Here is a 144,179-nt window from a genome sequence, read left to right on the forward strand (position 1 = left end):
AAGCCACTGCAATGAGAAGCTCATGCACTGCAAGGAAGAGTAGCCCCCACTCACTGCAACTAGAGAAAGCCTGTGCGCAGCAACAAAGACCCAGTGCAGCCAAAAATAAATAAATAAATTTATTTATTTATAAAAAGAAATAACTGTAAAGAACATAAAGATGCTCAATGAAAGCTATAAAACATTCCTGAAAGAAATTTAAAAACACAAATAAATGGAAAGACATTCCATGTTTATGGACTGGAAGACTTAATATCGTTAAAAATGTCCCTACTATCCAAAGCAATCTATAGAGTCAATTCAATTCCTATCAAAATCCCAATGGCATTTTTTTACAGAAATAACTTTATGCAAAAACTAATATTGAATCTCAAAGGACTCCAAATAGCCGAAACAATTTTGAAAAAGAAGAACAATGTTGGAGGACTCACACTTGCTGATTTCAAAACATATGACAAAGCTACAGTAATCAAAACAGCCTGATACTGGCATAAAGATAGACAAATAGACCTGTGAAACAGAATAAAGAGTTCAGAAATATACCCTCATGTATACGGACAAATGATCTTTAATAAGGGTGCCAAGACCACTCAGTGGGGAAAAGACAGTCTCTTCAACAAATGGTGGTGGAAAAATGAGATATCCACATGCAAAAGTATGAAGATGGACTCTTACATTATACCACATAGAAAAATTATATGAAGGTGGACTCTTACATTATACCACATAGAAAAATTAACTCAAATACATTAAAGAACTGAACATAAGATGTAAAACTATAAATAAAACCCATCAAATAAAACATAAGGGAAAAGCATGGCATTGGACTTGGCAATGATTTCTTAGATATGACACCAAAAGCACAGGTAAAACAATCAAAAATAGACAAATGAGACTAAATCAAACTTTAAAACTTTTATGAAAAGGTTCAGAGTTTGATTTTTGTTGTTGTTGTTGTGTGTGTGGTGTTTGACTATAGTAGAGTGGTTTTTTCCTAAAGGTTTTCTCTCTTGTTAGGCTGCCCCTTTTCTGGGCCTTTGGTTTTTGTTGTCATTGGTTTCTGTGCTTCCCACTTCCCCCGTGACTGTGGCATTTATTGGTTGCCAGTTTCTTCATCTTCAAGTATGGGGTATATGAGGCAAAAAGAAAAGCAATAAAACTCACTACCATTAATTCTTCGTGTTCCAAAATCCTTAGCCAGTGTCTTCTCTCCACCTTTGAGTCATTATATTTTTGTTTCATATATAATGTGCAATTTTCAGCTGTACTTAGAGGAATAGGAAAAAGTATGTCTACTCTGTCTTCACAGAAGTGGAAATACTTATGTTTTGGTCTTACAAAATTTTTTAGTTATTCTTGATCCTTTGAATTTTCATGAAAACTATAGAATCACCTTGTCAACTTCTAGGAAAAAAAAATTCTGGGCTTTCATTGGCTTTACTCTGAATCTATAGATGAATTTGGGGACAACTGCCCTCTTAACAATATTAAGATTTGTTACCCATGATCACCAATAGAGCTCTCTTCATATTTGTGTCATTAGTTTTTCTCAACAATGTTTTGCAGCTTTCAGCATACAAATCTTACAATATTTTGTTAGATTTACACCTAAGTATTCCCTGTTTTATTGATACTGTAAATAGTGCAGTGTTTTTTAATTCCAATTTTTGACTTTATATATGTCCACTGTATCTTTCAAGTTATTAAATGCATTTACTAGTTTTCACATCTTTTATGCTGATTCCTTAGGTATTCTACATAGATGACCCTGTTGTCTGTGAATCAAGACAGTTTTATTTTTTCTTTTCCAATCAGGATGTCTTTTACTTTTTTCTTGCCTAACTGCACTGTTTAAAACCTGCAGTACAATGTTGAGTAGAAGACGTAAGAGTGAATATCTATGCCTGGCACCCAACAGTATAGATCAGGCATTCAGTTTTTTACCTTTATGTATGTTATGTAAGATTTTTTGTATGTGCTTATCTGTTTGAGGATACTCTCTTCTGTTCTTCCCTTGTTGAGGATTTTTATCAACACGTTACACTACAATAGATGCTAAATGAAATTCTTCAGGCTTATGAAGAATTATATTAGTTAGAAATTTGGATCCATAAAAAGAATCAACGGGTTTAGGAAATGGTAAATATTTAGGCAACTATATAATACATTGAGGTTTTTTTCCTCTTTCTGAATTATTTGAAACAAAAATTGATTTTTAAAGAAAAATAATATTGTGGCATGTATAAATATGTAGTAGGAAAGTATATGACAACAACAGCACAAAGGATTGGAGGGATGAAATAGGAAGAATGCTATCATACATTTCCTACATTAAAATGAGCTGATACAGTATCAATCTATATAACATCAACATATGGCGAACTGTAATAAATTAATAAGTTAATAATAATAAATTAATACACTCTGCTTAATTAATATTAACTCATACACAGCCTTAACTAATAAATAATTTTTTTCCTTTAACTAATTCATTTCCATAGGCTCAACTTTTTGTCTTTCAAACACACAAACAGCCTTAGTACTTTCTGCCTAGAACATCATTCCTTTCAATCTTGGAGCGTCAGGCTCCTTCTTGTCATTTAGGTCTCAGCAATAAGTTACTCCTCAGTGATGACTTTTTTCACAATTAAGCTACAAGGCTCTCCTTATGTATATTTTATATGTAAGATTATTTTTTTAATGTTTATTTTCTCCCTGGCACCACATTTGTTTAATACTTCCTCACTACTATTCATTGCTCTTTGCACCTCTGGCTCCTGGCACGATGCTTATATAGTTGTCTCCCCTTATGGGGCATACATTCCAAGACTCCCTGTGGATGCCTGAAACCACTGATAGGATCAAACCCTATATATACTATGTTTTTTTTCTATACATACATACCTATGATAAAGTTTGTTATAAGTTAAGCACAGTAAGAGATTAAAACTGATAACAAAATAGAACAATAATAATAATATACTGTAATAAAAGTTATGTGAATGTGACCTCTCTCTCTCAAAATATGTGATTGTACAAACTTGATGCCTTTTACATCTTAACTATGCACTTACCACGCATTGTAACCATAACTTTTGTAGTTTGAGGGGAAACAAAACTAGCACAAATTTCTTTTTCCTTCTTCACTATTTCACGGATAAAAGAATTGTTCTTACTGTAGATCTTGGCAACCTCAGCATACAACTTTTTTCTGTTCTTATTAAACCAAGAACTTTCACCTTTTCACTTAAAAGGAGCACTTTTCAGCTTCTCTTTGGCATATCTGAATTGCCAGCCTCACTACTCTTGTGCTTTAGGGCTGTTAAGTAAAACAGGGGTTACTTGAACACAAGCACTGTGATAGCGACAGTCCACAGTCAATCTGATAACTGAGAAGGCTAAAGAGATTAATGGGGTACACTGGACAAAGAGATTATTCACATCCTGGGGGAATGGATCTGGACGTCAGGAGATTTCATCACACTGCTCAGAATGGCATCCAATTTAAAAGTTATGAATTGTTTATTTCTGGAATTTTTCATTTAACATTGTTGGACCATGGTTGACCACAGGTAAGTGAAACTGAGGAAAGGGAAACCATGGATAAGGGGAGACAACTGTTCTTTATAAGCCCCAAAAGTCTTCATTTCATGACATTGGGCATATGCACCTGGGGCAGAACCAAGTTACAGGCACAGTCTCTAAGGACATCACTGGAATCTAGGTTCAAACTGATGGGGAAGCCGCTGTGACTGTTTTCTCCTTGGCAGCCATTACACTCACCTGGCAAATCAAGACTAGCTGACTTTTCATCTCTTCTCCATTAAGTACTTTTGGTGAAAATTAGCAAGTAGTCAAATGATCAAACTCTGTGCATCTACAAATGCAAAGAGAAGAAGAAAGAGCCACATTAATTTATGAAACTTTAAGTAATTTACAGTTGGCTCTAGCTCAAAATTATAGCTTAAGGAAAGATGTTAATTTCTCATAGCTTTCAGCAGAAGAATTTTCTCTTTTGTAAATTTAATTCATACTTTTCGTGCAGAGATGGCCTTTCCTGGATTTCCTACGGCAATCCCAATAGCGGTCATCTCTCCCACTCTCAAGCTATGTGTGCTAATTTATTTTTTCAGATAATATGGCCACCATACCTTTTGGCAATTTTCCATATTTCTTATATCTAAATTGCTTCCTGCTACTGTCCACAAAATAAATTGCCCCTTCTTTTCACTTTCTTTCAGACTCTGATTACTGTATTTCTAGATAACTTTAACTGAGATTTATTGCGCACTTAATCTGTACCAGCCTTCATATTTAGCTTGTACACACTTCAAGTCATTGAAAAGTTTCATGAACAACTATGAGATCGGTTTGTTCATCTCTGACTTGAACGAATGAAAAACTTGGGTGAAAGGGTCTTAAGTAATATTCCTAAGGCTACATATCTAATGAATGACCAAGCTGGGACCCAAAGTCAGGTCAGTCTGACTTTAGAATTTGTGATTGTAATCACTAAGCGATGCTATCTCATTAATCTGTACTTAATTTATTTTTTATTTAGCCTTACTCATTTCCCACCCCAAGTCCCATTTGAACTACATTCTATGTGTCTTTTACTCTAAATATTTCCATTGCACGGAGATTTCATTTTCAAACTTCTTTATAGATTCTCCTCCCTTTTTTATTCTTATGTTGCTTAGCTCTTTTTAAAAAAAAGAGACTGTGCCCACACTTTTCTCTTTGCCATATGCTATTTTAAAATAAGGCTCAGAACTCCAGGAAGTTCTGTGGGAGTTAGCTGGAAATCAGAGTTTCCACAACACTGCAGATATTCTTGGCAAACCCCAGAATTCTCCAGAATGGTAGCCTTTCTCAGGTGTTCCTCCAGAAAAGATGTCCAGGTTACCTCAGTAAGAAATGAAGCCTTCAGACAAAGCTGTTTGGAATGTGGTAGCAGGCCTTGGTATATCCACAGATTTCTCTAGAATCTAGAGGAACTTTACTCCCCTCACATTCATCTCTTATTAGCGAAAGATACTCAGTGAATTCTTACTTGAGGACATAAATGGCCTGAGGACAATCTGTTCAAAACTTTTCTGGACTGCTTGTCAACTTGTGTGCAATCCAGGGCAAGAGCCATGTCTACCAAAGGTGAATCATTAAGTCTGGAATAGCCAGCAGGAGATCTGAATTCTTGTCTTGGCTACTGTTAAAAATAGCTGACTATACCACAGGCAATTCTCTTCAGCAGCCTGGGATTCAGAACCCTATTTTCCAAAAGCAGATAAATGCTAGCAATTAAATGATTTCACATTATAATGCAATCCGCAGTCTAGTAGAGACAAGTATGCTGGTGTGTCTGTGATGGTTTTTAAAACATCTGTTATCTTTTTTAAAACATTTCCATATAATTGGCCCAATAATCTGCTAATCGTGACACTTGTCAGTCATGGAGAAGCTGCTATGTAGGTGGGTTTAGGCCACCTACAGTTTGAGCCACAGGGCAGCTTTGATTTGTTTTGCTGCAGATGAATTCCTGCAGCCAGCTTTGACATTGGCCAAGGAGGCACAGTCTGCTGCCTGCTGTACACACACAATTCTTGATTTTTTGATGAGAAAGGGAGTATTCTTTATCTTGTTCTCCCCATTGTAGTACTGACAGGGGTTAGAGGGGACAGACAGACAGCTTGTGGGCTGAGCGCTGCAGATGGCTGTCCTCCAACGCAAGCTCCTTCCCTTTCTCTGCCAAGCAGACCTCTGTAGGGATGCTGCTAGGCCATCCAAGGTTTAGCTCTACTGACATGGGACTGGAAACTGGACAAGAAATGGAAATGCACTGTGACTTCCCCTGTCCTCTTCTGCTCCTTGAGCCAAACAGCAAATCAAGCTTTGGTTTCAGAGGGAAAAAATACGAGACTGAAGGAAAGAGAAGGTGTTAGTCTCTTCACCCCATTTCCCCATGCCTGCTCACTTGCGGTCACTACCTTAGTTACATGAAACATCTGTTTCCAGGTAACCCGACAGATCTTGAGAATAGCACCTTGGAATTCTGTCTCTTTTGGGTCCTTCTGAAATGTTCTCACAGAGTAATGTGGTTGCTTTTTTTTTTTTTTTTCAACAAAATGTTTCTCCTTTCTAATTCAATTCTCTCTTTAGTTTGCTATTGGAACCAGAGACAACAATAATTTTGTTGGAAATTGAATCAATTGAGAAGCACTGGGAATGACTATGGTTTTAACCTCAGGTTGGGTTTCTTGGAATTCTGGGCCAAGTCCCTTTCCCAGTTGCTCAGAGGAAGTTTCAACGGATGTCATTGGAAATTGTATGTGTGTACGTCTGTGTGTAATTTAGGTCACAGTGGGGCCTTAAGGATCCGGAAGAAACTCTTGTTTTTTCCAGCGACTACCTCACTCTTCATGCCCAGCTAATATTTGGATCCATGTGATGCTGATGAACCAGGAAACCATTCCTATCTTTCTCAGCTTGAGATCACAAAGCTGTTCCCCTTATGGGGGAAATCAGAGAGATTTTTGTTCACACATCAATGTTTTACAGGCATAGACCTTTCCAAAATACTCTTTCACACATTCAGGATGCATATTTAGATAATCAGCTGATATAACTCAGAAGAAATTATTTATTCACACTTTGTAATTTTTTTACTTCAAATTTTAAGGGAAAATGATTGGAGTTACCCTCATCTAAAAGGGCAAAAAATTCTTAGTATACAACACAAACCACACTTTAATCCATTTCCTTTCATTTAACCAAATTCACAATTTACCTTGCTTCATTCCAACTAAACTCTAGTATTTAATGATGGGAGAATAGATGAAGCTCCATATTTCCCTAACTTCTCCCAAGCCCCTTTTATAACCTGTCCTTTTGTCTTCTTTCAACATAACCGTGGTAAATTGTGCAAGTAACATCTTCAAGGATGTGATAAGAAACTAATTTCTCAAGGAGTACAAGTTAATACGTTCTACCTCTATCCTCTACCCTAATTCTTTTTCTCTTCCTCTTATTTGTCTGTCTTCCTTGGACACATTCAATCTATTTTCTTTTCTTCTAGGCTCTCCTTTGGATTCTCATACAATGTTGGCAGGCTCCCTAATGGCTTTCCTAGTCCCGGTAGACAAGATACAGAATAATTTCAAAGCTGTGGCTCTAGTCTCTTCCTCCTCCTTGAAGTGCAGTATGAAGCATAGGATGGACCTGGTAAATTTAACAACTGCTCTTGTTGGATTAAAAGATCCAATCTGACAGTATTGGGTCCCTAGTTTTCCATAAATCTTTCTCACTCCCAGTGACCCTTTTTAAATTTCTGAAATATTGATTACCATTTATATTCATCCACTCCCAAAATAAAAGCAAAATTCAAAAATCCTGAGCAACTTCATGGTTCTAAACCAGCCATAAAACCCATCATTCTGACTTCTGTTTCTTTTCAGGCATTATTTGGCTCTTGTTCTAATTTAAAACTCTGGCTTGCATCCAAATCTTAGTGAAAATTAAGCCTTGTTTTTTTCTTTCTTCCATGTTAGGTTTTTTTTGCAGAGTTATCTTATTCAGTCTGGCAGGTTTTTTTGTTTTGTTTTGTTTTTGAAAAATAATTTCCTTGCTCCTCTGGCCCACAAGCTCCCCTGCTCCCAACACACACAAAATGTAGAATTTGTTCCCTGGACTCTGTCTCAGCAGAATCTGTCCTCTGGGTTTCCTGTCTCATTTTAGTAGCTCTTGATGCCTCCTCTGTTGTCTCAGTGACTGCTCACTCTAGGTAAGTGGAGGTGAACGAAGAGTGGGAATGTAAGGAATATCCAGTGTCTAGTCAAGATTCCTTCTCCAGAAATAGTGACCTTCTAGGTATTACCAACTTCATCTCAGAAGGCAGTGGTTCATCGATTCTGGGTTGTGAAAAAGATACACTCCATGAATGCAGGAATTCCTCCCTGCTTTGTTCATAGCACTTGGAACAGCAGCTGGCACACTAGATTTTCAGTAAGTATTCTGTGAATGAATGAATTAGATATCCATGAATGAGGCATCCATTTATGAATTGAATTTTGTTTTTAATTCAAAAGAAAGTTCAGCAATTTTAGGTCAAAAGGCATTTTCATGCTGCAATATTTAACATTTTAAGTGTTCTCATTTTCATCACTAACAGAGGTTATATAAAAATCAACCAACAATCAAGCAAACAATGGATTGGGCTTAGCCAGGTGAGGAACAGAGAGACACTTCTGGAAGAACCATCATGATGGCTGCCCAAAAAGAATCCCAAGTTCTATTTAAAAGTGAATTGGTTGGTGATGACAATACTGGTAAACTATATTTTTAAAGTGTCATTTGACTCATGAGTTTGAAATGTAGTCACTTTGATTGTTGAAGTCTATCACCCCATGCTTCATACCAACAATAGACTTTTTAAATTCAATGAATTAGACATACATTTGGTAGCCTGAGAAATGGCTATTTGATCCAAGCCCAGCAAGCCATTATAATGTTTGACGTGACATCGAGAGTTACAAGTGTGCACCTAAGTGGCACAGAGATCTGGTAGGAATATATGAAAACATCCTCATCTTATTGCATGGCAACATAGTGCGTATTAAGGACTGAGAAATTAAGGAAAATTCCACTGCCTTCTAATGAAAGAAGGATCTCCAGTAATATGAGATTTCTGCCAGAAGTAACTACAACTTTGAGAAGCCTGTCCATTGGCTTGCTAGGAAACTAACTGGCGATCCTGACTTGGAGTCTGTTGGCACGGGTGCTCTCACCCCACCAATCATAGTCATGGACTCAGTTTTGGAAGTTCAGTATGAGCACGGCTTAGAGGCTGCTCAGATTACTATTCTCCCAGAGAGAATGATACCCTGGGAGAAAAGGTAGCTGAAGTCCGAGGTCTAGTTTTATAGGCAACTGTTTTGTGATGTCCAGGAAGCAGTGTGTTTGAGACTTTATTACACAGCTAACCAGATATATCCTTCATCCTTATGATGCTAAATGAATGGGATTTGAAATGAATGTGGCAGTATAAAAAATACCTTTATATTTTACTTCCATATTTGGCTGTTTGGACTCCAGTTGTTTCTTTCCTGAGTTTCAAATGTAAGACTGCTATGGTCACAGCACACACAGAAACACACAAAAAATCAGTGGGTTTGGACTTTTCTTCTGGAATTGGACCATATATAGGTAAATAAAATATCACTGGAGAAAAGCCCTAAATTTCCAATAGGTTAATAAATTAGTATACCATGTAAAAACTGATTTAATATTTTACAGTACTCAAAATAGTGATTATTAAAAATTTTAAATAGCATGAGAAAATGCTTATGCTAAGTTGTTAAGTCAGACACAAATTGAATACACATATAGTCACAACTGTAGTTCAAAAATAAATAAGCCTAATGGGAAATACATTTAAAAAGTTAACATGATGAGATTATGGTTAGCTTTTCTCTTTTTCTTTTTCAATATATTTTTAAATCTTGATAATTTATATATGTAATTTTAATGAAGGAGAAAAGCTTTTATTTCAATTGACAAAAAAATAAATCATCAAGTGTGTAAAAATACTTTGAAAATTAAAAAAAAAGAAACAATGCAAAATAGCATCTCATCATCAGATTGCTGGGAAATATTTGCAAATGTAAAAAGTTGATTATCATTTATCTACATCATGAAAAGCAATTAACAATTAGATGACAAATGCATTGCTTTGTAATGATTCAACAGCAAAACGAATTCAAAATATACTTTCAGTAATCAAATCAGCATAATTGTGAAAAATTGTTCATGTCCTTTTTTGGTTTGTTTCCCTCATATAAGCCTGTATTCCTGTGCTTTTTGGCCATAGCTGCATAAACTAATTAATATTTCAGTGGGTCTATGTACTACCCTAACCACACACCTCCCCCACCCCCAATAGTTCCCTGGTCTGAATTAAAGTAATTATTTTATTGGAAAAATAGTTCCAATAGCTTAGCTCACTGGCCCTGGCCTGATTATTATGATTATAAGCTATTAACTGAAATCAATGCTATTGGCCACATGCTGGCTTAGTTACACAGTGTCCAAATTTTTTGCCTTCTATTTGCATCTATTTTTGCAAGGGAAAAGAAAAGAATAAATGATCCTAGTCTATATTTTTAAACGAACCAAACGTATTATTTTCCACAAAGTTTCCTTCATTACACAATATTTTAAAAATCTCTATCCTTGTTTCCTGTTCTTTATTGCTCCTTCCATTCACTCATTTATCCTGCAGGCATTTTTTAAAGTAAATTTTTTTGTATTAGAATAGATTTAGATTTACAGGAAAAAAAAAAAAAACCTGGGAAGATAATGCAAAGTTCCCACATATATCACAGCCTGTTTTCTTTATTATTTAATATTATTTCTCTATTCTTTAGTATGGTGCATTAGTTACAATTAATGAACTAATACAGATACATTATTATTAACTAGAGTCCATATTTCATTCGTATTTCCTCAGTTTTCACCTAATGCCCTTTCCTGTTCCAGGATCTCATCCAAGATACTACATTACATTGAATTGTAATGTCTCCTTAGATCCCTCTCAGCTATGACAGTTTCTCAGACTTTTCTTGGTTTTGATGACCTTGAGAGTTTTGAGGAGTACTAACTAATCAAGTATTTTGTAGAATTTTCCTCAATTGAGATTTGTCTGGTGTTTTTCTTACCATCAGACTGGAGTTATGTGTTTTGGGAGGAAGATCACAGAGGTGAAGGGCTATTCTCATCATATCATATCAAGGGCACATATTAACCCCATGACTTATCACCGTTGATTTTGATCACTGTTGATTTTGATCACTGTTGATCACTGATCAAAGTGATCAGTGGCTACAAAGTGATCAAAGGCTACAAGTAGCCTTGTAGGGGTTCTCCTCTGTAAAGTTACTTTCCCCCCCTCCCATTCCATACTGTCCTCTTTGGAAAGAAACTGCTATCCACAGACCACCCTTAAGGAATGGAGAGTTATGCTCCACTTAGTAGAGGGCAGAGCATCTACATAAATTATTATGAATTCTTCAGCATGGGAGATTTGTTGAGTCTCCCTATTAATTGATTCAACACTTTAGTTATATCAATATGGACTTTTGGATATTTATTTTATACCTTGAGTTACAATCTACTACTACTTAATTTTGTTGCTGAAATTGTTTCAGTTTGGGCCATTGGGAGATCTTTCCATTGGCTCTGGTGTCCATTTGATATACCCTCGTCCTTGTAGAGTTTTGGTTTTTTGGGGGGTTTTGGGGGTTTTGTTTTTTGTTTTTTGCACTTCCTTACTTTTTGATACTAAAAGATGCCTCAGGTTCTTCATCATAGATATTTTCTGCCCCAGTCTTAGAATTAGCCATTTCTCTAAGGAGCCCTGTTTCTTTCTATTGTAGAGTGGTACTAAAAACCAAATCTGGGTGCTAGGTGTGCTCATTGCTCCTAGGGTGTTGTTGCCCCCAGACCCTCCCAGCTGACAGAGCAAGGAAATATGTGTGTTATACTAACCGGTGTGTATGTGTGTATCACACCTCTATGTATTTCTGTATGCAACCATCTTCATCTATATTAAGCTAAACACGCACTTATACCTGTGATTTCAATTCTAATCCATTACCATATGAATCATTCTAGCCTCCTCTCTTGCTTAGCTCAAACTCCCACCCCAATAGTAAGAAACCTGGATCTTCCCGTCACCATCTGTTTACTTAATTGTTCAATTTCAGCATACATGCACAGTGGTGTCAGAATTGTTACACCACACCCAGGCACTTATTTTTAAGTGGAGTTTTTGGGGTCGCATGAATTTGAGCTGAATTTTTAAAAAAATAATCTTCATTACTTAAATTTCATTATATTTACCTCATAACTTAAATGTCCCTATTAGCATAAGCCTATGATCAAAGATGATATTAGCAATGGAAAACATCATTAATAATTTTAGTTCACTCATCCTCCCCCAATTTGATTGAGATATAAAACTGAGGGCTTCCCTGGTGGCGCAGTGGTTGAGAGTCCGCCTGTCGATGCAGGGGACACGGGTTCGTGCCCCGACCCGGGAAGATCCCACATGCCACGGAGCGGCTGGGCCGGTGAGCCATGGCCGCTGGGCCTGCGCGTCCGGAGCCTGTGCTCCACAACGGGAGAGGCCACAACAGTGAGAGGCCCGCGTACCACAAAAAAAAAAAAAAAACTGAGTCTGGAGAGATGCATACTCAAGTTCACAAAGATAAGAAACAGTTATAAGTTAGTATTTGGTACAAAGATGTATGTGTTAAAATTGATGCTTGATACACTATCTTTAAATTTCTTTTGAAAGTTCATAAAGATACATGAAAAGGCAAGAAATTGCAACTCTGCTGGAAAGTAATTATAAGAGAAGAAAGAATACTAATAGAAATTTCAATAATTGTAGCCGCATGGAATTGGACAGAGAAAAATCCTAGAGTTTTCTTTACTTATGCACAGAACAAATGCAGATGGCCCAGAAGATGATAGGAAAATATTTTGGTTCATCTTCTCTGATCATTCTAATTATATAATAAAGGAGCATCAATGTCTGGAAATATGTCTCCTGCACATATCATTCTGATTATTGGAAATTATTTTTTAAGATATTTGTCCAGCAATAAAGTCATCAATAAAAATATTGGGAGCAATAAAAAACAAACAAAAGCATAAGTAAGGAGATGCTTTCCTGAAGGCAGAGCAAAAGAAGAGGTGATAATTATGAGAAAGAAGTTGTTGATATGGAAACAGAGAATGGATATTTTGCCTATATTGGAAATCAGAAAATCACCTGTTTTTCAAAGTCTGGGCAGTCTAAGTCATAACTGAAGTAAAAATATAATTACTGGGATTATTGTTTACATATAAAATCATTGGCCACCTGGAAATTCAAAATAATCAACTAATAAGCTCCTAGAATTAATAAGAAAGAGCAATAAGGTGACAGGATACAGAACTACAAAGAAATTATGATCTTTATTTGTTTATTACATAATGAAACATAATGTAAAAGTATCTCAGTGCCAGTGGTGTTAGGGAACTGCTCACATAGTAAAGGGGAAAGCACAAACATGAAAGCGAAATGGGCAATAAGCAGTCTTCAGGATCAAAAGGTTAGAAGATGCTGCTTTCAATGGAGGGACAAATTTTGACCATGTTGCACTGCCTTTTGTTTTCTTTGCTACCTTGAGGAAAGGAGAGACTAATTATATTAATGGCTAACATTTATATGGTGCTTATGAGACAGACACTGTTATAAATGCTATATACATATTAACACACTTAATCCTACTGTAGACTTAAATCTACAGGGTCAAGAAGCTGGAAGAACTCAGCCATAAAAAAGAATGAAATATTGTCATTTGCAGCAACATGGATGGACCTAGAGATTCTCATACTCAGTGAAGTAAGTCAGATAGTGAAAGACAAATATCATATGATATCAGTTATAGTGGCATCTAAAAAATGATACAAATGGACTTATTTACAAAAAAGAAACAGACCCACAGACATAGAAAACAAGTTTATGGTTACCAAGGGGGCAGGGAGTGAGGGATAAATTAGGATTAACAGATACACACTACTATATATAAAATAGATAAACAACGAGGATTTAAGGATTTACTGTATACTACAAGGAATGATATTTGACATCTTATATATATATGTGAAACTAAATCACTTTGCTCTACACCTGAAACTAACAGGTGTACATTGTAAATCAACCATAGTTCAATGTTTTTAAAAAAGTTGGGAGAACTCCAACGGGATAAACCAAAAAATCCATACCAAGATACATCATAAACAAACTTCTGAAAACTAAAGACAAAAAAAAAAAATCTGGACAACAACCAGAGAAAATGGACACCTTATTTATAGGGGGGAAATTTTTTAGAATGACAGCAGGTTTCTCTTCAGGTAGTATTCATTTATCTCCATTTTATATGTAAATAAACAGAGGCGCTGAAACATTCAGGAACTTTCTCTTGGTCTCTGAGCTAGAAAGTGGAGATGCCAGGTTCTGTATTCTTACCCTGTGCCTAGCCACAACTAGGCTTCCACTATTTTAAAGGTTCACATACATTCAAGCCCAAATCACCAGAACACCGATTTATATGGGGTTGTGGAGTCAAAGCCCCAGTTAGTAATAAAATGTGATTCTATCTGGAATGTTTTTCATACATACATGTGTTTCTTGGGACTCTCCTTGTAGTTTCAGAGAAACTGTGAACTGGTGGAGGATTCAAGTGTTCTAGATCCCACAGAGACTCAACTTAGAAATAGTAACAATATACATATACGATTTATAAACTTAACAAGAACCACGTGGCACCTATAAAATAAAAATAAAACACCAACAAACCAACCGAAAGAAATAAAAGAAGATTTAAGGAATTCCACTTCAGAGAACAGGAAGTAGATGTATTTCTTCCTGTTCCTCCCTCTAATTACAGCTAAAAATCCTAGACATTATGTACAAAGCAAACAGAGGAAGACTCTGAAAGGTAGAAAGAAGGCAGATAGGGTAGGGATCTCAGAACCTGAGGAATGATAGGGTGGTGAGTTACATTAATGGGCTTTTTGAGTTTGTTTGTTGCCTCTTAATCCCACTGTGGAGCTAAAGAAGCCAGCAGTCTGGGACTGCCAAGTACACAGACAAAAAGATCCATCCCCAACAAAAGCCTGTTATCTGTAGGTAAAGGAAGAACATAGAGACTGCCTAGAAAGAGAGAATGTTGAGATCATCTACTGCAGCCAAACACAAAAACAACAGTAAAGTGGCCCTACCCATGTCATTAAAGATGGAGAGCAAAGTCTAGACTTCCATCCCAAGAGTTTGCAACAAGGTTTCCAAACACCCCTGCAGAAGTAGTATCTGAAAAGGGAGCTGTGCCTTTTGTTTCCCAAAGAGAGGTAAAGGGGCCTTACCAGCAGGTCTAGGGAAGACCACAAGAGGAGCCTGGACTTCAACAACTGCCCAGCATGAGTGAGTCATCTCTTCTTCTCCTTAACTGGTGGTGTCAGAAGAAGCCTAGTGGAGAGTCAGGACTTTTATTTTAATTGAAGTTTCATTTACTTACAATATGATATTAGTTTCAGATGTACAACCTAGTGATTTGATATTTTTAGAGATTATACACCTCATAAAGTTACTATAAAATATGAGCTATATTCCCTGCACTGTACATTACATCTTTGAATCTTATTTATTTTATACCTATTAATCCCCTTCCCCTATCTTGCCCCTCCCCATAGCCCTCTCCCCACTGGTAACCACTAATGTGCTTTCTGTATTTGCGAGTCTGTTTTGTTATATTCGGTCATTTGTTTTATTTTTCAGATTCCTTGTATAAGTGAAAACATACACATTTGTCTTTCTCTGTCTGACTTACTTCACTAAGCATAATACCCTCCAGGTCCATCCATGTTGTTGCAAATGGTCTTTTTTTTATTTATTTAATCTTATTCTTTTTATGGCTGGGTAATAGTCCACTGTGTATATATATGTACCTTATCTTCATTATCCATTCATCTGTTGATGGACACTTAGCTTGCTTCCATATATTGGCTATTGTAAATAATGCTGCTATGAACACTGGGGTGCATATATCTTTTCAAATTACTGGGTTTTTTTTTTCTTTGGATATATACCCAGGAGTGGGATTGCTGGATCATATGGTAGTTCTATTTTTAATTTTTTGAGAAACCTCCATACTGTTCTCCATAGTGGCTGTATCAATTTACATCCCCACCAACAGTGCAGGAGGGTTCACTTTTCTCCACATCCTCGCCAAGACTTGTTATTTGTTGTCTTTTTGATAGTAGCCATTCTAAGTGTGAGGTAGTATCTTATTGTGATTTTGATTTGCATTTCCCTGCTGGTTAGTGATGCTGAGCATCTCTTCATGTGCCTTTTGACCATCTGGACCATCTGTACGTCTTCCTCAAAAAAAGGCCTGTTCAGGGCCTCCCTGGTGGCGCAAGTGGTTGAGAGTCTGCCTGCCGATGCAGGGGATACGGGTTCGTGCCCCGGTCTGGGAGGATCCCATATGCCGCGGAGCGGCTGGGCCCGTGAGCCATGGCCGCTGGGCCTGCGCGTCGGAGCCTGTGCTCCGCAACGGGAGAGGCCACAACAGTGAGAGGCCCGCATACCGCAAAAAAAAAAAAAAAAAAAAAAAAAAAAAAGGCCTGTTCAGGTCCTCCACCAATTTTTTAATCAGGTTGTTTGTTTTTCTGATGTTGAGTTGTATGAGTTCTTTGTATATTTTGGATATTAACCCCTTATTACATATATAGTTTGCAAATATCTTCTATCTTCTCCCATCCAGTAGGTTCCATTTTTGTTTTATTGATGGTTTCCTTTGCTATGCAAAAGCTTTTAAGTTTGATTAGGTTCCATTTTGTTTATCTTTGCTTCTGTTTCCCTTGCCTGAGAAGACAGATTCCCAAAAGACATCGCTAAGACCAATGTCAAAGAGTGTACTGCCTATGCTTTCTTCTAGGAGTTTTATGGTGTCAGGTCTTACATTTAGGTCTTTAATCCATTTTTAGTTTATTTTTGTGTATGGTGTTAGGGAGTGCTCTAATTGCATTCTTTTACAAGTAGCTGTCCAGTTTACCCAGCACCACTTTTGGAAGAGCCTGTCTTTTCCCCATTGTATATCCTTGCCTCCTTTGTTGTAGCTTAATTGGAAAGTCAGGATGTTTACTATCACCCTTCAGCAATGAAACCACCCCCACCATGGCTTCAGCCAGGGCGATGTGAACAGGAGGACCCGAAGCCTGCCCAGCAGTGACAAGAACTCCCCGAGCCCAACTCCGCCCACTCAGGTGCAAACAAAGCTGAATGGAGACATTTTACCTCCACCTGGTAGTAGCACCTTCTGCTGCCACATCAGCATTAGACAAAGCAGCTAAAACACAAGGGTCAGATAAAAACCAGTCTCATAATACGAATGTCCAAGATTCAATCAAAAGTTACTTGTCATGCTGTGAATGGGGAAGATCTCAAGCTGAATGAAAATAGACAGTCAATAGACTGCAACACCGAGATGACAGAAATGGCACAATTATCTGACAAACATTTTAAAGTAGACATGGTAAAAGTCCTTCAATAAGCAATTACAAGCATGCTTGACACAAATGCAGTAACTGAAATGCAAAGCTCAGTGGATGGGCTCAGCAGCAGAACATAAGAGACAGAAGGAAGAGTCAGAGTACAGGACAACAGAGCAACAGAAATTATCCAGTCTGGACAACAGATGGCAAATAGACTGGAAAAAACGAACTTGCTTCTCAAGTATGAGAAGTATAGTTCTCATACTTGTGGAACTATAACAAAAAATCTAACATTCATGTTGTCAGATAGCAATTATAAATGAGTGTGCAGCAAACGGAAGAGTTGGAAAATATGTGAAGCAAAATTGATAGATCTGGAAGGAGACATAGGCAAATCCAAAATCCACTCACAGAAGGTGAAGACTTCATCACCCCTCACTCAGCAAGTGACAGAACAACTGGACAGAAAAACCAGTAAGAATATGGAAGAACTCAACAACAACATGAGATAGCAGGATCTGATTGATATTTATAGAACATTCCACCCAATGACAGCAGAATACATGTTCTTTTCAAATACTCACAGAACATATACCAAAATAGACCCTTGGCTATAAAAACAAACCTCAACAAATTTAAAAGAATTGAAATGCTTCAGAACATATTCTCCAACCACTAAAGAACCAAACTAGAAATCAGTAAGAGAAGGCTTATAGGAATATTTCTAAACACTTGGAAACTGAACTATAGGTATTTATATAACCTGTGTGTCAAAGAAGAAGTCTCAAAAGAAATATAAAAAGCACATTAAACTGAGTGAAAGTGAAAACAAAACATATCAAAATTTGAAGGAGACATCTAAAGCAGAAGCAACAGGGAAATTTATAGCACTAAGTGCATACACTAGAAAAGAGGAAGGTCTCATGTTAATAATCTAAATTCCTGCCTCGAGAACCAAAAAGAAGGAGAACTAAAACCAAAGCAAGAAAATAAGTAAAGATAAGAGCAGAAATCAGTGAAATTGAAAACAGAAAAATAACAGAGAATGAAACAAAGAATTGGTTCTTTGAAAAATATCAATAAATTGACAAACCTCAAACAAGATGTTCAAAGAAAAAAAAGAAAGACACAACTTACCAATACCAGAAATGAAATATCACTACTAGTAATGCAGACACCAAAAGGATAATAAGAGAATACATGAATCTGACAATTTAGACAATAAAAACCCCACAAATTACTGTATCTCACCCAATATGAAATAATTTGAATAAATAGTCTTATAAGTAATTTAAAAAAATGAATTCATTATTTAAAAATCCTTAAAAAGAAAATCCCCAAACCCAAAAAGTTTTCCTGAGAATTCTACTAATATGAGAAAATAGGGGAAAAAAACACTTTTCAATTCATTTTATTACCCTGATACCAAAATTTATATTATAAATTGATAAAACGTCAACCTCTAAATATTAAAAAATAAAGAAAAAAGATAAATAAAAAGTACTTAAATAATTGGGATAAATAACAAGCATAAAAAAAGAAAACTAGAGACCAATACCTCTCATGAATATAGACACAAAAATCTTTAATGACATATTAGCATATAGAATTCAGATATATATAAGAATTATATACCATATCCAAGTGAGACTTATCCGAGGACCCAAGACTGGTTCAATATTCAAAAATGAATCAAGGTAATCTGCAATATTAACAGCTAAAGAAGAAATATCCCATGATCACCTTAATCAATGTAGAAAAACGATTTGACTAAATTCAACACTCGCTCATGAGAAAAATGCTCAGAAAAACAGAAATAGAGGCAAACTTCCTCAACTTGATAAAGAACACCTACAAAAAACTTACAGCTAACATTATCCTTAATGGTGAAGGAATGAAGTCTTTCCTCCTGAGCTCAGGGAAAAGGCAAATATCAGCTCTCACCACTCTTATTTAGCATAGCGCTAAAATTTCTATCCAGTGCAATAAGGCAAGAAAGGGCAATAATGACATACAGGTAAGAAAGGAAAATGCATGATTGTCTACCCAGAAAATTGAAAAAGAAAAAAACTATTAACACACAGAAGAATTTAAACAAATCTTTAGAAAATTATGCTGCATGAAAAAAGTCAATCCCAAAAGGTACATACTATATAGTTCCATTGATATAACATTCTTGAAGTGGCAGGATGGTAGAAATGAATAACAGCTTAGTGGCTGTTGTGGATTAGGGAGCGGGTATGATGGGCTGTGGCTATGAAAGGGCAACCCGAGGGATCTTTGTGGTGATGAAAACGTTCTGTATCCTGAGTGTATCAATGTTGATATACTGTCTGTGATACTGATTATAGTTTTCCTAGATGTTACCGTGGCAAAAACTGGGTAAATGGTACACAAGATCTCTCTGTATTATTTGTTACAACTGAATGTGCATCTATAATTATCTCAAAATAAAAATGTTTATTTCAAAAAAAAAGAAAGAAAGAAATATAGCTACATAGCACAAGCCTAAATAAAAGACCAAATTTTACCTAAGGAATACTTTTGTCCTAATTAATGTGCAGACTTTGTACAAGATAAGTCACAATCCCTTACAATTTACATTATAAACTGATAAAATGTAAAACCTTTCTATATTAAAAAATATATAAAATTAAGAGATAAGCAAAAATTATAAAACATGCATTCAAATAAATAAGAAACACTCTAAACACCCCAATATAGCAACAGGCAAAAATATGGACAGTTTACAAAAGGGAAATGCACATGGTCTATAAATAAACATTATGAGATACTGAATATCCTTAGTTATCAAAGAAACATGAAATAAGACAATATTCCGCATACCTTAAGTGTCTAGCAGAGCCCTGACCAAACTGTGAACCTTCCTACTCCACCTGGAATCCAGTTTGCTAGATCATTTTTCCTCAGTAATCTAAATGAATTCCTAACTACTCTCTGAATACATCCATTAGAATAATTTACAAGACAGTGTACTTCCCTTGACTTCTTGGCCTAGAACTTCCTAATTTGTCTTCTTGGTCTTCCTTAGAATAACACTAGGATATTAGTTGGATATTTTCTAATTCCCAAGTCTCTCCACCTGGGCAGAGCAATGGCGTCTAGGAAAAGGGTTGTAACACAAACCTCAGCGAGGTTGCAGGTGTTTAGAAGAAATAATACCTCCATGGGCCACATCTCACACCCCTCCCAGGACTGGGTATGACACTCTCAGGAGCCTTCTGATGGCTGGTACTCTCCACCTACAGGCCCGTATGTGCCAAGACAGGGTACCTCTTAGGTTTCCAAATTTTGAACGTGCTTCATGGTTTTATTTTTTCCTAAGATGTATCTCCATTTGTCTTTGTCAGTTTAGGCTGCTGTAACAGAGCACCGCAGAGTGGGAGGCTTGAACAACAAACATTTATTTCTCACAGTTCTGGAGGCTGGGAAGTACAAGATCAAGGTGCAAGCCAATCAGTTCTGGTGAGGGTCCACTTCCTGGTTCGCACCTTCTTGCTGTATCCTCACATTGCTGCTTATAAGGGCAGCAATCCCATTCAGGAGAGCTCCGCCCTCACGACCTAACTGCCTTCCAAAGATCCCACCTCTAAATACCACCCCACTGGGGAACAGGAATTCAACAAATATTCAGTCCGTAGCACCATTAGAGGGAGTTGCTACCAGACCACATGGAGTTTCTTCTCTTAGTCCATGACAAATACGGAGAAAATGTTTAAAAAGGTATTAGACCTTTTTGCCTGAGGCTGGGAAGTAAACAGCCTGGCCCTGACATTTGCAGGACGCAGGACAAGAGTATAGATGGAGACACTTATACACCATGAGCTTCTAGGCACTCAATCCAAGCCAAGCAACCCTGACCCACAAGGAATCCCCTATCTCCCACCTCTACTGACATCACACTTTCTGATCTTCAAGGTTAGAAGATCAGATTCAGATGTAGCATGTTCCCAGATTCCTTAGAATTCTAAGCCAGACTATGGCAGCATTGAGAGGGCCAGTCCCCTTCTGCCCAGGCTCTGGACTGCAGCCTGCATCTCTCCCTCCTCTTCTCATGCTGGTTCCATCCTGTGCTGCAAGGGAACTTATGAACGTGCATGTGGACATGCGAGCCATCCAGCTTTGTACTCATCCCAGAAGTAGTCCATCTTTGGTCATGGTTCTTTGGGTGTAGGGATAGGCATGTCAACTTTGCCATCTATTCTTTGGAATTAGAATCTGGTGAAGAGCCTGCAGGGGCCCAGGAAGTGTTTGGGCAATGAATTCTGAGGTTCCAGTGCCCAGAGATGTTCTCTGCATGAACAAGTCTTTTTAGCCCCAAGACTCTGCCCTATCAGGAGGAGTTCAACTAGAAAGCAGAGTGGGGCTCTCAGGGGCCCAGGGCCCAGTGCAGGGATACTTCTTGCCAGATCTAGGGGTAATTTTGTAACTCAGGCTGTTGAGTAATGATTCAACAATGTACAAGCAATCCGATTGGTTTCATTCCCATCCAACCACCCAAAATGCTCTTAATGAATCATTGTGCATATTTAGTCTTTATCTTCTCAGTATCTTCAGCATTCACTGGGGAAAGTGAGATAGACCTGGAAGATTTGGTGGGTGCTCCTTTTCTTTCTTTTATGTTTGGAAGGAGGGTGGGGTAGGGGAGGAGATACAGAGGTCAGAGGTTCAGATGTGGAATACAGCTTTTTGCTTTCTGTTGCAACATGATGGAATGTAAGGCACTGCTAAGATAGTAATGAAGGGGTTTCTCGTTCATTTATGCTTCATCGCTATCTGAAAAGTATGAGACTGCATTACAGTTCAATTCATTACAATTCACTTTGCCCTTCTTAACTTTGGCATCATAGTCTTTCACACATGGCATTTTCATTTTAGTATGATAGGTGACATTCAAGAGTAACTATGATTTCTAATACTTGGTTCAATAATAACTTCACATGTTCACTGAATAAACAGATACTGAATACTTTTTTTTTTTTTTTTTTTTTGCGGTATGCGGGCCTCTCACTGCTGTGGCCTCCCCCGTTGCGGAGCACAGGCTCCGGACGCGCAGGCTCAGCGGCCATGGCTCACGGGCCCAGCCGCTCCGCGGCATATGGGATCCTCCCAGACCGGGGCACGAACCCGTATCCCCTGCATCGGCAGGCGGACTCTCAACCACTTGCGCCACCAGGGAGGCCCTGAATACTTTTTATGTATCAGGTACAGTGTTTACAGGCTGGGAATATAATAGTGAACAAGATAGACTGATACTGTCCTAATTAAATTTACAATCTAGTGGGGAAAACAGACCAAGAAAACGGGGGGAAATTATCCATTTTAACAAGTAGCCTCGAGGAGGGAAATAACACAAAAGACTGAAATGCAGAATAAATAGCGGGACTGCTGGATCTACTTCAGGTCTTTGCTCAAACTAAGATCCCTTTTTTATAGAGGCCTTTTCTGACCTCTCTAGTAAAAACAGCAATCATTCTATTCCAGCACTTCCTATTTCCTTCTCACCTTTATTTTCTCACACATACATGCACTCACACATGTAATCTGCTTACTTGTTTCTCTCTCTGCTTATATGTAAGTTCTATGAGGTCAGGGACTGTTGCCTTTCTATTATAATGGTTGTTTTTATTTTTTCTTCTGGGACTAGAATCGTGCCTGGCACAGAGTAAGTGTTCAATAAATACTTGTTATACTTGTTGAATGAATGAGGTAGTCAGGAAATGACTTTCTGAGAAAGAAACATTTAAACTGAGACCTAAACATGGGTCCCGTCCTACAGGCGGTGGGAGGGGAGACCTTTCCAAGTAGAGGAAAATAGCAGATGCAGAGACCCTGAGGCAGGAATGAGGTTAGCATATCAGGGACTTAAGGAAGCCCATGTGTTGGAAGCAGGTGTTGTGCAGTGGACAGAGCAGAGGTTGGAGACACGGGCAGGGCAAGGTTGTGCTGTTTACAGATGAAGGTAAAGGTTGGGTTTCATTGTAAATACACTGGGAAGAGACTAATATAATAAGAGAAGCAAGATGCTAATATAATAATCTAATTTGGGTTTACACATGATGTTAAACACTCTTGGTTCTGTGTAAAACAACTCCTGGAGGAAGACAAAAGTGTAACCAGAGAGACAAGCTATGAGGCTATTGCAACAACAGTGATAATACAGGCCAATATGTATTGAGCACTTACTCTTTTCTGGCACGGGTCTAAGGGTTTTACAGATTATTACATACTGTATAGGTAAAATTTTAGCTTAATTAATTCATAGATTCTATTTTTCCAATGATTTTTCTTAAGCTCTGCCTTTCCATATTATAACCTACTTAAGTATAAAATCAGATATAGCAAAATTTTTCATAGTTTTAAGGTTACTACGTTAGCATTTAATGGGGTTCCAAAGAGTACACCATGATTTTAACATATTCGTCACCATAAAAAATTTGAGAAATGTTCCCATAGATATTTAAGAACTACAATTGATTCTTAAGCATTTGAAACTGATGCTTGGAGAAGAATAATAATCTAGCCATGTGTGGGAAAATCTGGATTAGGGGATATTCTACAGTGGGTATTCAGCTGGGAAATGAGGAGGGTAATCTAGCTATGAGGATGAGGAAGCCTAGATTATAGCATGACGGCAGTGGGAAATATGCATAAGAAGATAAGGTCAAGAAAAACTGCAAAAAGAAAAGAATTTGACTGAATATGGGGAAAGTAGGAGAGAGTGAATTTAATTTTTTTAAAAATTTTATTTATTTTTGGCTGTGTTGGGTCTTCCATGCTGCACTCGGGCGTTCTCTAGCTGTGGCGAGCGGGGTCTGCTCTTCATTGTGGTGCACGGGCTTCTCATTGCGGTGGCTTCTGTTGCTGTGGAGCACGGGCTCTAGACGTGCGGGCTTCAGTAGTTGCAGCCTGTGGGCTCAGCGGTTGCGGCACGCGGGCTTCAGTAGTTGTGGCTCACGGGCTCTAGAGCGCAGGCTCAGTAGTTGTGGCACACGGGCCTAGGTGTTCCACATCATGGGGGGTCTTCCCGGACCAGGGCTCGAACCCGTGTCCCCTGCATTGGCAGGCGGATTCTTAACCACTGCGCCACCAGGGAAATCGAGAGAGAGTGAATTTAAAGATGTCTCCCAAGCTTTGGGAAATACACATTTCATGATATAGAGGTATGTGGTGGACACCGTTAATCCCTGCCCAGATGCCCTTTATGTGCAATTGCATCTATTCCTCAACTGCTGTGGGGGTGACCCTTTAAGACTCACAGTTTTCCTCTTATCTGGAGAAACGCCCTCAAGGATTGTCTGCAGCAGAGAGGCTGAAGCTGCCCCGACCCCAACTCCAGGGATGTTACATCCTCCCTCCCAGGGCAGCTGACAGTAATGACTGACCAATATGGGACCTCAAGGTGGGACAACTCAGAGGAGTCATTTGGGCTTCAGAGCTCCCTGAAGAATCCGGCTGAGGCTGGACGTCAGCTGAAAACACATCTTTGCTTAGCTTCTGCCCCTGCTTTATCTGTTTCCCTCACTTCCTTACAGACTTCTCCTGGGAGCATTTCCTCCATAAATCACTTACACAAGAATCCCCATCTTAGGCTCTGCTTCTATGCTAACTGACCCCTGAGAGAGGAGTGGGGAAATACTGGTGCAACGGACACAAAAGGGAATGTAAGAGCAGAGTGTGAATTTGGACTGGATAGATCCTACCAATCTCTTCCCAGGACAGTCTGTGTCCTGTTGGAGCACGCTTCACACTAGATGGGCAAAATAACAGCTGGAGGGGAACACTGAGAGATACTGAAGAAGGCAGGTGTGTTTCAAGTACATTTGATCAAAATTGACCTTCTGATATCAATTCTTTAACTAGAGAACCAGATACCCACTGAACCAGTCCTAAGTGCGTTTTCTTGAGTGACCCAAAATTTAAAATCTAAGGACTTTTCAAACAGAGAATGGAGAGCCCGTGAGCACCTGAGGGATCAGCAAAACCCCCCCAACAATTTTTCAAGTGTTTTATTTTTAGCACAACTGGATTTAAGTCATTTTGCAAGCGCTCTTCCCTTCAGTGTTTAAGCCCTTGGGTATTTCAAAGGAAATTTAATCCATATGTTTCTGATTCATTTACATTTTAAGTCATAAAAATGTTATTTTTATAAGAGCTGTTTGATATCCAAGAAACTTTCTGAGCCTTTTTTTTGTTTCAGTCTCTTTAAAGTCTTGTTGGTTGGAGCCAGGGAGCAGACATGGTGTGTGATGCATCACCCGAAAATGTGATCCAGACAGACGCAACCATAGGCTGACCTCAGAGCAACGCTTGCCCCATCAGCCAAAAAATAATGGCAACGGGACGATCAACAAAATTGGTCTGGACACCAGAGAATCCTTGAGAAACACACGGGAAGCCAATGGCAAATGATAATAAAGATTAAAGTGGAATTCATTAGTGTGTCACTGATGTGTTTGGTCATAAAATGACCAGACTATCAGACATTACAGCAAGTTATCATTCCTGGCAGCTTCCAGGAAGATCTGCAGACTTACTGGACCAAGTCCCATATCACCACCCAAATACTTTCTGCGAAGAAAATCATGCCTTTTCTCAGCATTGTATACAATAACAAAACATCAAAATAACAACATCCAAAGGGCTTTAGGTCATTTATTGCACGTTTTTACTACAGAGTACCAGGCAGAGATGAAAAGGAGGGCACAAATACACATTTCATGGTATAGAATGGTGTTCGTGTTACATTGTTAAAAAAAGAGAAGTATGGTGACAAACCTGTACATGGTCATTAGGACCACATGTTTTATTAATAAAAAAGAGACATCAAAAATATGTTTATATATACATACATTAAAATATTTGATGGTAATTATGTCTGCTTGGTAGAATTGGGATGTCTTCCTTTTGTTTGCTTGTTTTTTTTTTTTAACTTTTCTACAATTTGCATTGTGTGACTTAAAACAACTTTTGTCTGCACTTTAAAAATTGTACGGAATAGTATTCCTATAATATTGTAAGAGAGCAATGCCCTCTTTTTCTCCTCATTTCTGTTCCTTGGGAACAATAGTGCATGGGGTCCAAGCTGGAGCGGGTGCTAAGGCAATCACTGGATGATCGAATCGTCTCAGAGTTGATGGAATGCAATTCTTCATCTGGAATGGCTGAATCTATGGTGACCACGCTTTCTGGACCCCAAACTGGTCACACCGTCTAACATGTAGGGGGTATATGACAGGATAGATTATTTTAAATCAGAACAGTTCTCAAAATTCTAGGACAGATGGTTGTTCTGGCTATAGGGCACGTTGCTTCAGAAAGGAAGAAAAATTCTAAAAGGTAATGTAAGGCATGCTCTAAAGGAAAAAATAATGGCTGATAATTTGTAAAACTGTAGCTGCTGGTCCTCAATGTCCACCAAGAAGTACTCTTTTGATTCTCCCTCGTGTAAATGCAGACAGCATTTTAAATCCAAAGGACTATACCTTTCACATCTGTTGGCATCTAGTCAGGTGCTGTTTAAAGCACTGCCTGCACAAAATGTGCATGGCTGCCAATATTAATCATCTCATAAATTCTCCCGAAACCGGTAAAATGAATGCCTTCTCCTGAAAAGCCAGTCTCGCTAATATCATCAGCACCCCATTTTCTCTCTTTTTTACTACCATCCCCACCAACCTCAGGGCTGGTTTGGAATAACAAGTCATTTTCTCTTCTGTTCAGCTGAGCTCATAAGACCCTCTTTGATCATAAAGACAGGATAAAGCAAAGCAGACCCATCCTTTTCTGAGGCCCTGTTAGTAGAGAAAAGTTAGATAAATAATCCTTAATGCTTTCATTTTTTTAAAAAAAACATGAATCCATAGCCTTCCACTCAAAGGGAATAGGGTAAGTGGAGAATTCAATTAATTATCATAGAAAATCAAGTTATTTCAAAACCCTGGAAAGACTTTCTGCTTTAACATTCTGTGATGATTCTATTTAAATATATTGTATTCTCACCTTCTGGAATGGCTGAATTCATTTTAAACAGACATTAACTTTGAAGCTCGAAAATGATGAAAAGTTTAACCGACTGGCCTGTCATGGTTCACTATACTCTCCTACCAATCTGCTCAACTCACAGGAATATGAGCTCTCAGTTCCAGGTCCTAGGCGACAGCTCTCCAAGGCTGGCAAATCTCTCCTCCAAAAGACAGCATTTTCTTTAAAAGTTCACTAGGGCCCTGGTTACAGATGGATGTCATGTATGGAGAGATAATGTCCACTCGAAATGAGACCGACATAAATTAACCTCAAAAGTCCCTCATCCCAAAGCAAAGCAATAGGATGCTTTCTTGATCCCCTGATCTGAGAAAAGGGGTGGGGGGGGAGGGAAGGGGGGAGGGAGAGAGGAAGGGCGGGAAGGAGAAAGAACTTGATTTGGTCTTTGAGGTTTGTGCCCAGTGCTCCACTACCGTCACTGTGCCATGGGGTTTGGACTCAAATATCACCAAGTCAGTGGCAACCAGCATTAGATTTGAAGTGAAATATTGTTACAGGTTGTAGGTGCCTAATAAATATCTCATCATAGTAACTAATGATTCACTCATTCATTCAACAGCTAACTCAAGAGCCCACTAAAATGGCAGCCATCAGGCACTGGCCTCCAAGGATAAATACACTAGCAGCTGGACAAACAAGCCAATTAAAAGGAAAATTCAGGTGGGTCGTATAAAACAATGAAAACTGTATTTGGGGGCTTCCCTGGTGGCGCAGTGGTTGAGAGTCCGCCTGCTGATGCAGGGGACGCGGGTTCGTGCCCCAGTCCGGGAAGATCCCACATGCCGCGGAGCGGCTGGGCCCATGAGCCATGGCCGCTGAGCCTGCGCGTCCGGAGACTGCTCCACAACGGGAGAGGCCACAACAGTGAGAAGCCCACGTAACGCAAAAAAACAAACAAACAAACAAACACCTGTATTTGGTACTGTGAGAGGGAAAGTAACTTTCCCAGAAAAGCTGGTACTTGAGATGAGTTTTGGGGGGTTGGGGGGGGGGTTGTTTGTTTGTTTCTGGCCACACCACGTGGCTTGCGGGATCTCAGTGTTCTCTGACCAGGGATCAAACCCAGGCCGTGGCAGTGAAAGCCCGGAATCCTAACCACTAGGCCACCAGGGAACTCCTGAGATGAGTTTTAGAGAAGGATTAGGAGTTAGTCAAGCCAAGGGTGGGCGGCAAAAGAGTTTGTGTACACACTGGAAATTAACGGGTGAATGGATTTTTTGGTGTTTTTTGGTCGGTGGGTATTATATACCTACCAGTTAGAGCTGGTGGGCTTATAGATCCCTCCCCCACCAAAAAAAATAAAAATAAAACATAAATAAGAACTAAACTGTGATCACACTTGTATTTCAAAATGATTAATTAGAAAAATCTATTTTGGTTTATTTACAGAACCAGTGCCCCTAATCTAGGAAGATAATTTTTTTTTTCATCAGAAGTCCGAAGACGTTTTATTCTATGGCTGCTATGGAATCATCTACAACCAAGCTCAGACTTTACTGGAAAGCAAATGAGAAAGTGCGCCACGTTTGAGGGTACTGTACTATTTTTTAACATAGAATAGTATGTGTTTGGAAAAGCGTAGACTTAGCTTTAAAACCCAGCTTAACCACATAACAGCTGTGTGACTAAGCAAAGTAGCCTTTCTGAGACCTGGTTTCCTCATCGGGTTTATTAGTAGCAAAAATTCCTTTCCGTTAATAAAGCTGTTGGGAGAATTACATTCAACAGTGTATATAAAGGTCCTAGTATCTGGCACTTAGTGCACGTTAATTCTGTTTCCTTTCCCTTTTCTTGGGGACAGGGGGTCTGAACAGGGGAAACGAGATAACCCTAGCTCACGATCTTCAAAGCAATGCTCATGTGCAGGCAACACTGATATTTGCTTAGCTGGCCTCATGTAAGTCAGCCAAGCCAGACTCAGGCTGATTATGTTCCCTTTTACCAGCCGCAGAAAAAGTAATATTTAGTTATGGATCTTGGATGCCAGGAGAGAGCTGGTGCTCACCATTTCATTTACACAGTGGAGAGACACCTGCAGCGTAGCTTGCAGAAAACAATTGTTATAAAAAATATCTCCCCCGGCAGCAAAGACACTTACAGTTAATGAGCTAATAAATATTGTCAAGTGACCTTTCTCCTGCCAAGTATTAAGTTGTAAAGAGAGGGGAAAGGGAAGGACTAGAACTGCGTGTTTGCTACAGAGTTCAGATTGGGCTCTTCTGGCCAACTTTTATTACTATCGACCATATTTTAGGCGTATCAGTCCACTCATTCTGACTGTCGGTCCATTCATACTGCCTGACGCCGCAAGTTCTCTAGGGCAGAGACCTCCTCCGTCTTCTAGGCTGGCGTCTGTGGAAAGCACAGTGTTCCTCTCCATCTCGGTAATGGACCTTTGCAGGATTACTTCTCCTTCTGCTGCCAGTGGAGGATGGGGTTAGGTCCTTGCTGCAAAATCAGCCATTTTCAGTTTCATATCCAAGTCTCATTTTTCTCCAGGGACTGATATGAACACTTGTTCTTAATATTTGCTAAAAAATACATGAATTTACAACTTCCAATCCTGACACTTCATTCTAGATACCTGGACTAGTCCAGTTACCTTCATTTATTCATTCATTCGTTTATCCATTCATTCATTTATTTGCTTGTTTGTTGTAGCACAACGATTCAGATGGTATCTTCCGATCATTTTGATTATCCCGAGAACAAGATCCGAACTTTTCACCTTGGCTTTAGGAAGCCCTCCCCGATCTGCCTTCTGACCTACACACTGCCTCCCATTCACTCCTTCCAAGCAGGCCGCCTCCCTTCTGTTCCTCAAACATACCAGGCATCTTCTGGCTCAGGGCCTCCGTGCTTGCTGTGCTCTGCGCTTGAATTCTCTCCTTCCTGACCTTTGCACGTCTGGTCCCTTCCCGACTTTCAGTCCTCAGCCTTCATACAACTTCCTCAGACTGGTCATGCTAACCCTCTCTGCAAGGCGGCCGTTCAGCCTCTTACCACAATTTCACTTTTTTCGTCTAGCTCCATCAAAAGTCTCTCGATCATTTCTTTACTTGCTTATTTTTTTTGGAATTTGTGTCTTTTTTAACTTTTATATCCCCTTCCCTGGAGCAGTTCCTGGCACAGAGAAAGGGCTCAGTTAATATTCATGAAGTCAGTGAATGAATGATGGCCTGCCTTCCTGATGTGGGGCTCACCTATGTTCCCCTATCCTCCCCACTATCAGTTATTTGGTGAAATTCTGTGATGTCTGACAGTCAGCAGTTTGGAAAGGAGCAGGGGTTTCTGTCTGAATGTGGGCCTGGCTGTGCCCTGAGAACAATATAGGGTCTCGTTTCCTGGAGGGCCTGGTGACAGAACTGATCCAGGAGGCTGCCATATGGTACATTGATATGCACCTGCCATGAGAACACAGTCTAGAGCACACACTGGAGTAAACAGGAAGATTATGGAAAATGACTGGCAGCAGAGAACCTGACATTCTGCCTCGAATCTCTGAGGGGAAAAAAAGCCTAAACTGTTGGAAAAGTCTACATATTAACTGGCACGTCATATACCTCCCCCAAGCAACACTCATTTGAGAAGAAGGAAAAAATCTTCCAACATTTTTTAGAGCTGAATACCAAGTACTTTTGCTTTATTACATACAGCGGGCCAAATTCTCACTCTGTGTACACATCCAAAATGCATGTGTGCCATGCAGCATACCTGGCGGGGTAAACTAACTGTCACAGCAGAAAAGATAAACAAGCGCATCTCTTATTTATGGTTATGTTTACACTTCTAGCTTCCAGGCAACTTAATTATTTGATTTTAATGCATATGTCCTTGTCAGAAGTTATCAGCACCTGGCAAAACGGACTCAGCCCAATGTCTTGATTTTAAAGTACAGCATGTCAAGCAGAAGAAATTATAGAAATATTTTTGTCCTTTTTTTTTTTTTAACACGTGAGAACAAGATTCCAGAGAGGTTACATGGAAGCTCTTTGGGGGAGAAGTAACCTTCTCCCTCAAAGTTCTAGAAGTCCAGAGCTGAGACAAAGTAGAATACATGTTATAGAAATGTAAATGCACATTAATTTACTCATTAACATATTAAAAGTGAAACTCCAAATTCAAGCCATAAGTTTGAAACGGAAACATGCAATTCAGTTAATGGAGGAATTTTACCTACCTCATGTATTATTCTATGACACAGAATTTGGACTTAAACTCACATATACATAAATCACATATATATTGTATTCTGCCTTTATTCCCTGAACTTGATTTTAAACTTGATAGTTACTAAGTTGCAACACTAGTCAAGCCATTGCTTTCTTCTATGACTTGGTTTTCAATCTGAGTATTAATGAGTGGCTGTAAAGCACTTAACAGACAGAAGAGCCACACACAGTGTTATCTGAATGTAAAGATTTTCAAAGGACTAGTTGAAAGTTACAAAAAGAAAAATGCTGAAGTGGCATATACCTCCCACCCACTTTTCTTGTAGCTCAGTTTTCTAAGAACACTGACATTATTTACAAAAACTATGAACTATCAAGAAGATATAAAAAATGCCACGTTGCTTAAGCAGAGGCATTTTAACTAGGCAGATGGCTGGAAAGATCAAAGGCCACATATGAAGTCATTTTTTGAGTACCACTAATACATTAGAGAACTTTAATCACTTAGCCTAATTTTAAAAGTTTTAAATGCTCAATAATAGCTGCTTTGACCATAAGAAAAGAGAAGGAGGGGAGAGGAAGGAGAAGAAAGTAAAAGAAAAAAGACAAAAAAAGATTAAGTAGCCCTCTTTGCAAACCAAGGCAATTAAAGAGACATCTGAGAATGAAAAATGAAGGAAAGAGATCAGCTCTTGAAGCTGAAGTAAGTGACTGTGATATCTGGCTTCTAGAAGCTGGACACTGATATCACCCACTATGGTGGCAACACCGGAATCTCTATAGGGAAGTGACTTAGGGACAACCATCCTGCTGGAAGTAGCAGCTAGGGGCGCATCGGGACGGTGCATTCACAAAGAAAGCACATTACTTTTACTGTAAATTATATGTTTATTTGGGTGGCCTTAGGGCATTGATAAAAACTGGAGGGTCAAAAGCGCCTTCACATACATACAACTCGCCCTTTAGGTCTGCCACTGCAGTTTGAATATACATGTACCCCCTTATATACTGTATATAGTGGAGAAACAACAGTTAGTGAAGGAATTAGTGAAATGAAGAAAAACTCGTATCTTATTAGAGCTGGAAGGGACTCGGACATCATCAGGTCTGTGATCTAAAGGTCACAGGAGGAGGTGAACGAAATGCTGATAGTTACTGAATCTGGGTGACAGGGACATGGGGGTTTTGTTATTGTATCTTCACTAATTTATGCATATTTTTAAATGTTATAATAAAAGTGAATGAAAGAAAGAAGGATGGGGAGAGAAGGAGGGAGGGAAGGAAGGAAGGAAGGTAGAAGGGAGGGAGAAGGAGAGAGAAAAAGAAAAAAGGAAGAAAAAGAAAGGAAGAGAGAAGGAAGGAAAGAAAGAAAGAAAGGAAGGAAGAAAGAAAGAAAGAAGACAGAAGAAAAAGAAAGAGAGGGGAAGAAAGAAAGAATGGAAAGAAAGAAAGGAAGGAAGACAGGCCTCAAGTCTCATGGAAAAGAAACACTGGTAGCTCCCCCCTAAACCAAGGATGAAAAGTGACCACAGCAAAGGACTCCACACTCCACACTCTGCGCTTACACGTCTATGTAAACCAGGACCCACCGTCTGACCCTACATTTAACATGGGTCTTTCACTTTCGCAGAAACTGTCGCACCAACTGCCTCAGCTCTTGGGAAGAAGTGACCCCTTTTGAGAGGATCGGCAATGAGGGTCTGGATCTATCCAAAGGTAGAAAATCAGACATGAAATCGAATTGCCCCACGTGTTCAGTCCTCTGTCCATCTTTTCTGTGCCACTCGAAAGGCAAACACATCTGCCGCCCAGCTGCACAGCTTCATCACGGACAACCAGATGGGCTCTTATTTCATGGATTCTAGTTGCAATCCTTGTACAGACTCTATTATTTTTTGAAAACCCTTCACTACTCAGCAGTCCCAGAAATGCATGTCAGCTCTTCATATGCCAAATTACTCACCTGCCATTTCAGAGGCCAAGTTCAGAAAGTGTTTAGACGGGAACTTAGAGGAACTTGACTCGATGAGGAGGGGGAATTGGCTCTTCGTGGCAAACTGAAACGAGCAGACAGACCTCCTCGTATTCCACGCCAGGTGTGGTTTTTCTCTGCTGCTGAGTACTTATCTGGCCCTCCATAGGCTAAAAAAACCTCTGGGAATGTTGGTGAGGTCCCTTGGAAGTAATTTTATACAAGGCCCAGTCAATTCACTGGAAGGTTAGTAAGAGCCTGCTAGGTGCCAAGTACTCTGCTATGAGCTGGAAATACGGTACAAATGACCTCAAGAAGGTCAACGTCAAGTGGGTAAGATTAAGAAAGAGGTCAGCAATGATAATCCACTGTGACATGTATTACAAGGTGTTTACACAAGCGCAATCACAGGAAGACAGAAAGAAAAGGCTACAAAGAGGACATGGCATTTGAGCTGTGTCTTGAGGGGTGACAAGGCGGGCACCTGCTGACGGTATGGGAAGGCGAGCAGGAGAGCGCTGGAGGGGGAAGGGACGGCAAGCAGCGAGGCCCTGGCCCGCACACGGGTGTGAAAGGCACACACCCCATCCATTGGGTGGATCAAGCTTCGGGCAAACGTTATTATGTGTCTTCTGTGTTCCTAAGCTGGGTGGGGATGATGCAGACAGGACTCAGGAGTGGTCCCTACACAGAAGGGCTCATGGTAAAGTCTGCTCAGAATTGCTGGTGAGCATCTCAGCTCGACTCAGACTGGAGGTCAGAAAGGTCTCCGCTCCTGCCCTGGGCAAGAGCATCTCACACAGAAGGAAACTCAAGTCCCCCAGGACTGAGGAGCTGAAGGAACAGCAGGGCCATGCAAGCCTTAGGGACCGGTTCTGAGTCAGCACAGCACGGCTCTGTCGGCGCTTCCTCACCCCTTTCACTGGATTCTCCTAGATCCTTTCCTGTCTAAAATCTGCTTCTTGACTACCCTCCCCCTGCAAACACACACAGTCACCAAAGACCCCACGGCAGACTTTCCCCTGGACTGCCTTTCCCAGCAATGCCTCCGACTCGAAACTGTGTCCCTCCCCCAGAAAGCCCTCCATCCCTTCAACTACGAAGACCTCAGCCCCGACGTTCAGAGGAAGATGAGCAAAGTGAGTGGGAAGATGCAAATGATTACAATGCTCTCAACCTCCCTGAGGCCTGATTTTTTTTTTTTTTTTTTTTTTTTTTGCGGTACGCGGGCCTCTCACCGCTGTGGCCTCTCCCGTTGCGGAGCACAGGCTCCGGACGCGCAGGCTCAGCGGCCATGGCTCACAGGCCCAGCCGCTCCGCGGCACATGGGATCCTCCCGGACCGGGGCACGAACCCGCATCTCCTGCATCAGCAGGCGGACTCCCATCCACTGCGCCACCAGGGAAGCCCTGATTATTATTATTATTTTTTTTAATAGCATCATTTAACTCAAATTATAGGTAGCATTTCAGGCAGTCTGGAAGGGATGTCTTAGTGTGGGGACTTGTTTCAGCCATCCTTAGATTCCACAACCACACGGGCTCCCACACCCATGAATAAACTTGGCCCTGGGAACAGAAAGAAGAGACAGTTCTCCCACCTGAGAGGAGACAGCCTCTGCTGTTCTCTGTTTGGGATCCACCCGTTTATGGTGAGCTCTGGGCTGGCCTGGGCAAATCTGCATCTCTTCCTGAAGGGCTGGAAGCCGGTTTGAAGGGGGTGGCGGCAGTCAGCTGCCCGCAGCATGGTAAGCACAGCTCTGGACCCGCGTCTGCCCCGACCAGTTCCCAGCCTCGGAGCCCAGCCTGTCCAGCCAGGGGCTCAGAGAAGCCTGGGGCCCTCAGCCAGAGCACCCTCCTGTCCGCCTTTATTCCCACTCCCAACCTCACTCTATCCTCTTGTTCCTTCCCCAGGGGCCCGGCACTCTGTGGATGTTCAGGGAACCCTGGTCCAGACTCTAGCAACCCCTCTGCCACCCACCAGGCACAGCTCCTGCCCTTTCTCAGGTTCTCATAGGAATCCGATCAGGACTTCCTAGCAGGCCTCTGAATCCCAGGCTCTTATCAGTGGTGAGCCAAATCCCCTGTCTCCTTCTGGGACACAGCCCTAGCAGAGCCATCTCTGGCCCAAATCCCACTCCAGCTGGGCCTCCCCTGAGTAGAGGATTTATCTTTGGGGAGCTGAAGCGCCAGGCCCTCCTCAAAGCCTCAGGTTAAATATCCACTGATAAGGCTCGGCCACATCCTAAGGGGTGCCTCCTGCTGGTACGCGGGTGAGTGGTCCCGGAGGCCCGTCCTCCAGCAGCTGGGTGTGGCATCGCCTCACCATCCCTCAGAAAAGGCAGCTTTGAAGGAGATGGTGACCACAACCCTTCCAAACTGGAGGATCGGGAGTCTGGAATGCTTTCACCTCTTCGTTTCTCCAGTTTCGGGAAAACAGACAAAAGTCATCTGGAGGGGTGAAGGAAAACTTATCAGCTGAAGAGAACTCAAGGAGACCTCGGCTGTTTTGCAGGCTCATTTGTTTATTTTCCGTCCAGTCACCCTGATAGCCCCTTCCCTTCCCTGTAAACAAGCGGCTCTAATTAAACTCGTTCTGCTGGATAAAGGTATATAACCTTGAAGGGCCCATAAAAAATGGCTTCACTCTGAAGACTTCCAAAAGCGCGTGGTCCCTTTGTCAGGCCCTGGACAAGGTTAATTTATGTCGTCGCTATCTTACCCTGAAGAACTCGAGTTACTGCACATGTGCTCTCTGCCAATGTTGCAGGAACATTGTGGTGGTCTTGTCAGCTCAAAACACCTAGTGGTCTCTTAACTGTTTCCTGCCCCAGATGTCCAGGCTTTCGGATTTGACTTTCTCTCCACCTGTGCCCCCGGAAAAGCTTTCCACTGCCTTTCAGACGGTGTCCTGGCTGTTCTGTGTCCCCGGACTCCAGCTCGGGGGGACTCCCACTCCCCAGACACGCTGACTTCAGGTAGAGACTGGGAAGCCCGGCAGGAGAAGAAAGCAATTATCCCTTCATGTTCAAAATGGAGAGAAAACATGATATGAGAGGGGAAATTATGCAAGAAAATATGGATGTCAGACAATGCTGTTCTTCAGTCTGTGGTTGCAATTAGAATTTTTTTCATTGAACAGAATAAAAATATCAGAGTATATTACATTAGTAAAGGCATTCTTTTGTAGAACCTTTGCTTTAACTGTATGTGTGCGTGTGTGTGTGTGTGTTTGTGTATTTTCTGGGTTATACTTTAAAATTCCTTCCTATGAGTTGCAAAGTAGTTTGAAATTCTGGTGTAGTGCATTTGGAACTATGGCTTTAACATTTCCCATCAATGTGACTGTGATCAAGTCCATTATGGTCTCCGAGTCTATTTTCTCATCTACAAATTGGGAGTGGTAATAATATGCACCATATTAGGGTGATTAAGAGGCCCCAATAAGATAAAATGTGTGTGAGCTTTACTGCAAGGTTCTACGCCAATCGAAATCCACCTCACACCCCAGGAAGGGCTTCACGGAGGACGCCCAAGTTTGGTACCGGAAGAGAGAAAGGGAATCACGGAGGAAGCCTCAGGCTCAGGTGTGGCTTCAGGACCTCACACGTTGCTTCAGTTATTTAACAATATTTACTGAATGCCTTCTATGCGTCAGTGGCTATTTGAGTGACTGGGGATAAACAGACAAATGCTCTGATTTCGTGGAGCTGATGTTCTAGTGGGGGGCAGCCAAATTAAAAGAAAAAAATGATAGTGTGTGACATGACGTTGAATTCTCTGCGGAAAATGGCCTACAAGTAGACCAGTGCATTTGTTACCAATTTTATCTAAGATCCCACGTAATTTTTTTAGCAAGTTTTGGCGGCTGAAAATGTTGGAAAACCACTGTATAACTTTGCTACTTTGGGATGATGTGGTATGTAAGGTACCCAAAGACGCTTTTTGCAAAGGACACCCTCGGAATGCGTTCCCTTTAAGAGCTCTCTGGGATAATCCACCTTGGGCATCTTTTGATGACATCACCATCAGTTTTAATAAAAAGCAGCTTTAAATCAACAAGAAGGGCTTCTTGTCTAGAAGAGAAGTAAACACATGGAATTTGTTACCTGAACTAGTTGTAGAGCCAAAACATAGACAGGTTCAAGACAGGCTTAGATAAATACATGGATAATAAATGTTTAATGGCATTTGAAATTTTTTAAAGATATCATATGAACTATACGGCGTCCTGAGAGCTCGTGAGTGCTCTTGGCTTCTTTGTACCAAGCCAGTGGCTTACTCACCACCCCCATCATCAACACTATATAACTGCTGTCTGGTGACTTAAGTCCCGGGTCGCCAGCTTTTGTGATAATTTTTAGCAGCCAAGTTCAAAGGCTGGGAAACCAAACCTAAGGTTGGGAGTCCTGGACACTCAGCCTCGCTTCCAGTTTTCATTTCTAAGTCAGTTCATATTTCTAAGACTCACACTCTCCTTTACAAAACTAGTCTCGCTGACCTATGAGGCCCCACTGAGTGAAGGAAAAACAAAAAGAGAAAACCGCTGATATAAAACTGTATCATGAGAGGGACTTCCCAGGTGGTCCAGTGGTTAAGACTCCGCACTTCCACTGCAGGGGGGCACGGGTTCGATCCCTGGTCACGGAACTAAGATCCCACATGCTGCATGGTGTGGCCAAAAGAAAAAAATAAAATAAATAAATAAAATTGTATCAGGAGATCCTATCCATTTTGGAGGAGAAATCAGCACACTGTTGCCATGACACTTTATGAGGTAACAACGAGCGTGTGAATTAACCGTGCTGGAAGATCTGACCCTAGGTCTTACACACTCAGAATCTTGAATTTGTCAGCACATAGAAGGTGGAACCATTTCTCAAAGGCAGTGCACATTAACCAAACTGAGATTTACACATAAAAGTGAAATTCAAATTTTTCCTAAAAAGGCAAAAAAAAAATATATATATATATATTGTCCTATGGTCTAAAACAGGGTCAGCAAACAATGGCTTGCGGGCCAGCTCAGCCTGACGCCTGTTTTTGTAAAGCAAGTCGCACTGGAGCACATCCAGGCCCTAGGCTTACGTATTGTCTGGGGCTGCTTTCCCCCCAGGAGCGGCAGAGCTGCATTATGGCCACAGAGCTGCTGTGGCCTGCAAAGCTGAAAATATCTGCAATCTTGCCCTTTACAAAAAAGTCTGCCAAACTCTGGATGTGAATATTTTTGTTAATACAATTAACACATTCTCTCCTTGAAGGAGTATAAACTAAAGTGGGAAGTTTGTTTAATGAGCATAGGAACAGAACAGGTGGGCTTCCTTGGGTGATATGAAGGACTAATTCTCAGCTGAGAAAGTATAAGACATAGTTGTCTATTACAGAGGAGCCATCATATTAAAATCCACCAGACAAGCTTCTTTGTCCTTTGGGCTGTGCTTGAATGGATGCTGCCACAATTTTCTTCTCTCTGTCTTATGTTATTGTGCCTCCGTTGCTAAAGAACCCCCATCAGATTTGTGTAGCAGGCTAACCCTCAGGCTTCATGCAGCATGAACCAAACTGGTCCTGTTTCCTCCCTCCACAGAGCCAGCTCATCACAGCGACACAGCTGAACGGAACACAGAAGTGACTCCAAAGCCATGACGTGTAACATAGCTATGGACTCAGGGAGCTCTCAATGGTGGTAAAGGATGGCTACTCCTGGCAACACAGCCAGCTTCTGAAAATCATCTTTAGCTCCCTCACGCATGTTACGCTGCTAAATCTTCTTTCTCCTTCTTCAAAATTCCATTATGCTGTGTATGAGATGTCCTCATCCCACAGGCAGACTGCCTTTCTCATTTTGAGTTGTATTTCTCTAGGTATCGCCATGCCTGTTCTTACGTACACCAACTTAGTGTCTCCTAGGTCTGTTCTTCACTCCTCACCAAGACGCTATGGCTAGGGAAACAAGAAAAGAAAGAAAGAGAGAAGAGGGGGAGAAAGAGAGAGAGAGAAAGGAAGGAAAGAGGAAGGAAGGCAGGAAGGCAGGAAGAGGGAGGAAGGCAAGAAAAAGGAGAACAGAAACAGAGAAGAAAGCTCCTAATTTGTAAATCTTATTCCTGCCATATTTCAATAAAGTTGTTGCATGTTGACTTGTGTCCTCCCCCTCCAAAAAAAGATGTTGACGTCCCAACTGCCAGTACCTCAAAATGTGACTTGTCCATTGTTACAGATGTAATAGCTAGGGTCAGGTCATACTCAAGTAGGGTGGCCCCTGATCCAATATGATTGGTGTCCTCGTAAGAAGGCAGCCATGTGAAGAAAGAGACACACAGAGAACACCATGCAACAACGGACGCGGAACTGGGGTGATGCAAACCAAGAAACCAAGCAATTGCGGGCAAACACCAGAAGCTAGGAAGAGCCAAGGAAGGAGGTCCCTCCACGTTTCAGAGACAGCATGGCCCTGTTGTCATCTTGACTTCAGACTTCCGGCTTCCCGTACTGTGAGGCAATACATGTCTGTTGTTTTAAGTCACCTAGTCGGGGTGTTTCGTTACAGCAGCTATAACAAACTGATACATAAATACATTGAACCAAGTCTTGTAGCTCAGTGCCAGACTGTGTGCCAGACTATTTCAGGGCATTGGTTTGATAGCTGAACCCATTTCTCTTTTTCCAATTTTTAGGGGGCTCCTCATGTTCGGCCCCACTTACTTTCTGCATGTAGGATGGCAGACATTCTGCTATAAGAATTATTTCCCGTCTACCTCGATAAATCCTTTTTAGAAACGTTCTGCACTAAGCACTGTGTCTAGTACAAGAACACTTTCCTAAAAAAATGTGTGGAAGTACCTCTTCTTAGACATTTCTAACACACATCAAGTTCTCTCTTCCGTGCGTGTGCAGTGGGTTAAGAAACTAAAACACTCGTCCACCCACTCCAAGGCCTTTCTTTTCTGTAACTGTGATTTACCACACTGCCCATTAACCTCAGCATCTGGAACCAGGCCACACTCCTCGCCCCAAATCAGACACATCCTTTAAGAATGGACCAACATCCTTTAAGAAATGTCGAGACTCATGCAGATTCTGGCTCAGTCACTGGTAAATAACAGTGATGATGATGACAGGAGTCTTTGGCTTTTTAAGCCATAAACTTAGCTCCAGAGTTTTGATTCATAGCTGGATACGAAACACTGTGGGAACTTTGATTAGCAGGTGGTCCCATCAGGTGGATGAATTGTTTCTACTTTCTCCGTAGTTATTCACAGTTCATTTTCCCTTCAGAATTTTTTAGGTAAGGGTTTGGAACTCTAACATGTTTGGGTTTTAAATTCTGGAAGGCGTGCGGTGGGATGTTTTGGCGCTGGCTTTTGAGTGATTTATGTACTGCTCCCATTGGGTAATCTGTTTTACGCATGTGTGAAGGACTGATGCTCTGGAAACGTTTGTTTCAAATTTGCATGTGTTGGCCCTTGTGGACCCTGCACTTTACACTTACATGAAAAAAATCCTTCCCCAAGAGATAGTTACACTACATCCTGAGGGAAAAGATCTTGAGATCCTTTCACCCCCTTTTTTTTTTTTCCATTGGCAAGCATCATTAAGAAGCCAAGAGTAGGAACACTGATTTTAAGATCAGCTGGGAAGATACCCAGCTAAAATAACTTGGAAATATGTTGGGAATTTCAAAAACATGATGTGTGGAGAAAGGATAATTAAAACAAGAATCTCTGAGGCCTCCAGAAAGCAGCAAAGCAGCGAACTCTGCTAAGGCATCTGGTAAGAGTTTCTCTTTGATGATAGCAGACGATTAGTGGCTCTTCCACTTCTGAGAATGAACATTGCCCTTGTTAAACAGAAAGAGCACTGTGAACAAGTCATCTCCAAATTACCCTGAAGGTCGCGGTGTTGAAGCATCAGCCCTCTTGGAATAACTCCTGCCAGAGTCATCCTCTAGGACAGTGACAAACATGATGGCTTCATAAAGAATAGTATCAGTCCCAGAATTTAGAATTTAGAGCTGGAAGATGGCAAAGATATTCCACTGGGTTTTAGACAGGCCGTTGAGTCTATCCATTGGGCACCTGTCAATAAATAAGATTATGTCATCTTGATCTTTCACTATCAGTTGGGAACCCCACGGGGTGTAGGGTCAAGCCCACTGGGCAATAATCAATAACAGCCCCGTGCTAACAGGGGTCACATCTGGCAGTCTGGTTTGTCAACAGGAACCCTGAATTCACACAAAGAACTGAGTCTAGCTTATGAATAATCTTTCTTCATCTAGGATAACAAGTGATTTTCCAGTGGCCCGTCCCCATGCTTGGTGCCATGGGAGACAGCAATGTACCCAGATGCACCCCTATAAAGGCAAAGATTAGTCTGGGTGCTCTTCGAGACAGCATTGTATCAATTAGCAGCCATGAGGCAGACAGATGGCACATTAACAAGAGTTTAAGCAAAGGAAGTTGAATGAAGAAGCAGGGTGAATGGAACCACGAGGGATGCTGACATGCTGGGAGGAGCAACAGCAGCAACCTGTCACCACCCTGGAGTCTGAAAGAACACACGGAGGGAGTGGCACTCCTGGAGCCTGAAGCATTAGAGCCATGGGAGAGGGCGCCGGTCCTTCTGCAGCAGATGATGGAGCCACTACTACAACTGCAGTGAAGCAGGAGGGACTAGGAAACGAACAGGGGCCTCCTTTCTCTTCCCAACCTGCAGTCTGCTGGAGCCACTCTCCTTTAGTCCTAACTCAAGGCAGCCTCGTCAGCCAGAGGGCAGGGCTGAGGAAGCCGCAGAATGAATTTGGCGATGAAGGGAAGGGAGACAGAAAGCAACTTTGGGCACAGGCACCTAGAGATGAAAGAAGACTCTTCTACGCATAAGGTTGCAACCATATGTTACCTTGGACGGAATCACTTCTGCTCTGCATAGTGTCGCTTGTGCGATTCACCATCCCTCCCCCAACATATATGCTTACTCTATCAGCTGTGTAAATGTGGGGGGAATAGGTGTTCCTTGCTGGGAAGAGGGGAGGACAGTAAGGAAGCTTCCTGTTGCCAGATATATATAGGAGTTAAGTTGGGGTATGAAAATGTGGTTTCCAGAGAAGAAACATAACTAATTTCCAAAAGGACTGAATGCCTCCCAAAGGGGTGGGCTAACCAAGAGGATAGGAGGTAACTGCGCTAGGGACAAAGGCTGAAAACTAGGGCTTCTCGGAGGTTCCAATAGGAGATCTGATTTCTGTGCCATCACTGGTTAAAATGTGGAGGATATTCCAGATCTAGCTGCTCAGAGCCAGCAACGTGCTTGAGGAACAACGGCTGGGTGTGGGAATGTAAATCAGAAGAAGCGTGACCTTGGCACCTAACACAAGTCACTGCTGGGACCTAGACCGGCATGGAAATGCCAGCAATCGTGGACAAACTGGCATAACCCGTCTTCAATGGCGAAGTCAAGCGGCAGCAAGAAATAACAGCAATTGGGACTTCCCTGGTGGCGCAGTGGTTAAGAATCCACCTGCCAATGCAGGGGACACGGGTTTGAGCCCTGGTCCGGGAAGATCCCACATGCCGCAGAGCAACTAAGCCTGCGAGCCACAACTACTGAAGCCTGCGCGCCTACAGCCCGTGCTCTGCAACAAGAGAAGCCACCGCAGTAAGAAGCCCGCACACTGCAACGAACACCCAACACAGCCATAAATAAATAAATAAATAAGAATTTTTTTTTTTTTTTTTTAAAGAAAGAACAGCAATTGTGAGCGGATCAGAATCTGGTTGTCTCTCCACTGCCTGTGCACCACGGGCTGGAGGAGAGGTCCACTGACACAGCATTGGGAGGCCGACTGCTCAGATAGGGAGACAAGACTTATACAGAGAAAAACACAGAAAGTGAACAAAATTGGTATCGTGCCAGAGGATTTCCAAGGCCAGAGAGATGGCTGTGGATGGTCCCAGAAGACGTATGAAGGCTGGGACTGGAGCTGAGCCCAACAGGAGGAAGACTGTTTAGCAAGGTAGAGGAAGATGTTAGGAGAAAGCCACATTCCAAGCAAAGCTCCCCGAGCTGGAAATGCATAAGACACACTGGGCAGATGGGGAGGAAGACATCTGTCCAGAGAACAGTGCGCTAAACACGTCTGAGCTGGGAGAGGTGATGGAAGCAGTGTACAAAGAAAGTCATTCTGGCCATGGGGTACCAGATGGACTGCACTGGGGAGCAACTGGAGGTATGAAGACGGGTTAGGAAACTACTCAAGCTAAGAGATAGCTCCGGCATGAAGTGATAAGGGCTCAGACTGCAGTTATGACAGTGGGAGGGGAAGGACAGGGCAGACTCAAGAGACATTGGTGAGGATGACAAACAGGCCTCGGCGACTAATTGAGAGTGTAGGGATTGCTGAGAAGAGGAGGAACCAACGGTGCTCAAGAGGTTTGCAGCCTCACTGACTCGGAAAATGATGGTGCTATAGAGAGATGTGGCGAGTTAGCTGGGGAGGGGGAGGCTTATAATTTACTGAAACAATTATGATGATTTTAAGGTTCTGGTACACCATTTGGGATGATATTTGGGAGGTATTCTTCTTCACACGAATACTTCACCTGGGTTCAAGGCTCATAAATGGCCTGGCTGTCCACCATTTTGCCAAACCCCAAACCTAAGACATTCTCATCAATCCTTTCTCCATTACTCCCACAATTAATCAGTCTCCAAATCCTATTCATTTTACTTTTGTTATCTCTCAAATCTACCCACTTTCCCCAATCCCATACTCTTTGTCTTTGTTTCGACCACAATCATCTTTCACCTAGAATTCAGCGATTCTCTACCAAATGGTGTCCTGCCCCACCCCCATCATTTTCCACAAAGAGGTCAGCCAGGATGGTCTTTCTAAATAAGAAATCAGATTCTGCCATCTGCAGATTATATTCCTTCGGTGGCTCCCTTGGGATAAAGCCTTAACAGAACATGATAATCTTCTCATAGTTGACACCTATTTCATTGTCTGCCCTCATCTCTCATCATTCCATGTCTCACCTTCTATGTCCCAACCACACTGAGCTATTTACATTTTCTTGAATGTGTCACACTCTCTCTCACTCCCAACCTTGCACATGACTGCCTTCTCTGTCTGGAATATCCTCCTTCTTTCACATCGCATCATTCTCGACATCAAACACCAAAATATCCCTCCTCCTTCAGGGAGCCTTTGCTGACATCCCAAGGCCATTCTGGGTATCTCTTTTCTGTTTCCTCAATATTTTATTCATCCCTGTATCATTGCTTGTAACACTGTGTAGAATTAACTGCTTATTTGCTTATGTGACTTCCACTCTAGATCTATGTGTCTAACCACAAAAAAGTATTTGTTTAATGAATGAATAAATAAAGCAGGCAGACACGTTGTTCTCTTGTTATTTAAATCAATTCAACAAGCTGGCACTGTATAACTACTATTTGCCGTGCCCTGTGCTGGAGGTTGGGTGTATAATGGTGAGTGCACTCCTGCAGACAAGAAATGTACAATCTAGTATAATAGAGTCAGTGATAAGTCAGCAAATATATTACACAAAGTGTTCAGTAATATGGAAGGGTCAGATGAGTGCAGTGGAAAAGGCCTATACTTAAACTCAGATTGAGGTTCAAATTTATTCTCCAGTTTTTATATGACCTTGAACAAAAGGCTGAACCTCTTAAACCCCAGTCCTTTCATCTATAATGAGGACACAAATCCTATTTTAGATCTTATTATGATTAAATAATAACCGTGGGACGTCATAGGGTTCATAGATGTTCAATAGATGCTGTTTTCTTCCTTTATATGTTTTGCTCTTGTGTTTGTGCTGTCATTATTCGGGACTTAAAACATCTTCGGGGCCTCCCTGGTGGCGCAAGTGGTTGAGAGTCCGCCTGCCGATGCAGGGGATACGGGTTCGTGCCCCGGTCTGGGAGGATCCCATATGCCGCGGAGCGGCTGGGCCCGTGAGCCATGGCCGCTGAGCCTGCGCGTCCGGAGCCTGCGCGTCCGGAGCCTGTGCTCCGCAACGGGGGAGGCCACAACAGTGAGAGGCCCGCATACCGCAAAAAAAAAAAAAAAAAAAAACATCTTCGGATACACCTTGTTAAAACATAACAGCGGGTGAGGTGGGGGGATGGGGCAGAATTTAATCACAGAAAGGGGCTCAGATCTTTCCTGAGAGCTTTTGCTAGGGGAAGAAGGAAAGGTCTCTGGGAAGGGTCCAGAAACTGAGGCAGAGGCTCAGTTTCTCCAGCTTGGGTGGATGTGCAGGGGAGGGGGAACTGGGATCTGATTGGCATGTTGGCCTATGACTGATACTGGCCTCCTCACTTGAAAATCCTAGGAGTTCTAACGTCCACAGAGCTTTCCAGCCACAGCTAAGACCCATCCACTCACAGCTCTCACACATTTTCTCCTTCTTTTCAACCAGCTCAAAAGGACCTCGATGTGACCAACCCCATCAGCCACAGCAGCAGCAGAGCAAGGCTAAAACTGCAGGCTTGCCTCTAGCTAACTATATTTCTTCACAGTGTCTTTTTTTTTGTTTCTTCTTTAATCCATCACCTATTTTCCTGGCCCTATTCCTGCCTTAGTTTGAGATCTCTGCTAAATTTCCCCAGATCAGGGATTTTAACGTAGTGGTGGGTTATCCTCAGTGAGCAACGAGGGCAAAAATTGAGGGCAAAACAATAAAATGGGAGTAAGGGGGCTTCCCTGGTGGCGCAGTGGTTGAGAGTCTGCCTGCTAATGCAGGGGACACGGGTTCGTGCCCCGGTCTGGGAAGATCCCACATGCTGCGGAGCAACTGGGCCCGTGAGCCACAACTGCTGAGCCTGCGCGTCTGGAGCTTGTGCTCCGCAACAAGAGAGGCCATGATAGTGAGAAGCCCGTGTACCGCAATGAAGAGTGGCCCCCGCTTGCCACAACTAGAGAAAGCCCTCGCACGGACATGAAGACCCAACACAGCCAAAAATAAATAAATAAACAAATGTGGGGTTTAAAAAAGAAAAAAGACTTCTTTACCACGGTAAAAGAATCTTCTGATTAAAAAAAAAAAGAAGAAAAGAAACCAAAATAAATATCAAAAGCAAATAAAGGCAGAAAGGAAGAAGAAACTTGGACTCTATTTACAGATGGCATGAGTATTTGTGCTGAAAACCTCAAGGAAATCTACATGACAGCTACTAGAATTAACATGTAAATTTAGCAAGGTGGGAGAATACAAAGTTAAGCATCCAAAAAGTAATTGTATTCTGTACGCTAGCAGTAAGCAATTAGAAAATTAAATAATAAAAATTCTATTTGCAAGAGTGCCTAAAAACAAACAATACTTAAGAATATATTTAACAAAAGATATGTGAGAACTCGTCACTGAAAATTATAAAACATTGCTCAAAGAAATTAAGGAGGAATCACATACATGGAGAAATAATCCATGTTCATAGGTTTATTGGAAGGTTCTGATTCATAGTACATTAAAATTCATAGGTTCATTGAAAGATTCAATTGTTAAGATTTCAATTCTACTCAAATTGACTGATGGATTCAGAGTAACCCCAGTCAAAATTCCAGCCAGTATCTCACTGAAATTGACAAGCTCATTCTAAATTTTATTTGGAAATGTGACAGCTCTAGAATAGCCAAAACAATTTTGCAAAAGAAGAACAAGATGGACCTTGATAGTGTAAGAAGAACTTATGCTATCTACAAAAATTGAGATAGTGCAGTATTGACAGAAAAATAGACATAAGGAACAATAAAACAGAATAGAGTCCAGAAAGAGATCCACACATATATGTCTAATGGTGCTGAAATGATTGGATATCCACATGCAAAAAAAAAAGTGTCAACTCAAACTATACACAAAAATTAACTCAAAATGATCATAGACCTAAATGTGAAGCCTAGTACTATAAAATTTCTAGAAGAAAACAATGGAGAAATTTTAGTGACCTTGGGTTTTGTGAAGATTTCTTAAATAGGAGAGAAAAACCATGAGCTATAAAAGAAAATGCCAATAAGTTAGACTTTATCAAAATAAAAATTTGGGTCTTTAGGGCTTCCCTGGTGGTGCAGTGGTTAAGAACCCACCTGCCAATGCAGGGGACACAGTTTCGAGCCCTGGTCCGGGAAGATCCCACGTGCCATGGAGCAACTAAGCCTGTGTGCCACAACTACTGAGCCTGAGTGCCACAACTACTGAAGCCCATGCGCTCAGAGCCCGTGCTCCACAACAAGAGAAGCCACCGCAATGAGAAGCCTGCTCACCGCAATGAAGAGTAGCCCCCACTTGATGCAACTAAAGAAAGCTGGCATGCAGCAATGAAGACCTAATGCAGCCAAAAATAAATAAATAAATAAATAAATTTTTAAAAATTGGGGTCTTTAAAAGACATTGTCAAGAAAATGAAAAGACAACCAAGAGAATGTAAAAAATGTTTGCAAAGCATACATTTAACAAAGGACTTGTATCCAGACTATTTAAAGAACACTTACAATGCAATAATAAAAAGACAAACAATCCAATTAAAAAATGAGTGAAAGAATTGAACAGACACTTCACTAATGACAGTATACAAGTTGCATGAAAAGATGTAAATGACACTAGTCACCAGGGAAATGGAAATTAAAACTACCGTGAGATTCCACCATGCACCCATTAGAATGGCTATAATTAAAATGATGAACAAAACCAAATTGGAGGTGAGGATGCTGAGCAACTGGAATTCTCATACACCCCTTCTGGGAATATTATATGGCTCAATCACTCAGAAAAACTTTTTGGTAATTTCTGAAAAAGTGAAACATATGACCCAGACGTTCCACTCCCAAGTATATACACAAAAGAAATGAAAACATATGTCCACACAAAGACTTGTACACAAGTATTTATAACAGTTTTGCACACAATAACCCTAAATTGGAAATCATCCATAGCAGCTTTATGCACAACAATCAAAAATCGAAACCAATCCAGATGTTCACTGGCAGGTTATGGATAAACAGAAAGTGATACATGCACATGGTGGAATATTATTCAACAATAAAAAGAAACAAACTGCTAAATACACAACAAAATGAACAAATGTCAACATCATTATGTTGCGTGTATGATGCCAGACATAAGAGTATGATTCCATTTGTATAAAAGTCTAGAAAATTCAAAAAAGCTGTGTTTTGATTGGGGCCAAAGTAGAAGAAGGGAAGGACAAAAAAGAAGCAAGAAGCAATGTTGGGGAATGATAGAGATATTCTCCATCTTGATTGTGGCAGTAGTTCCACACGTGTACACACTGAGTTGTGCATTTTAAATGGATGCATTACACTGTACATAAATGATATCTCAATAAAGTTGATTTTCAAAAAACAGGAAGGCTAGCCCAATACTATGTCTCTCCATATACCTACATCTCTACATATAACCACCAATCTCTGGAATATGAACTTGAACTTTCCAAACAACATCAGTTCCCTCGCAGTCTCATAGAATGAGGAACCCATTCGCTGTCAATTTTCCTTTCCTTCCTGTCACGCATACCTCCACATTTCACTCTGTCTACCACTCCACCCACAAAATAAAAGTGTGAAGTTCCCTTCTGACTAACGCAACAACTTTAGACTCCCCCTGAAACAACAAACACAACAGCACATGTGCATGGTGTATGTGCGTCCATTCCCCCAAAACATCCCTTTATGGGGGGCGCTATACAAGGAAGCAAGTGATGTAATCGTTATACGTGATAACTAAATGGTTAGAGGACAGGAATAAAGAATTGTAGGAGTTAACCATGAATCTGTGATGATACATAAATCATGTCACTTTGGAGTGGATTATTGAGGAGGAAGGGGACAACCATTTTCAGATCAGCTACATCAACACGGGTCTGCAGGGACTTCCCTGGAGGTCCAGTGGTCAAGAATCCGCCTTCCAACGCAGGGGACTCAGGTTTGGTCCCTGGTCGGGGAACTAAGATCCCACATGTCGTGGGGTAAGTAAGGTGGCGCGCTGCAACTACTGATTTCTAGCACCTCAATTAGACAGCCCTCCTGCTGCAAACTACAGAGCCCATGCGCCCTGGAGCCTGCACGCCACAACTAGAGAGGAGCCCACGTGCTGCAACTAACACACGGCGCAGCCAAAAAATAAATAAGTAAATAAAATGTTTAAAAAAGAGAGAAAGAAAATCACCGGACTAAAAAAAAACAACAACAACAAAAAACACTGGTCTACAAGGTTTCACAGGTGTCCTGCACACCCTCACCTTCAGGTCACCTGCTACACAGAAGGTCAGCTAAACTAGCTTGTGTCCTTCAGTCTAGCCCAGAGGTCCCCAACCTTTTTGGCACCAGGGACCGGTCTCGTGGAAGACAGTTTTTCCACGGACGCGGGGTGGGGGGTGGGGGGCGGGGATCGTTCAGGTGGCAATGCGAGCAATGGGGAGCCATGGGGAGCGGCAGATGCAGCTTCGCTCACTCGCCCCCTGCTGTGCGGCCCGGCCCCACGGCCTGGGGGTTGAGGACCCCTGGTCTAGTGAGTATTTTCTGCTGGTGGGGATTCCTTAAAGCTGCAATTAGTTAGCCTGATCCTATAATTTGCTGTGTTCCCAAAGCCAGTCACAATAATTCCTCCTGATTCCAAGAAGGTATGCCCAGCATCTAGAAAATCTTTCTGCTATTGTCCTCATACCCAGTCCTATTATTCTGACCAGCTGATGATTGATATTTGTGTAGGGTCTGAGCTCTGCTACTCAAGTGTCAATCATATTTGCTGACTCAGAGAAGCATTACTGTAGTTGAAGTAGAGGTCTTGCTAACCTCTGTCTCTTTCTGAAGGCCAGTTAGTATTGCTTCTGAGTTAGGGCATTGGAATCGTGGAATTTTGCTGAATACGGTCGTAACATTTAATTCCTGCCAGTTACCCTCTGGTCAAAAGTATTAGAGGTCTGCAGATGGTCTGGCAAGGTTTCTAGAAGCAGTAGAAACCAGCAGCTGACTGCACAGCTATATAAAATTAAAAGCTGTTTCAAGATATGTACCATATGTACATGTACAAATCCATTAGGTAACATGGTGAGCTTTTTGCATTATATGGGTATTAAATGCTATGGGAAATAAGGGACAATCAGAGAAATACATTGGCAAGGAAAAGAGAGAAACATGTATCGAAATCTTAACCTAGGATGGTTGCTTCCCTGTCGTTTTTCTTGTTTTTTTTTTTTTTTGGCGGTACGCAGGCCTCTCACTGCCGCAGCCCCTCCCGTCGCGGAGCACAGGCTCCAGACGCGCAGGCTCAGCGGCCATGGCCCACGGGCCCAGCCGCTCCGCAGCATGTGGGATCCTCCCGGACCGGGGCACGAACCCACGTCCGCTGCATTGGCAGGCGGACTCCCAACCACTGCGCCACCAGGGAAGCCCTGCTTCCCAGTTTTAATAGGATATACTTCGGTTAAGAAAACATGGAGAAAACAGATGCAAGACTTAAAACTCAAAGAAGACTGGTCAGGGACAATGAGTGAAAATAGCAATGCCTCTTTTCTAGAATCCTTAAAATATATTAGTGTCTTGTTTTAAATTAGAGAGAGACTAAATTAGTCTTTTTATGACAATTCAAAAGTCTTTATTATGACAGCAAGTCTAGCACTATGGTTTTCATTTTAGGAGTATTATAGATCTGCATAATATTGTAGGAGCGAGGAGTATGATCCTTATACCCATTGAAGAAATTAGTGATAAGAAGTTAGACTAGCAGAGAAATGAACGTTCAAAGGGAAACTTTGAAAAGATAATGAGATATTTGAATGAATTCAAGGAAACCTGTTTACCAGCTGTTTGGCTAAAAGTTCATGTAAAAAAATTCAGGGATGAGGCCTGCACTATTTGTAACTCTATGTGTCTTCAGGAGACCAACACTGGGATTAAAACTGAAAATCTTTCATCACTTTTCTGAATATTGGGACAATAGGGTGTTCAATTGTAATCCATATGTTTAGCATTTTTAAGGTCAGGTTTCCTCCGGGTTGCATGAGCCATCAGGGAAGCTCTTCTTTTAGTTGTGTAAGCCAAGGTGACTCTGTAATGAACCAGGGTACAAGCCTAGTTTTTACACACTTTTCATGATCTCTGTGCCCGATCAGAGGAGGATCTCTCTGGTCTGAGTCAGCCTGGCACTGATGGCATGTGTGGGCAGGTCTGCTGTACGCCTGCCTGGTCTGCAATTCTAGGTGATGCTGGGGTTTTAGAGGAAGAGCGGATCATACCCTGACCCTCTCTGAGTTCAGAAACAAAACAGAAATAGGCACCAGAAGGATCAAGGCGGGGAACACTGAGAGCGGCCAAGAATGGGTCCCCGGCAAAAGGAATTGTCAGCGGAAGTTTTCCTTTAGCTCAGGTTAGATTTCAAAAGACATTTCTCTAAGCGAAAGTTAATATTAAATTGGAGTTGAGAGTAAACTAAAACTTTTAAACATTGTAATCTGAAGCCATCTCTTTAGGGTAGCAAAGTTGAAATCCATATGCTAGCAGATGATCTTTGACTTAAAACAATTTTAAAGGACCGACATCACACTTTTTAATACTCCTTGTTATTATTAGCTCTATTCAAAAACAAGTTTCTCACAGGTTCTTTGCACATTGCTAAATGTGCAATAGGGGCTTCCCTGGTGGCGCAGTGGTTGAGAATCTGCCTGCTAATGCAGGGGACACGGGTTCGAGCCGTGGGCTGGGAGGATCCCACATGCCGCGGAGCAACTAGGCCCGTGAGCCACAACTACTGAGCCTGCGCGTCTGGAGCCTGTGCTCCGCAACAAGAGAGACCGCAATAGTGAGAGGCCCGCGCACTGCGATGAAGAGTGGCCCCCGCTTGCCACAGCTAGAGAAAGCCCCCGCGCAGAAACGAAGACCCAACACAGCAAAAATAAATAAATTAATAAACTCCTACCCCCAACATCTTCTTTAAAAAAAAAAAAAGTGCAACAGAGGTAGACGCATTTATTTTTAAGTGAGGAGAATTTTCAAGGACCTTGGGCCTCACTGCTCAGTTTGTACAATAAGTGGGTGGGACATTATATGGATGACCCGGCATTCATGGGTCGCGCTGAAGAATAAACCCCTCAAAATTCATTCCTATGTTTTTTCTTGAATTTTGGTACCTGGCTGTTTTTTGCAGTGGCATCTTCCGTCTTTTATCCCAGTTTACAGTTCTATTCTGCCCTATGTCCACGTCTGGTATTCACCACAAAGTTGTTAAAGAAGTTATTATTGAACAAATCATTGCTGAATCAACGAACTTTCTACCATAAAGCAGCAAATTAAACACTTACTATGTCTAAGTTATTGGCAAACAGAAAGATGAAAACCCACAGGCCTCGTAAAAGAACCTTTAGGCAGCAAGGTTTTTACTGGCTTAATTTTTTTTACCTTTAAATTTTTCCTTTCTTCTTTTTTCTGGAGATACCTGGAGTTTGTTGCTTAATTTTCTTTAGAGTTTTCTCAGGCAGCCTTCCCCCGAAGTCCAACGCTTGGGATGCTGCACAGGTGAGCAGACCGGCGAGCGTGTGAGTGAGGCGGAATCTTGAGTCACAGCCATGGTCCTGGTTCACTCATTCTTGAAGGAGCGGGAGGGGGAAGGGGGAAGAAGGGGGGACCCTGGTCGGGGTCAGGGGGAGACGGTGGCCGGGGTGGGGAGGGTGGTACAGAGGACAGCAGTGCCGAGGGCAGGGGAGCTGGCGGAACGGCCAGGCGCAGCGCGGCCCGCCGCATCCCAGCCGGGTTATTAGCGCCGCCCGTGAGGCGCCTGCGCACCACACCCAGAGCCCCGCCCCTCGCACCCGTTACGCCATCATCCGGGCTAATCAGAGTGCGGAGGTCCGGCAATGCCGGAGGGTCTTTGCCGAGCTGGCTAGAGAGTCAGTGCCACAGAATTCACGAACATTCTCAACCAAGTCGTGACCCGACCTCCTGGTCTGAAGACTGATGGTTTTGGCATTGACTCCTGTTGCATGGTGGTGACCGTGATGGGTAGTGACACGACCAGCAAGCTGGGCTTCGAGGAATTCTAGTGCTTGTGGAGCAACATCAAAATGTGGCCAACAGTTTGACGTTGACCGTTCCGGGACCATGGGCAGCGGTGAACTCCCCAGGAACCTTTGAGGCAGGGTTCCACCTGAATGAGCATCTCTACGACAGGATCATCGGACGCTACTCAGATGAGGGAGGGAACATGGGTGTTGACAGCTTCATCAGCTGTCTGGTCAGACTAGTCAGATTTCTGTGCCTTCAAACCTCTTGACAGACGTGGCACCGGACAAATCCAGGCGGACAGCCGGGAGTGGCTGCAGCTCACCATGTATTCCTGAATGGGAGCCCCAGACCTGCCCCCTCGTCACCTCGCCGCAGGACTCACCTTGGACTCTTCCGTCTCTCCCAGGGCTGAGGCTGTCTGCAGTCACACCTTCACGGGCCTATCAGTTCTCCCAGCCCTTGGCATCCAGCTTCTCAGTCAACAGCCAGGGCCCAACAAGCTTCACCACGCCCTGCCCGAAGGGTGACCCCAGGCCAGCACACCCAATCTCACACCCGCTGCATGACCCTTCTCCCGCACCTGTGCCATGTCCAACACTTGTGTTGCTTCCACACCCCAAGGGCCCTCCTCTCAGTTCTGGGAGGATCAGTCCAGTACCTACACACCCTGCCATACCCATTCAGTTACCACCCAGGGAGCCCGAATTCCAGGCCATAACAGGCCCATATGCCCCAGTGCCTTTGTCTGTATTCTGCTCCCAGCCTGCCAGGCCCAAAAGGACATAAATGTACCCCAGTGGGTGCTCTCTCTGAAAAAAAAAAAAAAGTCCAACAACTTTTCGCAGTCACTATAAACTCATGCATACCTCAAAGCCTTTTTGAAGAACTAACATACAGCTCAAGATTTTAAGACTTCTATTTTGTGCTACAATTCAGATTTACTTAGGTCAGAAAAGTTCCCTCAGTACAGAAATCCATAGTCTTCCCCCCTTTTTATCTTGGGAAGTGATGGAACAGTGTAGAAATTGAAGGACCTGTAACAAATGGGGTATTTGATCAGGTACTACCTAAGTACTAAGTACCCAGGGTTTTTGTTTTGTTTTTCATGTTGTATCATATCACCCAAAGAAGGAAGAGAACTTTGAACACTCTTCCTGAGAATAATTAACGATTGATTTGCTATGCTTGGAATGTGTAATGCATTGAATTCCAGAGAACATGCCTATCCTTACCAGTGGGCAGGAGAAAATGTACAAATCTTTCTGAAGAAAATATCACTGATTGGATATCCTGCTAATGATCACGAGAGTGCTGTTTTGGATTTAAAGCTTGTTCTGCAACTCAACCCTAAACAGAAATTCTATTTTAATAAACAGGCCAAGACTAAGAAAAAACTACCTTATCAAGCATGTGTTTGTAAAAACTCCACATCACTTCCTTTGCAGGAATAGTCTTTGGCAGTAATTCTCATTCTGTCTCTGATGTTCATTAGATTGTATAACCTTGGGTGAATCAATAGCCTGTAAAATAACTCAAAAAGTTGTTTTCAAGATTATATAAATGTAAAGATGTCAGACATTTAGCATCATGTCTTGAATAGCAGAGCTATTCATTAAATACTAGTTTTCTTTCTCTTCTCTTTTCTCCATATGTAGCATTTAAAACTTATTTTGTACACCACTTGGAAGTTTATGTAAGCTGTGAGAAAATGCACTTTAATATCTGTGCTTTAGGAGCATTGTGAAAGAATCTACCCCAGTGACATGGTGAACAAAAGTATATAACGTTGTGTGAAAATCAGGGCCAAACCTCTTTTGCAGGTCTTGAGACTAGTTAAGTATTCCCCACACTGAAACACTGCATGTTGGCCTGCTTCGCCGACCGAAGTGATGAGAGGTTAAAATCAGTGTGCGGAGCACTTTGAAAATCTTGGGCAATCTTGAGCATCAAAAGAAAATCGTTATCTGTTTTACCTTCCTTCTAATAGCATACTTAAGAATGAAAGTACACTTGGATGAAATCCAACTGAAAGAAAGTCCCCTCTGAAACGAGGATTCTGCCATTTCGAAGATTGTTGTGCGTGTACTCAATGGGATATTGTGCCATGTGCTTGGCATGAAAAGTTGAAGTGAATAATGGGTAAAAGAAAAAGTATTCTTCAAGTTTAAAAAATATTTTTCTGGGCAAAAAGGAAAGTGATTGTGAAATTTGAAGTTCTAATCATTCTGGCTAAAGGAGAACACATTTAAAGGGCTATGTTGGGACCAACATAAATGTGTCTTTGTTTTGGGTCAGGGTTTAATGCACAAAGGCCTTCAAGAGAACAACACCTAAAACTGTGAGGCATTCCCTGCGCCTTCAGACTGGTCCACCAGGCAAGAATCCGTCAGTGTGTTGGAGTCATTGAAAAGGCTTAAAAAACAGAAGAGGCTTATCCCAGATGTGACAGTTAGGGATGACACTCAGTTGCCTCCACAATATTTATTTCCAAGCATTTCCTTCATTACTTACAGAACCTGCCTCCTATCAGGAAGAGTGAAAACATCTGAAATTTGCATTCCAGCCTCCCTTTGGGCTAGTGCACGGGCATGTGACCCAATTCTGGCCAATGTGTTTGAACGGGAAGTATTCTGGAGATAGAAAACCCTTGGAAATGTTTTCCTTTCCCTTCAGTTAAAAAGGTACATGTATAGAGACTTCCCTGGCAGGCCAGTAGTTAGGACTCCACTTGTTTCCACTGCAGGGGGCATGGGTTTGATCCCTGGTCGGGGAACTAAGGTCCCACAAACCACATGGCACGGCCAAAAAAAAAAAAAAAAATACTGTTTTTCCTTTTCCCCTCTAATGTCCTGAAGGTGAAAGCCAACACACCTAGGATGTCCCAGCAGAAAGAAGATGGAAACACCTGGGTTCTTGATGGCTTCATCTCAGCTCCAGACCTCTTGTTAAGTAAATCCATAAATTTCCTTATCGTTTGAACTATTTTAGTTGAGCTATACTTTACTCACAGCCTAAAGCATTCCAATTGATATAGTTCTTGTCGAATGTTGAAAAAGTACTCCAATCAAGGCTGATAAAGCTTGAAAAAAAACAAAAGCAAGAGACTCCCCATGTGGTATGACCGAAAAACTACTGAAACACACATCCCCTACCACTTCCCATTCTTTATCTAAAATTCCCACCAGTAGAGGCTTGATGATGTAAGTTCATCACATGAACGAACTTTGACTTCCTTCATGTGTCAGGTTGTCAGATAAATATTTGGGACATACTCATCTTAAAAATGTATTCATCATTTATCTGAAATCCAAATTTAACTGAACATCCTGGGTTTTTATTGGCTAAATCTGGCAACCTTAACTACATGTCATGTCCTGTGGTAAGCTCTGGGTTTAAAATACCATTACCTATTTCAAGGAACTCATCTCTTTTGAAGACTGTAGGTGATTCTTCTGTGCACACTGGGTAGACACACGTGATTCTTCTGTGCACACACGCCTAAGAAACTTTCTGGTTCAACTCTACATTCTACAGACCAGGAAGCTGAAGCGCTAAGAGGTCATATGATTTGCCCAAAGGCACACAGCTGCTCCAGGGCAAAGGTGGAAATGGGTCCCACATATCAGGGTTCTTTCCAGTGTACCTCTTTCCTGTGGCCCCTTCACTCCTGCTCCTGAAGGCTTTTTTGTTTTAGGATGAAACGGGAGGCTAATATTGTTTGACTTGGAGAGAGGGAGACTTATAATATAAATAATCTAATTTCCTTTGATGAGGAAGACAACTGCATTTTAGTCACTTTCTTTTTTTCTTCTTTTTTTTTTTTTTTGTTGGCCACGTCGCGCGGCATGCAGGATCTTAATTCCCTGACTAGGGATCGAACCCGCACCCCCTGCCGTGAAAGCACAGAGTCTTAACCACTGGACTGCCAGGGAAGTCCCCTTGGTCACTTTCTTACATGGAAGAGTATTTTGAATAAGAGGAGAAATACACAATTGTGGAGCAAGAAAATTGTCTCCAAATCTACAGAAATACTTGCTTGAAAAGAAAATTTTCCAAATATTCTTTCATATAGGTAATATACATCTACACATATCTGTCGTGTGCATATGTGTCATATGTACAGTTATATGTCATATATATAGCTAATTACAATAGATCATATAGGTGATACATAACTCAAAGCCACATCAAGACTTGCTGTAATTTTCAAATATCAACAAGGAAGGCTTTCCTTTATTTCCCAGGTATCCTTAGCTAATATTTTGGTCGAGATTGCCAAGTACCCAGCCTCTGTAAGTGATAAACATGGTGACTCTCCAGTTGGGAAGTCATTATTTCTTCTGAAAATGGGCAGCATGGAATTTAAAAACTCTCTGGGTAGGCTGCTGTATTATCACATTTCCTACTCATAGATCATCAGGGCAGAAGACTCAGAGTTTTTTCTAGAAACATTTTACATCTAATCCAATTCTCTCATTTTGCTCTATTAGTCCAAATCATGGGATTCTGTCAGTTGAGAAGATGGAGACCACATTAAGTCAGTTCTCTGTAGAAGATCTTAAATCTAGCATAGGTTTCTTGTAAATCTTCTTTTCTCATGTTTCTTATAAGCCAAATCCAATTATCCTAAATGCAAAGAATAAGGCAAATTTCACATTAAGAAACAATCTCAGAACATATACCTAGACTATTGGGCTGTATTAATCAAAACAAAAACAAACAAACAAAGAAAACTGAAATTCCAGAATAAATAGGATAAATTCAGTGGATCCTTGGAATTCCTTATAACAGAACGTGACTCAAAATCTCAATTCTTTAGATATAGACATCCTCAATTAGTCTATGCAATTATCATGTATTAAGTCTTTTCAAGGTGTATCAAGTTGACTATCCAAGTTGTGCATGCTTTCTCATGGAATATCCACACATGACCATATCACAAATAACAGCTCTCTGTCTCAAGCTACCTTACCTCAGGCAGGGAAGGTCTTTGTGAAAACCAAAAGAAGCTCCTATTTGAAAAAAAAGATTGCGCACTGCAGCTTCAATCTTCCCTATTATTCAGCTTTTTAAGAGTTCTCCCTTGCACTACCTCCAAGCTACTGACATTTTGGCTGTTTCCAAAATTCAAATCTATTTTCCAAAGACAATAGCCCACATTCATCTGATTGCATACATTCTGTTATGCTTGTTTTTTTTTTTGTTTGTTTGTTTGTTTTGTTTTGTTTTGCGGTACGCGGGCCTCTCACTGTCGTGGTCTCTCCCGTTGTGGAGCACAGGCTCCGGACGCGCAGGCTGAGCGGCCATGGCTCGCGGGGCCCAGCCGCTCCAAGGCATGTGGGATCTTCCCGGACTGGGGCACAAACCCGTGTCCCCTGCATTGGCAGGCGGACTCTCAACCACTGAGCCACCAGGGAAGCCCCTGCTTGTTGTTTTTGTTAAATGAATCACATTACCTTATAGTCTCACCTTGTGTAGATGAGAACATTATCCCATGATAAGAATTTCTGTAATGGAAATGTTAAAAATATACCCTTGAGACTTCGACCTCCAGTATAGTGGATTCTGTCTTACCTGCTTGGACATGTTGTATTGAATTGAGGTCACAGTTATGCAAATAACATTCCAGAGATTTTTCTCCCACTGAAATGAAGGGGGCTGTTCAAGCTTCTGTCTCTCCCATTGGTTAGGAACTCTGACTCCTGGACCTAGAGAGCTCTCCAGTCCTAGAATGAAGCTGTTGTTATTCAAGTGACTTCTGTGAGGGCCTCAATCCTCTCTCCCACCTCCCTGCACCATTGCCTCTTAGTCAGCATGACTCAACACTTGACTAAGAATGTTCTACTTGAATTTTGATTGATTTCAGAAGAGTGGCATGTCTTAAATGTTGACCATTTACTGATTCACTGTGAAGACAGAATTCCTGAAAACCGTGAAATAAAGTTTGAAGCCAAAAATGTGACCCAAGAAAACTGTGTAAATATATTTTCTTAGAATCCTTGACATCTATGAACTTTCCTATCAGATCTCAGCTCTAGATAATGGATTACTATGCACTAGTAATTCTTTGGGAGTATTTCTTCTCCTTCTTTTTCTTCTTTCCTAAAACTCCCTGGCCATTAGAAATTGGTCTCTTCCTTATCAAGCCTGTCTATGTATATAAATTATGAAATAATTGTTGATGAAAAGTCTACTATTTCATAGTTGTAAAGAGATCACTAATAGGCAATCGTCTCAAACATTCCAAGTAGGACTGAGGACCAGACACAAGCTGTGCTTACAGCCGATGTTATACATGTGTGTATTGGGGACAGTATGACAGGCATGATTCCGGCACCCACAGACCACTGTATTTCACTCTGAGCAGTGTGAGCTGCCAACTTGGGAGTCTTCTTTCTTTCTCAAGAGATTAAAGAGAGAGGTGTTTCATTCTTTAAAATACTATGAGAGTGAGTGCAGGTATCCCCCGATTTTCAAAAGTTCTCTCTAAGCCAATTTGCTTTTACAAAAGACCTGAATTAGTACCTATTGTTTCTAACAGAAAGAAATCTGAAGAGGATTTTTGCTTTTACGATAAAAGGTAAAAAGCAAAAATAGCATTCAGCGTTTGCTTTTTGGTTTTTTTTTTTAATTAATTAAATTTTTTTTTTTTTTTTTTGGCTGCATTGGGTCTTCCTTGCTGTGCTTTCTCTACTATGGGCTTTCTCTACTTGTGGCAAGCGGGGGCTACTCTTCGTTGTGGGCTGTATTTAAAAAAACAAAAACAAACAAACAAACAAAAAACCCTGAAATTCCAGAATAATTTCAGGGCTCTTATTGCAGTGGCTTCTCTTGTTGCGTAGCATGGGCTCTAGGTGTGTGGGCCTCAGTAGTTGTGTCGTATGGGCTCAGTAGTTGTGGTGCATGGGCTTAGTTGCTCTGTGGCACCTGGGATCTTCCTGGGCCAAGGATCAAACCTACATGTCCCCTGCATTGGCAGGCGGATTCTCAACTACTGCGCCACCAGCGAAGACCCCAGCATTTGTTTTGCATTGAGCCTTAGTAGAGGCATCTGTGCACCCAGAATAGGGAGAATGGCCTCATCAAGCTCCTTCCCCAGAACCACACTCAGGATCTCAGCAAGCAGCCACCATAGCTTTGAACTGTGTCTGTGAGCATCTGTGCTTTATCTCCATTTATTTTGTGCCTCCATTAGCAAGATGTGTCCAAAGGTAATTGCTTCTTTGCTTTACAGCATCGTGGCTTGTGAAAGGGTCCATACGAACTCTACTTTCTGATAGCTGGGGAAACCTGTAGAGGTGTACTGGAGGAAGTGGAGATGCATGGAGGGGATAAATGAGATGACAGGAAAGCAGAAGAATAAACCAGAAAAGCCAGTGTTTGTTTAGCGTGAGTAAATGCTACTATCAGTGTCCCCAACAAAGAAGTCCTAGCTTTAAGTTCAGTTACTTCCTGTCATGATATTTAATATGAATTAAAATAAGAATTAATAATCATTCGAATATTTGTTTTTATTACTACCTAAATTCCAACCATCTAAGTGTTCCGTTGCCAAAAGCAACCCCAAAGAGATGACAGAAGAAGCAGCCCTCTCTGAGTTAAACCTAAAATTATTTCCTCATTGTCATCCTACCCACTTCCTTTTTAAGCCAAGTTATCTAAACTCTTTTGGAATTCATTTATCTCACAAAGTGTTTAGGCAATTCAGTTGAGAACAAAAATATGTTTAGTTTTTTTTTTTTGATAGAATTTCTCACTGACTTTTTGTTTCTAAGAGTATATCCTTTCCATTTGCTTTAGTGTACTTATTTTCCTTATGGAGATGATTGTTTTGAAATGAGGGCTAAATAACATTGTCTCTAGATATTATTGCTACCTTTAGCTGATATTCAGACAAGGAGGACAAACAGCTTTCTCAAAGATAGTGCTGTCATTATCACTAACTTCCGTTTACTAATACCTTTCTTTAACTAATTAGTATTTAACTGGTGAATAAATGCCTCATTAAAACAATTCTGATAGGCTCATAATGCCATCTAGTGGTCAACGTTCAAAATATCATCCCACGGGCCATTTTCTTTCTACCCATCAAAATACAGTCTTTATTCTTGAAGAAGTAGCTCCAGCTACTAACCAAGAACTATTGGTCGGTATCCCTGGACCCTCAGACAAAGCCATGATAGCATTTCTAACATTGATGCAGTCTTAGGGAAAATTAACTTATCATCCTGTGTGCCTTGGGCTCCTAACGCATTTGGTGGACGGAGCCAATGCCACTAGAAAAAAGGAGAGTTGCACAAAGTGGTAATTCAATGCACTAGTTCATCCTCATTAATGGCATGCTAGGTAGCTCATGCTTACCATCTGGGGGATACAAGTATAATCACTCAGTTCTCTTGAATACCTGAAGTAATAAATGATATCTGTACAACATTTTCTTCTTTTTTCTTTTTTTTTTTTTTTTTACTGTATAAGAATTTTACAATTTCACCTAATCCTAACACCTACTTTGTGACTAGGATGGAAGTACTCATATTGCACTTGAGGGAACTAAAGTTAATGAAAATTAAGTGACTTGATCAGAGTCAGGCACCTACAAAATGCTCAAACTCAATCACGGGTTTTCAAAATCTCAGTGACTCAATGAACCACCAGCATATGAAAAGGCTGATAATTCAGGACAAAGGAGACCTTTTCTCAGAAGTGCAGAAGACTGAATAGATGCTTATCTATTAATGTGATTTACTACTTTAGAACGTATCTAAGGGAAAATATATGGTCATCTCAATAGATGCTTAGAAAGCATTTGATACAATTCAACTCCCATTCTTGATAATAGTAGAAGTCTCAACAGATAGTAAAAGGATGCCACCTTAGCTTGGTAAAGATTACATAAAAGAATCCTATCATAATCCTTACATATAATGGTGAAACCTTATAACCGTTTTCTAAATCTTGGCTTTTGAGTTTCGAGGATTTGGTAAAACACAACCAGAGCAATTTTTTTCCCTGAAGTGGGAGAATATAAGCATCAAAGAAATAAGGTAAACGAGTTACATATCCATTAAGACAGAGCCTCTCACCATGTCAGAGAGGAAGGGGAGAGGAGAAGAGAAATAATAGAAGCTCTAGCAACATTTGAGGAATCCAGTGCCAGTGACCCTGGGCTGCTTTCCCATGGACCTTCCCAGGTAAGGGTTCTAAGACAAGGCCCCAGAACTCCCCCTGCTGCAAGAGGATGCAGGAGCACTTGAGTAGGAGTGCTTGGGTGGTGAAGGGCCTTCTGCAGCCCCACCTGGTTTCCTACTGCAGCCCAAGGGGTGTTTGGGAGCAGTGGGATCATTTTAAGTCTGCTTTTGCGGGATGCAGGAATAGCTAAGAAAGACACAGATCTGGAGGGGCCTCTCTGTCACTAACCGGGATCCTTCTGAATCAGGATCGGATGGAACTATGCATGTCTCAGGATGGAGACCCCCGAGGGTTCCCCATAATGTACTACCTGGCATCCCCTGAAGAACCTACAGACAATCCAGGAAAAGGTGTCAAGAAGATGTGGAATTAAAAAAGAATATGTTTGTGCCATAAGAAAAATTAGCCCAATTAAGTTCAGTTATAGAAAAATTACTTTGTACATGCATAGTTTATGGAGTGAGACTCATACCTGGTACTCATACATGTAAATGAACATGCAAATGAATTGATGAAGCTCTGGAAAGACAAATGACCAGAGAGTCACACAGACAGGGCTGTCTTACATAATTGTGCAGGTACCATTCCCAGTTTTATTCCACGTTATCTTATATTAATGAGAAATAGTATAATATAGAGGTTAAGAGTTCTAGCTCTGGAGACATTCTGGGCCAATTACTTCACCTCTGTGTACCCTGCTTTCCTTAAGCAAAATGAAGACGATAACATAAGCTACCTCATAGAATCGTTGCAAGAATTGAAGAAGTATGTGTACATTTTTTTAAATGCCTGACATAGAGTAAGTGCTCAACAACGTTCCTCTTTGTTATTTTGCATTTTGATGAAAATATATTTGAACGTTACTTATGTAAATTTTAATATGAAATGATTTTATAATAAAACGAAAAAAGAAGTAACAACCCAAAGTAGAATATTGAAGATACCAATTCAAATTCAAAGTAATATTTAGATGGTATCAAATAGATAGCCAGCCCTTACATTAAGAAGACAGGAGTATAACAATGATGGTAGTTAGATTTGCAGAGGTTAGAGAGAATTTTAAGATCAGAATTTGGATTGAGTCTTGAAGATTAAAAATGAGCTCTCTGTAAACTCTGCCTGCTTGGGACCCTTGTGTCAGTGTCTGTGGGTGGGTTACTTTGTAAGGGCTCCTGGTGGCTTTCTTCTGTGTCTGTGTTCTTTCTTTCTCTCTCTCCCTCCCTCCCTCTCTCTCTCTCTCTCTCTCTCTTTCTCCAGGGGACATGCCTCCTATTTCATTTAACAACCTCCCTAAACTGGACACGTGATAAGTGGGAAGGCCTTCATGAGTTACTTCAAACCTAATGAAATAATGTGGAATTTTGACCTTTTGAAATGATGTTTTAGCATAATAAATCTTTACATCCTGACTCTCATTCCTTTTGATTCTCTGGCTTTCTATGCTGGTTTAGAAGATATTCAGATTCCCAGGACCTTGCTTTCTTTTGCTATTAGAGGTGATAACTTCAAGGTTATTCTGTTGTAATTATTCCAAAGTGTGAAAGCCTGAACAATAACCTCTAGTAAGGAGTGATGCAACAAGCCTCACACAGATGGCAGGGCTCACAAATTAAAATTATGTCCAGAAAGGGAATGTTTGAATATAATTCTCTGTTCCTTGGGAAGAACAACAAGAACTCACATAAAGTTACTCACATGGTTATGTTTGGAAAACATAAACCAAGCCAAGTGGATACTATGCAACTGCTTTAGTATTTAATATTGTATATAATATTATTTTAGTACATTAATAATGCTTGTTTATTGTAAAAAATTTTTGTTTAGAAAATACAACTGAGAAAAAGTAATAGAAACCATAATATGACCACTGTTAATATATATTTTTCCAGACATTTTCTTATGCATAATTTTGCAAAAAAATGAAATTATATACAATTTATACACATACAATATTATAGTCTCCTTTTTAGGCTGATTTTACTTCAGATATGGTGAAGACCTCTCACACTTTATTATTTTTTAAAACTGAAGTGTATTCTATTAACCCTCTAAATAAATCTCCCATTTCTAATAAATATTCAATTATTTCCAGTTTTGCATCCATATACAAAACACTGCATTACACATCTTTGTTCACACTTGTTAAAATATGTGCTTAAGATAGAGTCTTTAAAATTGGGATTACTGAGTCAATGGGACACACATTTTAAAGACTATTACCTAGAAAGGTTATACGAGTTTAAACTGCTGACAACACCATCTGAGAATAATTTCGTTGCTTTAGGAGCTTCTCTATGTAGAAATTATGTGTACTTCTTGTGCCGCTTCCAAGATCTTGTCTGCTGAGATTCTGGCAGTGATACCAGAGTGAGTCAGTGATTCTTACTCTTGTGCATAAACCCAACCACCTATGAGTTTCCTCTCTTCCTTTCATTCTAAGAACAGACAACTTGAGCAAACTCCTAGCCTATGGAGAATCTCTAAGTGAAGTAGTGATCTGAGTCCAAAGATGGCCACCAGCAACTCGTCCTCTCATTCTGTGCACTTGCCTCACCTACGATACAAAGGCGGAGTCTCTTTCTCCTGCTCTTGTATCTGGGATAACCTTGTGACTTGCTTTGACCAATAGAATGCAATAGAAGTACCATCATGACAGCTCTGGACCTAGGCTTTCAGACACTTGGCATCTTATACCTACTTTCTTAGAGCCTTTTTCACCACCATGTAGAGAGACCTGGCTCTCCTGATGGAGAAAGAAGGAGATATTGCAGCCTTCTGGACACCCCAGTCTTCCCTACCAAGACCCCAGACACATGGGCAAAGCTGTCTTTTATATTCCAGTGCTGGCCAAGCTCTCCTCTGAAATCAGCCTCATGCGTGATCTCAGCAGACACCATGTAGATTAGGAAAACTGTTCAACTGAGCCTAGCCAAGCACAGAATTATGAGAAATAAGAAAATATTGTTATTTTTCAACCACTATGTTTTGGAGTGGTCGTTACATAGCAATAGGTAATTGAAACACCAGCTATCTGTAGTTTTTAAAAGCTATAGACATGGCTTTCATGCACAGCTGTGGAAAAGACTGCTACCTGCCTCCTACCTTACTATATATTCCTTATTATTTTCTTAGAGACCTCTTGAGTTTTAGCTGGTTACGTGGCCATCCAGAATAAAAAGTATATTTCTGTCTTCCTTGTGTCCAGTGTGGGCAATGTGACTAAGTTCTAGCCAAGAGACATAAGCAGAATTATCAGATGAGACTTCCAAGAAGTTTCTTAGGTGTCTTTAAAGGGAGGGGACATTCTTCTCCCTTCTCCCATTTTTTTTCTTTTTTCTGCTGGCTGGAATGCTGAAATAATGACTGAGACTCAGGCACCCATGTTAGACCCTAAGGCACCGTAAAAATGTTGTAAAACAAAAAATAAAAATAATTTGGCCCTTGATGATGATCCACCTGCCATGAAAGTTCTGGACTGCCTACATTCTGACTCTTTTTATGAGAGAGAAACAAACTTCTACTTTGCTTCAATCCATTGCAATTCAAGGTTCTCTTGCTGGTTTCGACATGTTGTCCAAACGAATTCACAGAATTTTCCAAATTTAATGAAAGAAAACAAACAGATCCAAGTATCCCAGAGAATTAAAAACAAACAAACAAACAAACGCCACCAGAACCAGAACATGTCACAGTAAAAATGCTGAAAATCAAGGATAGAGAGAAAATCTTGAAGGCAGTGAGAGTGAAACATACTCATCAGCAAAATTCCCTTCAGAAACTATGCAAACCAGAAAATCGTAGAGTGACATCTTCAGAGTATTTAAAGAAAAAAATTGTCAACCCAGATTCTCTACCCAATGAATATATCTTTTTAAAATGAATAAAATAAAGACTTCTTCAGACAAACAAAAGCTGAGAGAATTCATTGCCAAAGACTTGCACTGCAAGGGATGTTTAAGGAAGCTTTCTAGTTTGAAGGAATACGATACCAGAAGGAAATGTGGCTCCACACAAAGAAGTAAAGATATCTAGATACGGTAAAAAGGAAGATAAATATAGAAGATGCTTTTCTTTATTTTTAACCATTTTAAAAGATAATTGTCTAAAGCAAAAGTAGTAACAATGTATTATGCACTGTGGAGTTTATAACATATATAGAAGTAACATGTATAACAAAGATAGCACAAAGATTTGAGGGAGGAAAGAAAAAGTATAAGTTGTTACACTGTATGCAAAGTTGCATAATACTTGAAAGCAGCCTCTGATAACTTAAGGATGTATATTGGAAATCCCAGAACAGCCACTAAAAAAATAAAACATGAAGTATAAGTAATATAAGGTTCCACTATTGTAAATGGGATTGTTTTCCTAAGTTCCTTTTCAGATAGTTCGTTGTTAGTGTACAGAAACACAACTGATTTTTGTATGTTGATTTTGGATCCTGTAACTCTACTGAATTCATTTATTACTTCTAATAGCTTTTTTCTTATGGAGTCTTTAGGGTTTTCTATATATAAGATGATGCTGTCTACAAACAGGAACAATTTTACTTCTTCCTTTCCAATTTGGATTCCTTTTCTTTCTTTTTTTTTTTTTTTTTTTGCCTAATTGCTGTGGTACCTGTAGAGTGGATATACTTGCTTTCTTGATCTTAGAGAAAAAACTTTCTGTCTTTTACTGTGGAGTATAATGTTAACTGTGGGCTTTTCATTTATGGTCTTTATTATGTTGAGGTAATTTCTTTGTTGTTTGTTGAGCAGTTTTATCATAAAACAGTGTTGAATTTTGTCAAACATGTTTTCTGCATCTACTGACACAATCATATGATTTGTATGCTTTATTCTGTTAATGTGGTATAGCATATTAATTGACTTTCATAGGTTGAAACATCCTTGGATCCCAGGGATAAATCCCTCTTGGTCATGGTGTATGATCTTTTTAATGTGCTGTTAAATTTAGTTTGCTAATAGTTTGTTAAGGATTATTGCATATATATATATATATATATATATATATATATATATATATATATATATATATATATATATATATATATATATATATATATATATTCATCAAGGATGACCTGTAGTTCTCTTTTCTTGTGGTGTCTTTGTCTGACTTGTGGGTAATGCTAGCCTCATAAAATGAGTTTGGAAGTGTTCCCTCTTCTTCATTTTTCTGAACGAGTTTGAGAAGAATTGGTGTTAGTTCTTCTTTAAATGTTTGGTAGAATTCACCACTGAAACTATCTGGTCCTGGGCTTTTCTTTGTTGGGAGGTTTTTGATTACTGATTCAATCTCCTACTAGTTATAAGTAAGTTCAGTCTTTCTATTTCTTTATGATTTTGTCTTGGTAGGTTGTATGTTTCTAAGAATTTATCCATTTTTTTCTGGGTTATCCAGTTTGTTGGTATATAATTGTTCATAGTAGTCTCTTACACTTTTTCTTTTTGGGTCGGTTGTAATGTCTCTTCTTTTATTACCAATTTTATTTATTTGAGTCTTCTCTTTTTTTCTTAGTCTAATTCAGGGTTTGTCAATTTTGTTTACTTAAAACTCAATTTCATTGTTTTTTTTCCTATTGTTTTTCTATTTTCTGTTTTATTTATTTCTGCTCTAATCTTTGTTATTTCTTTCCTTTTACTAACTTTGGACCTAGTTTGTTCTTTTTCTAGTTCCTTGAGTTGTAAAGTTAGGTTGCTTATTTGAGATCATTCCTCTTTTTTAAGGCAGGCATTTTAATTTCCCTCTTAGTACTGCTTTTGCTGCATCACACAAGTTTTGGTATGTTGTGCTTTTGTTTTTGTTTGTCTCAAGGTATTTTCTAATTTCCTTTTGATTTCTTCTTCGACCTAATGGCTGTTCAACAGTGCATTGTTTAATTTCTACATATTTGTGAATTTTCTAGTGTTCCTTCTGTTACTGATTTCTAGTTTCATACCGTTATGGTCAGAAAACATACTTGGTATGATTTCAACCTTTTTAAATTTGTTAAGACTTGTTTTGTGACCTAACATGTGATCTATCCTGGAGAAAGATCCACGTGCACTTAAGAAGAATGTGTACACCCCTGCTGCTGGGTGGGATGTTCTGTACATCTGTACATGTCTGTTAGGTTCATTTGGTCTATAGTGTTATTTGAGTCCTCTGTTTCCTGTTCTGGGTGTTCTGTTCATTATTGAAAGTGGGGTATTGAAGTCTGTTATTATTTTATTGCTCTCTATTTCTCCCTTCAGTTCTGTCAGCATTTGCTTTATATATTTAGATGTTCTTATGTTAGATGCATTTACATTTATAATTGTTATAGCTTCCTGGTGGATTGACACTTTTATCATTATAAAATGTCTTTCTTTGTCTCTTGCAACAGTTTTTAACTTAAAGTTTCCTTTGTCTGATATAAGTATGGCCACCTACACACTCTTTTGGTTACTATTTGCATGGAATATCTTTTTTCATGCCTTCACTGTCAGTTAGTGTGTGTCCTTAAATCTAAAGTGATGTTCTTGTAGTCCGCATATTCTTGGGTCTTATTTTTTTAGCCATTCAGCCACTCTATATATTTTGATGGAACATTTAACTCATTTACTTTAGTTATTGATAAGAAAGGATATACAATTGCCATTTTGTTAGTTGTTTTCTGTTAGTCTTGTTGTTCTTTTTTTCTGTCTCTCCTCTTGTTGTCTTCTTTTTGGTTTTGTCACTTTTTTGTATTGATATGTTTTGATTCTTTTTTCTTTTCTGCAACTTCTATATAGGTATTTTGTATGTGTATGGGGGGGCTTATATAAAATATCTCATAGCTATAGCAGTTTATTTTAAGCTGATAACAACTTAAGTTCAATCACATACAAAACTTCTAAACTTTAATGACTCCTCCCCCAACACACAAACTTTATGTTACTGTTGTCACAATTTACATTTTCTGATTTTTCACCAAGGAAATCTGTCCATAAGCTATTGCTGAATTGTGTTTATGGGAGAAAAGAGGGTCCAGAGCTTCCTACTCAGCCATGTTGCTGATGTTACTGCAACTCAATTCTCATCTTTATTCAAGTATTTATTATTTATTTTCTCCTAACCTGCATAATATGACTATAGTTTTCTTGGAACATTCTGGTATTTAATATAGCACAATACAATTTTTAAGGCAGCATATTAGCTATTAAATTTGCTGCAAATACATCTAAATGTGTAAACCCAAACAACTGGAAGGAAAGAAAAGTAGTGAAGTAAGACTATCTGTACATGATATAAATTAAGGAGTCTTGATAACAGATGAAGGCTTGTTAAGGTCCTCTTTAGGTTCTTCAGGGTCTTAGACAGTGATGTGTTGATTACTATTTAACGATCAGTGCTCCAGAATTGGTTGAACAAATCCTGATTTGGAATGTTTGCTGAATCCTGTGGTATAAATCCTCCCACCTAGGCAAACTACCAACAGGATGTCATTGAATGAGGAGCTTGGAAGAGATGTGAAGGTATGTGTACAACTCACTCTAAAGAACTAGCAGAAGCCACCTTCAGCACATTTTAACCCCACCGGCCTCTTTTTTTCCCTTTTACTCTCTGATTCAACCAAGTAGAAATATATTTCTTTGTGCAAAAGTCTTGCTCTTAATATGTAATCATTACTTAAGTTTTTGTGTATGCATTTACACTGTATATTTTTCTGCTTATTAACAATAGACAAAACTTTTTGAAGAACACATAATAGTTTGCAAAATTGAATTCATGTATTAATGTGCATCTAACCTATATTTCTCTAGATGTTTATTTGTCTATATAGGTCATGATAAAAGTTCTATGACAAAAATATTTGGGTATAACAGGATATTAATTTTAAAATTCTAAAATTCCTCAGAAAATATTTATTAATGCCTATCAGCATATAGTAATCCATTGGATCGAAGGAGAACAGAAAAGAAGGATTCATCTATGCTCACCTTAGGTGCAATTAACATGATCTGAAAGGTGAGTCATGGAGAAAATGTTTGTACCATCCTCTGGGCTCCATGTGTATCCTTAATCATATAATGAAAAGTTATTTTAGAATTATCTGTGTCTTTATTCCTCCTCTTCCCCTCCCTATGGTCCTGCTGTAAAACTTAGCAGTATAGCTAAGTAGAGACACATTATTTTTTATTAAAGTTAATTCATAATTTTACTTACAAAAGTAAAGGCAAAATTGAGAAGCTAAAGATTACATATTTGTACATAAAGTATGAGAATATAATCAGCTTATAGATTCAGCTGGTGTTAGAGTAAGAAGGGCTAATAAGGAGGAACGAGACTGGGTCATTTGCAGAGATGCGGATGGACCTAGAGACTGTCCTACGGGGGAAGTAAGCCAGACAGAGGAAGACAAGTACCGTATATTAATGCATATATGTGGAATCTAGAAAAATGCTGCAGATGAACTGGTGTGCAAGGCAGAAACAGAGACAAGACGTAGAGAACAAATGTATGGACACCAAGGGGGGAAAGCGGCAGGGGCAGTGGTGCTGGTGGTGGGATGAACTGGGAGATTGGGATTGACATGTATACACCAATAGGTATAAAACTGATAACTAATAAGAACCTGCTGTATAAAAAATAAATAAATAAAATTAAATTTAAAAAAAAAGAAAAAAAGAAGGGTTAATACATTCCCATTTCTCTCCTGTTAGAGGCACTACCATGGAAATTTTGGAAAAGGATTGCAGTAGTGAAACACACATTGTTCTATTGCAAATGTTCCATGTTGTATTTAAGAAATATGCCATTGTAGATAACTAGTGTTACCAGTGGATCTCTCTTACTGTTTGCTTTCTTTGAAGTTCGTATTAGTGCTTTTGTTTCATTTCATTTTCTGTAGTTGAAGCCTTTGGTGATGTCTGGAGGATTTCACCTGAAGTCATTTTGTAGAAATAAAACTGTCCTGTAGAAGATCTGCTCTTCCTTTTCCTGTTTTAATATTTCCTATCATCTTTCCTGTATTAGGACAAGAAAACATCAGTTCAATGAGGTCAACGGGTGTGTTCAAGGTCACAGACCCAAATCAGTAGCACAGTGGTGACTACAAGGCAGGACTCTGGATATTCAGAAAGAAAGGGTTTGCCATTATCCTATCACTGAACTTGGGGTGAGGTCCCAGTCTAGGTGGGTGAGTGAGTGACTGTGATGGGGCCAAGTATTTTAACATGTTCGGGCCTCAGTTTCCTCATATATAAAAAGTGGAAAGGACATGGACTACATCATTCATTTTCAAACCTGGGTGGTGTCTCAGTGACCTCCACCAGGAATGAGGGAAGAAGGAGTTCAAAATGCTTTACTCCCAATTCAGTCACAGTGGTTCTACTTTTAACTGTGGTATGTATTGAGGTCATAGATTTTTATTAAAAGAAGAATTGCATATACATAAATATCCATGTATGTGTATGTATATATACTGGACCATTATATATCTTAAATTCCATGATAGTTATTTTTTCTCTGTATTTATTATTGAAATTATGAAGCTTGCTTGCATTTGATTTTAGAAGGACTTTAAATCCTCCTAATAGTAATAACTTTGATGACTACAGGAGTATAATGTAATACTTGATGTGAAAGACAAGGAAAAACAATGTTGGTATGTCAGTGGTAGAAAAAAAAGGCATCATTAACCTATATGTATGTATCATTATTAAAACCTGCAACAGAAGTGATAATGGAATTTTGAATAAATGACTCAAGGAAAGTCATCATCAGAATTTTTTCCTTCATTTAAAATAAAGCACCCTCCCCCCAAATAAATAAAATAACATAAAAATAAATAACGTGTGCCAATCACAGCAATCATTGTGTTGCAGCCCTCCTCCATTCCTGTTAAACCTTTTTCAGACCTCATGGCTGTAAGTGGAACATGCAACTGAGGAGAATTTAACTCCCTTTAGAGCTCACCTCTAGCACGATGAAGGAGCAAGGTCCATAGGATTCTTCTTCAAGAGCTAGACAAACCAAGGAACATTCTCCAGGGTTTTAAATTTATTTCATAGGTCATTTTCTCCTTTTCCTCTCTGCAAAGGTTTTTGTGAATTTAAAAAGTTACTGTTTCTCTACTGGATTGTATTCAGTTTTAATCTTTTGAGACCAACTGTCCCTGTACATGAAACAAAAAAATCTTAACAAAAGTTTATATGTCTTTCTATATTTAATTTAGTCTATGACAAATTAAAGTGGGACATTTCTTTCTCTACTTGGAATGTTTTCATCTAATACATAGACTATTTGTAGACCTGTCTCTGGAATCTTTTTTGCCTTCACTAATGACATTTTATATGCCAGCCAATTCACATTAATGTAAGCAGCATGAATGAATCCCTATGTCATCCATCTCTGAATTATTTTGTTCTGACTACTTAAATCATTGTGGTTACTTATAATACATGTCAGAAGCAATTTTTTACATCTAGGAAGAAATTAATGGTTAATATTATTATGAGTATAATCTGTAAACCCTGGACACTATTTTAAAGAAAAGAGCCAACAAACATCTTGCAAAAATGTAAAAGACAAAGGCCGCATAGGGTGTTCATATTACTAAAAACATCATTACTCTTACAAACTATACTCTAGGACAATGACTGGGACATTATGATGTAATTGCATCAATAATACTAGGCCACAACAGTGAGAGGCCCGTGTACCACACACACACACAAAAAAAATAATAATAATACTAAAGTACTCTTGCTGAGATACAAAATTAATTTGGAGATGTCTGGAATCATAGATCTCACATCTAGAAATGAGCTTAGAGTCCATTGAACCAACTTCCTGTTATTACAGCTGATTTTACAGCTGAGGACACTAAGGACAAGATAGGCAACTTTCAAGATCATCCAGAAATTTACTGGTAGATCTGGGGCAAGGATCCAGGAATATGTTTTGGCTCAAAAGTACTCATGAAAAGGAGTAAGAATGACCCAGGGTTTGTACTACTTAATAGCTGTGGGAGGAAGGGCAGTTTACTTGACCTTTGTGAGCTTTACTTTCCAATCAGAAGAATGGACATAATTATCACTACCTCCCAGTGTTGATGTGAGGATCATTTGAAGTAATTATGTGAAAGCACTCTACAAATACAGGAGCGTAACTACTGGAACACTCATACATATTTTGGTATCTAAAATGGAGCTGTTGTTAATGAGCCCTACCAGAAACCAGAATGTAACTGTGCCCCTATTGGGGAGCACTTTACTTCTGACCAAAATTAAAAATGACTGATATGGATATCCCCTCCGTTCCTCGGGATGCCTTAAGAACAGGAGATTGGTTCTTACAAATCAATGCTTACTCTAGCTCTGACTCTAACTTTAACAGCTGTTTCATCTCTCCTAAATAGAACTAGCTGTACCACTGAAATCTGAGTATATTCCCTGGGACTGACAGTTTTTTCCTAAAGCAATAACGGAGCTTATTGGATAAAGGTTAATTGCTAATTGTGGAGTGCTAATGATACCATATTGATGAAATTACGGGCTCACTGATAGAAAAAAGGCTCCCAAAGCACTGGAAGCTGGAGGGAAGTTCTAAACAACAGTTATTGATTTGTTTCTCTAAGGGCCGCTAAGTAGCACAAATGACTCAGAAGAATAAAAATGATCCACAGAGTTTCCATTCTTTTATAATTCATTTCTCTGCTTCCAATGTTCTACTTGCCAATAGCCAATTATAATTTTAATAATTATGTGTCTCAAAATCAGCAGTTGATACCTTGGAGAAAGAAATACTACAAAATAATTTATTCCCTTTCATCTCCTCTGTTGAGAGTGTGTTATGAAGCGTAATAATCAGACAACAGATCCTAAACCTCATGGCTTTCAGACAAGTGAAGCACCAAAAGAGTGGTGGATTGAAAGTATTTGAAATCAGTTAACCTTAGAAAATGCCCCACGACCCTTAATTCCCAAGTTAGGCTTTATTCTTGTTTGGATTTGGCCCTAGGATTTGTCTCCACAGTTTGTTCCATCTTCCAGTAGATCAACCCCTACTCACTCTCAACACCATTTTCATTATCATTAGCTTATATTGACTGAGCACCTCGAACCAGGCTCTGTTAAATTCTATATGTGTCATTTAATTATCATATCCACCCTAGGAGCTTAGTATTACTGTCTCCATTTGATAGTTGAGGAAACTGGAAGTCAGGGAGTTTTGTAAGTTCCCTTAAGTTCACAGAGTTGTGATACCAAGCAGGGCACTGTGGGGCTCCTGGGCACAAAAGCCTTTCTGCATCCCCCATTTCTCGATTACAGGAGATAAGCTTCGTTCAGCCTCCGCGATCTTCCCTGAGCTCCAATGGGCAGATTCAAGCAGCTGTTAATTAGGAAAGGGAGGGGATGCAGAGACAAGGGAGGAACAGTCAAAAGAAACAATAGTGCAGCCTTGGGGCAGGGTCCTGGTTCCCCCTCAAGGGATACACACAACAATATCTTTGAGCTGATTTGCAGATCCTGAAACCCCCCTGCTGGGTGGGAGAAGTTAACTGTGTGCCGCCCACAAGCACGGGAGACCCCAGACCGGTTGGAACCAGAAGGTTGATGATGCTGACTCCCACTTACCTCACCACCAGCCAATCAGAAGAACGTCCATGAGCTGATCACACCCCCTTTGAACCATTACTATGAAACTTCTCACTACCTTCTCCAAGGGGGGACACACAATTTTGAGGGCATTGGCCTGCTTTGGCCCCCTCGGCCTGGCAAAGCAATAAAGCTATTCTTTTCTACTTCACCCAAAACTCTTCCTCTGAGATTTAATTTGGTGTCAGGGTACAGAGGCCGGATTCGGCTTCAGTTGGTGATGTCAGAGCTGGAACAGGACTTCTGCATCCATGCACGTGACCCAGGGCTGCAGTGTGAAAAACACTCTTCCTTTCCTCTTGCCCAGATCCTTTCTCAGGGACCTAAGGTTTTTCAGACTAAGACTTTCATTTTTCTGTGAAACTTGTTCAGTCCAACAGAGAGATCCTTACCAAGTTCTCTGCACGGTTTTAGTACACATTTTAGTCTACCCAATTATTTCAGTGTTTGGTATAAACTTAGATTATATATTAGCTAAGTTTGCTCACTTACACCTAGAAATGCTAAAGGATAAATGAGGAAAGAGCAATGGTTTATAAGATCAAAGAGGGAGGAATAATTAGTTATAATTTGAGGGACACACACAAAGGAGATGAGGTTTAAGCTTCAGATATATATATATATTTATATATATATTTAAGCTTATATATATTATATATTTATATATATATATTTAAGCTTCAGATATCTATATATATATATATATATATAGATAGATAGATAGATAGATAGATGTATCTCCAAAGGGGTCCAAATCTATTCTGTAGTCTAACTCCCAAGCTCCAGAATTGAAAGATATCAGCAGTTATCATTCTGCTAATAAAAGGGTTTTTTTAATTATCTGTATATTCCAAATAAACAAGCCAAAAAAGTTTATGATAGATTAATGGAGAAGTCATTGTAAAAGGAGCCAAGCTTCATCAATTTATTTTAGATCTGAGACTTCAACAGTTTAGGGAATCAGGGATGCAATCTGTGGCAATGACTGGATCAGAAAGAATGGAAAACAAAAGGCACAGTTCTTGAGTATATGGCATTTCACACTATAGAGCTCTGCCATCATGAAATTAGGAAAGTACCTAATTAAGTCATATACACCCCCATCATATGCACAAACTATGTTATGCATTCTTTAGTGAGTGTTCATAAGAGTTCTCCTCCAGTCCCTCATAGCACAGGTGAGAAGGAAACAGTGGCTGCAGTCATGAAAACACAGACTTCCCAAGATAGACAGGACTTTATTTTCAATCTAGTTTAATGCCATTCTCGTTATATGATGAACACAAGATCCAGTGAGGCCCAGTGATGGTACAAGACCTCACAGCCACTCGGTGGTTGAGCCAGTACTGCAGCAACTAATCTTTTGGGTTCTGATTCACTGCCCTTTCAGCCTCACCTTGTTTTTCTCCATCACCTTGTGTCCTCTTGTAGTTCAGGATGGCCATCTGAAACCATGTCATCTCTTTCTCCCCAAGGGGTTGTCTAAGTAGGAGATCACAGAGGAGCACAACTCTGTTTACATCATGCATCCATTTTACTCATGTTCATATTGCTACTTTACATTCACAAAAAAACAAAACAAAGAAAAAACCCCACACATCTCTCAAAATGATCTCTGCTTGCAGAGACCAAGAGATCTTTCTAGTGAATTTCCATAGAAACAGTTTTTGAAAGCAAAAAATATGACTCAATTTTGGCTGTGGAGCTACATGGGTCCTCTTACTTCTTACTGGGGTGTTTGGATCTCTAGGGGCTCTTAGACATGCCCTCTTCCTGGAGTTTCGGGTGTCAGTTACTGTCATTCTCTGCTTGCTCCTACTTGGGTCACATAGCAGGTCCTTCAGCATGAAATTAGCAGGGGTGAAATCAGAGGAGATTTGAGACTCCTTTTCTCTGCCCAGCAATGCAGAAGCCCATGTGAGACCCCTCATAACCTTATTTTATTTTGCTGAATTATGAGCTGAACTTCTTTAATTGAATCTTATATTGTTCCCCAATTAAAGAAATCTCTCACTAGCTAAGACTTACTGGTCCCATAGGCTGTGTACTGGCCTTATTGAGCATTTCTGGAGCGTTTCTGGGTACCTTGGGTCACCACTGTACTTCCCCTAAAGCAACATTTCTTAGAAAATGGGACAGCTGAGGTATTTGTTAGAAAAGCAGACTCCTAGAGCCCACCAGGCCTACCAAATCAAACGTTGCATTTTTTCCAAGTTCCTCGGGTAATTCTAATGTGACCTAAATTCTGAGATCCTCTGCTGCAAAGATAGCAAGTGGAGAATTGGGGCAAATTCTGTCAGGAAGCGGATGCTCTAAAAGCTCGCTACTGAACGTGTGGTCCACAGACCGGCATCAGCATCACCTGAGACCTTGTAAGAAACGCAGAAGCTCCATCCCCACCCCAAGCCTAACCGACTAGAATCTGCATTTTAACAAGATCCCTCGTTAAAGTCTGTATTTTAACAAGATCCCTGCACAATAAGAATTGAGAAGCACTGCTCTAAGAGATTTTTGCCTGAAATTCATTTCTCTTGCTGAAATCCCTTGGATAATTGCCACTATCTTCCCTTGCCTTTTATGAGTTACTTAGGGCTTTAGGCAAAAGCTGTCTTTCATAAGAGGATTTCAAGAGATGCCAGGTTCCCCAGGGCAGCCCGAGGAACTTCTGTTTTAAGGCAAATTCTCAAGAGTTCTGGCTACAAAGAAGACAGCCTCTGGCCATTGCAGACAGGCCTCCAGGGAAGTGAGTTTGCCTGGGGAAAGGCCAAGCAATAACTTCTTTGCCCAACATCCTTGGATCTGGTTGAAGGTTAAAGAGGTAAAGCTCTTCTCCTGTGTTTATTTCCCTGTTTAACTCACTGAAAATCTTGAGTAGATTTCAAATATTAATCCCAATTAAAAGGGTCATATATAGGTCTAAGATGTCCACAGTGTTGGCAACACAGCTTATCCAGGCCTGATTCTCCTGTTAAATTGCAATTTCACTTTATTCTCCAGTGAGATCAGTTATTAACCAACTTGGCCAACTTCATTTCTTTTTATTATGCCTATTTTCCACGGTGTGGTGGAAATGACTGGTCTTCAGGTCAGAAATTCTTTCTTATTTATTGGTTATAATGTGAGGCCTTGAGCAAATAACTTAAGCTTTCTAGGTTTTTTCCTTTCTTTACTTACAAAATCTGGGTGATAGCGCTTAACGCAAACTGTCCAGTGTTAGGGTTTTATTTATTCTTTTCTTTTTTAGGATAAAGGGAAAATCTTTTTGCAAGTATATTTTACAGCTGTATGGTGTTTCACAAATGTGATTTTTTTTTTAATGCCAAATTGATGAACTTCAAGTCACAGCTCACAGATTTCTATTCTTTTTCAAATATTCCTGGACCCCCTGCTTTTCTCCCTCTTGTGATCCACTAATATGAAATGTAGATCTACACTGATAACCTGCGATGCCTGCCAGACACCACCTTGCACCCTCCATTTGCTGTCCTTTATCTTTCATCTTCCAACCAGACTTCTGTAATGCAACCCCGTTTATGCCAACCCAGTCACTGACAGTACATTTTGCAAATGAGATCCTTTGGGATGCTAGATCAGATACTCCCCTGAAGTCTAGACACCTTCCAGGGAGCCTACTCCATTCATTATTCATGCACGGGTTTGCCATTTAGTCACCCAAGAGTTTTTAGGATAAAAGCCTTGCCTTTCTACCCCCTTTAGATGGTATAGATTAACAAATCAGAGTAATTCCTGACACTGGCTTAGTGTTTTATATTTTGTACTGGACTATAACAGGCAAGATCTCATTTTGACTTTCATTTTAGAAAATCCATAAGATCTACAGGGTAGGGATGTTTGAACCTGTTATAGAAACCAAAAACAACTTGCCTGGAAGTCACTAGCTAGTAAATGGCAGATGTGCATCAAACCCAAATCTACAATCTCTGACCATAACCCTGGGTGTCTTACAGCATGAATGAGGGTCAGGGTGAATTTGCAAAGCAGAAAGTAGAGTGGAAATAGGGACCCCCAGCCCTCAATATCAATTCTTTCCAAGTGTTCTCTCTCTCCCCTGGGCTCCCAGAATGCTATTTTTATATTTTCATTTTTGTACTTATCACATTTTGTAATCTCTTTTTACGAACCTTTCTTTACTAGTGTAAGAACTCCTGGAGGGAAGACAACATAGCTTCTTCATATTTGTAGCTCCAGAACCTAGTATAATATCTGGCACTTAGTTTCATGTAGTACATGTTTGTTGGATGAATTTCAAGAGTTTGTGTAGATGCATTGAAAACCAAACCAAAGACACTATGCATTATGTTCACTGTGCTCGAATACAGGAAGCCCAACTTAGAAAATCCATCCAAATCCATCTTGGTCGGCTGTGTAATGTTAGACATGTAGCTTTGACACCAAACACCGCCCTAATCATTAGAAACGGTATCTAAACATTAAATTACAGACGCTAAGAACACAGATGAACCCAGACTATCTGGATTTGAACCCTGGCTCCATTAGTTGTGTGTGCTTGAGTAAGTTACCTTGAGTCTCTGTGCTCTGTTTCCTTATGTGTAAAATGAGGGGAAATGATTTTACTTACTTTTGAGATTGGGAGGATTAAATGATTTCATATCTATAGTGCTATTAAGCATTTATTAGTAAGTATCATTAGAGCCACCGTTTCCCATTTCATTTTGATATTAGGGACAACAACTTCCAAACTGGAATATTAATATTAATATTATATGTTGGATAATATCAACTTTATCTCTGTTCTTATCCCAATGTCATCAAATGATGCCAAATCTGTATGTGTAAGCATAGCTGATTCTCTTTGCTGTACAGTAGAAACTAACACAACATTGTAAAGCAACTATATTCCCATAAAATTTTTTTTTAAAAAGAGGCCAAATCATCAAATAATTTCACTTATCTATCCAAACACTATACAAGTGTTTACTTAGCACCTACTCTTTACCTGGCACTATTCTGGGCTCTAGAATTACATTGTTCAATACAGTGTTTGACTATATAAATTTACATTTAAATTAATTAAAATTAAATAAAATTAAAAATTCAGTTCTTCAGTTGCACTGGCCACATTTCAAGTATTCAGTCACTACATGTGTTTGTCTGGTGGCTACTGTATTGGACAGTACAGATATAGAAAATTTCCTTTGGGGCAGAAAGTTCTGTTACATAGAATTGTAGTACAAATACAGAGATAGAAGCTGACATTCTACTAAGGAAGATAGATAAGAAGCAAATAAATACATAATAATTAGGAATTAATAATTTTCTATGAAGAAACATTATATTCAGTTACTGAAACGTTAGAAAAATTAATTTTGATACATAATTCCTTAATGAGCTATCATATAATTATATTAAAATTATAGTTGATTTACCAATTACAAATGTAAAATATGTTTATTTTAGAAAATTCAGAAAATACAGGAAAGTATAAAAAGGAAAATAAAAATATACTTAACAGTATTTTACAAAACAATCATACATATGTATCCTGACATTTTATTTGATATTTATAGATTATGTATTTTACCATGTCAGTCTTCGAAATACTATTTTCAGTGTCTACTTAATAGTTCAATTTGTGAATTTGGTGTTCTTTATTTTATCACTGCCTCATTAGAATTTAGGTTGCTTTAAAATTATTCTAATATCTAAATGAATATCCACATATATAATTCTTTGTCTGCCTTTTATTATTTCTTCATGAAAAATCCTTAGAGTACCATTTATAGTGCAAAGTTATTGAACATTTTTAGACTCTTAACTCATGTTGAGAAAAGACTTTTCAAAAATTTGAACTTATTTGTGCATATATCTATTCACCCTTGGCAACAGTGTATTTGTTTTATCTTTACTGGTGTATAATTGCTTTACAATGTTGTGTTAGTTTCTGCTGTACAACAAAGTGAATCAGCTATATGTATACATATATCCCCATATCCTTTCTTTCTTGAGCCTTCCTCCCACCCTCCCTATCCCACCACTCTAGGTGGTCACAAAGCACCGAGCTGATCTCCCTGTGCTATGCGGCTGCTTCCCACTACCTATCTATTTTACATTTGGTAGTGTATATATGTCCATGCCACTCTCTCACTTCGTCCCAGGTTCCCCTCCCCTGCCACCCATGTCCTCAAGTTCGTTCTCTACGTCTGCGACTTTATTCCTGCCCTGCCACTAGGTTCATCAACACCATTTTTTTTTTTTTGGATTCCATATATTTACGTTAGCATATGGTATTTGTTTTTCTCTTTCTGACTTACTTCACTCTGTATGACAGACAGTATATATTTTATTTCCTGTAATAGTGGAAAGTATTTTGTTTAATAGTGAGAATGAGCATCACTTCCAATATTTATTAACAGTTTATATGTCTTTGCTGAACTATCTATTTTAAAAAGTTTTATACCAGTTTTTCAATTGCAAAATCATATGAGCTCTTTGTATTTTAAGGATAGTAACTATTTGTCTTTCCTACTTGGGGCCAACATTTTCCCCAGTTTGTTGAATGTCATAATCATGTTTCCATATTTTTTAGATGTATAAGTTCTGAAATTCATATGTGGCAACTTTCTTTCCTTGCTTTTAAGTTTTGAAAGCCCCTGTGTTTAGAAGAATGCCTGATACACCATGAATACTCAGTAAATATTGGATAAAGGAAAGGGTGAATGAATTAATGAAATATTTGACCCATACTGACGAACAATAGCTTCATTCTTTTTCCTACAGATGCAGGTCAATCCTTCCAATCATTCGAATGTAACTTGGAACTAGAAGAAAAAGTTAGCATTTGTATTGATTTTCTGATGGTAGCGTATTGTCTCCCTGAATGGAACCTCTTACAAGGCCCAAGATCCTGCGTTTGTGTACATCCAGCCCCCGATGGACACTGTAGCTATTTTCTATCCCACAGGATCAATGGTTTTTGGTAGTCGTTGTACTTTTTTTAATGGTAACTTCACTCATTATTTAATAAATGTTTAAAATCCACCTCCACCTTTCCTCAGCATCTACCTGGCTTCTTCTCTCATCTTTCTTCTATTAAAATTTTGAGCATGCATCCATGATAAAAAAGGATAATTAATTGAAGGTCAGTGGCATGAGATGTAAAAAAAGAAAAATGTGTCTTGCTTCTCAATATTTTCTCATGAAATCATAGTGATACGGTCTGTATTGGGGAGGAAAGACATAAGTCAGCATATACATGGGCAAATAAACTTGTGTCCATGGAATGTCTGTGGAGGTGTCAATGTTCATTCATTAGAACTGCCGCTCTCCCACGGGACCGCATAGCCTGTTCATAATGAGCTGCGCGCCCTCCTCCGGATGTTTTCCTCTTTTGGGCACATACAATTCCATAACCCTGAAATGCTCCAGTCAGCTTTTCGCTTTGCTTGACAAACATTTGTCCTGCAAGTTTCAGTGCAAATGTTGCCTCTTCTGCCAAGTTGTCCTGATTTGTTTACATTGAATTAGGCCCTGTGTTTCCTCATTACGACAGCACTAGGTGCATATTTATTTCATAACTTTCAAAACATTGTTCTTGAATAACAATTTTTTAACATTTGATTTGGAAATAATTATACATTCACAGGAATTTGCAAAGATAGTGCAGAGCAGTCACCTGTACCCTTCATCCAGTTTCCCCCAGTGGTTATATCTTACAAAACTATAGGAAATTGACATTGGTACAATGTGTGTTTACAGTTCTATGCTGTTTTATGACATCTGTAGACTCATGAAACCACCACCCAGCCAAGTTACATAACTGTTCTATCACCACAATGATCTCCTTCATGTTACCCTTTTGTAGTTACACCCACCCACCCCACCCCCCATCCTGAACCCCTGGCAACTGCTCATTTCTTGTCCATCAGTATAATTTTTCATTTTGAAAATGTTATATAAATGGAATTATACAGTATGCAACTTTTGGAGAAAGGCATTTTTTTTTTCACTCAGCATAATGTCTTTGACATATCACTGATAGGTGAGAGATTGTGTCTGTCATTTTGGTTTTTATTTTCTGTTTGTTTCATCTTTTTGTTTCAGTTTTAATTGATTTTTTCCGGCATTCATGTAGGTTAATTGAACATTTTCTTTTCCATTTTGATTTATCTATAGTGTTTCTAAGTATATCCCATTGTATAACCTTTTCAGTGAAGACTAGGTATTACATTTTATATGCACCCTGTCACAGTCTACCACAAACATTTTGCCAGCGTGAATGAAATCTTACCTCTCTTTACCCTCTCCCATTTATAATATAATTATCTAAAAAGTTTCCCCTGCATACATTGATAACCATATCAGAAATTGTTCTAATTTTGCCACAATCATGAAATATAATTTAGAAGACTAAAGACTAACTAAAGGAAAGCAAATTATTCTAATTCATAGTTTTACTCTCTTGTTTTTCTTTCCTTCCTGATGTTCCATGTTTTCTTCTTTTTTCATTTCCCTTCTGTTTACAGAACTTCCTTAAGCCATTATTTGAGGGTAGATCTTCTGACAACAAATTCTGTTAGCTTTCCTTCTCTTGAGAGTGTCTTGATTTCCCCTTTATTCCTCAAGGTTGTTTTCACTGGCTATAGAATTCTGGGTTGACAGTCCTTTTCTCTCATCACTTGAAAAATATTGTGCCACTGCCTTCTGCCTCCATGTTTTCTGATAAGAAATCTTATTTGAATTGTCAAATGAACTGTTTTTCTCCTACAGGTGAGGTGTCATTTTTCTTTGGCTGCTTTCAAAGTTTTCTTTGTCTTTAGTGCTCAGAAGTTCGATTATGATTTGTTTTGGTATGTATTTCTTTGGGTTCATCCTGTATGGGGTTTTCTCAGCTTCTTGAATATGTATGTTTATGTCTCTTGCCAAATTTGGGAAATTTTTAGTCATTATTATTTATTTTAGTCCCACTCTTTCTCGGACATGAATGTTACATATTTGTTATAGTCCTACAGGTCCCTTTGGCTGTGTTCTTTCTTTTTCCCCAGTCTATTTTCTCTCTGTTATTCAGATTTGGTAATTTCTATTTTTCTATCTTCAAGTTTGCTGAAACATTTCTCTGTCTTCTCCATTTTGCTTTTGAGCCCATCAACTGAGTTTTTTAATTTCAGCTTTGGTTTTCCTTTCTATATTCAACTTTTTGCTGAACTTTTTCCCCAAATATGTTCATAAATGCTCGTTAAAGCATTTTTATCATAGTTGCTTTAAAACTCTTTGTCAGATAATTATAACATCTAGGTCATCTTGGTGTTGGTATCTACTGATTGTCTTTTCTCATTCAAGTTGAGACTTTCCTGGTTCTTGGTAAGGTGAATGAGTTTTGCTTGAATCCTAGACCTGTTGGACGTTATGTTATGATACTCTGGTTCTTATTTGAATCTTCTGTTTTAGCAGGCCTCCTCTGAAACCACACCAGGAAGAGAATGTGGATGCCACCTGCTTAGTGCCCAGTGGGGTTGAAGTCCACATTCTCCACTTGACCTCCATTGACATCGTCATGGGGATAGAAATGCCCAGTTACTACTCCTTAAGTGACCTCCACTGACAACATGGCAGGGAGAGTCCTTGTTACTGCTAATGGTAAAGTCTCAGCTCCCTGGTTGTCCAACTCTTTTACCACCCTTGTCAGGGGCAGCATGAGGGGTGACTTGCAACAAGCAGTCAGGCAAGGTTGGGTGTCTAGGCTCTGCACTCAGCCTTGGCTGATGAGGGTGGGTTGACGTTTGACTTGAGTAGAGGTTTCTGCGAGTTGTCTGTCTTACAAGGCTGCCCCTTTGCTGAGCCCTTGGCTAGAGGGACTAGGCTTTTCTTGCTGCTTTTATGTCTATGCTTGCTAGCATTTCTGGCATTCAGTCCAGGATACTTGAGGCAAAAAGAAAACGCAGGGAACTCACTGCTATGTTGTTCCTTAGATCCTGAGGTCCATGGCCAATCTGCCTTCTTCTCTTCACCTTTCAGAGTCTTCTTATGCTTGTATATATATAATGTTCAGGGATTTTAGCTGTACTTAGTGGGAGGAATAGGGAAATGAACATCTACTCCATCTTTCCAGAAGTGGAAGTCTTAATTTCTTATTTTAATTATACTAACATCACCTAGATTTCGGATCCTTTGATGACAAAGTTTGTGTTTTGTTTTTGTCCCTAGGGTGTACAGTCAAATGGCTGTGTTTTAAAGTAACTTGAAAAAGTTACTTTATGCCACCAAAAGAACTATTTTATCTCACTTTTGGTTTTTAGGAGCTGCCTTTTAAACTTAATTTTGATTTATAATTATGTAAAATATTTAATGGATCCTCAATCAAGGGTATATCAAAAAGTCTAGCTTTGATATCTGTCCCCACCCTACTTCCTCCTCCTTAGGTGACCATTTTTAAAAAGTATAGACTTTAGCCTCCATTTAAAACAAATATCAATATATGTATTCATATAACCTCCTTCTTAATCAATTGCTTGCCTACTATATACATTTTTCCCTACCTTGCCTTTTCACTTAATATTGATATATTGGATATATTAAGATATACAGATATTCCTCATCCTTTTCTCCAGCTGCAGAGTACTCTATTGAGTAGATGTATTATTGTTTAAATTCAACCAGCACAAGAAATAGCCTTGTCTTTTTTTTTTTTAATTAAAAAAATTTTTGCCTGTATAGCTTTGGCCTAGATTACTCAGACAAAGGAAAATTCATATGTAAATTTGCTGGATATTGCCAACAAATACTCCATGGGTGTTATGACAATTTGTATTCCAAGCAGAAATGCAGTAAAGTGCCTATTAAGCCAGAACCTCATCAAATGCATTGTTAAACATTTGGATTTTAGTCAATCTAATGGGTGAGATACTGTATCTCAATGTAGTTTTAATTTGTATATCTTTTAAACTGAGCCAGTTTAAGCCTTCTCTTTAAATATGGCTAAGAGCTATTTCTATTTCTTTTTCAGTGAACTGTCTACGCTCTACTTGCTTTTCCGTCAGGTTGTTGCCTTTTCTAAACTGTTTTTAATATATTTTTACATATTAGTGTTATGCACCCATTTTACGTAAAATAAACTGCAAATTTTTTCATAACAATATTTATTAAACATTTACTGTATCAGGGCTTTTTGTGTTACCAGTGACCAAAACAAAAGTAACACATACCTTTAAAAAAAAAATGTGGGAGCTGTATAACTGAAAAGTCCAAAAGTAAGACAGCTTCAGACAAGACTCAATTCATGGGCTCACACAACAAGCAGCTGATGTCACCAAAGACTTTTCCTCCCCCTCTATTCTCTTTCATGCTCTTCTAATAATAGCAAAATGGCTGCAGTAGTTTCAGCCCTCACATCCTCACAGGGCCCCATCTAAGAGAAGTGTAAGTGCACCTACTGGTATTTCCAAGAGGAAGTGAAATTTCCTCCTGCCAAATTCCAGCAAATTTCTCCTTGGTTTTCTTTGGCTTGGACTGACTTACATGCCCATTTATGACCATTTACTGTGACAAGGGAAATAGGATACTGAGGAGATGAATCAAATCATTACCATCCACTCCTGTAGCTAGGGGGTGATTAGGAGTCATTCTCACCCAAATACCATGACTGAGAGTGGGTTAGAGATGGTTTCCCAAAGGCCATTTGGAGTCTTACTTTTCAATGGAGAATGGTTATTAGATGGCCAAAAAGTAATTCAGTTTCACCTAGGGGGTGTCACATACTGTACCAAACACTAAGAACACAAAGCTAAAACAGCTCTTCGGAAGGTTCTTTATCTACATTCATTTGACATACTCACTTTACCTGAGGACTCTTCTCCCAATGGATGTCTCCAGCTTGTTTTTATACATCACATACTCTTTCATTTCTTATATTAATATTCTGTCTCAACATCGTCACAAACTACAACTGAAGCAATATGCAATGTTCCTAGAAAAGCATAGAATTTGGAGTGAGAATCCAGCTTTGAGTTTTTAACACGAGTAATTATGTGACCTTGATCAAGAACATGACTTTTCAGAACCTCATGTCTTCATCAGAAAAGAAAATAATGATTATTATCATCATTATGATTATACATAACATTTAAAAGGCCCTTGCTATGTGCCAGGCTCTGTTTTAAGTACTTTATTTATTTATTTATTTATTTATTTATTTTTGGCTGCACTGCACAGCCTGTGGGATCATCGTTCCCCAATCAGGAATTGAACCCGGGCCCTCAGCAGTGAAAGCACAGAGTTCCAACCACAGAACCACCAGGGAATTCCCTGTTGTAAGTACTTTAAATATCTTAAGTCATTGAGGCCTCACAGCAACCCTTTCAATAAGAACTTTTATTAGATCCATCTTATATGTAAGGAAGACCAGAGATACATATTTTTTAATTGGAGTATAGTTGCTCTACAATATTGTGTTAGTTTCTACTGTACAGCAAAGTGGATCAGCTATACATATACATATATCCCCTCTTTTTTGGATTTCCTTCTCATTTAGGTCACCACAGAGCATTGAGTAGAGTTCCCTGTGCTATATGGTAGGTTCTCATTAGTTACTTATCTTATACATAGTATCAATACTGTATATATGTCAATCCCAATCTCTCAATTCATCCCACCCCTCCCTTTGCCCCCTTGGTATCCATACGTTTGTTCTGTCTGTCTGCATTGCAGCACTATTTATGATAGCCAGGACATGGAAGCAACCTAAATGTCCATCAACAGAGGAATGGATAAAGAAGATGTGGTACATATATATACAATGGAATATTACTCAGCCATAAAAAGGAATGAAATTGGGTCATTTGCAGAGACATGGATGGACCTAGAGACTGTCAGACAGAGTGAAGTAAGTCAGAAAGAGAAAAACAAATATCATATATTAACACATATATGTGTAATCTGAAAAAATGGGTATGGAAGAATAGAGATATTAAATAACTTGCCCATGGTCTCCTAGCTTATAAGTAGAAGAGCTGATATTTGAATCCAGGTTCTCTGACTCCAATTAAACTGTATAAACAGGTGAAATTTCTTAGCACAAAGAAGCTGCTCAATATATGTTACTACCAGTGAACCTAAATAATAATTATTCTACTTCATAGGGTGGTTGTAAAGTTCACATAAGATAAAGTCTGTAGAAATGTTTCATAAAAAGTAATTTGCTGTACAAATATAATATATTATAGTTCTTATTATGATGTCTCCTCTTTTCCTAAATCTCTCCAGACCTTGGGTTAATATCTTCTATGGGCATTCAGTCAGTCTCACTTTTTATTAATGCTTCTATATTTCCAATTAACGTAGCTTGTCTTTTGTAAACCCCTCCTCATGTTAAACCCTTTAGCATCTCTTTAATTCTTCCTTTCTGCTCATTTCTTCTCTTGCTGTCAACCTTTTCTCTGTGGGGCTCACATTCCCAGACTTTATGATAATGAGCACATCCTGACTACATCTGCTCTGGTCTCTTACTTTCCTAATATAGTACATGGGAGTTTCGGACCTGATTAATAGTTGCAGTAACGTTTCATTATTTTTTTTCCTTCTGGAAATGGTATAACTTTTCAATGCTTCTAGAAGACCTCTATATAATTATAGGGCTTTAGTTTCCTTTTGTAGGTATGATTTTTTGTGGTTTTGCAATTTTCTTTAGCATGGTTACTAAGAAATGAGTTCAAAAAATATGTATTTAATACATATTTGATAAATATAATACACAAGATAAATGCTCTACAAGATGCTGATAAAATATTAGTTTTACATACTTTCCAGAACTATCAGTAATGAGAGACTTCTAAGGTTGCTACCAAACTGTCAGTCCTTGTAAGAGAAACTTGTCCTCCTAAATCGGTAACTCCCATGCATCTTCTTTCTTTTATTCATTTTGGAGACTCCAGACTCTAAAGAGATTGTGTTTGTGTGTGTGTGTGTGTGTGTGTGTGTATGTGTGTGTGTGTGTGTGTGTGTGTGTATCTGAGATAGAAGAGAGAGAGAGAGAGAGAGAGAGAGGCCTGCAGGGCAATATTACGAACACTTGAAGAATTCTAATGTTAAGAAAGACATTGCAATCAAAAATCAAAATACTCAATATGAAATTCTCTTCATTGAACAGTTTGATGAAAACTTTAAAATAAGTACATTGTGTTTAAGGAAATAAATCAAGGCATAACTGCCATCTTGAAAAGAACATAAAGTTTTGAAACAATGTAAACAGAAATGAAACAAAATCATGTGGATCAATTGATTTCAAGAATCAATTAGACAATTTGAACATCAAACTTACATTAATCCTTGAAATTTTAAAACTGCAGTAGGTGGAATACATTCTAACCTGAAATCTGTAAAAGAGCTAATTAGTGAATTTGGAAATGGTACTGAGATGCTTACGCAGAATGCAGTCTAGAAAGTAAAAGAGAAAAAAATATTGAGAAGTTAAGAGACCTGAAAGATAGATTGAGAAGCTTAATATCTAATGTTTAATAAAAACTGCAGAAGCAGAGAAAGGAAGGAATGGTGGTAGGCTACCTTTGAGAATTAATTGCTAGGAATATTCCAGAATATTGATTAAAAACTGAATTTTTAGGGCCTCCCTGGTGGCGCAGTGGTTAAGAGTCCGCCTGCCGATGCAGGGGATACGGGTTCGTGCCCCGGTCTGGGAGGATCCCATATGCCGCGGAGCGGCTGGGCCCGTGAGCCATGGCCGCTGGGCCTGCGCGTCCGGAGCCTGTGCTCCGCAACGGGAGAGGCCACAGCAGTGAGAGGCCCGCATACCGCAAAAAGAAAAAAAAAAAAAAAAAAAACTGAATTTTTATATCAAAAATTTACCTCTAGAATCAAGCAAGAAATAAAAATACAATAAAAATAAATCCATACCTTGGTCACATAGTGAAAATAAAGAATAAAGAGAAAATCATAAAAATTAGCAAAGGAAAGTTATTGATAGACTGGTAGCAAACATCTCATCAACAATGAAGTCCAGAAGGCAGTAGAGTAGTATGTTCCAAGTGTGCGTGAAAATAACTGTCAATCTAGACTATTACATTCAATCACATTATTCTTTAATATTTAGAGCAAAATCTTAGGTGAAGACTAAAAAACTTTATTTTGACGTTCACTAAAAGATATAACAGTGATCTTTTTTCCTCTAACCCTATCATTCTACTTGAGAAACACTTCTTGGACCATGCTGTCTGCCACTATCTAGATCAGGCTTTATAAGAACTTCTGAGCCTGGGAATTCCTTGGCAGTCCAGTGGTTAGGACTCAGCACTTTCACTGATGAGGGCGTGGGTTCAATCCCTGGTTGGGGAACTAAGATCCCGCAAGCCTCACAGTGCAACCAAAAAACAGAACAAAACAAACTTCTTAACCTTTCTTCCTAGTTCAAATATCTTCTTATTTCAGCTTATTCTACACCTGTCAGACAACTCTTTATAAAATACAGATTTGGTCATATTACTGCCTACCACCCTCCCCCCCCAGACCTCACATAGCTACCTTTTTTTTTTTTCTAGAAGGATATAACCTGTGAAAAAACAAATTTCAAGTGAGTAAATTTTGAAGATCGAATCAACTTTATACAATGATTCATGAATTGGGCAGCATCCCAGCTAGCAAGTAGAAAGGCACTCTGAGGACCTGTACAAAATGGAAGGTTTTTAAAGGCAAAAGGGGAGTGAGACAAGGAAGTCAAAAACAAAAGGAAGTGTGGATCAGGAAATTCCAGGCCAATCGGTTTAAAATGTCAAGCCTGGAAGATACAGAAACTGTAATTAGGTTAGGTATTAAATCTTGGTTTGCTGATGTGGGGCTGAGCACAGGTGACTCTATTCGGGGCCTGTTGTTTCTTTTTTAAAATAAGTCAAAAGTTTTAAACTTGAATTTCAAAGTCTCTGCAGATCTTTCTAGTCTCTGTTCCCACTATTTATTTACTCACAGGATCAACTCAAAGGTCGTTGTCAGCCAGGTCTTCTGATTTCAGACCATAAATAGTGACAAAACAAGTCATGTTGACTTTATTTTCTCACTTTCTGGAGAATTCACTCTAAGTGTATTGCCTAAGCCCTTATATTTTACAGAAAGTCCTCCTGTTAGACACAAAATTATGAGAAATCACGGCAGAGATTTCTGATACGTATTATATTACTAAATGGGCCCAAAGTCCATGAAGAAAATTGGTCCTTCCAATAAATATTCTCCCTATATTACTGTACAGAGTTATTTTCCTGAGGTTTTATGGCAGGGAGTCTTTTATTTGATATTTTCAGAGTTATAGGGTGTTAAGATATTATTCTGCCATGTTGGCTGTATCCTATGCAGTTTTCAAGTTACCTTTTCTGTCTATCAACTTTTCTTATCTTTATGGCTCCTAATCTTTGTAACCAGTCTCCATCAACAAAATCAAGGTGCAGAAAATAAACTACAGATAAGGCTCCCTGACATGGTAATGGGATTTTCACTGCTTCCCTTGAATTTTCTATGTCAATAATTTTTGCTGCCAGAAATTTCCTTTTGATCCTCATATCAGAAAATCCTTTCATGTGAATGGCAACTTACCACATTAAAATATTTAAAAAAGCAACTTGTTAGCAATTCATTTTTCCTTTGGATTTTATTGCCTTTCACATATCTGTCATTTTTTATCTTGTGATTCCCCTTGGCACTTGTGTAGTTAAGGTGTATTCTTTGCTCTATTTTTTTTGTCCTTATCAATAACTTATTTCAGTTAATTGTTTTGAGGGCTTATTAAGGTTCCTTCACCCCAGACCGTCATGAATACACTATAAATTGCATCCAAAATGTATGCAGTGTGGCACTTCTTGGACCTCAACACCTCCAGTAGATCTTTTTCAAATTTTATTGTAAAATTTGAATAAACTCACTCTCACTCCTTATGTCACCTCTACTCCCTTCAGTGGCTAGGGATTGAGATAAGTGATGGAATTGCTGAGGCTCTGTGTTTACCGAAGTCTTACGAGGTGGTTCTAGTCTACTGAATTATACTGGAAGTTGCTTGCTGTAAAGGTACAGCCAAGGTACCACACCATGTACCTCTCCTCCAGTGTCCCAGTTCTCAGTTCTCCCTAGCGATCCAACAAGAAGGCTCTTGGCACATCTCAAATCCAATATGTCCCTCCCTGAACTTTCTGTCCTCTATCATTACACATCCACTCCACCTCCTAACCTCTCTATTCTCACTATCACCCCCAATCTTGGCCTCCAGAGTAAAAGCACTGAAACCCATCTTCAATCTAGTCATACTTACATTTCCAACCTTATTTACCATTGCCCCCTCCATAAACCACGTACTCCAACCAAACCGAACCATGGGTTATTCTCTTATGACATCTATTTCTTAGTTCTATTCTCATGCTGCACCTTCAGGAAGTAACTCTATTCTCTCTTCTCCATTTGTTTATGTCCAAATCCTATCCATCCTTAAAAGCGGAGTTCAAGTGCCTTGTGCAAAATATTGTGTCTTATAATCCTAGAAGTATCCTCTCTTCTCCAAACTCCTGTGGCATTTTTTCTATATTTTTCTTTCATACATACCACTTTCTTCTGTAACTTTGGGGGATTTATGAACATACCTTATTTTTCTCAGCACACTGCAACTTCTTGAGGACTTGATCCATTTCCTTACAAAATCATTTTTTTTTACTCTATACAATGACTGACGAGTACTTTTCACAGAGAAGGGAGGCACTGTCATGCATTTTCTTAATGACTTCAAGTAATAACTCTATAAGCTCATATTATTTTTGGCCACTTTATAGGTAAGAAAATGTTTCATGGGAGAAGTAACTTGCTCCTTAGATGGGTTAAACAGATATTTAATGATATTGAGTAAATAACTGAGCAAATAGATCACTTCGTGTGAGGTTTAAAGGGATTTTATACTAAAGGAAAGTTATGCTTCATCTGCCCAAAAAAGTTCACAAGCACAGTGGAGAAAGAGGTCTGTTCTTGTTTTTTTTTTTTTTTTTTTTTTTTTTTTTTTTTTGCGGTACGCGGGCCTCTCACTGCTGTGGCCTCTCCCATTGCGGAGCACAGGCTCCGGACGCGCAGGCTCAGTGGCCATGGCCCACGGGCCCAGCCGCTCCGCGGCATGTGGGATCCTCCCAGACCGGCACACGAACCTGCGTCCCCTGCATCAGCAGGCGGACCCTCAACCACTGCGCCACCAGGGAAGCCCCTGTTCTTGTTTTATTTTGTTTTTGTGAATTGCTTTCATGTGTTAGTGACATTGCCATGCTTTCCTATCATTTGCTCCTGTGATGATACAAGTATCACAAAAACACTAAGTCAGTAAGGATAAAGAGAGGTGCAAATTTACATATGCAGCCAATTTCCCATAATGGTTAGACATCATCCCTCTCAGCAAGTCTTTTGAGTAAGCACTTTTAGCCAGCTGCCAGTCTAGAAAAGAGGCGAACACTTTCTACTTTCCAGAAAAGTGCATGAGTCTTCCAACTGTGACTTAGGTATTTTCCTGATGATTGCAGATGGGTGAAATGACTGATGGCTTGAATGCATCTTGATGAATGGGAAACTGATGTTCACCATCACACCAGGCTTTCTGAGTGTGGATGCCAAACAGAGAAGTTTCCCCACTTTTACCTTTAAAAAAGGAGTTACCTACAAAGAGGGGAGAAGTGAGGGGAGCCATTACCTGGCAATGGAAAATGCTCCTAGATTCTTCATAGGTATCACATTAAGGAGTGTGGCTGAAAGGCTGGCACATCCTGGTCCTTGGACTGGAGATTTGTCAAAGCTGGTTGAGATCTGTGATTTCCTCTAGTCCAATCTCATCATTTTACTATTGGACAAAGTGAAGTGACTTGCCCAAGATTACAAGAAACACAGTGACCGAGGCTCCAGTGTTGCCTCCAAGAGCAGAAAGTAGAGGAAAATTGAAGAAGCTGCTATGTTAACTGTAAGAGAAAAAACTGAAATATCAGTCAAGCTCAAACCCAGTGTCAGGGATCCTTACATCTCTTCTAGGAAAAGAGCATGACCTTTGCACTAAGAAATACAATAAATTTTCTGGTTCTGCCATTTACTGTATCCTTAAGCAAAGCAGTTTCCTCATTTGTGAAATGTGATTTTTACAGTTATTTCCTTTACAGGGTTGTACGGAGGATTACAAGAGATAAAGTATTGAGACAAGGTCTGGGAAGCAGTAAACCATCAATAAATGTTGGTTCTACCTTTGATGAGTTTAAAGTTGAAATTCAAAAAAACAAACAAAAAAAAAATTAAGGAATTGAAAGAGAAAAAGAAAGCCAAGAAATGTCTTTTTCAATCAGTAGAGTCTTGTGAAGACAATCTGAATCATATTTTGTCTCTTGGACAAATAACAGAGGATATAAAGGAATTAATATAATATAATTTTTTATTAAGTGTTTAAGACATATGGACAATGCAAACCTGGCCTTTTTCCCTTTGCCCAGAAAACATTCTAGCCACAATAGAACTTGGAGCATGATCAATCTAATATCTTCAATAGTTTCTGGTGTGTGCATACTTTCACATAACTTTGTCTGAAAGGCTCTCAGTGGAGTCTCTCACCACCTTCATCTAATGGGCAGCAGCTGCATGGAAACAATCCTTCCATATTACTCACCTTATCAGACCACAATAAAACACCTCCCCTCATTCTACCCTGGGAAGACTATCTGTTCTTTTGCTATTTGTAATGTTGACAGTCCCTTTTAGGGTAGATTTTCCTACACCAGATGGTTCTGGCTTTTTAGTGTTTTTCACTAACTAGCTAATTCGTCTCTGAGTTTATTTGAATTTTAGTTTGTTTCTTTATGCCCAATTTTCTACTCTCTCCTGGAATCCTACTTGGCAGTGATAATGAGAAGCAGCTGTCTGGCCTGGGCAGTGACACAGAGACACTGGTGTCATCATCATTGTTCAAAGCTTGTCATACCCACCTAGATCAGCGCACTCCTCTTGCTGCTTTTGCAGTCAGATTTCTGATTCAAGCACCATATCAGTTTTTGTACTTTAAAGGGAGCATTGTTTTTTTCTGCTGTTCTCCCATTAGATACCCTTTATTGGATATGGGGAAAGGGGGGAGGCAAATGATGTGAGTTTGGTCTCTGTATCTTTGTAATTTTTAGAAAGCTCAGCCTTCCACCATATCTATTTACCTATCTATGCCTCGTTCTAACTCCTCAATTGCCAGAGTGATTATGATAAATCCCTGAGTCAAACTGATAAAGAAATATTTAATACTAAAAGAAAAAGAATGGAAGAAGTAGCAAAGGAAATTACAAAAAGATCCCAATATTTGATGCCCTAGTGGCTCTAAAACGTAAGATAGTTATCTAGATATTTACTACTCAGTACTGGAGTTTAAAGTAGAGATGATATTAATCAAGAGTATTGACTCATAGACCTTTTTGTCATCTTCTCTATATATTTGATATTGAAGTATAATAAAAGGAAACCACTCAGTGGACTCAAAGTTATAAATCCTGGTCTCAAGTTCTGGATCTGGCCTATGTAACCTTGAATTATGCATACACACACATATTTTATATGTATATATGTGTACTATATATATATATGTATATATATAGCTTGAAAAAATGTACAGCAAAATTATAATTATAATAGATGTTTCAGAGACAAATTGGAATAATTTTTAAAATTCACATGTGAGAAATCACGAATAATGCAACAAAGGGAAAAGTAATTTTAAAAATTTAAATACTTTGAAAATAGTTGTACAGTTGTATGTGTGTCAGAAACTAGCTATTCATCAAACCCAATTTCTCCTCTTCTTGGGCTCAAAGACAGACTACTTCCCAGTATCTCTTGCAGTTAGATCTGGCCATGTGATTAAGTTGGGGTCAATGGTATATGAGTGGAGGGGAGGTGCACCACTTCTAGGCTTGACCCATAAAAACCTCCGCCATGGATCCTTCATTCTCTTACCTCTTCCAGCAAGGACAGCCAACTTGGAAACGACATGTTGTCGGTCTATGAAGCATCACTGTCTAGGAGATGCTGCCTGCCAATTACAACACCTGTTTAGAATGACATGGGCAAGAAATACTCTTCTTATTGGCTTAAGCCTGAGATAGGGGGTTTATCAGTTAAAAACAGCAGCAGTGACAGATGGTAAACTCAAGGGGCAGGTTGCCAAGCTGCTGGAAGTGGCATTAGTCTGATATTAATTGGGAAGAGCCCAGTGCTGACAGTTAACTGTGAAAACAGGTCTATATGAGGCTCAGCCAATGACTGGTTGAAACATAATCTGGTCAAATCAGCAGTGCCAGCAGGGATGAATTTTGAGGTCCTTAGAGGAGACTTCTGCCAATCCAACAGGCCAGTAAAGATTCCTGAACCATAAACAAACAATTCAGAGGGTTGCAATGATCCCTTTAAAAGAAAATGTTTGCTTCTGGGTATGTCCATTGTGGAAAATATTCCTGTGAATTCTACATTAGAATTTGAATATCTGGAAATATCAAGAATAGCAGGTCTCAGACTGTCTCCTGTAATTTAGACTCAACTTTTTATATTTCTGTGAAGGCTTAACTGACCATGGAACTAAAATTGTGCACAGCTACCAGTCAGCTTTTTTTGTTTTTGTTTTTTATTTACCCCATCAGACTTTTATTACAATAACAATTTTACAATATAACAGATACAGAAAGCAACCAACATCTCTCCATAAATATTTTCCAGTTCTTGTCCATATGCATTTCAATTTTACAAAGATATGGTTCTAGCATAGTGTAATTTTGCACTTTCAATTTTTTACTACACATTATGAGATAAGTACTTTCCCTGTCTTCCCTTTTAACTGCTGCTTACTGTTTCATGGTTTGTATCTGTGAACTCATTAATGATTCACCCATTGTTGAATGTCTGAGCTACTTTTCTGGTTTAATAATTACAGATAACTGTGAAGTAAAAATATTCATAAATATGAAGTCATCCTTTTTTTTTTTTTTTTTTTTGCGGTATGTGGGCCTCTCACCGTTGTGGCCTCTCCCGTTGCGGAGCACAGGCTCCGGACGCACAGGCCCAGCGGCCATGGCTCACGGGCCCAGCCGCTCCTCGGCATGTGGGATCCTCCCAGACCGGGGCACGAACCCGTTTCCCCTGCATCGGCAGGCGGACTCTCAACCACTGCGCCACCAGGGAAGCCCTAGTCATCCTTTTTTAAGCAGATTTTCCTTGGATAATCTGGAAATCTTGGATTTCCTTGGATAATCCAAAAATGGAATAGAATAAATGTGTTAAGAGATCTTGAGACACAGTACCAAACTGTCTTCCAAAAGGGTAGTACCTATTCATCCAGGCACAGGTAAAGGATTAGATTTCTGAATGACATGTCAAGATCTCTAAATTAGGACCTGGCAATCTCTGTTCTTCATCAGGTTTTTTTTTTTTTTTTTTTTTTTGACATTTTAAAACCACTCTATGCCATTAGAAACAGTGACTATCCTTGGGCGAGGAAATGAGTGGAAGAGGAAGCAAGCAAGGTTCTGTGGCCCTGCTTATGTTCTATTTCTTGATTTGGAAATCGATTAGTCAGATGTGTTCAGTTTGTGAAGATTAGGAGAGCAGGACCCTTCAGATTGGAGCACTTTTCTCTATGTACATCATACATCAATAACTGTCCAAGAAATATGCTGCAGGAATTTCATGAGAATGTCTGTCACATTGCGGAAAGACACATGAACGCTCTGGAACATTTTGCCAGGCACCATTTTGGATTGGATTGGAATTATCTGTATATGTCATATGGTTTGCTATGTACCATCAAGGATGTTCCAAAGCACCAAGTCCTGCAGGTGTTAGGAAACTGCCCCAAGTCCCAGATGACCAAACATTCTTTGTTTCCTAAACTTTGGCAGCAGTCTGATGGAGGCACCACTAGGAAAACCAGATCTGTCAACCTGGAGCTTACTGTTTCTCAAATTAAACTTTGGGGAACTTACCTGGTGACAAGGCCCAGGAAGGTTAGATAACTGTTCTGAGACCTGCAGCTAACTAGTGGTAGAGCTAGAACTAAACCCAGGCCTCCAGTTTCCCAGAATGGGTTTTTTCCCCAACCATCTCCCCAGCCTGAGACCAGTGTCAGACAAATAGTTGTTGACTGAAGTTCTTCAGTGAACTCCAGCGGGGCCTGGTTTAAGCTCTCAGCCAGTTAGCTTTTTTACTGACAGTCAAAAAATTGAGAAAAATCCCAGACAAAAATTACAAAAATAAACAGTTTCTGAGTTTAACTAGAATTCACGTGCCAGCTAGTGGTCATAAGTCTATACAGGAACCTAAGATTAGAAAACATTCCTTCTCCAAAATAAACTCTTCTAGGTCTGGTTCTCTGTGTTGCAAGGCTGTTCCATATTATTTCATATTTTCCACCTCATTAATTCCAAATGTGAGGCCAACAGAAATTTTATTCATTAAATTCCCAGGAATTTGTTTTACAACCAATTCAACAACTGAGGGTGTAGCCCTTTCCCTTCTCATTGTCTAAGCTCTTATATGTTTTAATAACTCACGCATCATTCCCCATACCGGTTATTAGAGATTCAGCTCTTCAGCAGGGGCAAACTCATTAAAAATGAAAGCTAAACCCAGGGGAAAGACTAGGAGCACAACTGGTGCTTCCAGTGTGGCTGTCTGGTTACTCCTGCTATCTGATGTTGCTCAAACATCACACTATCGGGCTTCCCTGGTGGCGCAGTGGTTGAGAGTACGCCTGCCGATGCAGGGGACATGGGTTCGTGCCCCGGTACGGGAGGATCCCACATGCCGTGGAGCGGCTGGGCCCGTGAGCCATGGCCACTGAGCCTGCGCATCTGGAGCCTGTGCTCCACAATGGGAGAGGCCACAGCAGTGAGAGGCCCACGTACCACAAAAAACAAAAACAAAACAAAACAAAAAACTCTTAGATGTAAGAGTTCTTCATTTTGTTAGATACAAATTGCTTTAAATTCATGTATGATAAAAGACAACAGTGTTTTAAGTCTTATCATCAACCCAAATATTTTCTTATTATTATGGTTTAATGTTAACACAACGTATATTTTTCTACATGTGTTCTGCTTCTGGTTAGGATAGAGAAAGTTGTGAGAGACTTTCACCAATTGCTTCCACCACATACTTCCCTTTGCAGGTCCCTGTTTATCTACAACCTGGAATTCAGGTTGAGGTCCACCAAAAAGAAATTTTGCTGGTCTGTATTAAATGGGATTACAGCGCGATCTCTTGTCAAATCTGATTTCACAAATGAGCAAAATGAGAGCCAGGTTCTTTCCACTATGGCATGGTCTATTATTCTTAGACCTGGATCCTGACTTCAACATTGGCATTGTCCTTTTATTCCTGAGTATTGTCTGCCTACTCCCTCTCCTTTTGAGTCCCTTGTCTTAGTGTGGTTCGTTCAACTTCTAGCACGGAGGCCAAGAGAATCAATCAAGACAAAAGTCAGTAAGTATTTGTGCTTTTAAGACCTGCGGACCCCTGACTCAGATGCAGTGCCCTCTGGGCATTTCCTCACCAAATCCTGGTCACTTCTATTAGTAACATCAGCAAGCACCCTGGAGCATTACCAGTCACTGGGCACTGGAGCAGACCTGGTGTTCTCCATTCAATTCCTCCTGATGCAATGCCTTGAAGTCTATTCTCATACTCAAGAGACATGATCATTATTAGTCTTTTGATAGAAGCTTATTTCATCTTTTCAATGAACAGAGTAGCCTTGTTTTGCCAAATGAAAATAGGAAATTGGCATCATGAGAGTAGAGGTGTTAGTTGTACATCCCTTAAAATGATCCCCAATATGATAGGGGGTGTGGAATCTTTTTAATTCAAATCAAAACCTATTCGTTCGAGTCTACAGTGCATGAGGATGGGCTCTGTGACACATACGTGGATAAATAATTTTCCTGAAAGGTATATGATCTGACGGAAAGTGTTTCCCTCAGACCCCATGAAAATGCTATCATTGACTGAAATGGAGTTTTAGATAACTTTAAAAAATTATGTCGGGCCTCCCTGGTGGCGCAAGTGGTTGAGAGTCCGCCTGCCGATGCAGGGGATACGGGTTCGTGCCCCGGTCTGGGAGGATCCCATATGCCGCAGAGCGGCTGGGCCCGTGAGCCATGGCCGCTGAGCCTGCGCGTCCGGAGCCTGCGCGTCCAGAGCCTGTGCTCCGCAACGGGGGAGGCCACAACAGTGAGAGGCCCGCATACCGCAAAAAAAAAAAAAAAAAAAAAAAAAATTATGTCATTATGTGCCTGAACTAGTTTTCTATTGATGTGTAACAGATTAGCACACAGTTAGCAGCTTAAAACAAGACCATTGGGCTTCCCTGGTGGCGCAGTGGTTGAGAGTCCACCTGCCGATGCAGGGGACACGGGTTCGTGCCCCGGTCTGGGAGGACCCCACATGCTGCAGAGCGGCTAGGCCCGTGAGCCATGGCCGCTGAGCCTGCGCGTCCGGAGCCTGTGCTCCGCAACAGGAGAGGCCACAAGAGTGAGAGGCCCGCGTACCGCAAAAAAACAAACCAAAACAAAACAAAAACAAAACAAACAAACACAAAAAACAAGACCATTTATTAAGTCATAGTTCTGAAGGTCAAAAGTCAAGGCACAGTAAGACTGGGCTTTCTGCCTAGGATTTTATGAAGCTGAAATCAAGATGTTGACTATGCTCTCATCTGGAACTATGGGTGCTCTTCAAGCTCATTCACATTGTTGGCAGAGTACAGTTCTTTGTGGTTGTAGGACTGAAGTCCTTATTTCTTTGCTGGCTATCAGCTGGGGCCCACTCTTAACTCTTGGAGACTGCCCACAATTTTACAACAGACAATGGAGATCTTCAGAGCTAGCAGTGGAAAATCCCCCTGGTGTCAAATTTCTCTCATTCTTTGAATCACTTCTGCTAGCAAGAACCCCATCCTTTTTAAGGGCTCACCTGATTACCTGTCAGTTAATAACCTGTCAGGCCCATAAAGGATAATCTCCTATTTTCAGGTCAACAATTATGGGACCTCAATTAATCTGCACTTTTGCAGCAGCACTCAGAGTTGTGTTTGATTGAATAACTGGGAAAATCATGTATATACCAGGAATCTTGGAGGCTATCTTAGAATTCTGCCTATGACAGTGCCAGAATACAAGTGTGTTAAATCATTTTTTACTAGAGGAGGTTGTTTAATCCAAATATTTTCTATCCTACCTTCTTGCATACTTATTTATAGAATTAGATTTTTATTGCTGCCATTATAAATTCTCCCAAACTGATGACTCAAACTTTACAAATATATTATCTTACAGTTCTATAGGTCAGAAGTCTGACACAGTTCTTACTGGGATAAAATTGAGATATCAACAGGGCTGTATTCCTTTCCAGAGGCCTTTTCCAGCTTCTAGAGGCTGCCACATTCTATAGCTCATGGTTCCCTTCCCCCACCTTCTAAGTTAACAATGGTCCTTCTCATGCTACCATCTCTCTGGTTGTCTTGCACCAGGGAAACGTTCTCTACTTTTAAGGACTCAGGTGATTGATCAGGTTAAGGCCACCTAAATAATCCAAAATAACTTCTCCATCTCTAGATTCTTCTCCTAATCACATCTGTAAAGTCCCTTTTGCCATGAAGAGTCACATTCACAGATTCCAAGGATCAAGCATGAACTTTTTTGGAGGCCATGATTCTACCTACCTATCTTTCAAAATAGAGGCCTGGGGACCTCTCAGCCCATTTCACTTTTTCTTTTATTTAAACAATATCTTCAAAGACCAAAGAACCATGGCTTAGAAAGCATGTGATACATATATCTACTGGACAGTATTTCCTGGAATAGTGGATATTGAGCATTATATAATGACATGCTTCACAACTGATACAGCACGATAATCCAGCCAAAGATAAGAAAATTTGTCAAAAGATACAAACTTCTGATTATAAGATGAATAAGTTCTGCGGAGCTAATATTCAGCATGATGATTATAGTTAATTATACTGCGTTATATACTTGAAAGTTCCTGAGAGACAAGATCTCAAATGTTCTTATTGCAAAAAAGAAATAGTAATTATGTAATGTAATGGAAATGTTAGCTAACACTATGGTGGTGATCTTTATTGCAGTATATGAGTGTATCAAATTAACTGATTGTATACCTTCAACTTACACAATGTTACATGTCAATTATGTCTCAATGAAGCTGGAAAAAAAAGAGAAGTTGTGCTTAAGAGGAAGAAAATAAAATTCAATAATACATGCAATTGAAATTGTGAACTCCAGTTTTTCCTGAAGTGTCCTCCATGGGAATTAAATTTCTATGGCATTAATAGTTGTTTCACAAGGAGCCATGTGCATACCATGAACATACGTTTGGGAAATGTCGAGTTAAACAAGTTAAACTGATTCCCTCTCCAAGCCCTTAATGTGCTAATGTGCATTGTGAATCTATAAGAGAGTAACATGTGCTCTTATTGGGTCAAAAAAAATTGCCTTTAAAGGGTAAATCAGAATTTGGGAACTGGAGGTGTCTATTTTGCTGCGCTTCCTTCTGCTATTGTTTTCAGTTGACACTTCCTTCCTTGTTTCTCTTCTTTTTATTCTTCCCTTCCTTCCTTATTTGTTTCTTATCCTCCTTTCTTATTTCCCACCTTCATTCCTTCCCTTATTTTTTTAAAAAAATTATTTATTTTATTTATTTATTTTTGGCTGCGCTTGGTTTTCATTGCTATGCACAGGCTTTCTCTAGTTGCGACAAGCGGGGACTACTCTTCGTTGTGGTGCGTGGGCTTCTCATTGTGGTGGCTTCTCTTGTTGTGGAGCACGGGCTTCAGTACTTGTGGCACGTGGGCTCAGTAGATGTGGCTCACAGGCTCTAGAGCACAGGCTCAGTAGTTGTGGCACACGGGCTTAGTTGCTCCGCGGCACGTGGGGTCTTCCTGGACCAGGGCTTAAACCCATGTCCCCTGCATTGGCAGGTGGATTCTTAACCACTGTGCCACCAGAGAAGCCCCTTCCCTTATTTTTTAACCTAGAGTCATCCCCTAATATAAATGAGACTTAAAATGCATGCAGTTGCAAAAAGGCTTGGTCTGGTTAAAATCAGAAATACAAAGAACATTGTTAAGAAAGAAAATGGGAGAAAAAGTTACAGAGAGGATGATGCTTATTGAATCCTGACATTTTGATTCTGTTTCCCTGATTTATTGGACACAATAAGACTAAACATTTCCTGAACAAAGGATTAAGGATTTATTTCCTTTGCTTTATCTCCTTTTCCTTTTAACTTCATAATCTTTCCAAGTTTGTCATCCATTCAGTCTCAGTTACTCTTCAGAGGGGCCTTAACAACCTGAATAAATTTACCACTAAGCTATATAACAAAAGTTCCTTTATATACTATCACCAGGCAAGGATTGATTCTGATTTATTGAATATTCTAGATAGCTTAATCCAAACCATAACACTAACATTTGCTTTTCAGTTTAATCGTTTTTGGCACACCATAAAATTTATAATTCCTTCATTACGAAGAAGAATATGTTAACTCTAATGATATCATTTTGAAAAAAATATAATATGATGAAAATCAAATATATGTTTATGGGATGTGGACAAGTGTAGGCTACTTGACACTATGCTAAATGGCTCCAAAATATTGTTTTCCCATTTGGTTAAAGTGTCTCCTTCCTCAACCCATTTTCTGCTCTGTCACACTGTCTGCTTTTGAGACTATCCACTCTGCTTTGATCACTCTTTTTTTTTTTAACATCTTTATTGGAGTATAATTGCTTTACAATGTTGTGTTCGTTTCTGCTATATAACAAAGTGAATCAGCTGTATGTATACATATATCCCCATATCCCTTCCCTCTTGCGTCTCCCTCCCACCCTCCCTATCCCACCCCTCTAGGTGATCACAAAGCACAAAGCTGATCTCCCTGTGCTATGCAACTGCTTCCCACTAGCTATCTATTTTACATTTGGTAATGTAAATATGTCCATGCCACTCTCTCACTTCATCCCAGCTTACCCTTCCCCCTCCCTGTGTCCTCAGGTCCATTCTCTACATCTGCGTCTTTATTCCTGTCCTGCCCCTAGGTTATTCAGAACCTTTTTTTTTTGTTTGTTTTTAGATTCCACATATATGCATTAGCATATGGTATTCGTTTTTCTCTTTCTGACTTACTCAGCTCTGTATGACAGACTCTAGGTCCATCCACCTCACTACAAATAACTCAATTTCATTTCTTTTATGGCTCAGGAATATTCCATTGTATATATGTGCCACATCTCTTTTATCCATTCATCTGTTGATGGACACTTAGGTTGCTTCCATGTCCTGGCTATTGTAAATAGTGTTGCAATGAACATTGTGGTACATGACTCTCTTTGAATTATGGTTTTCCTCAGGGTATATGCCCAGTAGTGGGATTGCTGGGTCATATGGCAGTTCTATTTTTAGTTTTTTAAGGAACCCCCATACTGTTCTCCATAGTGACTGTATCAACTTACATTCCCACCAACAGTGCAAGAGGGTTCCCTTTTCTCCACACCCTCTCCAGCATTTATTGTTTCTAGATTTTTTGATGATGGCCATTCTGATCGGTGTGAGGTGATACCTCATTGTAGTTTTTTTTTTTTTTTTTTTTTTTTTTTTTTTGCGGTATGCGGGCCTCTCACTGTTGTGGCCTCCCCCGTTGCGGAGCACAGGCTCCGGACGCGCAGGCTCCGGATGCGCAGGCTCAGCGGCCATGGCTCACGGGCCCAGCCGCTCCGCGGCACATGGGATCCTCCCAGACCGGGGCACGAACCCGTATTCCCTGCATCGGCAGGCGGACTCTCAACCACTTGCGCCACCAGGGAGGCCCCTCATTGTAGTTTTGATTTGTGTTTCTCTAATGATTAGTGATGTTGAGCATCCTTCATGTGTTTGTTGGCAATCTGTATACCTTTTTTGGAGAAATGTCTGTTTAGGTCTTCTGCCCATTTTTGGATTGGATTGTTTGGTTTTTGATATTGAGCTGCGTGAGCTGCTTGTATATTTTGGAGATTAATCCTTTGTCTGTTCCTTCGTTTGCAAATATTTTCTCCCATTCTGAGGGCTGTCTTTTCATCTTGTTTATGGTTCCCTTTGCTATGCAAAAGCTTTTAAGTTTCATTAGGTCCCATTTGTTTATTTCTATTTCCATTTCTCTAGGAGGTGGGTCAAAAAGGATCTTGCTGTGATTTATGTCAAAGAGTGTTCTTCCTATGTTTTCCTCTAAGAGTTTTATAGTGTCTGGCCTTACATTTAGGTCTTTAATCCATTTTGAGTTTATTTTTGTGTATGGTGTTAGGAAGTGTTCTAATTTCATTCTTTTCCATGTAGCTATCCAGTTTTCCCAGCACCACTTATTGAAGAGGCTGTCTTTTCTCCATTGTATATTCTTGCCTCCTTTATCAAAGACAAGGTGACCATATGTATGTGGGTTTATCTCTGGGCTTTCTATCCTGTTCCATTTGATCACTCTTATTTGATCAGCCTTATTTTAAATATCTTCCAGGTCTATTTATTGACTAGAATTTTCCCCTTTTCCTATCCACAGATTTAACTCTTTGGTGGTCTAAGAAAACTCCTATTTTCCATTCAAATATTCTTTTAATCTGCTGTCATATTTTCCTCTTCTTTTCACAGCTTATTAGCTGGGAAATATTACATGCTTTACATATTTTGACTCATGTAACCCACACAATAATCCTGTGGTGAAGACTTTATCACTTTACTCAGTGGAGTACTTCAACTCATATAGCTTAATGACAGGTGGCTCTGGAATTCAAATGTACATATATCTGAGCCAATATATAGTCTCTTAAGTGATACCAGTGTCTTTCTAATTGTCAAATACACAGCTATTTCTTTATCATTATCCTTCAGGAGCAGTTTGAATTGTTGATCACACTCTCTGTGAAGCAATATTCTCTTGTTTCATGATACAATATAATGTTCTATTTCCATAAAACTAACTAGATAGATATCCCAACAAAGTAAAAACAACAAAAATAAAGGACTAAGTCTAAAAATATCTATGAAGAAAATGATAACACAATATTAAAACTCCTAAAAGAAGATCCAAATAAATGAATAGCTATGTAACTTTCATGAACTGGATGATTTCGTGTTAAAAAGATGTCACTTCTTCAAATTAATCTGTAAACTCTGTTAAGTTTGGACCAAAGCTCCAACAGATTTTTGTGTGTGTGGTAAACTAGAGAAATCTACTAAGGTTCGTATGGAAGAGCAAAGAACCAAGAATAGTAAAGTTGATTTTGAGGCAGAATGTGATGAGGAGACTTTTCCTATCAGCTAGGACCACTTTAAATATTTAGTAATTAGCACTGTGAGGCAAGTATAGACAAACCGGCTACTGGATTAGAATAAAGAACCCAGAAACAGACCCATGTATTGCCCACCAGGCAGAGGTGGGTAATACAAATCAAAGGGGGAAAAACAGACTGCTCAAAAAACAGGTTGGAAAATTTGATTACCCATATAGGAAAAAAAATATATATGTATATATATTAGATTTCTACCTCACACCGTATACAAAAATCAATTCTAAGTCGATTCAACTCTTAAATGTGAAGATGAAACTTTAAGAATTTTAGAAGAATATATATGAGAATATAGTTGTAATGTTGAAGAGGGAAAGTTTTCACCGATAACACACACAAAAAGGACCAATTAAAAGGAAAAAAATGGAGGATTAACCATATTAAAATCTAAATCTTATGAAGAATGATAAAGTGAAGAAAGAAGAGAACGGGATCCAGAATAGCCCTTGTATACCCTGCTTATGGACATCTGCAAATTAAGAATTTTCTTGTGAAATAGAGATGGATATTATCACTGGGTCATAATATTTTGGATGATCTTTATTTTCTAATTTATAATATTTTTAATGGTGGTAATGGTGATATGTATGTGTACATGTACATGTATGTGTTTTATACTGAGTATGTATAATATTCATAATAAGATGAAGCAAATAAACCATTTGTATAATATTTACTTATTTGAAAGAATAATATTTGTGGAGAATTATATCAAGTTACTTAGTCTATTCTTCCCTCTAGTAGTCTGATAAGTAGTCTTGAATTAGACAGATGAAAAGCCCCTTAAACTATATTTTAATGGACCCCTGCAGAGGTACTCTGTGCTTTGCTGGAATTCTTACCATATTTGTCAAAACATGTTATAAAAAATAGCTCCATAAAGTTCAATAAACAGGTGGGATTGTTTCAATGCAAATAACAAAAATCCTTATGCAATCTGGTTTAAGAAAAAGAATTCACTGGCTCTTTTGCTGAAATGTTTGGAATAACTCTGGATTGAGTAAGAGTCTTCCTGCATTGAGGAGACAGAAGTGGGCGTCTGAGGAGGGTAAGGCATCTAGAGTTCACATGGCAAAGTACCAGAAAGGAGAGGGCTGCAGAGACAGAGATTTGAAGAGTAACAGAAGGCTTTCCTCAAGTCCTCAGCTGAACACTCAACACAAACTATGAGGAAACTACTTAAGTTCAAGGAAAGAGCCACTCTAATGGAGCAGAGTAATCCCTAGTACCTACATATTGTACTTTGTGTAAATTTTACCGCAAAGTAGACAGAAAGTACACATGACTAAACAAATGATGCATAGGGAACATTCTCTTTTGACCTCTAACAAATTAGTATGAAGTTATTGTGTCAATATTTATCAAAGGTAATCAAACTTGAATATTAGTCATTACTGGTAATGTCCTTAAATGTCTACAATCATAGACATGTATTGCTTTCACCAAGTAAATCTAATAAGAAAGTGTATTTTGGTGATTTCCATAATTTATGAAGCATTCTTACAAATCGATTGAGGAATAAACCAAAAAATTAATAGAAATAGGAGCAAAACATGCATTTTATAGAAAAAAGATAGTTTAAAATTTTTTGAACTTTTTCAGTTTTATTTGAAATCAATAGAATAAAAAGTAAAACAACATTTTATTTTCACCTAGAAGATTAACAAAGATCAGTTTTACCATGTTGATGAAGACTCACTGTTTTTCATTTTGGATAGAAGTATAATTAGCAAAAATTTCTTTGGAGGGTAATTTGACATGATCAAAATTAAATATGCAGATACCCTTTAGCTGAGCAATTCCACTTCTAAAAATGTATCTAACAAGTATATTTGAACATTACCAAAGACATATATACAGGCATACTCACTGCAGCAAAACAACAGCAAAGATCTCAAAGAACTCTTATTGTCTGTCAATAGGGGACTGGTTAAATAAATAACATTATGCCTCCATAAAAGAATAGTATACAGCAGTTAGAAAGAATAAAGTAGATATATATACATGTTGCTATGAAGGTATCACTAAGATATTCTATTTAGTAATACATATGTGAATATTACAGAACATATATAGTGGAATAGTAAGTATTCAATAGAAATACTCTCATTATGTAAATACATATGTATATACGTGAACAATTGAAATTTTTTACTAAAGACACAGAGAAACTGTTGATGACAATCACCTTCCTAAGTCTAGGTTGACAGGGAGGCTTAATTACTGTGTACTTTTTAGTATTGTTTGACTTTTCATTATGTGCTGTAGTATTTTAAAAATAATGACACTAATGATAAGTTACCTTCACTAATAAGATTTTTTGTATCCTTAAAATGACCAAAACAGAGGGCGGGGGGACACCTAAATTCACACACACAGCTCTCAAAAAGAGGGTCCAATTCAAAGGAAACTGGTCGTGTTTTATGTCTTTTAGTTTTTTTAAAACAATGATTGCTCTAAAACATTCTCTGCTCAGCAGCTTCAAAGTGCTGAAGTCCTAACATATAGTTTTTTCTTTTAATCTTAGAAAAAGTATAATATGGGATACTGTCTGAGAGTCTATGGATGCTATAATGTGACAGGGTTTAATAATTTTTACAATATTTCCTTTCCTAGTCTCCTTCTGTAGTTCTTTGGAAAACTGACAGCAATTATCAGTCCTTTGCCAAAAATACCAATGAATTCAAGCCACTTCTGTTGTGTAGTCCAACAGTTTATATTCCAGATTTCCTTATATTCTAAACTACGCCAGATTTTTATCTACTTAGTAGGCTCAAAAGACACAAATTTGCTAATCTAAGTTGTGATGATATACATAATAATTCCTAAAACAAATTATATTTTCTGCACTGAACTTTTCTGATTGAACTTTTTGAAATCACCTTTTCAAACCACACTATATTCATAGATTACAACCAATTCTATTTCCTCAGCATACAATTCCATCTAAAGTGACTCTACCTGAAAGTGAGAATTGTATGTGTGTTTCTTTGATTAGAAATATTCATCTTTCTGAGAAGAATTCAGTTCTCCTTCCTGGCAGTAAAATACCACTTACAATGCCTTTAATTTGAAATCTATTAGCTAAAAACATGTTTGTTGTCAGCTAACATTTTCTCAAAAAGAGGACAGTCTCTTATTTAATTACTAGGAAATTGGTTATTCAGAAGCATTCTAACTGGAATTTTAATAGCGGTTAACTGACAACTCACCCAAGAAAAACAAATCTAATTTTAGTAATAATTATCCAAAAATAAAAAACATTGAAAACAGGTTTTGAGTTCAATATACACCCCGAGATTCATCTTTTTTTAGGTGTCCTGATTAACTTAGGTGGAAGAAATATTGATCAACGGCAGGTAACCAGGGGAAGAAAAGGGGTATAAATTGGTGGTCAGATGAACTTGAACTGGGGCTTGAATCCCAGCTCTGATACATACTAATAATTTGACCTTGGGCTATAATCTGTAAAATTGTATTAGTAATAATAATATATTTTTCTACAAGACTGTTGGGGAGACGCTATAATATGTGGGCTTAGTTCACAGTAAGGACTCAACCATAGCTATCTATTATTATTGATAAGAATAAAGAAGCTATTTTAGTTTGTAAGAAAAAACACAAATATATGACCTTTGGTAATAGTAATTTACTGTGAAAGAAAACAGAAAAATCATCTTGGCAACTGTATAGTCACTCTGCACTGTGGTTTCCTTAAGACTGGGATATATATCAGGCTTCGTGTTAAATGAAAATAATGGCTCAGTCTTTTGAGACACAACCTGAGTTCTTGGTGCCCTCTTTTTTTTTTTTTTTTTTGGCATTTATGCTCTCCAAGAGAGAAGATCTGAGTGGCTCAATTAATTACTATCCAATACGGAGCAAGATATTGGGTTAAAGTTCTTGCCAAGCAACACCTTTATTTTCCACCTAAGCACAAACATTGATCCCTGGCCCCATCAGTCAAAACCAGAGGATGAGGGATATGGTCACTGATTGATCATTGCACAAGCTATGCCATGGCAACTTAAATCAGAAAGAAGGGGAGAGTGCAATTTTCTCCAGAAGAAGGCTGTGGACATGGCCAGAGCATAAACCTTCATGGAAATATCTCTAGTACGAAGGTCCAGCTGGAAAATTTACAAACGTAATTACACAGTATCTAGGAATTGACTAGAATCAGTTCACTTGGGTCCCCCTTCCTGTACAGTGGCCTAAAACTCTCTAGGAAGTAAGCTGGAGCAATCATAGGGCTCAGCTTATCAGTTTACCCTCTCTTAGGGACCAGTGCCTTGTGCTGCCTGAAGTCCAGTTTCTGAATATCATTGTTTTCTTATATACGGTCTTTTTTTTTTTTTAGTTGTTTCAGTCAAGAGGATAAATCTGTCCCTGTTACTCCATGTTGTCCAAAAGCAGAAGTCAGCCAGTCTATTTGATCAAAATGTTTTGAAAAGATAAAATCTCAAAAGTATGGGGGGAATAAAGGATGCCTGAGTGGATGTAGAAATTCTCAGAGGAGGTTAAATTTTAGATAAAAACCATCTGTTTCTAAGTTTTCATTTAAGCTATCAGTTTTTCTATCTGAATATGATAGTAGCATCCCAGGAAACAGTCAAGGGCTAACTAGAACTTCAGTCAGACCATGAAAAATAACAGCTCATCCCCATGGTTGACTGAAGGCTGCATTTTTCCAAGTCTCTCTCACACAGGGCCCAAGAGAGATGAATTGCAGGTGTCAATATGATGGCAAGCCTCTTAGAATCTTTCATTTACCAAACGTGTAAAATAGACTGCAGTACAAAAAGGAGAGTGTACGGATAATCCAAAGAAATTAAATGAAGTGACCGAATTCCATACAAGCAAAAGCTTCTATAAACTTTAACTGTAATTAAGACATAAATCTAGACTATTTCTATCTCTACAGAAGAGCCTAAGGAAGGTTAAGGGTCTTTAACCCTCAGAAGAATGCAAACAAAATGTCCATAGGTTAGAGCCTCTGCTTTGTTTGCTTCCTGGACAAACAGCTCTGCACAAGAGTCATAGCATTCACTCTGTCATTATTACCGCAGTCACGTGTTCAGCAACTGCTCTGTCAGACCCTGTGTTATATCCTGGAGATACAGTTACAACAAAGACATTTCTCACATATTTTTCTCTTCTTCCCAAATCCATGGGGAGAATAGGCTTGCCAAGCCTGCCTGATAAGACTAATTCCTAGAGCTTATTGAGAAGAAATTAAGTCCCATGTCATTCAGGTATTTTTTGAGAGTCCTGTTTAAAAATAATAAAAAAGCTACTGAGAGTAGAGGTATTACTCCACTCCCTCCCCAGCCAGTGTTTAACAATCAACTCAGAAACGTTCAGCACCTCTCCTTGGACAGCTGCCCTCTCCCCATACTTCATCCACACTGCACAGGGGTGAGGGCACTGCTTCAAAGGTGGTTTGCTGAACTCTCTAGTCTAACGTCTTCCTCCCCAACATCCTTTTTTCCCCCCACTCTCAAGGAAACTATGCACATCTTGGGTCCCTCTATTTCTTGTCTCTCTCACCCTAAATAGAAAACTGTCACATTTATTTATTTTTTTTAATGTGGACCATTTTTAAAGTCTTTATTGAATTTGTTACAATATTGATTCTGTTTTATGTTTTCAGGGTTTTTTTTGGCCCTGAGGCATGTGGGATCTTAGCTCCCCGACCAGGGATAGAACCTGCACCTCCTGCATTGGAAGGCGAAGTCTTAACCACTGGACTGCCAGGAAAGTCCCTGTCACATTTATTTTATTTATGGTTTTGTATTTGTATTAGAATTGCAACTTTATCATTTTTGAGGATTTTGTAAAGCAAATATAACTTCACTTACATTTTGGGTTAAATGAGTTGAGTATATTGCTCATGTAACCTAAGTCAGTGGGAAAATCTATCCTAAGTCTCAAAACCATAATTCACAAATGAACCTTTGCAAGCCAGCCTCTTGCAAGCTGAGGATGTTCAGTGTCTATATATACAACCCTCTTTATACAATTCCTATGTGCTTGCCCTTGTATGTCTCATGAATATGGGGAAGGATGCTGTGTGGTCAGGTCAAGAAGGGAATGAATAAGCATCCTTGAAGGGACACGTTGGAAAGCAGCTTTGCACATTTGAGCAAAATAATTCAGAGACAGCCTATAAATGAATGGCTTCCTTCAATGAAACAAATTATAAAATTTCGAAGCTTTTAAAAGTGAAGAGCTCTAGAAATATCTCTAGATGAAAGGAATTATAATTAAATAAGTCCTGAATATCTCACCTGAGTTTATTTTCCTCCTTGAGCTTAGCCGTTTCACAGTTTAGCCACTAGACACCTGTGGTCATTTAAATTAAAATTTAATACAATTTAGAATTTCGTTTCTCAGTCACCCTAGTCACATTTCAAAAACTCAGTGGTTAGCCAGTGGTTAGTGGCTACCACACTGGACAGCATAAGTATAGAACATTTCTATCGTCAGAGAATGTTCCATTGGACATCACTGCTCTAGGATTCTTGTCTGATTCCCAACTTTCTCAAGTTCACCAATTGCTTAAACATGGACAAAAATACTTCATTTAACAGAGACAAGAAAATGATGTCAAGAGAAGGTCATTCAATACTAAAGGAAAGAGGAAGAGAACTTAATTCTAGACAGTAACAAAGCAATAAAGATAGTCACGTTCAAGGTAGAGGTTTCTGATGTTCCAAGTTTAAAAAAAAGTTGGTACAACTTCACAGATTCTGGCTTCCTTTCCTACCCTGAAGAGTGAGTTCCATCTTCCTAGGCCCCTCAGAGCTAATTTATACCAAAACTTTTGTTATGACCCCTACATAAGGACAAAAAAGTTAATTTCTTATGGTCTCTGCATTTTCCCTCAATTACCACAGGTAACTGACAAAAAGTCCAGTTTCAAGTTTATCTATCTGTAGTATATGACCTCAGCCCTACTTTTACCTGAATCTTATCATGTGAGGTTATTAAAGCTCTAACCGAGTAATTCATACTCCTGTTTCAGCTTTAGCACAACTAACGAAGAGCACATTCTTTATGGTAAAATGGAATCATTGCAAAGACGACTCTCAACCCAGAGGGGTGAGATCCCTACAGTCTTTATAAGCTGTTATACATTGTCAAAAATGCATTCAAGTTATTCTGGAAGGAAGAACACACATCTTTATTAAGAATGACTATTATAAAGTTTCTCACAACAAAACTCTAGCAAGTTCTATTCCCATCATTCCCAGATTATCAGTTTTTCTCTGGAGCGTTCTGTAAGCATACTCATATAAAAGTTCTGCACTAGCTTACAGGGAATTAGTCTTACACATGGATAGCCCCATGTGTAATAAAATCACCATATAATTAGTATAACTAGTTTTTTAATAAAAATCATTTCAGTACTCACATATGGACAAATAATGAAACAGCTTTCATATGCCCCTTGTCTCTCTGAATCCCCTACCTGCATTGTATTTGCAACCTTCAGCACTTAGACTCTACATTGAACTCCAGGTAGAAGTCAGTGGACAGCAAAGGGCCAAATGAGATAAAGAAAAACCACAAAGACTAGAAGAGCCACTAGTGGTAAATGTGTGTATCTTGGTTAACCCAAGGAGCATTATGTGACATTGTTATTTCTACTAAATCGAGTCACCTATGATGAGAGCAGTCCCTTATCAAAGAAGACATGCGTTGGTACCAAAATGAAAAAAGAGAGGTGGTACTTTAGGTTGTAAAGAAATATTAACAAAGTGTCCATTGTGTTTTTTTATTTAACTGAAGGAACACACACAGACCTATTCATATCCTTTGAGGTTGCTATCGACAAAGAAGGTAATAAACCTTGACATCACCTTTTTTCCCACCTTTTTATTAATTAATGGAAATTTGAGAAGGACGCCATGCCAAGGAATTTAATATGGTCCAAAGTAAAAAAAAAAAAAGAAAAAGAAAAAAAATTGGCATTTAGCTAACTAAAGGTGGCAACAGGAGTACATGCATATGTGTCTGGCAGATCAGTGAAATGGAGCTCTGAGACCCCATATCTAGCCATCATCTGCAAACAGGAGATTGGTGTCAGAGAAGAGATTATTTTGCATGATAATAGAAAACACTGTTTACAGAGTGGAGACAATGGGTAAAAGAATCTATACAGAATATGATGTGTTTAGAAAGTGTTTCTCAAAGCAAAGAAAGCATTTCTCTTCCTTATTTTGGAGTAAAGCTGAATTGCTTCTAAGAATTATTGTTTATTTTTAGGAGATGAGTATGCATACTGCATGATTCCATTTATACAATACTCTCGAAATAACAAAATCGTGATGGGGAATGGATCCATGGTTGTGTGACTGCCAAGTGGAAGCAAAGGGAGCTTATTTGGGGTGATGGAAGTTTTGTGTCCTGATCGTGATGGTGGTTGCACAAATCTATACATGGGATAAAATCTTGAGGAACTATGTACATCTCTTTTAAGTGCATATAAGAACTGGTGGTGAAGTCCAAATAAAGTCTGTAGTTTAACTAGTAATTTGTTATCAATCTCCCGGTTTTGATAGTTATGCGATGGTTTTGTAAGTTATTATCATTGGGAGAAGCTGGATGAAGGATACATAGAAACTCTATGTTCTGCTTTTGCAAATTCATGCAAGTCTGAGATTATTTCCCCCAATAAAATTTTTTTAAGGAAGATTAAAAAAAAAACCCTAAACCAAAAGTATATAGGAATTTCTTGTAGATTCTTGCCAATTTTCTGTCAGTTTTAAATTATATCAAAATTTAAAAGTTAACATAAAGGATGTTGGGTTGCTTATATAATCTCTAGAGAGCCAGGCTCTGGGGCCATGCAGCCAGGCATAAAGCCCAAATAATGCCACAGATGGTCCAAGACAAGGTTGCTACCGTCACTGTACACAACACTGCCGCTTCCAAGATTGGCACCACTGGACACACACCACTGCCACAGTTACCTCTAGGAGCTGCCCCCACAGATCCCCAGAAGAGCTTCTGAATAGTATTTAACCTCTGCACAAAAGTAGCTCCTGATTCATTTGTATATGTGATGGTTGATGCCTAGGGCCCATCATGCAGCTCTAGCTGCAAAAGATGATGGGAATGTGATTATCTAGCATACATTCATAGTGAGAAGCAGGCTCTGCCTTAAAATGTGGGTGCTTCTCCAAATATAGTAAGGAGGTTCCAAGGCTCAGTCATCAAAAAGAATGACAAAGGTCTATTACAAATAATAAATGGGGGACTTCCCTGGCGGTCCAGTGGTTAAGACTTCACCTTCCAATGCAGGGGGTGTGGGTTTGATCCCTGGTCGGGGAACTAATATCCCACATGCCTCGCGGCCAAAAAACCAAAACAGAAGCAATATTGTATCAATTTCAATAGACTTTAAAAATGGTCCACATAAAAAAAGAAAAAATCTTAAAAAAATAAAATAAACCCAACAAATGATTAAGCCTCAAATAAATATTTCTTTAAAAAAAACAAATAATAAATGGAAGCATGGCCTTTCTCACACCATTCTGCTAAGACCAAATGATCCATATTCTTAGCCCTATTGCAAAAGTGGTCCTGGAGTTCAGGGTAACCAATGATGCCAGGAGCCTAGTGTATAGCAGTAGGCAATGCCCTCTCAACTCAGGGATGTGAGTTGAACAGACTCAGGGTTGGATGTGGAACAAATCTCTTTTCTTTCCTAAATATATTTTGAGGAGGCAGTTGATTCTTAAGGGAACACAAACACTTGTGTGTTTAATGAATATGTATCAAATATGCTGAATAGGAAAAGTTATTTTCTCACCCTTAAATAATTACAAATAATTTTCAGATCTCTAGCACAGAAAGTCAGACTTAATTCAACATTTTTTCTTTTGCTACTTAGATAATTGGTAACAGGTTTACTCAGGAAATTGTAAGAAATGAGATCGCCAGAAATTAAGATATGAGAGAAAAAGAAGAAGAAACAGCTTACATAAGAGGCTAAGACTTAAAGGGGCAATAAATAGTATCCGTAACGGTAGAACTAAGGCAAAATCATTGAAGGGATAGTGTTTGTTTTGCAAATACAAATGGCCCATATGAAAAATTATTCAGGCTTAATAGCATAGAAATATGAATATAGAAGTCTAAGTCCCATTGAGTTTCATGAGAATCATGGCAACTATTGGTCCCTGATACAAATAAGACCTCACTTAGTGCAAATCCCCAGTATTGGAGTATTCAGCAATGAATATATTGTCATTGATCTTTCTAAAATAAATAACTTGAAGAGTTGCTGGTCTTAATTATTTTAGGCAAATACGTGAACTTCACCAAAATGGTGATAAATCATTACTGCCAGGCACTGTCAAATAACTAATATTTAATAATAAATATTGTGTCTCAATTTGTCTTCTCATTCTGAGACTAAAGATAGTACCCCATTGAAAAACTAAGGGGAATTTTGACATTCTAAGTGTTTCTATCCTCAGAACATACTTAAATAATACAGAAGCCACCTTCAATTCATTTAATGTTATCGTGCTAACTAGATATATTTTGTCTTTTGCTTTAAAATTTCCCAAGAATATTTGCTATAGGTATTTGATTCTTCAAATTCTTTTAAAGTTAAGTTCTGTTATGGTCAGTGGATCCCAAGGAGAAATAAATCATTATTTAAATGTTAGAACTATCAGGCAGCACATAAATCATAGGACTTGGAAGATATTTTGATTACTTTTTATTTAATGGCCTAAATGAGGATAATTCATCACTTCCTAAAAAGAATATTAGAGTCACACAACCTCGTAATTATTTAATTTAACTTTTGGGAAAAAAATGTTTGCCAATTGTCATAAATATCAAGTTTCTGTGCAGCCTGAATATAAAATCAGGGGTTTAACTGAGAAGCTTGAGGTGTTGCTGAGGGAAAGCTCATGGCTAAATACAGGACCGGTGGATGGCCAATGAAAGAAGTTGGAATGGGAGTTTATGATAAACCATACTCTGCAAGGCATTCTGGGGTCTTCCAACTAGCCAGCAGAAGAGAAGCGATGATGTCAGGTGATAGAATTAAAGAACTAATTCAGTGAGTTAGCTGCTTTCCCTGGAGGGCAGGTGGGAACCTAAAAGTCCAAATCTCCAAGTCTAGAAGCAAGAACTCACTTGATTCTAATGCGGGAGGTGAAAGAACATGACAACAGGATGCTCTAAAAACTCTCTAGATCCTAAGCCCTAAAGAATTTCTCAGGTATTCCTAGAGATGTAACCAGGAATATTCAACTGGAAGTTTGGGGTCCTGGGAACCTAGTTTCCTTCTTGGGCAGAGGTAAGAGGGAGGGCAAGCTCATTAGCCAACAGAGCTTAAGTTCAAGGTTGAACTCCGCTCTCACTGATAAACTGTATTGAAAACCAATAATGATAATTGGGTCCAAACACCAGCAGCTCAGACACACAAACGCAGTAAAAGGAAGCAGAAGTGAGTGAGAAAGAGACTATCTGGATTTCAGATGGATACACAGAGGCTTGCCCCAAAGTGTACTGCGTGCAAAATTCTAGATTTTTATATGCCACCAGGCCTGGTTCTTGTTGACTCATGAACTGACTGATTTTCATTGCTAGTAAAAAAGGCAGGAATTCATGATATAGTTTTATTATTCTAGTAATTCCTACTAATTATAGGAGGATTTGAAAAATATAGAAAAATTTTAAAAAGAATATAAATATCCTGCAGTTCTACAATACAAAGATGAAACAAACACCATTAAACTCTGGTATATATTCTTTTAGTGTATTTAATATTCTACATGCACACATACACAGATATCATTATTGAAAAAATAGGAGAATCTATTTTATAGTCTTCATCAAATGATCACATTATTGTGATTGCTTCTTTAGTTGTCTCTCCTGCCAGGAAGGCAGGAATAATATCTCGCTTACCATCCACCACTCTCCTACTACCTAGCATAATACCTAGCACAGGAAGACAGATATATGATAATGCATACATCTAGGATTTTTTATAAAGATGCCAAATTGCCCTTGTGGCAGTTGTACCAATTTTAAAACCCACAAGCATTACGAGAAGTTCATTTCCCTTCATTCTTCGCAAAACGTCATCTTATGACTTTTTAAGAATCTTTGCCATTTGATGGGATTAATTTGTCTCTCATTTTTCTATATTTGCATTTCTAAGCTATTAAGCTTGAATAATTTTCACATGGGTTATTTGAATTTGCTAAACAAACATTACTCCTTCAATGATTTTCCTCAATTCTGCCTTTCCTAATATTGCTTATTGCCTCTTTAAAAGCTGAGTTAATAGTTTTATTTGTCCCTCGGTCAGCCTCTCCTAAAAACAATGACACTTTTCAGGTAGCACCACTTTTTCTGTTCATTTCAGTCCAGTGCTCATGCTGGGCATTGTGTATGTTGGGCATCTGATCTGTGTACTGTGCAGGGGAATCCTTCTTATCCCTGGGTAAATAATAACAGAGTTTAAGGCAACATTCTGGATAGGAAATACATGGGTACTGGTGACAGAGAGATAAGGATTCAAATCCTGGCTTCTTTACTGATTCACTGAGTGACCTTAAACAAGGCAACTTGGGACTTCCCTGGCGGTCCAGTGGTTAAGACTTTGTGCTTCCACTGTAGGGGACACAGGTTTGATCCCTGGTTGGGGAACTAAGATCCTGCATGCCGCGTGGTGCAAACAAACAAAAAAAACCCCAAAAAACAAAAAACATCTCCCGTGACCCTCAAGTTCTCATTTAGGAGAAATAATGCCAATTTGTCTTGCACTGGTTGCTACAAGTATCAAATGATATAAAATATGTATAAGCATTGTATAAATGTAGGTTATTGTTATTCTTGCTGTGCCTTTGTTTGAGGATAAATATTACATCCATCACCTGTTTTGAGGCAAATTGCAAAGACAGCTTTCTTGTCAAGACTAAAAATAAAACACAAGAGAGATTTGGTGTTGCCCAGGAGAACATATATGGCTATTGAAGTTTGCACTTTCCAAGGAAGCCAATAAAAGGAAATAAGGAGTTATTCCACTGACACCATAATGTCATTCTCAGTCGTAACCCAATTTGCTCCACTTGTCTTCCTACAGAAGTGGAAATTTGTGCTGCAAAGAGAAGCGCATTCAACTTCCTCTCAAGGGTTATTCGAACATGGGGGGCATTGACTGACAGGGAAAAGAAGCCTAGGGTGAGGGAAGTACTGGAAAAGAATCCTAAATGAGCTAGAACAATTGGGAGCCTGGCTTTCCTGTTTAAAATTTTAGAGAGCAGGACTTCCCTGGTGGTTCAGCGATGAAGACTCCGCGCTTCCACTGCAGTGGGCACGGGTTTGATCCCTGGTTGGGGAAGATCCCATATCCCGCCATGCGGTGTGGGAAAAAATTTAAAAATAAAAAATAAATAAATAAAATTTTAGAGAGCAAAAAAAGAAACTTTAAAAAACATGTCTTGTATCCAGTCTTCCTCTGCAGGCTGACACAATTCAGACACATGCCCTTAACAAAGATTCTTACCCTTGGCTTCCTAATCGTTCAGGGACATTGTAACTGAGCAGGATCCTATGGGGCCTTCCCAGGACAGGCCTTCCTCCAGATCCTCTGCTTTAGCTCCTCTCTGAAGTACCTAGATAACAGTGTTTGATGCACATTTCTGAGTCGTTCTACAGATGTGAAAGCCCCCCACTAAATGGAAGATGTTAACTACTGGATGACCCAAGCACATAGCTCCAGGAGGCCTGGGGCCTAAGGACTGATCACCCTGTGACCCCGCCCTGCTACCTCACCAGCAGCCAATCAGAGAGCTGTACACGAGCTGATCACATACCCTGTGACCCCGCCTCCCTCACCTGGCTTTTAAAGATGCTTTGCTGAAACCCTTCAGGGAGCTCGGGGCTTTTTTAGGTCATGAGCCACCCCTCTCCTTGCAGGGCCCTGCAATCAATCTTTCTCTGCTCCAAACTCCAACGTTTTGCTGTGTTTGGCCTCACTGTGTGTCGGGCACACAAACTTACACTAACAACATCTCTGATTTTCTCAAACAGTAGTGTATAGTTTCTGAAAATGCTTACAAGCAGATTATGATTATGTCACATTCACTTTAAAATACGTAAATATATGTCTTACATAGAGGAAATAAGATTATTCTGAAATCATTCAGTGGTATGCATTTCTCCTTATTCAAGATGGGGGAATCACTCCAGAAAAATTTCAGACCAGTGCCAGCAGGGACCATCCAGCTGAGAGTTCCCAAATTACTGTCCTCAGACTCCTAGAGTCCGATCAGCTATTTTAAACATTTCCAAAAAGCATAACGAAGATGTTATACACCATTAGATCACCCCCAATGATCTTAGCAGGACCTTTAAATCCACTTAGTGTCACTCACTCCATTGCATCAGAGACTCTGTTTGGCAGGCATAGTTAGTGTAAAAATGAAGAGTCACTATTTTATAAACAAAATTTTTTAAATGGGTGAACAAATGATGCAAAATGAGTCCATGTTGGCTAAAAGGCTGAAAAACAATCTAGAACAATCTACAACATTGACCTAATTTTATAGACGGGAAGATTTAGACTCGGTATCACACGCTCAGTTAGTGGCCAGCCTGGATTGGGACTTGGCTCTCCTGGCTCCTGGTCCAACACTCTCCCTCCAACCAAAACTCTCTATTTGCATGGAGTTGAAAAGGGGCTGTCTAAACAATAACAGGAAAACAAGACCCTCAGTCTTTATTTATACATTCAACACACAGTTATTGGGCCCCTACTGTGTGCATGCTGTGGCCAGGCCTGCCTTTGTTGGGGACACAAAGGTGAGACAAGACCCTTAAAGAATTTAGAGCCCCAGGGAGATCACTGATTTACATAAAAAAGAATGAAAATTGTAGGTGCTGTCAAAGAGATAAAGGTGATGCCCTACAAAAGTGTAAGGCATAGATTGTTTTGGTTTTAGGCCAAAAAAATGTGTTAGCATATTAAATAGCATTTCCTATCAAAGTGCCCAGCTACACCCAATACTGGTCACTTTTCACCCATGAAGGCAAATTCCTTTCCTTCCATCCTTTTCCTTTCATTTCTGATATAAAAATCTTATATATCCTTAAATTAAGGCTCAGTTCAAATATCGGTTACTCTTATGTGTTTTTCCTAATCGTCTAAGTCATAAACAACTTCCAGAAACTCCTGGAGCATTGAGCATTCCCGCTACACACATGACGCTTTATTACAGAAAGCCTGATATTGTAGTTATGCGTATATAGGTGTTTTGGTCTTGGCCACCTTTCTGACTTCATATCTTAAAACCCTACCATATTCTCTTTACCTTCAATCCAAAATAAATAAATGACTTGAGATTCCCAAGCATCTTATTTACCTCCCATTTTCTTGCCTTTATCCCTACTGTTCTTTCTTTCTGGAATGCTTTTCCTCCTTTTCATCTTCTCAGCATTATTTCCCCCAGCAAACCCTTCCTAAGACCCTACCCAATTCCCTAATTCCCTTACACTGCTGGCATGGGGTCTGACAGGTGACACAGCTGTCTGGTAGGTTACATAAGGGCCAGGAGCCCTGAGACAGATTTCCTCTTACCATTGTCACCCCACAGGAGGTGATGCCCCAGAGGGAAATCCAGAGGTCAAAACCAAAATAAGCGGAAAACGGGGCAATCATTACACAGGAGCAGACAGAAAGGAGGAACCAAGAAAAGAGCTGAAGTGGGTGGTATAGAAACCTTGTAAACCCAAAAGGAAAAATAGAGTGAGAAAATGGTAAGTACCATGAGGTAAGAGCTTGAAGATTCCCTAGAGATGGTTCTCCAATTTTCAGTCTGAACAGTGTGCTTGAGTTGGAGAACTAAATGGTATGTGCCCTTTTTATGTCCTTCCTCCGGGATCTACATTAGGATAACATAATCCTATAACAATCTTGTGAATTTAGAGTTTCCCCAGAGATTCTTGGACTATAACTTTCTTCTCAGTTTTGGCTAATTTCTGTGGCATGAGAGAGGCAAGCAGGTATAGGGAAATAGCTGGAAGGAAGTTCCTTCTGCTGTGAACAGAAGCGATTGGGGGTGTTCATGCAGTAAATGGGAATAGGCAAAAATTGTGGTATTGAAGTAGGTGACCAGTGGAGTTTGGGTGAGAAACCGAGGTGCTTCACAAAAAAATGCATTTACGCTATTAAATTAGAAAGATTAGGTTTCTATGGTATAGATTAAATTTCTAAAATGTAGAGGGGTTTGGGGGAGCCTGTCTCTATCTAAACAGTTGAATCACCTGGCATTGCTCTCACAGGATTAACTAAGGGGAATTCTGCCCCATTCAGTCAACTCGGGAAGGATCAAAATGTTCATGACTTGGAAAAACAACTATCACTGGTCACTGAAGGGCATGTGCAGTTCAAACCAGAACTCAACTAGTAGTCGTGCCTCTGAAAGACACAGCCCTCCAGCTCAATTCATGTCTCACACTGACAGCTCCACTCACTTTCCCAACTTGTCTGCAATTCCCTCAAGTAAATCTACTGCCAGGCCGTTGATCTGCACTATTTTGATAAAGCCGACTGATTGGGTGCAGAAATGCAAAACCTCAAAGGGATTCCCTCTAAAATCAAACTAGGTGCCACTAATGGAAACCAGGGGGCTGAGTAGTCCATGAAGGTAGAAGATCTCTTGGGTGAGCTGTCACAGCTATGAATTGGAGAGATTTTGATCTGGCACTCACGTCTACGCCCTGTGCCTTGTGTTGACAGACTAGAATGAGGTTTCTAATGGATTGCATGTATACCTACATCAAAAGCCAGGAGTGGGTGGGAATATAAGAGACCTTCTACAAAAGCCAAGCACAATAAAAATAGAATCTCTGTAGGGATGCAAGCATCAGTATATTTTACAATAATTCCCTAGGTAATTCTGCGGTGCAAGCAAGGTCGAAGACCACTGGCTTTTCATTTAGTGTATGGAGCTGTGGGGCAGGGCACTGTGACCTGGAGGAGATGTGAAGGTCAAAGCTAGAAAGCAAAGTCTATGTTTGGTGGTCAATCCAGGGTGCCTGTTCCAAGAGTGTCTGGAAAAGAGTAAGCCCAGTAGGAGGTGTTGCAGAGAGGACAAAAGCAACGGAGCCTGACATTTTCCCAAGACAGAGTGCATTTCCATGTGCTGTCTTTGTACAAAGCTGTCACGAGAGCATGTGCCAGCAGAGGACACTGCCAGGCAGTTAGTCCCTCCTTGCTCTGTCTTCCCAGCACATTTCATGCTTGCTCCTCTATCCTGAGACCCATCATACTGGATTCTAATTATTTACATGTCTGTCTTTCCTACTAGACTAGAAGTTTCTTTCTTAAATCATAGGCTATATCTATTTTTTCAATATCTTTGCCTACCTACAATGTTTCCCAGCTTAATAAATCTTTGTTGAATAAATGAAATTTATTTGTGTGTGTATTACTCTCAGAGCTTTTGCATGCAGCGTTAGGTACGCTCTTTCTCTCCTGCCATTTATAAAACAAGGAATTTGAAACGTTTAGATCAAAGGCACAGAAGACATGACACATGCATTTCTTACTGAGAGGTCTAGAAAATCAGGTAAAAGCCTTCCCTTTAAATAGCTCAGCTCATAAAAGTAAACACATGCCTTGTATCAGAACAGGGAGACATTAAGTTCAGACTAGACATCCTTTGATGCTATGCAGACCCAAAAGTTAAAGAGCAGGCAGGAAGAGATTTTAATTCCCGTCTATGATTTATAATTAATTTACAAGGAAAAAGTTGCATTATTAAAAATGTCTCTAAAAAATTATCTGCTTCAAGAAGGTGGCTACATGATGTAAATGAAAGTGAACAGAGAAATTATTCTAGGTTCAAATATTTCCCAAGGCTGCCTCAGCCATTTTTCAGTTGTATTGCTGTTCTGTCAAATAAAACTAATGGGTGTTCATAAAAAGAATGACCTGCTTACCTGGTTACTGCTATTAAATTCAAGTGCTTTAATAAAAGAGATTGTGGTACTTCCCTGGTGGTGCAGTGGTTAAGAATCCGCCTGCCAATGCAGGGGACACGGGTTCGATCCCTGGTCCAGGAAGATCCCACATGCCGCGGAGCAACTAAGCCCATGCGCCACAACTACTGAAGCCCGCGTGCCTAGAGCCCGTGCTCCACTGACAAGAGAGGCCACCGCAATGAGAAGCCTGCACACCGCAACAGGGAGTGGCTCCTGCTTGCCGCAACTAGGGGGAGCCTGCACGCAGCAATGAAGACCCAACACAGCCAAAAATGAATGAATAAATAAATTTAAAAAAAACCTCTATGGAGCTAAAATATAATTAAAAACAAAAAAGAATACAAGCAGTGGAGGTCTGACCCTTGCTTGCATGGAGTTTACACTTGGAGGTGGGGAAGGAGGGAGAAAGAAATTAAGTGAAACAACAAAGAAACCAACAGATGCAAGCTGTAACAAAAGCAACGAAGGGAAAAAAACAAGTCCATGAAACAGGAAGAGGCGCAACTAGTTCAGGAGAATTTGCTGTATAGAGGAACCACTTAAACAGAATGCAGAATAAAAGGAAGCATGTGGGAGGGATGCTGCTGATAGGGCGAGAATGATTACTTCTAGGGGGTAGAAAGGCAGCCAGTCACTATGTCCCTGCAGGGTGAACAGAGAAAGAGGTCTTGAGATTTATCAAGAACAGGGATTGAGATCAGGAGTCCAGGCCAATTCAGGGCTGGGTTATCAGACAGAAATCAGGCCAGAGAAGCTCTGAGGCAGAGGGGAAGAGCAGCTCCAGTTAGAGAGTCAGTGAGCTTTTGCTGGATCAGAAACTTGAAATAATGACAAGTCTTCGTCCAAAGACACCATCTCGGGATAAACCTTCCTGGACCTTAAAGAGACCAAATCTATTACGACCTTGATACCTGCATCCACAGCCCTGTCCTCACCCACACAGAGTCCCTCAGAGCCCAAGTTGGCCAAGACTGTCACATCTCCTCTGCAGATGTGGAGCTCAGCTGAGGAATTCAAGTTCCCTGTTGGCTGGGAAGCGCCAGTCTTGCAGTTCCGTGGACGCTTTCCCATCGTCTTTCTTTGGGGCCCACCATTAACCTTCTTCTTTGGCCCTCCAGCATCCTGTACAGGGGTTCTGACATCAGGGCACTCGATACAGTCTTGTCAAACTAAAGGGAAAGAAGCTCCTAGCGCTGAACTTGCAAAAACTCCCAAAACAGCACAAATACGGCAACCCACAGAATGACGTATCAAGTGCCTGCGTATTTCAATGAGGGTTATTTTAAAGCATTCTGTACAAATGGGTGACATTGGATGTGCTTGTATGAGGAGACGGAGAGGTTTCATGTATTTAAACACACACTTTTGGCTTTCCTAAGCACCAGAGCACATTTTCTCGGGCCACATTTAGGCAGTGGGTTTCCATGTTTAAGGAATTAGGGATTATTGAAAAGCACTTTGCAACAACTTGGCAGCAAATCCAGAGCCACAGTCTGAACCGGATTTTTAAACTTCTAATATTTCTTCAGTGTAACCCTCTATGAAAGGAGTGCTCAAGAAAGATCAGAATGCTAAGTGGAGTGAGGATTTTGTAATTAAGTAACCAAACCCAGTGAGATGGCAAAATCTAGAAGGAGGAATATTAGAATAGCAGTGAGAAGACCACTGTTCTGATTCTGGTTTTACCGCTTTAAAACCCTAAGGTGGGGCTTCCCTGGTGGCGCAGTGGTTGAGAGTCCGCCTGTCGATGCAGGGGACACGGGTTCGTGCCCCAGTCCGGGAAGATCCCACATGCCGCGGAGTGGCTGGGCCCGTGAGCCATGGCCGCTGAGCCTGCGCATCCGGAGCCTGTGCTCCGCAACGGGAGAGGCCACAACAGTGAGAGGCCCGCATACTGCAAAACAAACAAACAAACAAACAAACAAAAAAAACCCTAAGGCATTGGGTAGCAATTAGTCCCTCTGAGTCTCATTTTTCCCATTTATAAAGTGGAGAAAATAATGCCCACTCTTCCCGGACTACTAGCTGGAATAATTATAAGAAATGAATGTGAATGTGCGTGTGTGTGTGTGTGTGTGTGTGTGTCTGTATTTCCTGAGTTGGAAGTTAGATCTACCCCACTGCCTCTCAACTATCTGGATGGATGGGGTGGGGTGTCACACCTGCAGCCCTTGGATGGCTGCCCTCGAGTCTTCTTCACCAGGTAAGGGATGAGCTTTACAGCCTATCACTCTTTACAGATGCCCTCTCATTCAAAAACCTTCCCTCGCCATTGTGTATTCCCAAACTAAGTGAATAAGGTACAGTTGTCAAAGAACTGCTACTCACAATTTGCTTTGCTAAATACCACATATGTGTGTTTGTCATCCATTCTCTTTTGTACCTGATTTTATCATACTGGCATCTCATTCCAATATCCTATTGCAGATGGAAAGGCCCATCCCACATTGACCTCTACATTAGACAAGGATATCACACCACGAGCACTGTGCCATTCAGATTTAAACTCTTGTTCCGTAGTCATCTTTTTCTTTCTCGAATGAGCCCGCAAATTGTGCTACTGAATTGTCAGTGTGAACTTGACTTTAAAGACAAGAAGTTGTGACTGGTCCAAGGTCATTACATTCTCAAATCCATCACAGAGGCAACTGTGCCCTTGATGATATCTCCCTGTCATGTCTTGAATAGACCAATTTGAAAGATGTTAAATAGGAACTATTCTAAGGCCATAATTTTAAATAAAATAGATTTTAAAAATAAATTTATTTATTTATGTTTGGCTGCCTCGGGTCTTCTTTGCTGCGTGTGGGCTTTCTCTAGTTGCGACGAGCAGGGGCTACTCTTCGTTGCAGTGTGCGGGCTTCTCATTGCTGTGGCTTCTCTTGTTGTGGAGCATGGGCTCTAGGTGCGCAGGCTTCAGTAGCTGTGGCACGTGGGGTCAGTAATTGTGGCTCTAGAGCGCAGGCTCAGTAGTTGTGGTGCATGGGCTTAGTTGCTCCACGACATGTGGGATCTTCTCAGACCAGGGATTGAACCCGTGTCTCCTGCATTGGCAGGCAGATTCTTAACCACTGTGCCACCAGGGAAGTTTTTTAATAAAACTCCCCTTTCCCTCACCACTCAACTCTCTTCACTTTTGCATACACTGATTTCATCAATATTGCTTTTAAAAACAACCAAATCTTGCCCAGAAATGAAATAATGAATTAAATCTGAATCTGATTATGCCTCTATATCCACCTTCCAAATTAAGTAAATACAGGGGACTGGAGAACATGTTAAAGGAAACTACAGAAATGTGATCAACAAAATCCACATATGGGAGACTTCACAGGACAAAAGACCTGTTTTCTGGAAAAACAAAAACAAATAGCAAGAATAAAAAGAAAGAGATTGAGGTGAACCGCATGAAACCTCATTGAGGTGAACAGCATGAAAGAGATTTTAAGTGATATATCAACCAATTGCAAGATATGGACTTTATTTATACCCCAATTCAAACACACCCTGGGAAAAAAATGTGAATCAGAGAAATTTGAACACTGCTTCATATTTGATAATATTAACAAAATACTATTATTTGAAGGGTGATAATGCTTTCTGGTGATTATGTTTTTTTTAAAAGCATCCTTATCCTTTAAAGATTCATACTGACACGTTTATGGGTAGAATTACACAATGTTTGATATTTGCTTCATAATAACACAGTGGTAGGGTTAGAGAGAAAACAGGATTGGCCATTGTAAGACAACAGAATATATATGTATTGGTCTCTGCTCCTGGTTCCTGGCACAGAGTTCCTAAAACCCTTGTGATAATACTAGGAGCATCTCTTGTTCTAATATTTGTCTTTGATCCCCATCCTGACACAGGGCTCCTTGATCCCTTGTAAACTTCTAAGCGATGAGAGCACTAGGAGTGTCTCTATTTTTTTACTGAGGTGACCCTGGGTGAGCTCTTGAATGGTTCCTGGATGAGGTCTGGTCACCAGAAAGACCAAGCCATGATAAGAAGCTTGGAGTTTTCAGCCGTACCCCTAATCCTCCAGAGAGGGGAGAGGGGCTGGAAATGGAGTTAATAATTGATCATACTTACGTGAGGAAGCCTCCATAAAATCCCAACAGTACAGGGTTCTGGGAGCTTCCAGGCTGACAAACACACGCACACCTGGAGGGTAACATACCCCAACTCCACAGGGACAGAAGCTCCTATGCTTAGCACTCTCCCAGACCTCGCCTTATATATCGCTTCATCTGGCCGTTTATCTGTATCCTTTATCATACCCTTCAATAAACTGGTAAATGTAACTGTTTCCTTGAGTTCTGTGAGCTGCTCTAGCAAATTAATCAAGTCCCAGGAAGGAGTCTTGGAAGCTCTGATCTACAGCCGGTTGGTAGAAGCATAGGTGATAAGCTGGGCTTGGCACAGGCGTTATGAAGTGAATGGGGCAGTCTTGTGGGACTGAGCCCTCAATCTGTGGGACCTAACACTATCTCCAGGCAGGTAGGGTTTGAACTGAGTTAAATTGTAGGACAGCCAGCTGTCACAGAGAAATGCTTGGTATGGGGAAAATCCTCCACATATTTGGCAACCAGAAGTGTCAGAAGTGAAGTGTTCTGGGTGAGTGGTCAAGGAGAAACACAGAAGAAACACACAGTAGGGAAGATCTAGAGTTCTTTCCCACTCAGGAAGAAAAAATCTGAGTTTTTCCACGATCGCCATGATTTGATCATTGTTGAAGCTGGATGATGGTACAAGAGGGTTTATTATACTAGTCCTTATATTTGCATACTTTTGAGATTTTCTATGATAAAGTGTTTTTGAAAGCCAGCTGAATAATTTGCTAACCAGATGATTGAATAAACATTCAGCCTTTCAACTGGCTGTGTTGATGTAATGTGGACCTGCTCAGAGTAAGGTGTTCGATTTATGCTTTCCCTTATTTACCAACAGCATAAAAACAAAAAGGTGCAGATGTGTAATGCTAATGGAAGTATTGCAATGTCTTATACCACAAAAGTGACTTGCTTAGTGCTTTACTACAAGGTGAGTGGAGAGAATGCATACCACCGTCCTTTATTTGGGACAGGGAAGGTTCCTTTCTTCTCTGTAAGAGAGACTAAGAAAAATGCAACGTAACAATCCACTCTGGCTTTGAAGTATGGTGACTTTGCTGTTGTTATTAAGGTCCTTTTGAGAGTGTGTTGGATTCTACACACTATGGGGAAGATAAAGTACAGCTAGAATTCATTAAAATGCCATCCAAGCAATGGAAATAGAGCTGAGACTGGGAAGAGATATGAGAAGAACTTCAACAGTTTCTGTAACACTTTATGTCTTTTCAAGTCTGATAGGAAGAAATTTTAGCATTGCTGTTCTCAGTACCAGGTATACAGGTATTTGCTACATCTGTCTCCATTTTTCTTTTATGTTTAAATATTTTATTATAAAACATACATAAAGTTTTCCTGAATTTGCTTTTTTTAAGTGATCTTTTAAAATTAATTTACTTATTTATTTTTATTTTTGGCTGCATTGGGTCTTCATTGCTGGGTGCGGGCTTTCTCTAGTTGTGGCGTGCAGGGGCTACTCTTTATTGCAGTGCCCGGGCTTCTCATTGCAGTGGCTTCCCTTGTTGTGGAGCATGGGCTCTAGGCACAATAGTTGTGGCACACGGGCTTAGTTGCTCCGTGGCATGTGGGATCTTCCTGGACCAGGGCTCGAACCCATGTCCCCTGCATTGGCAGGCGGATTCCCAACCACTGTGCCACCAGGGAAGTCTCCTGAATTTGCTTTTACATGAAGCTTGAGACGTGGAACAGTAAATATAATCAGTACAATTTTGCACTCTGGAAGCCAGGATAGACTTTTACATGTATTGTGATTGACAATATCATGCAGAAGCCTCTTTCACTCATCTCATCCCACCCCACAGTATTAGCTGCATTGCCTCAAAAGAAACCAAAGATGTAATCAGACGAATAAATTACCACGTCTTAGAATGTAAACACTGTAAAGATATTAACTGCCACTCAACTCTTTGTGTAATAACATGCATCCTTCCCGTGGTCCAGCTCATTCATTCCAAACATGAGGACTTGACTCTAAAGAAGCCACAGAGCCCATATTCTATAGCTCCTCATATACACTGGGCATTGCATGTAGGCTAAATAAATAGTATGTCTCACAAATACATGTGCTATCATATTTCAAATATAGAGAGAAAACGTTGGGATTAATAAAATATGAATTTGTTTAAAACCTAATGGAATCCAAAACGTCTTTCAGTCATCATATATTATCTCAATCAATGTGTTAATAAAGGTATGAAACCCACCATGAAGGAAATCAAAATCTGGAAATCCATCCAAATCATCTGGAAGGACAGTACTTCATTCTTTTTGTTGGTCACATAGTATTCCATGATGTGGATGTACTGTAATTTAGTCAGCCATTCCTATATCCATAAGCTTTCTCTTTGGCCACTTGGCTGAAGTTCCTTTGGCCGCTACAAACCATGGTACAGTATACATCCTCTGACATATGACCATACAAATGTGCACTTGTGTTTCTGTGAGGTAGATTCCCAAGAGTGGGATTTCTCAGTTGAAGGGGAAGTGTATTTTAGGTTTTAATAGATGTTGCTATGTTGCCTTCTAGAAAAGCTGCAGAGCTTTGCAACTCCACGGACAATGTACAAGAGAACCCTAGTCCCTGTATCTTCACTAGCAATGGGTTTTATAGCTCTATTTTTAAACTGAATTATAGTTTATTTATAATATTATGTTTAAGGTATACATCACAGTAATTCATTACTTTTGCACACTGTATTCCATTATAGGTTATTACAAGATAATGGGTATAATTCCCTCTGTTGTACAGTATATCCATGTTGCTTATCTATTTTTTATATATAGTAGTTTGTATCTGTTAATCCCATACCCCTAATTTGCCCCTCCCCCTTACCCTGTCCCCTGTGGTAACCACAAGTTTGTTACAGCTCTTTTTAATGTCGCCAATTCAATGGATATAAGGTGATATTTCAGTTGAATTTCTCTTACTACCCATGTACTTGAGCATCTTTTCAAATGTTTGTTGATCACTGGGTTTGTTTTTCTGTGAATTTAAAAATATTTTTTATTTGAATCTTCTCTACATTTTTCTATTATATTGTGGGTCTTTTTCTTGTCACACTATAGGAAATCTCTCTATTACAGAAATTGCCCCATTCCCACCTCTTAGGTCACCCTCTATCACATCATAAAATCTTATTTTCTCCATAGTAATTACCACTATTTGAAATTATTTTGTTTGGGAATTCCCTGGTGGCCCAGTGGTTAGGACTCTGTGCTTTCACTGCTAAGGGCACGGGTTCAATCCCTGGTTGAGGAACTAAGAACCCACAAGCTGTGTGGTGCATCCAAAAAGAAAAAAATTATTTTGTTAGTTGTTTCTTCACTGTCTCTTTGAACAGAATGTAATTCTATGAAAGCACAAATTTCTCCTTTCCTCTTATATCTCCCTCACCTATGACAGCGTATAACACAAGATAGGCCCTTAACTATATTTATCGAATAAATAAATAAATGAGAAATGGGCAAGAAATTATTGACAGATTCATGCAGACCCAAGTGATAAATGTCATAATTATAGCAACCACATACCCCAAATTTTCTGGAACCGTTTTGATTATTTGTTCCCTTAATTATACTTGTGCTTGTCAGACCACGTGCCCTAAGGTTTGATTCGTACACTTATGTATAAATTATGTGTGAACATAGATGAGAAAACAATGAATCATCCTTGAGGAATCGTTAGGAATGGGAAAAACAAGAGGGATATTAGGAGTTTGCCATGAGACAAGAAGTAAAGGCATGAAGGCAGATAAAACAGATTGTCAAGGACACAGCCGTGGGAAATCAACAGACATTTGTGGGTGAACAATTAAAGAATTAAAGAATGCAATGTGTATTTGCATTTGGAACTGAGAAGAATTGTGAATAGAAAGATATGTGATGATCAGGTTGTAGAAAACACACACGAAGCTAAGGAATTTACACATTTTCTTATAGGAAATGTGGAGTCATCAAAAGTTTTTCGGGGGGGTGACATAATCATATTTATGATACAGGAAGAACACTCTGGTGGCAATGCCATGAATTAATTAGAAGGGGAAGAGAGGTTTTTATTAATCATGGTCCTTCCCACCGTCCTAAAATAACTTGTGCCAACTAGTCTAAGTGTATTTTATGGACAGCATTTTTAATAGAACTGGCAGGGTCAGCACTTATTTCCCAAATCAGATGACAAGACACTCTAAATTTTAGCCATTAGCTTTTGCTGCCCAAATTTTTTATGCTTAAGAATAAAAACCATAGGAGTTGCATTAATTTCCTCAATGAAGTGGATGCTTACAGTGACTGAGAGTGATGTTCATTTTCTGCCAAACTATATCACCCTCCCCTTCTAATCCAAGATTTCTGAAATGCTTCTGAGGAATTTTGTGTGCCAGGAACTGTAGTTTGACCTACACCTAGAAATAAGTTTAATTGGTTAGATTAATATTAGGAAATAGCATCATCTAGTCTTAGCCTGTCACCTTTCTGAGTTAGGGTAAACGTATCTGCATGGTAAAGTTATGTCTATTTAGACCAAGATAAAGGGAGATATCTGTCTTCTTCTTTTGTTAGTTTAATAAATCTCAAATCTTTGGCATGAACTTTCCAATCTGGATTAGATATTGATCAACTAAAGTGGTGAATTGGCACGTCTCCCTTTGGATGGGTGGTAGTTCTGTTTGCAAGCATCATTTGACCCTCCTTGAATGACTGAAGGATGGCTCTTCTGACAAGGTAAACCATACTTTATTGAGAGAGTGCAGTAGAGTTAAAAGGACGTGACTTTGGGGTCAGATATTCCTAAATTTAAATCCCTTCTGTGTTACTTACTAGTTGAGTAATATTCATTCAATACATGGTCGAGAACTACTTTATGTCAATTACTGGTCTAGACATTAGGGGTTGAAAACTGCCTGTAAGGAGTTAGAGGTCTAGTAAGAGAGAAGGACAAGGAAATCAACCTTGTACGTAGAATAGAGGAATGAACTGGGAGCAATGGTGACACAAACAAGAAGGTAATCAGAGAAGGCTGCTAAGCAAAACGGCACCCCAGACCAAAGGAACATAAAGAACAAAAGTGTAAAGGCATGCCTAGGAATGGTGTGTTTGGTGACCCCCAAAACCGTGAAGCTTGCCTTATTTATATACAAACAACTTGTCTGTTTTCACCACTGTAATGGCCGGCACCTAAGACAGGTTCTGATACACAGTTGGAGTGCAATAAATATTTGGTGAAATAATATGAGAAGTAAAAGATGTGCTGAAAATAGTGAGAGATAAAGCTAGAAAAACAGGCAGAGGACAGATTATGGTTGGGTTTCAATTTCAAGATGAGACAATTTGATTTCTGTTCTGTATCTGAATACTTTCCAACCTTAGCTGAGGATTCGATTTGTCTGAATTCTGGATCACCTGTTAAAAATACAGACTCCAGAATTCTCCTCAGAACTGAACCCAAATCTCTAGAAAAGGAGCATGGATGTCTGTATTTTACCAGATTTTCATGGGATGTAAGTATTCTAATGATCTGAGTGTTCGAAGAAACTGGATGAGGCAAAAGAGTCTGAGGGCCTGAACCAAAGATAATAGTAGATCAATAGAGGAAATGAGAAAATAAATATGTATAGTCTATGCTAATTAGGTTGATCTGTCAAGACCCAGTGATCATCGGAGAATGATAACCAGAGAGGCATCTACGATTCTGATTTGAGTCCCTAGGTTACGTTGTTATTTCTGAAGAAAAACTAGCTTGGAAGAGAAGTTAATGAATTTTAGACAAATTTAAAGTGCTTATTGTAAAACCACAGGTAAGGTCCAGAAGGTAAGAGAAAAATGTAACTGGATCTTAAGAGAAAAGTCTAAGCTTGACTTATACAATGGGATAATATTTAAAAGATGTCAATCTGTTCAGATTGTCCCAGTAATTCATGCTATGAAATCTGTCATATGACATAGCTCCAATGGCATACTGGCAAATGTTTATCAACTGGCTCTCAGGGGGTGAGAGTGGGGGAGCCCTGATTTGTCGAATTCACTATGGCAGATTTCAAGCTACTAAACACATCACTGAACATGAGATTAGGGAGAAAAGTGCACGATTGGTTCTCCCCACCAGTAGAAGCTGGCCCCAGCACACCATGATTGCATAGTCCCCCTCTGCCCCCCAGAAATTCGCTTATAATTTCCTTTGGGTCACTTTCTCTAATGAGTCCTTACTCCAGAAAAAAAATTTTCCATCCTAGCACTAAACACAATACTGTTTTTAAAAAGTCAACTCAGTACATTCAGATAAAGACATTTCTTCCCCAAACATCCCATCTGTTCTTCACAACCCTCCCTAGGTTGCTGCACTCTGCTCCAAGCCAGCTGGCACTTCTGAACAGCTGGGTAAAATCATTACCCACTGTCCAGATGTATCATAATTCCATCAGAGCTGGTTCCTCTTTAACTCTTTGGCCTCTCCAACCACCATCAAAGGAACTAAGTGGCCACTGTAGATCCTCTGATTTAGGGGCCAAGTTCTAGGATTGTTGGATTCTGATGGCTAGCTACTAGCTAGGCTTACAATTCCTAGGTTCCTCTCATCTGCTTCACTCACATTTGCATCTTTATTCTGCTGAAAACATTCCACATCGTTCATTTCCCTCCTACTATGCAGTCTGGCAAAGAAGCTTTTGTAATCGCTTCCTGAAGGGTGGGGGAGGAGATTGGGATCCAACAAGAATTCAATAACCATCTCCGCTTGTAACTAGTTCATGCTTATAAGGAGACTGCAACTCTCTCTGGCGTTATCTGGCAGAATAGTCAGAATAAGTCTGAGGTGTACCAAAATCTCAGAGCACACTATCTCCACATTGTTTGTCTTTAGGACACAGGTGACAGATTACGGTGTGACCTCCCCAGTTGCTTTATCTTGAGTGCTTGTTGTGTGATAGACTGTAATTTTCTTTCAGCGTTGTAAAGATGGCATTTCTTTTAATTTTTTAATCTAACTTGCATCATTTCTTTTAAGACACCAGCTAACAGACTATTGATTCTTTTAAAAGTGTCATTTTTCTTGTCTAGCTATTTTTGAGATTTTCTCTTTGTCATGGTTTCAGCTGCTTTATTTTGAGGCACCTCTGTGTGTTTTTCTTAGTATTTATCCCGCTTGTGGTTCTAAGTACTTCTTGAATCTATTGCTTAATTTCTTCCATCAGTTTTGGGAAATACTCAGCATTAGCCAGACCTTTGACCACTGCTTCTGTCCCGTTAGCTTCCTCTGCCCCATATGTGACTCTATCCTTATGCCAGACTCTTTTACTCTCCCATGGATCACTTATGCATTTTTTGGAACTCTCAATGTCTTTCTTTCTCTATTCTTTGTTCTTGAGATTTTCCTTCTGGCCTTTCTTCCAATTTATTAACTCATTCTTCTATCATATCTAATCTGATATTAAACTTACCTATTAAGAACTTAGCTTAATAGGAACTTTAGTTTTCAATTTTATAATATCAGTTGATTTAATTTTAAAAATTGATTCCTATTCTCTGCTGATATCCTCCAGCTTGTCATCTGTCTTCTTGAACATATTCGTCATAGTTATTTTAGCATCTATATCTGATAAGTCTGATAACTGGATCAACCGTGGGTCTGTATGCATTATGTGTATTGATTTTTGTCATCTCTGATTTTGATAATTTATCATTTTTACTGATGCACATTATTGGCTACATTTTATTAAATGACATCGTGTCATGAAAAAATGTAGAGATTGTGGACGGTATTATCATCTACCTGAGAGGATTTATGTTAACTTTGGGCAAAAATTTGAGTAGGAGCAGCTGAGCTTACTCTGTCTGATCAGAAATAACTTATTCAAGACTGGATTTCAGTCTCTGAAAAGCCTATTTTGGATTCTCCATTACTCCTAGGATGTAGACCTTCAGGAGTTTTAACTGAAAGCTTGATAAGTTTACAGGGACCCTGAACTCTAAATATTGTCTCCCTAGCACTATGAGGCTGAAAAATACATCTGCTTAGCTTCGTGGCCTCTCAGCCCTTAACCTCTTATGAAGAGACATATGCTTTGGTGGGGAAAAAGTAGTACAGAATATCAGACTCACTCTTCTGTGTTTTTCTTCACTCGGGGATCTTGGGTCACCAAATCCTTGTAATCTCTCAGCTCCGATGTCCCCTCTGCTTCATGAGGCCGAGGGAAGTTCTAATTAGCTTCTTTGCCTTTGACCGCCTAACTCCTTGATGAGCTGCTGAGCTTTTTACATCATGCAGTTTATGAATCAACACATAAGAGGAATAATGACATAAAATTTGCCCTTGCCTCAATAAATTATCTTCTCTCTGCGATCTCAGTAAAGCAAGTCGTGGATGCATTGACAGCTCTCAGATGTCTTTGAGTTGATTTTCTTCTGTGTTTTATCCAGGTTTTCTAGTCGTTCTCTGAAGAAGGTTGTTTGGTTATAAACTATTTCATCATAGCCAGAAACAGAAGTCCAAGACAGTGAAAGGGAGTTGTAGTCTAGATATACATTGAAGGTCAAAACAAAGGACTTGCTCTTTCACATAAACTGAAGTATGAGAGGTGAATTAAGGGCTATATGAAGGCCGTTGGCCTCAGCTACTGGAAGGGCTGAGTTGTAATTTATGGATATGGGAAAAGCACATGAGAAGAAGGCTTGTCAGGGGAGTATCAGGAGTAAATTTTGTGATGGCTGCTAAAAAATTAAAGAGAAGATTCCAGAAGGCATTTTGGTATATGAGTCTGGAGTTCAGAGAAGAGGTATATGTGGGGATATAAATCTAGAAATTGTGAGCATATGTTTGGCATTTAAAACCAAGAGAGTAGGTGAGGTCACCAAACATATGAGTATAGATAGAAAAGAAAAAAAGATGTAAAGAGTAAGTCTGGGGACTTTACATTTACATTTATGTAAATGTCAAGGAGATGAGGAGAGACCAGCAAAGGAAAGTAAGAACTTAAAACGAGAGACCAAAGAAGACCCAGGTGAGTGAGATGTCCTGGAATCCAAATGGAGCAGCTATTCCAAGGAAACCATAGTAAATCATGTGTCAAGTACTACTGAAGGACAAAATAAGACTGAAAAACAACTACTGGGTAAACAACATGGAGTCCTTAGTGATATTTATGAGAGTCATTTTAGGGGAGAGGTGTAAAAGTCTGATTGCAATGAGTTCAAGATACAATGGGAGGAGAAGTTTTTCCCAAGTAAGTTACATCAGGGAATTAGTTCTTGCTGTTTATCTTATTGGAGTTTACAGAAAAATATCTCATCTAAAATTCATCTGATTTCCTAGAACAGATTGACATGATTCATGTAATCTCATCAATGATTCTTTTTTTAAAATTTTTATTGGAGTATAGTTGATGTACAATGTTGTGTTAGTTTCAGGTGTACAGCGAAGTGAACCAGTTATATATATATATATATATATATATATATATATATATATATATATATATATATATCTCCATTCTTTTTCAGATTCTTTTCCCATATAGGTTATTACAGAATGTTGAGTAGAGTTCCCTGTGCTATACAGTAGGTCCTTGTTGTTTACCTATTTTATATACAGTAGTGTGTATCTGTTACTCAGCCATAAAAAAGAACGAAATAATGCCATTTGCGGCAACACAGATGAACCTAGAGGTTATCTTACTAAGTGAAGTAAGTCAGACAGAGAAAGACAAATATCAGCATTACATAACTCATCACTGATTCTTTAAGCATACCTCCTTTAATGCTATCTTCAGGATCTGTTCATGGCTGAAGATCTTTTTTGCCCTAAAATAGTTAATAATCAAATGTCTGATGTAAAGATTTCATATTGTCTCCACACCCCCCAAACTGTTATCTGGGCCCTTAGGCAATATTGTGCAGTGATGAAAAGAAAGGAACTTCTAGAACATGTACTACAATAAATACTTGCTCTGGGAGGCTCCTTAACAGTTACTTCTGCTTTCCCAATTCTGGACTTGCAATATTTCCATGGACTATTCCAGCCAAAATTCAAAGATATCCCTGCAATGAGACTAGCACACCCTGAGGAAACACACACACACACACACACACACACACACAACTTCTAGTGGTCACTTCTCAACTATAATATTCACCCTAAACAAACTTCAGAGCTCAAGCCCACACAAAAGGAGCTCTTGTGAACCTTGGAAAGAGAGGGGTATCCTTGAACCTAACACTCTGGCAGATGGATCATACTCTTCCTTTCCTCCTCTAGACAATATTTATTTTCTCAAATCTACTGAATTAGGGGTGGCAAACTCATTGATTTATTTTCATGCCCACCCTTCTTCAGATACCTCTCTTGAAATCCCAGAGGACTCCACCACTAAAAGAACCTCCCAGACCACCACCAGCATTATCCTCCTTGTAAACATCTGACTCAGTATTTTGAATCCCTTCCGGGTTAGAGGTCATGCTGGAGATCGAAGTAAGAAATTGCATTCATTCCGTCTCTAACAAAAAAGATGTTGCTTTAAGTGATTACTCTCTATCCTCACAATGTATGGTGTGGTGTATTATTCAGGATATGCTGCCTGCTGGAAAAAACACCCGCAAAATCGCAGTGACTGAACATGATCAAGGTATTTTCTTGCTGATATAAATTCCAAGGTAAACATTCCTGGCTAGGTGATTCTCCAAGCAGCACTTCAGGAACCAGGCTACTTCCATCCTGTGGCTTCAAGATAGCCCTGACAGATAAAAGGAGGGGATGAGGAGTTGCACAAAGGGTTCTGTGGCTGGTCCTGGAAGTGGCATGCATCACTTCTACAACATACAATTGACCAACAGTGGCCTGCATTATTTTAATCTAACTTCAAGAGAAATAGGGAAATGCAATCTTTTTTGTGTTCAGGAAGAGAGATATGATTGCTGAGCATCTAGTCAGTCTCTGCCAGACTTCCTCTGGCCACCAAATTCTCAGCTCACTCTTGTCCCTACATACAAAGTACACTCACCCTCTCACCAACGAAGACCCCAAAGTCACACCCAATCACTACATCTAGGTGAGTCTGGATCTCCAGGTGATGCACAGTTCTTCCAATAGGGCTATTTATGGCTCCTTGTGTTCGGATGGTCTATGAATTAAAAGATAAGTTATCTGCCCACCACCACAGACACAGCCAGTACATAATGGTGTAACAGAGCCAAGATAACAGTAATAAACAGCCCCATTTACAAAGGGAACACGTGGAAAAACCTAGAAGTCAATGGTGTACAGCAATACTGAAGTCATTCTGGGTAGAAAATGTGAAGGATTCCAAAATGGTGATAGGAAATTTGTTTGATAAGGTTTTTCTTGTGTTCTCCAAGAGGAATACCACTATCCATCCTTCTTTGTGGCCCTGCTTCTTTCCTCTGTGACCTTCACCTTGTTCGCTATCCTCTTTGGCCCCATGTGTAGTGGGAGAGAGGGGGCATGTCTTTGGGAATGCTGGAAGTTAGCCTCCCTCATGCTTACAGAAGTGTGGAGTCCCAGTGGTTGTTTGAAGTCTAAAGCGGTCAAAACAGGTTTTTTTTTTTTTTTTAAATTTGTTTAGTGTGTGGCTTATTTGGAAATTAAAATTCCTCAAAAACTTAATAGGCTTCTTCTTTTTCCATTACACATATTTTCTTTGCCTTAAACAGCACCTTTTCTGATCACAGTTTTTGTCTTGTATGGAAACCCAATCTCTTATTCCTCAAGAGATATTAAAGTCCTTGAAATTTTTCAAAAACAAAAAACCCAAAAACCTTAATAGGCTTCTGACCAATTTGCTTCCCAGCAGTTGTAAGTGCCAGAAACCACATTCAAAGATCTTCCCTAGACATAATTCCCAAATACGTTTTATCTCTCTGCTTCTTTGCCACCGTAAGAATCTCTCTCAATTTAATAATAGCTACTTGAGGCTATAACTTTTAAGGAGAATACCCTGTCCTTAAACTGATCTTTTTTGTGAATCACTTTATTCACCTGAAAAGATTTACTGGACTGCTAGTGCTTAAAGTTTTTTTTTTTAATTTCATTTTTCATAGTTTAGAGTCTACAAACAGCTGACTTTTCAACTCTGCAAAACTGAATTTCCAGACTCTCTCTATTCCCTTTCATTTATGCTTGCAAACTAGCCATCTATTTTTCAAGCATTTTCTTGGCCAAATGCAGCCAATAAAAACCACACTCCACTAGAGTTATATTTCTCAATTCTTCACCTGGAGTTCAATTTCAATAGGCACGTGTTACCTTCCAAGTGTTCACAGGAAAATGTTTTACCAAATGTCTTGCCACCGCATAACAAGGTTACCATTTTTCCAGCTGCCAGTTTCAGTTTCTTTACTGACCACAGCCAATCACTAAGCTAATAACATAGATTTCATATTTTTGTTATGAAAGGACTCCACTTCAACATATAAATATTTGTACTTGAATAGGTTAACTGCTGTAGCAGACAATCTAAAATCTTACTGGCTTAATGCAATTAAAAATTTTTTTAAAATTCAAGTTCAGTGCAAATATTCCTGGTTTGGTGGTTCTCTTGAGTCAGTCTCTTGCAAGCTGTGCCTTAGTAACATGAGTGCTTCTATCTTAAATGGCTTAAATGGCTTTGCCATTTTACAAATTCAAGGTAATCCTGGAATAATCCAGTCCTCAGATGGGGTAAGAGAGTGGAGTGTAACTCAGAGGGTTTATGACCATGTCTAAAATTTATACACATAAATTCTGTACACATTTCTTTTTCCAGCCCCAGCCTAACAGCAAAGAAAGCTTGGAAATAAAGTCTACCCATGTTCCCAGGAAGATGAGATAGAACTGGTGAGCGTCTAGCCAGCTTTGGAGTAAATGCAGCTAGAACCAGAGATTATCCTAATATTGGAAAGTAAAAATTATCCGATTCTAAAATATGCAACAGAGACATATAGAAAAACCCAACTTGAATCCTGAAAATGTACCTATTTTATTTTATTTTATCATTTTTCAAAAAAATTTTGGCTACACCACACAGCTTACAGGATCTTGGTTCCCCAACCAAGGATTGAACCTGGGCCATGGCACTGAAAGCACTGAGTCCTAACCACTGGACTTCCAGGGAATTAATTCCCTGTACCTCATTCATATATTAGCTAAAATGCATTGAGAATTTACTATTTCTCAGGCATTCTTCCAACTGTTTTATAATTATTAAATCATTAGTCTTTAAGATAAGCCTATGAGGTGGATGCTATTATAATGCCTATTGTATAGATGAGGAAACTGAGGCACAAATGGATTGGGAAACTTACCCAAAGTCTCACAGGCTGTAAGTGGGAGGAACAGAATTTGATCCCAGGCAGCTTGGTTTTAGAGCACAGACTCACCCATTACACTGCTTGGCCCTTTCTGATTTATTCACGAACTTCTCAGTTTAATACACTACTGCCTAAGGGCATATTCTCTTTTCCCCTCCTCCACCCAGGATGCCATTCCCAGTCTTGTTTGAACACTTGTCCCCACTGATTCTGTAGGACCTACTCATAATGTATACTTGTACCATCCTATAACTGTGTTAGTGGAAATTTCTGGAACAGAGGTCATCATCCAGTCTATAGAGTGATAAGAGAAGAGGACAAAGGGCAAATTCAAGAATTTGCACATACATTTAGAGGGTAGTAAGAAGAAAAAGCCAGCCCACACCTGACATTTGCCAGGTCTGGGGGAAAAGTCCAAACAAAGGCCCACATTCTATATGTTTAAGACTTAAAAGTTATACATAGAGTGAACACAGTGTTAAATAAAATACATTGATTCTCCTACTTTGAAAAATATATTATCATAACATTCCAGAATGCTAGATTGAATTTAGAATTCTTGGACTGGAAATTCCATGCCAGAATGTGGTGCTTGGGGAGAAGCTGGCCCCTGATGCTCCACCTCCCTTCTTTTCCCACCCTGGATCTATCTTATACCACAAGGGGCCTCTGAGGCATATAGGTGGATATTTGGGCTTTGACCACATCATCCCAGCAAATAGCGCCTCTTAGGTCCTCCATCAAGAGAATGACTCAGGGAAAGGCCAGGCTAGAAGCCAGCTTGTGCTGTCCAAATAGGAAACTCCTGGGTTCTGATTATCAAGAATATGGTCTAGATGGAAGGAGAACACAAGTTTTGCGTGGGAATATCCTTTTTGCCCCACAGAATCCTCACACTGTAGGGAACGGCACTGACATAGAAGGGCCAGAGCAGGACTACTCTCTGCAGAGTAGGACTGAAATCCTTGATTTTGCCTCTGACCATGAAAGAGTAACAGGGGTTGAATTTATTCTCTGGACTCCAGCAGGACACTTGGATTACAAATAATGTTAAAGGAAGTCCTTTAGGCATAAGAAAAATACCAGTTGATAATTTAAACTACACAAGGAATGAAGAATGCCAGAAATGATAAATATGTGGGGAAATATAAAATATATTTTTCTCATTTTTAATCCTTTGAAATGTAATTGACTAGCTAAAGATATACCACGAAAACACTAATCTACAAAGAGTTGGAGTGACTATATTAATATCAGAAAAAGATTTCAAAAAAATATATATTGTCAGAAATAAAGAGAAACATTTCATAATAATGAAGGCACTAATACATCCAGAGGACATAACAATCCTAAATTTTACGTACCGTTATTAATAACAGAGCTTCAAAATACATAAAACAAAATTGGTAGGACTAAAAGGGGAAACAAACAAATCCACAGTAATAGAACTGTAAAGAGAAATAAAATCATAATTATATTAGTAGATCACAACATTTCTCTATTAGCAATTGATGGACAAGTAGATGAAAAATCAGCAAGAATATAAAACACCTGAATTATCACTTCAGACAACTTTACCTAATTGACATTTAGGAAACACTCCACATAGCATCAGAATACACATTCTTTTCCAGTGAACATGGAATGCTCACCAAAATAAACCACATTCTAGATCACAAAACAAGCCTCAAAAAATTTAAAGGGATTAAAATCACACAAAAGTATCTTCTCTGACCATAACCAAGTTAAACTAAAAATCTCTAAGAAAAAGATATCTGGAAAATCCCATAAATAATGCAGAAATCAAATAACACACCTCTAAATAACACATCAAGAAAAAAAATCAGAGGAGAAATTTAAATTTAAACTGAATGAAAATGCAAAAATGTATGAGATGCAGTTAAAGCAACATTTAGAGGATTTTTAACATTAAATAGTTATATTAGAAAAGAATGTGTCAAATCAACGATTTAAGATTCCACTTTGAAAAACTAGACAAGATAGATCAATGCAACAGAAGAGAGGCCAGAAATGGATCCACATATTTTTGGTCAATTGTTTTTTCACAAAGATACCCAAGTAATTCAATTCAGAAAGAACAGGCTTTTCATCTGATGGAGCTGGAACTACTGGATATCCATACATTAAAAAAAAAAATTAACCTTGATTCCTAACTCTCACTCTATATACAACTTAATTTAAAATGAA

The 144,179-nt window shown here is 39.4% G+C and overlaps 2 pseudogenes; both read left to right on the forward strand.

Moving 5' to 3' along the window:
• The first annotated feature begins 8,239 nt into the window (after nucleotides 1-8,239).
• LOC132481182 (GTP-binding nuclear protein Ran-like) lies at nucleotides 8,240-8,892 on the forward strand (annotated as a pseudogene).
• Nucleotides 8,893-43,373: 34,481 nt separating this feature from the next.
• On the forward strand, nucleotides 43,374-53,675 carry LOC132481183 (calpain small subunit 1-like; annotated as a pseudogene).
• Nucleotides 53,676-144,179: the final 90,504 nt, after the last annotated feature.

This window comes from Mesoplodon densirostris, chromosome 20 (genome assembly GCF_025265405.1).
Source record: "Mesoplodon densirostris isolate mMesDen1 chromosome 20, mMesDen1 primary haplotype, whole genome shotgun sequence".
Classification (NCBI taxonomy): domain Eukaryota; kingdom Metazoa; phylum Chordata; class Mammalia; order Artiodactyla; family Ziphiidae; genus Mesoplodon; species Mesoplodon densirostris.